Genomic DNA, 116566 nt, shown 5'->3' with positions numbered 1-116566 from the left:
AATGCAGTTAAACCCTTTATCACCCCCCCTAGTGTTAACCCCTTCCCTGCCAGTGACACTTTTACAATCATCTGTGCCTTTTCATAGCACTGATCGCTGTATAAATGACAATGGTCCCAAACATTTGTCAAGTGTCCGATCTGTCGCAGTCCCGATAAAAAAAAAAAAAAAATTGCTGATCGCCGCCATTTCTAGTAAAAAAAAATAAAAAAATATATTAAAATTCTATAAATCTATCCCCTATTTTGTATACGCTATTGCTTTGGCGCAAACCAATTAATATACGCTTATTGCGTTTTTTGTTTTAAAAAAATGTGATTATGTATAAATCTATATGAAACTTTCAGATATTCAGATGGAAACTTCATCAATAATATCTCATCCTAATTTGGTAGCAGGAAGAATTCTGTTCTGCCTATGACAGAAACTATTTTGTCTTTTAAGGCTTTTAAGAAGGCTTTTAGTGATATTGTCCTTGTAATAGAAATACATGTACATAAGACAAACATGCCCACGCTAAAGTGCAGTTATTTTTTGAAGTTATTTTTTGATGTGGAACGTCTGCAGGTTTTAATCATTTAATAGTGACTAAAGAATGAAGGGAAGTGTAAAGAGAAAGTCGTATTTGCCAACAAGTTGCTGTATCACATTATAGAGCTGGTCATGATATTTGCTGCCAGCCTGCAACAACAAACACATACCTGGAAGTTTTGTTGGCAGCTCGAAGTTGGGTCATGGCCCTCGTGGGCGGGAGAAGGCTCAGGAGGAGAACTGGAGAAGTCAGGCTGCTGGCTGGCAATGTGCTGCTGCAGGCAGCGGCTGTGGAAGTAGTCGGCAGCGGTCCCCGGGACTGGCACTGGGCAAAGGCTGGATCCTGCCTTACAGCAGTGCCACTACCAGTCAGGAGACTCAGGAGGAAGAGATCCGAGATACTGGTGGCTGCTCTCTCTCTCTCTGCTGCTGCGGCCGGAGGCGGAGAAGGAGAGGAGGTGGATGGAGTGGACTCAGAGGCGCGCTGCTTAGCCATAGGGTAACATGCCCACGTGTCAGCCGATGTCACTGGTTGCTAGACGCGGGGCGGCCCTAGCAACCATACAGTTCAGCAAATGTTTATCAGGGTGGCAGACTGGCGGATTCCGGGAGCCCGGGACACTGTATTGTCCCGGAATGAAGGTGCCCGGGACACGGGACAAAAATATTAATTAAGGGACAATCCCGGGCAATCCGGGACACGTGGGCACCCTAGGGTATACAGAGGTGGCTATGGAAGGGGGGGTATACAGAGGTGGCTATGGAAGGAGGTGGTATACAGAGGTGGCTATGGAAGGGGGGTATACAGAGGTGGCTATGGAAGGGGGGTATACAGAGGTGGCTATGGAAGGAGGGGGTATACAGTGGTGGCTATGGAAAGGGGGGTATACGGAGGTGGCTATGGAAGGAGGGGGTATACAGAGGTGGCTATGGAAAGGGGGTATACAGAGGTGGCTATGGAAGGAGGGGTATACAGAGGTGGCTATGGAAGGGGGGGTATACAGAGATGACTATAGAAGGGGGGTATACAGAGGTGGCTATGGAAGGGGGGTATACAGAGGTGGCTATGGAAGGGGGGTATACAGAGGTGGCTATGGAAGTGGGGTATACAGAGGTGGCTATGGAAGGGGGGTATACAGAGGTGGCTATGGAAGGAGGGGTATACAGAGGTGGCTATGGAAGGGGGGGTATACAGAGGTGGCTATGGAAGGGGAGGTATACAGAGGAGGCTATGGAAGGAGGGGGTATACAGAGGTGGCTATGGAAGGGGGAGGGTATACAGAGGTGGCTACGGACGGGGGTTATACAGAAGTGACTATGGAAGGGGGTATACAGAGGTAGCTATGGAAGGGGGGTATACAGAGGTGGCTATGGAAGGGGGGTTTACAGAAGTGGCTATGGAAGGGGGAGGGGTATACAGAGGTGTCTATGGAAGGGGGGTATACATAGGTGGCTAAGGAAGGGGGGTATACAGAGGTGGCTATGGAAGGGGGGTATACAGAGGTGGCTATGGAAGGGGGAGGGGTATACAGAGGTGGCTATGGAACGGGGGTATACAGAGGTGGCTAAGGAAGGGGGGTATACAGAGGTGGCTATGGAAGGAGGGGTATACAGAGGTGGCTATGGAAGGGGGGTATACAGAGGTGGCTAAGGAAGGGGGGTATACAGAGGTGGCTATGGAAGGGGGGTATACAGAGGTGGCTATGGAAGGGGGGTTTACAGAAGTGGCTATGGAAGGGGGAGGGGTATACAGAGGTGGCTATGGAAGGGGGGTATACATAGGTGGCTAAGGAAGGGGGGTATACAGAGGTGGCTATGGAAGGGGGGTATACAGAGGTGGCTATGGAAGGGGGAGGGGTATACAGAGGTGGCTATGGAAGGGGGGTATACAGAGGTGGCTAAGGAAGGGGAGTATACAGAGGTGGATATGGAAGGAGGGGTATACAGAGGTGGCTATGGAAGGGGGGTATACAGAGGTGGCTAAGGAAGGGGGAGGGGTATACAGAGGTGGCTATGGAAGGGGGGTATACAGAGGTGGCTAAGGAAGGGGAGTATACAGAGGTGGATATGGAAGGAGGGGTATACAGAGGTGGCTATGGAAGGGGGGTATACAGAGGTGGCTAAGGAAGGGGGGTATACAGAGGTGGCTATGGAAGGGGGGTGTACAGAGGTGGCTATGGAAGGGGGGTGTACAGAGGTGGCTATGGAAGGAGGGGGTATACAAAGGAAGCTATGGAAGGGGGGTATACAGAGGAAGCTATGGAAGGGGGGTATACAGAGGTGGCAAAGGAAGGGGGTATACAGAGGTGGCTATGGGAGGAGGTGTATACAGAGGTGGCTATGGAAGGAGGGATATACAGAGGTGGCTACGGACGGGGGGGTATACAGAGGTGGCTACGGACGGGGGGGGGGTATACAGAGGTGGCTATGGAAGGGGGGTGTACAGAGGTGGCTATGGAAGGGGGGTATACAGAGGTGGCTATGGAAGAGGGGGTATACAGAGGTGGCTATGGAAGAGGGTATACAGAGGTGGCTATGGAAGGGGGGTATACAGAGGAAGCTATGGAAGGGGGGTATACAGAGGTGGCTATGGAAGATATCTTCGCCCTGGGCACCAAATGGCCTTGTCCCAGCACTGCTGCATATGTGGGAATCCAGCCTTAGAGGCCTGTACATGTGTTATAGTGACTTCAGCCTGGGTTCACACAGGAGCAGTGCAGGAAACCGCATGCGATTTGAACAGGAATTGCACCGCATTCCTGTTCAAATTGCATGCCATTCTTTGCAGTGCGATTTGCGCCCATTCATTTTGTATGGACGTAAATCTCACTGCAGAGCATCGATTTTGTATCAGCACCAATATCGGTTTCAATATCGTTGCATCCTTAGTTCAGGTATTTGTAGAACATTAGGAGTTTTCTAAAGAAAGAGCTCAGAAGTAGATTTCTCCTTTTAGGGCGCATTCACACTTCACGTTTCCTCAACGCATGCCAAAACGCACGGGAAACCCATGTTTGCTACGGGTTTCAGAAATGCGCAAAGCAGTGCTGCAAACGTGCATTGCACTTGCTGTGCCATTAATTGTAGTTGTAATGGCACCAACACAATCAAACACGGTTAGACGCACATTTTGCCGTGCATTTTGTCACTTAGAAAAAATGCACGATGCTCCACTCCTGGGAAGGAGAGCTTCTTTGGCATGTTTATGGAACGTATATGGAAGAGTTAGACATGATAAAAATTAGGGCCATTTCCAGGTAAAGTATGCTCTGCTATCACTGTCCCGGCAATCACAGTGAGTCCTCCCTCTGTAGTCCTTTGAGCTGTTAGCAGTGTAGGGTGTGGACGTCTGTTCATACAGTGCCTGATCCTTTTCCCTCCACACATCCCTCCTCTCCCGCCTGGTGTTACATGACAAGCCACCTCCTAGGTAACCCCAGAACTGGCCATGTGCAATTCATTGTGCATACCAGTCTCCGTCTCTGGCTGCTTAGTTGATATGACAGGTCTGATTGATTGGGTAGAAGGTATGAGCAGAGGCGGCTCTTTAATTAGGCAAATTAGGCGATTGCCTTAGGCCTCGCCCACAGGAAGGGCCTCGCCATCGAGCGATTGCCTAATTTGTCTCTGAGGTGTTGTGCTGCACTGTCTGCTGCTGTGTGGAGTGTCTCTCAAACGGCGGGGTGAGCGAGCGGCGGGCGCGCTGCACACAGCTGCAGACAGAGTGAGCTCCGCGGCGGTGGATGAGGGGGGTGATAAGAGTATGTCCGACTGTCTAATATGCATGGCTTAGGCTGCCTGTGTGTCCAATAGCAGCAGCGCTGTCCTCCGAGTCCTAGCCCTTCCTTCCCCTAACGGCGGCCCCATTGCATGCCGGGAATTGTAGTTCTCCCACAGAGCACAGGCACATAGACTTTAACATGGCCGTCTGGTGCCTGTGCTCTGCAGAGACTACAACTCCCAGATTGCACTGCAGGGCAGAGCTAGAACATCATGTGTTGCTTCTCCAACTGAGTCCTGCTGCCTTTACCAATTTGTCACCAAGGCGAGGAGCAGGATCATCAGGTACAGTTTATATATAGGTTTTTCATATATATATATATATATATATATATATATATATATATATATATATATATATATATATATATATATATATATATATATATATGAAAAACCTAACAACAATGCACCCCCACCAAATCTAAGAGTCCAAAGGCCATATTAACTCTGCATTGACAAGACAGTTTTATTTTCACACATTCTAAAAATAACTTTTCATCTGCTTTACTGAGGATGCTTTACAGTGGCTGTGTTTGATGGCATGGTGGCTGCAATTGATGGCACAGTGGCTGGGTTTAATGGCACAGTGGCTGCAATTATTGAGCACAGTGGCTGCGTTTGATGGCACAGTGGCTGCATTTGATGGGCACGGTGGCTGTGTTTGATGGCACAGTGGCTGCGTTTGATGGCACAGTGGCTGAGTTTGATGGGCACAGTGGCTGCGTTTGATGGCACAGTGGCTGCGTTTGATGGGCACAGTGGCTGCGTTTGCTGGCACAGTGGCTGCATTTGATGGCGCAGTGACTGCATTTGATGGGCACAGTGGCTGAGTTTGATGGCACGGTGGCTGCAATTGATGGCACAGTGGCTGCATTTGATGGGCACAGTGGCTGAGTTTGATGACACGGTGGCTGCATTTGATGGGCACGGTGGCTGTGTTTGATGGCACAGTGGCTGCAATTGATGGGCACAGTGGCTGCGTTTGATGGCACAGTGGCGGCGTTTGATGGCACAGTGGCTGCGTTTGATGGCGCAATGACTGCATTTGATGGGTACAGTGGCTGAGTTTGATGGCACGGTGGCTGCAATTGATGGGCACAGTGGCTGAGTTTGATGGCACGGTGGCTGCAATTGATGGGCACAGTGGCTGAGTTTGATGGCACGGTGGCTGCAATTGATGGGCACGGTGGCTGCAATTGATGGGCACAGTGGCTGCATTTGATGGGCACGGTGGCTGTGTTTGATGGCACAGTGGCTGCGTTTGATGGCACAGTGGCTGCATTTGATGGCACAGTGGCTGCGTTTGATGGGCACAGTGGCTACGTTTGATGGCGCAGTGACTGCATTTGATGGGCACAGTGGCTGAGTTTGATGGCACGGTGGCTGCAATTGATGGCGCAGTGGCTGCATTTGATGGGCACGGTGGCTGCATTTGATGGGCACAGTGGCTGAGTTTGATGGCACAGTGGCTGCAATTGATGGGCACAGTGGCTGTGTTTGATGGCACGGTGGCTGCTTTTGTTGGCACGGTGGCTGCGTTTGATGTCGCAGTGGCTGCGTTTGATGGGCACAGTGGCTGCGTTTGATGGCACAGTGGATGCGTTTGATGGCACAGTGGCTGTGTTTGATGGCGCAGTGGCTGCATTTGATGGGCACAGTGGCTGCAATTGATGAGCACAGTGGCTGCGTTTGAGGGCACAGTCGCTGCGTTTGAGGGCACAGTGGCTGCGTTTGAGGGCACAGTGGCTGCGTTTGATGGCACAGTGGTTGCGTTTGATGGCACAGTGGCTGCGTTTGATGGCGCAGTGGCTGCATTTGATGGGCACAGTGGCTGAGTTTGATGGGCACAGTGGCTGCAATTGATGGGCACAGTGGCTGCGTTTTGGCACAGTGGCTGCGTTTGAGGGCACAGTGGCTGCGTTTGATGACACAGTGGCTGTGTTTGATGACACAGTGGCTGCGATTACTGGCACGGTGGCTGCTTTTGATGGCACAGTGGCTCCTGTATCATTGTCCGCCCACAGTCTCTGACCATTTCCTGTATCATTATCTGCGCACAGTATCTGACCATCTCCTGCATCTTTGTGGCATGATTGTCTGTCAGCACCCTGTCAGTGGCTCCAACTTTTCATACCGTGTTAGCCAGGTAAGAGTTTGCTTGTTATTACCATAATAAAACCGTCTCCTGTATCATTGTCTCTGCAAGTCTCTGACCGTCTCCTGTATCCTTGTCCACACACAGTCTCTGACCGTCTCCTGTATCCTTGTCCACACACAGTCTCTGACCGTCTCCTGTATCATTGTCCACACACAGTCTCTGACCGTCTCCTGTATCATTGTCCACACACAGTCTCTGACCGTCTCCTGTATCATTGTCCACACACAGTCTCTGACCGTCTCCTGTATCATTGTCCACACACAGTCTCTGGCCATCTCCTTATTCATTGTCCACACACAGTCTCTGACCATCTCCTGATTCATTGTCCACACACAGTCTCTGACCATCTCCTGTATAATTTTCCGCAGTCTATGACCATCTCCTGCATGATTGTCTGTCAGCACCCTGTCAGTGGCTCCAACGTTTGATACCATGTTAGCCAGGTAAGAGTTTGCTTGTCATTACCATAATAAAACCATCTCCTGTATCATTGTCCACAGTCTCTGACCCTTGCCTGTATCATTGTCTGCACAGTCTCTGACCGTCTCCTGTATAATTGTCTGCATAGACTCTGACCATCTCCTGTATCATTGTCCACACACAGTCTCTGACCATCTCCTGTATCATTGTCCACACACAGTCTCTGACCATCTCCTGTATTATTGCCCGTACACAGTCTCTGACCATCTCTTGTATCATGGATGTGAGGTCGGTGACTGTCCTTTAGCTGGATTGGACTGTCTCTTAGCTGGGCTGTCTCTTATCTGGGACTGTCCCTTAGCTGGATTGGATGGGTCGGACTATGTCTATCAGCTGGGTTGGACTATGACTATATCCCTCAGCTGGGACTGCTCCTTAGCTGGATTGGACTTGTTGCATTAAACAGGTTATGTTTTAGAATATGTTGTAAAATTACTTTTTTTTTTGTTTTATACTTTGTTGACAAATTAATTTCACATTTATGAGACAGCACAAAGGATAATGAGTAGGCAGCTGCACAATTTGATCTATATCTGTGTGCGTGTAACATATATACCCACCCACCCTATGTTTAATGATATTTGATTAAAGAATAATTGGCTAGAGAAATTTATAGAAACGGTGAATTCATAGTTCATAGGAATTAAGTTAATATATGCATTCATACAGTTAATTTTTATCATTTTTATAATATTTTTCCCATTATGGGCGTGAGTGGGGCCTCATGTCTAAGTTTTGCCTAAGGCCTCAGAAAGTCTAGAGCCGCCTCTGGGTATGAGCAATTACATGTGATTGGGTACAATTAGCTGAGAGATGGGGCTGCCTACTCTTGGGAACCCCCACTACGGTTCTCGCAGCTAATCGCATTTGCAAGTGTTAATGCACCCTAAAAGTGCATTAACCCTAAGACCTGGTTCACATTTATGCAGTTTTCTTTTGATTCGTATTTTGCGATGCATTTTTGCACGCATGCTTTTGATGTATTTTTTTAAAAAGCTTTGCATTTTTTAGCCTTTTTTTTTGCCCCAATTTGTTGTTAGGCAGATTAAAAAATGCAAATCGTGACAAAAAACGCACTACATTTGCAGCTTCTCCATTTAAGTCTATTGAACCAAATACGCACTGTTTTGCATTTAAAAAAAAGTCCCTGGCCCTTTCCAAAAACACAGCGGCTGAAAAAAAAGCATAGATTTAACGTGTCTTTTTTTTTTTTTTTACCAGTAATATTCCTTTATATTGGCTTTGGACATTTACAAATGCAGCAATTTAGAATTTTGATGTAAGGTTTAGCTCTGGGAAACCGTTTTTGAAACATAAAAAGTACATTTTATATGCAACTGTATAGATCAGACCAAAATGAGCAGGAAAGAGGGACAGAGGGACTTTGTTCCAAATCAGGGACAGTCCTTTGAAATCAGGGACAGTCCTTTGAAATCAGGGACAGTCCTTTGAAATCAGGGACAATTGGGATCTATGGGTTTGCCAGGAAAAGAAGCACTTCTAGCAGACGCAGAAATTTGGTATGCTCTATGGAAGATGGTTCCCCTCAGTGGCATCACTATGGGGGTGCAGCACACGCCGGGTGACACCCGCCAGAGGGGCGACACTGGGGCCACCTCTACACACTGTACTATACTGCTTGCACTTACAGAGTTGCAGCGGAGCAGTGTGAGAAGGGCACCCAGCCGTGCGGGGGAGGCTGCCGGTGACACTCCCTAGCGCAGCTGAAGAAGGAGAAAGAGGCGAGGACACAGCAGCCCCGGGTGTCTTCATCTCCAGTGACTGAGCACACTGTCACTACAACCTGCCTAATCCACCCTATACTACCTCAACCTGCCACTATATTACCCCAACCTGCCCTATACCACCTCAACCTTCCCTATACCACCCCAACCTGCCCTATACTACCCCAACCTGCCCTATACTACCTTAACCTGCCCTATACCACCTCAACCTGCCCTATACCACTCTAACCTGCCCTATACTACCCCAACCTGCCCTATACCACCCCAACCTGCCCTATACCACCTCAACCTGCCCTATACCACCTCAACCTGCCCTATACTACCCCAACCTGCCCTATACTACCCCAACCTGCCCAATACTACCTTAACCTGCCCTATACTACCTTAACCTGCCCTATACCACCTCAACCTGCCCTATACCATTCTATCCTGCCCTATACTACCCCAACCTGCCCTATACCACCTCAACCTGCCCTATACCACCTCAACCTACCCTATACTACCCCAACCTGCCCTATACTACCCCAATCTGCCCTATACTACCTTAACTTGCCCTATACCACTCTAAAATGCCATAAACCATGCCAACCTTCCCTATACTACCCCAACCTACCTATACCACCTCAACCTGCCCTATACCATCTTAACCTGCCCAATACCACCCTAACCTTCCCTATACCACCCTAACCTGTCCTCTACTACCTCAACCTGACCTATACCACCTCAACCTATCACTATACTACCCCAACCTGCCCTATTCTACCCCAACCTGCCCTATTCTACCCCAACCTGCCTTATACCACCCAACCTGCCTTATACCACCCCAGCCTGCCTTACACCACCTTAACCTGCCACTATAACACCCTATATTACCCAATCTGCCACTATACCACCCTAACCTGCCATATACCACCCCAACCTGCAACTATACCACCCTAGCCTGTCACGATACTAACTTGACCTGCCACTATACCACTCTATACTATAATTTACAGGGGCCAGTTTGAGGTGCACCCTGTGACCGTGTGCTGCCTGCAGGGCGCTGGGCAGCCTAGACAGGAGGGGGCTGACACCATGTTTTACCGCACCAGGTGACACCAACCCTAGTGATGCCACTGGTTCCCCTGGTGGGGCGTAGGTCTTCTGGTGAGCTAGAAGGGTTTTGGTGGATTTGTAGGCAATATTGTAGAATATCTGGTTGGTGGCACATAGTTTTCAATGCCTATGGTACTATGTAAACTATTACAAGACACCTGCCGCCTCCCTCCCTCCACTTGAAGGTTACTTGGACAGCGTCTCCCATGCTAGAACCGCATTTACTTTTTACACTGTGCAGCATATATGTAAAACTAGATTTGAATCCTAAATAAAGGGCATTTAGTTGCCTTTTTTCTTTTTTACTAACCTTTTTATCCTTTGTTGCATCTCAGTGCTACTGATGTCCTGCCACCTCTTTGCACCCACTTCCCATCTACATGCATATACCTCAGAGCTAAATTCATGACATTTCTCGGGGGGGGGGGGGGGGGGGGGCATTCCTAATGGTTACAGTATCAGACTTGCACAATGTGTGCATTTTTACAAGAAAAATTGATATTATTGTCCGCATTTGAATTGTATTTTGCCCTGAAGATATGTATTTGATGTGCAAAAAAATAAATAAAAAATTGCAACAGCTATCATTTTATTCTCCAGGACCTCTGCTTTCAGAAAATACACCACTATTTGGGTTTAAAGTAATTTCTAGCAAATAAAAAATGCTGATTTTAACATGTGTGTGAAAAATTTAAAATTGCCCAAGTAGACAAGTGGTTAATTGTTATCAAAAAACGGCAAAAAAATTGTTTTGGACAACATGTCACATGTCTGGAGTGCATTGTGTTTTGGCTGTGTTTTGATATCAGTTGAAAGTCAATGTGAGAGTTGCTCTTAAACTGGCCATACACTATACAATCTGATTGTACAATCTGCTTTAGCTTTACCATAACTATGTAATATGAGGACAAACCTAAACCATCAATTCAGTAAGCATCAAACCAAGCAGGCCCTAGCACTGCATCATTTATGGTATATTGCAGGGGTCTCCAAACTGTCTAAAAAAATGGCCAGTTTACTTCAGACTTTAGGGGGGCTGGACTGTAGTCATTGGGAGTAGAAAATGTCCCAGCATTGGTTGAAGTAAACAATGTCCCACCTTTGGTGTCATTGAGAGGAACTGTGCCCCATCGTTGGCATCATTGGTGGGAATTGTGCCCCATCATTGGTACCAGTAAGCCCCATTGTTGGTGTGATTGGTAGGAATTGTGCCCCATCATTTGTGTCATTAGACCCCATGGTTGGTGTCAGTGGGAGGAACTGTGCTCCATTGTGGGTGTCATTGGTAGGAATTGTACCCCATCATTGGTATCACTGGGAGGAATCGTGCCTGTCATTGGTATCATTGGGAAGAATTGTGCCCCATCATTCATTGGGTCCCATTGTTGATGTAATTCAGAGGATCTGAACCCCATCATTGGTGTCATTGAGTCCCATTGTTGGTGTCATTCAGAGGATCTGAACCCCATCATTGGTGTCATTGGGTCCCATTGTTGGTGTCATTCAGAGGATCTGAGCCCCATTGTTGGTGTCATTGGGTCCCATTGTTGATGTCATGCAGAGGATCTGAGCCCCATCATTGGTGTCATTGGGTCCCATTGTTGGTGTCATTCAGAGGATCTGAGCCCCATCATTGGTGTCATTGGGTCCCATTGTTGGTGTCATTCAGAGGATCTGAGCCCCATCGTTGTTGTCATTGGGTTCCATTGTTGGTGTCATTCTGAGGATCTGAGCACCATCGTTGGTGTCATTGGGTCCCATTTTTGGTGTCATTCAGAGGATCTGAGCCCCATCGTTGGTGTCATTGGGTCCCATTGTTGGTGTCATTCAGATGATCTGAGCCCTATCATTGGTGTCATTGGGTCCCATTGTTGGTGCCATTCAGAGGATCTGAGCCCCATCATTGGTGTCATTAGGTCCCATTGTTGGTGTCATTCTGAGGATCTGAGCCCCATTGCTGGTGTCACTGGGTCCCATTTTTGGTGTCATTCTGAGGAACTGAGCCCCATCATTGATGTCATTGGGTCCCATTGTTGGTGTCATTTTGAGGATCTGAGCTCCATCATTGGTGTCATTGGTAGGAATTGTTCACCTTCGTTGGTGTCAGTGAATGAAATAGTGCCCCAAGAGCCGGATAAAAGCAAGCACAGCATCCAGTCCCCGGGGCCGCAGTTTGGAGACCACTGGTATAGGGTATGGTAAGCCTATACCTGGCTACACATTATACAATTTTCTTGTCCAACTTTCCTTTGAATTTACCAAAATCTTATAATATGAGGTCAAACCTAAACCCTTTCAAATTGTATGCAATCAGGCAGGCCCTTACACTACATAGTTGAAGAAAATAATATAATGTGTAGCCAGCTTTATGGTCACCCTACACCTTACAATCTGACTGTGCAATCTCTGTACAACCAACTATAGATCAGGCAGGCCCTTATAGTACATCTTTTATGGTAGATCTAAAGGAGATTGTCCAATCGGATTGTATAGTTATCCTAATGCTGGCCATACACTAGCTGATTTTCGCACAAGAATATTTGTATGAACATTTGTACGAAAATGACTTGTACATTTGATAACTGGAAGTAAATGTTGTGTGACAATTTCACTTCCTTTCAAAATTTGAATAGAATCAATGCAACTCCCAAACAATAACCACATACACTGCCCAAAAATCTATATACTCAAAAAAAATTCTATGGTGCTCTTTCAAATTTTCTCATCACCACAGTCGAAAATGAACGTTGATTTGACCCCACTAATGATTAGAATATTTCATGAACGTTCTTAAAATGAAATCCTATACGTGTATGGCCAGCAAAATTTGGGTCACTCTACACCTTACCAGCTGAGTGAATAACCAACTTTAGATCTACCAAAACCGTATAATATGAGGACCAACCTCAACTATCCAATCATTCTATATCCAATCAGGCAGGCCCTTGCACTACATAGTTGTTGATCTAAAGGGAATGGTACAATCAGATTGTAACCTGTGTGGTGAGCTTGAGGTTCCATTCACATTCTGCCCATGATTCCAGAATTGTGGCAAAACGCAGGAGGCATTTGAAATGTCATTATAGCTCAATGGCATCCTAAATGTGTTGCGATTTTAGGGTGTCATTAAAAAATAATGACATTGTAAATGCATCCTGCGTTTTGCCACGATTCTGGATTTGCAGCCAGAATCGTGACGATCCCGGCTGCGATTCAAATCGCCTATGTGTGAATGGAGCTTAACGTACATGGGACACTTTGAAACCTCTCCTGAACGATTTAATAGACAGATAGTAACAGACATTTAAAAATGTCAGTTTTGCTGCATTTGCGTTTAGAAGCGTTTTTTTTTCTGTAAATAGTCAAAAATGAAAAACGCCTGTAGACTAAATGGAACTAAACGCGAGTTACTGCGTTTACAAGCTGCTACAGGAATTTGGCATTTCAAATGCCTCTGAACATCCGTCCTAAATTTTGTTGCTTTCCAAAAAATGTGTCTAAACTCAGCTGCTTAGAAACGACTTTAAAGGACCCTGTGTACATGTACTGATAAGATAACAGAGGAGAGTTCAGGGGCACCTGAAAAAAATGGCCAACTGCTCCTAAACGTCAATTTACCAACAGCAGTGTACATGAGGTCTTATGCCACGTACACATGATCAGACTATCCAGTAGACTTAGTCTGGGGGACAAACCGCCGGAAAGTCCGCCGGACTTTCCGAATGAGCGGACCTGCCCACACACGACCGGACTTTTCCACCAGACTATGGTGGGAGTTTGCTGTACTTTTGAAATGAACGGACTTGCCCCCACACGGAGGAAAGACCATTCATTTTGAATGCGGCTCCAGGTAGCCGGGACTAGCGAAGGAAGTCAATGTCGCGGCCTTTGGCGGTGAGATTGACACGTCGCTGGCCCCGTCACCTGGTATGGACTTAAAGAGGAAGCCCTACGCCAAAAAAACGGCGTGGGGGTCCCCCCCTAGGTCCATATCAGACCCTTATCCGAGCACGCTACCCGGCCGGTCAGGAAAGGGGGTGGGGACATGCGCCCCCCCGAGCCATAGCAGGCCGCGTGCCCTCAACATGGGGGGGTGCTTTGGGGAAGGGGGAGAACAGAAGGCGGCGAGAAGACAGAAGACCAGGCCACCGCTAGTAAAAGAGCTGGAAGAAGGAGCGGAGGCCCGGCAAGAAGAACTAAAAGAGGGGGACAAGACCCCCAAAGTCGGAAGAAGACCCCCGGACGGCGGCGGCGACAAAGAAGAAAGCCGGGCTCCTCCGCTAGTGAAAGAGCTAGTAAAAGAGCAGAAGATAGAGGAGAGAAGACCCCCAAAGATGGAAGAAGACCACCGGAGCTGTGCAATAAAATCATTTTAAAAACGTGTTATGTTTTATTTTTACACTTTTTTTTCACAGGTGAATGGGTAGGGGTACATGGTACCCCAATATTCATTCAAATAGGGTGGAGGCCAAGATCTTGGGGCCCCCTTATTAAAGGGGCTCCCGGATTCCAATAAGCCCCCCGCCCGCAGACCCCGACAACCAACTGCCAGGGTTGTCGGTTGTCGGGAAGAGGCCCTTGTCCTCATCAACATGGGAACAAGGTGCTTTGGGGTAGGGGGGGCCGCAGGCCCCCCCTTCCCCAAAGCACCCCCCATGTTGAGGGCACGCGGCCTGGTGCGGCTCGGGGGGGGGGGCGCTCGCTCATCCCCACCCCCTTTCCTGACCGGCCAGGTAGCGTGCTCGGATAAGGGTCTGATGTGGACCTGGGGGGGACCCCCACTCCATTTTTTTGGCGTAGGGCTTCCTCTTTAAGTCCATACCAGGCGACGGGGCCAGCGACGTGTCAATCTCGCCGCCAAAGGCAGCGACATTGACCTCCTGCGCTAGTCTCGTCTACCTGGAGCTGCGTTCAAAATGAATGGACTTTTCTCTGTGTGTGGAAAAGTCCATTCATTTCAAAAGTACGGCGGACTAGCACACACACAGCCGGATTGTCCGCCGGACTCGCAGTCCGGTGGACAATTTTTGAGTCAAAACTACTTTCTAAGTCCGCCGGATAGTTTGATCGTGTGTACGCGGCATAAGGGCTCTTTCACGCATGCGCACCGTTCAGGTCCACCTGTCAGTTTTTCAGGCGCACCTGATCGGACGCTCCATGCACCTATATGGAGCAATGAATGACATGTCCACTGACGTCCAATCCGATCCGCTAAATCCTGACAGATGGAAATCCTATTTTCCATCTGTCTGGCGGATCGGATGAAAACAGACATGCAGACAACCACCCTGATTCCACCCCCTGTACAACCCCACAAACAACTACCCTGATTCCACCCAACCTGATTCCACTCCCTGTACAACCCCACAAACAACCACCCTGATTCCATCCCACCTGATTCTACCTTCTGTATAACCTCACCAACAACCACCTGATTCCACCTCCTATACAACCCCACAAACAACCACGCTGTACAACCCCACAAACAACCACCCTGATTCCATCCCCTGTACAACTCCACAAACAACCACCCTGATTACACCCTCTGTACAACCGAACAAACAGCCACCCTGATTCCACCCACTGCACAACCCAACAAACAACCACCCTGATTCCACCCCCTGTACAACCCAACAAAAAATCACCCTGATTCCACCCCCCGCCCCGTACAAGCCCACAAACAACCACCCTGATTCCACCCCACCTGCTTCTACCTCCTTTACAACCACAAACACAGCCACCCTAATTCCTCCTCACCTAATTCCACCCTCTGTGCAACCCTACAAACAACCACCCTGATTCCACCCCCTGTACAATCCAACAAACAACCATCCTGATTCCACTCCCTGTACAACCCAACAAACAACCACCCTGATTCCACCCCCTGTAGAACCCCACAAAAAACCACCCTGATTCCACCCCACCTGATTTTACCTCCTGTACAACACCACAAACAACCACCCTGATTCCACCATCTGTACAACCCAACAAACAACTACCGTGATTCCATCCTACTTGATTCTACCTCCTGTACAACCCCACAAACAACCACCCTGATTCCACCCCACCTAATTCCACCCCCTGTACAACCCCACAAACAACCACCCTGATTCCACCTTACCTGATTCTACCTCCTGTACAACCCCACAAACAACCACCCTGATTCCACCTCATCTGATTCCACATCCCGTACAACCGCACAAACAACCACACTGATTCCACCCCACCGGATTCTACCTTCTGAACAACCTCACCAACAATCACCCTGGTTCCACCCACCTGATTCTACCTCCTGTACAACCCCACAAATAACCACCCTGATTCCACCCCACCCGATTTTACATCCTGTACAACCCTAAAAACAACCACCCTGATTCCACCCTACCTGATTCTACCTCCTGTACAACCCCACAAACAACCACCCTGATTCCACCTCACCTGATTCCACGTCCCGTACAACCGCACAAACAACCACACTGATTCCAACCCACTGGATTCTACCTTCTGAACAACCTCACCAACAACCACCCTGATTCCTCCCACCTGAATCTACCTCCTGTACAACCCCACAAACAACCACCCTGATTCCACCCACCTGATTTTACCTCCTGTACAACCCCACAACCACCTTGATTCCACCCACCTGATTTTACCTCCTATACAACCCCCAAAACAACCACCCTGCTTCCACCCCACCTAATTCCACCCCCTGTACAACCCCACAAAAAATCACCCTGATTCTACCCCCTCTACAACCCCACAAACAACTACCCTGATTCCATTGCCTGTACAACCCCACAAACAACCACCCTGATTCCACTCCACCTGATTCTACCTCCTGTACAACCCCACAAACAACCACCCTGATTCCACCCCACCTAATTCCACCCCCTGTACAACCCCACCAACAACCGCCCTGATTCCACTCACCTGATTCTACTTCCTGTACAACCACCCTGATTCCACCCTACCTGATTCCACCTCCTGTACAACCCCATAAACAACTACCCTGATTCTACCTCCTGTACAACCCCAAAAAACAACCACCCTAATTCCACCTCACCTGATTCCTCCTCCTGTACAACCCCACAAACAACCACCCTGATTCCACCCACCTGATTCTACCTCCTGTACAACCCCACAAACAACCACCCTGATTCCACCCCCTGTACAACCCCACAAACAACAGTCCTGATTCCATTGCCTTTACAACCCCACAAACAACCACCCTGATTCCACTCCAACTGATTTTACTTCCTGTACAACCCCACAAACAACCACCCTGATTCCACTCCACCTGATTCTGCCTCCTGTACAACCCCACAAACAACCACCCTGATTCCACCCCACCTAATTCTACCCCACCTAATTCCACCCCTTGTACAACTCCATAAACTATCACCCTGATTCCACCCCGCCTCCTGTACAACTCCACAAACAACCACCCTGATTCACCCCCACCTGATTGCACCTCCTGTACAACCCCCCAAACAACCACCCTGATTCCACCTTCTGTACAACCCCACAAACAGCCACTCTGATTCCCCCCCCTGTACAACACCATAAACAACCATCCCGATTCCACCCCACCTGATTCTACCTCCTGTACAACCCCACAAACAACCACCCTGATTCCACCCCACCTGATTCTACCTCCTGTACAACCCCACAAACAACCACCCTGATTCCACCCCACCTGATTCCACCCCCTTTACAACCCCACAAACAACCACCCTGATTCTACCTTCTGTATCACCTCACCAACAACCACCCTGATTCCACCCACCTGATTCTACCTCCTGTACAACCCCACAAACAACCACCTTGATTCCACCCACCTGATTTTACCTCCTGTACAACCCCAAAAACAACCACCCATAATCCACCCCATCTTATTCTACCTCCTGTACAACCCCACAAACAACCACCCTGATTTCACCCCCATGTACAACCTCACAAACAACCACCCTGATTCTACCTTGTGTACAACCTCACCAACAACCACCCTGATTCCACCCACCTGATTCTACCTTCTGTACGACCCCACAATCAACCACCCTGATTCCACCCACCTGATTTTACCTCCTGTACAACCCCACAAACAACCACCTTGATTCCACTCGCCTGATTTTACCTCCTGTACAACCCCAAAAACAACCACCCTGATTCCACCCCACCTGATTCTACCTCCCGTACAACCCCGCAAACAACCACCCTGATTCCACCCACCTGATTCTGCCTCCTGTGCAATCCCACAAACAACCACCCTGATTCCACCCACCTGATTCTACCTTATGTACAACCCCAAAAACAACCAACTTGATTCCACCCCTCCTCATTCTACCTACTGTACAACCCCACAAACCACCACCTTGATTCCACCCCCTGAACAATCCCACAAACAATCACCCTGACCCCCCCCCCCCCCCACCTGATTTTACCTTCTGTACAACTTCACCAACAACCACCCTGATTCTACCCACCTGATTTTACCTCCAGTACAACCCCACAAACAACCACCCTGATTCCACCCACCTGATTTTACCTCCTGTACAACCCCACAAACAACCACCTTGATTCCACTCACCTGATTTTACCTCTTGTGCAACCCCAAAACAACGACCCTGATTTCACCCCACCTGATTCAACCCCCTGTACAACCCCACAAACAACCACCCTGATTCCACCCTACCTGATTCTACCTCCTGTACAACCCCACAAACAACCACCCTGATTCCACCCCACCTGATTCTACCTCCTGTACAACCCCACAAACAACCACCCTGATTACACCCCACCATAACCATCTAATCAATCATGGTAGTAAAGAAAACCATGACACTGAAGTGTGAAAAAAAACATACAGGAAAAAAAGGAGGGGGGGGGGGGTGACAAGTCCCATGGGTGTCCCCAGCATGGGGTGTGTATGAAGACAGCAGTGGTTGGCAGCCGTGTACACACATTGGAAGAGAGCTGCACTGTACGCTTGGGGAAAGCAGAGGTTGTTGTACAGGAGGGCGTCGCTTGTTACTCTGGTTACAGCTTGGCGTCCACGAAGAGGATCAGTTACACATTGATGAGGAGGAGGGAAGCCTTAGTGTGATAAGGAGACAGCTACTCCAGTGTTCATGATCAGGAGGTAAGAGAGACCTTTCTTATTATTAATAATATTATTGTTATTATTATTGATAATACAGTATTATTGTTATTATTATTAGTAGTAGTACTATATAACAGTGGGGAGGGGATGACACCACACACACATCTCAGCTCTTCATATTGTTGGAGAAGAGAAACAGAAGATTCTGCAGACCTGATCTGTACATGTATGGGGGATGTAGTGTGTGCTGTGCATTGATGTAAGAACACACGTATTTCTCCTTGCAGGCAGACGGTATACAGTAAGTCCCATACATACAAACCTTCGAGTTGCAAACTTTCAAAGATGCGAACATGTGTTTGCACAATTTTTTCTTCATGCAACCCAGCGGGATGAATGAAACAAAAAACTGACAGATTGGCATACTAATGCCGCGTACACACGGTCGAACTGTTTGACATACTTAGTCCGTCATACAATCCGACGTACAATCCGGCGTACTTTCCACTGAACGGACTTGACCACACACGGATACCCAAACAGTCCGACGAAAGCTTGCGCGATGACGTACAGCACGTACGACGGGACTAGAAATAGGAAGTCCAAGACACAGCAAAGCCCTGTAAATCCTTTCTGGGCATGCGCCATTCTTAGTCCATCGGACTAGCATACTGACGACCGTATTGTCCGCTGAAACCAAAGTACGACGGACAGATTTTTGGAAAAAACGAAATTCTTAGTACTCTGGACTGCACGCTGAAAAAGTCCGCTGAAGCCCACACACGAGCGGATTGTCCGCTGAAATGTGTTTCAACGGACTAAGTACGTCAAACAGTTCGACCGTGTGTACGCGGCATTACACAAGCAATGGTTGTGCAGCAATCTTCCTAGCTGTGCTATTGCATTCTAACAGGGGGACTCCTCCTGCCAGAACACACTGATAGTCTTTGTCTGTAAGCAATGATCTTTGTTGGACTTACCAAAGAACTCCCGGAACGGAACTTGCTCGTTAGTAGGGGATTTGCTGTACCTTGGTCCATTATTATGACGCATTTGAAGGTGTTTATACATATGATTATGTAGGTATCAAATTAATATTACAATTGTACGTTTTTGGTAACAAGGGGCGTTACATAGGCTAATTCTAATCAGGACTCAAAAGAATGTAAACATGTTCTGAAAACATTAGAAGTGCCGTGTGCACCATGCCACTGCAATGGTTGGGTGCCCTCTCCCGGGCTTCCCTTCCTGCCACCGATGTTATCTTCACAGCAGGTGGGAGAAGCTGCAGATCAGGATGGTGATTACGCAGGTTGTTAATATGAAAAGACTCCCATTCTCTGTCTTGATCAGCAGCGTGGCAGTATACTGCAGATTGGGACAAGGAGCAGGCATCTGTTCATATTAATGTAGTGCTGGCTCCTGACGAGCAGGCGCTATGTGTTTTTTCAAAGTAAATTTTCCTGAAACCACAGTTGGGTTTTGGGGCTAATTTTTTTAATTTCTGGTTTCAGTACCAGTCCATCTGGGTTGCACTGGGTTCTCCTTGACCGCAGGTGTCGCTGTTCCCGCCAGCAAGAGTAAGAACGCAGTTTAGCTCGGTATATTGAATGCCACTGTTCTTTCGGAACCAGCCCAGTGGGAGTGTTCTCCTGCTGTGCATTCTGGGAGGGGGTATTTAAGGTACTGAGATCACATGCTTCGGGGTTCTGGAGATTACTTTCTGCCTGTTCGGTTCGGGTGGTTCTCCTGACTAGCCCCATAGCCCTCCTGCCCTGGGGTGCTGAATCATGCATTTTGAGTCTCGGGGCTGGCTAGCCCGAGGCAACGCAACTGCAGGGACAGGCCTGAATGGATTTCGGGGCCTATTGACCCAAAGGTGGTCCAGTGTCATCTTATCTGAAGGGAGAGGCCCAGCAACTGGAAAAACCCCAGGGGAGGACTCTTCAGGAGAAGGCCATGTGCAAGGCTGGCTTCTCTTAAGGAGTCTGGAGGCTTAGTTGAAGGACACAACCTGGATCTACACTCATAGATCGGCTGAGACATACTGGTACCATATGATAGCTCTTTAAGTTTGTCTACGTCCCTCAGTAACGCACAAGTCTGTGGCAGAGACTTTGTCAAACATCCTACGCTCAGGTGTACATCACAAGTCTGTGGCAGAGACTTTACCTAACACCCTACCGGCTGCTAGGCCTAGTGAGAGGAGGTCTATCCGGGGGTTGTAAAAATCCAGTTGTGAAACGGTTGCTATTCTCTGGATGCTCTGGATTTTCCTATAAGAGACTTTCCATTTTTTTGCAGTCTAAAGTACCTTAAAGTGGAGGGCCACCCTGAAAAACAAAAATACATAAAAATTTAGCAAAAAATCAGAAAAAAAATGAGAATTTTTTTTTAAACTTACCAGAAATGCCTGTTGCTAGGCATATTGTCCTAATCTGCCTCTTCCTCCTCCGCGGTGATCTTCTATCTTCTCTCAGAACACAGCACGCCCCATTCACAAAAGCTGTGCGACTCGCGCATGCGCGGTAGGAAACGGGCAGCGAAGCCGCAAGGCTCCACTGCCTGTTTCCCTTAGATGAAATGGCGACGCCGGGACCCGAGAGCCAAGGGACGGGTCAGCCTTGGGGGGCCGACATTGCGGCGCCCTGGACAGGTAAGTCTGCTTATTAAAAGTCAGCAGCTACAGTGTTTGCAGCTGCTGACTTTTTAAAAAAAAAAATGTAAAGCTGGCTCTCCTCTTTAACTTACTCCTAACCCTCTACCCTTCTTTGAGAGACTCTGTTACTGTTTCAAATAAATAACCCAAAAGAAGATTCAGTGTCATTTTCCACATTTCTTTGGGCCATTTACCACAGGAACCCCTAAACGGAGAAGCAGTCAAGAAGCTAACGGTAAGCCCAATAAAACCAGCAGCTCCTTCGGGGGTTAGTGCTACATTAACAAGCCAAGTAATCACCTGACTTGTTTACATGAACATTTATACATGCCCCTCAGTCCTAATCTGTGGCTTGCTGGAGGCCTGGGAGAGGACACCCCAGGATGATTAGTGCCTCTGCCCTGCCAAAGGTACCATAGGACTGTGCAGGAGAATCTTGCATTAAAAGGGGCACTGTGTTGTATAAAGGAGCACTGTGTGGTGTAACGGGGGGTGTAAAAGGGCACTATGTAGTGTAAAGGGGTGTTGCATGGTGTAATAGTGCACTGCGTGGTGCAAAGGGGGTGTAAAGAGGCACTGTGTGGTGTAAAGGGGCACTGTGTGCTCGGGTGCCCCCAGAGCAAGCTGCTTGCTCTGAGGGCACTCAACAGGAGGGAGAGGCCAGAAGAACTAAAGAGGGACCCCAGAAGAGGAGGACCGGGGCTGCTCTGTGCAAAACCAATGCAACAGGGCAGGTAAGTATAAAATGTTGTTATTTTTAATTTAAAAAAAAACAAAAAACGAGACGTTAATATCACTTTAAGACTAAAGTCTGCTTCAGTTCACTTCATTTTTGTGAAAAAGGTAAGCTTACACTTTAAAGTGAAAATATAATGACAGTATATATAGATATTTATACAGATATGAGATAAAATGGTGGACTGGGGGTGGGGGTGTTATAGCTGTATAGACCTCATATCTTTTTCATTATAGTTGGTCAATTTAACTTTTTATAAGAAAAAGATTATGTATTAAAATGGTGAATATAGTGAAATGACTCCTGGAGCTGCTGAGTGATGGAGCCTGTAATGTTATACCATGATCAAGGTTCACCAGGTACCATATGTCTAGCATTCCCAGGGGAGAGCTAGGTAAGTAGGTCACACAGAAGGCTAATGCCGCGTACACAGGACCAGACTTTCTGGCAGACTAGGTCCCACGGTCTTCCCGTTGGACTTTCGGCGGAGTTTCGACGGACTTCCAAACGAACGGTCTTGCCCACACACGAACAGACTAAGTCTGTTCGAAAGTCCGTTAATTTTGAACGTGATGACATAAGACGGGACTAAAAAAGTAAGTTCAATAGCCAGTAGCTTCCCTTGAATCGTATTTGGCCCGTCAGACCAGCATACAGACAAATGGTTTTCCTGATAGGAATTGAGTCTGTCTGACAAATTTGAAACATGTTCTATTTCTAGGTCCGTTGGATTTTTTAAATGAAAAACTATCGGATTAGCCCACACACGATCGGAATGTCAGACAGACTGATTCCATTGGAACTAGTCTGCTGGAAAGTCTGGTCGTGTGTACGAGGCATCACTCATATCAATGTCTATTCACAATTCAAACCAGCAAAACTATCTGGAGAATGTTACTGCATACATGAAGATGTTTTTCTGGCTTATAAATATGCTCTAGCACAATCTCCTGAGTTTTTTTTCCCACCTGAGGAGCAATAGGTGATGCATACAGTCAGCCATAGAATGGATGTACATGTTTGTGCTTGGTTAACCACTTGCGGACCACCAATGTACTGCAGAATGGATGCAGACACCCACTGTGATTGTACACAGCGCAAGTTTGTCAGCAAGTCCCGATCAATGATTCATGGCCAGGACCTACTGATTGGCTGTGTCCAATCACCGCCCAGAACCCTGTGTTGACAATCAGCACAGGGCTCTGTACAGAGGGAAAGATCTCTCCCAACATTTGGGATTATCTTCCACTTTCATTTTTGATGATAATAGTAAACAGGACAAACAGAGAGGGTGAATCTCCCTAATGGGGACACCGCCAGCGATAGTCAAACCAAACTCACCCATTCATCCATATCTTAATGGTTTATTTTGCTGAGATTTTTTTTTTTAAAAACACCCCCTAGCATTTCTAGCTGCAGCCATCTTGGGTAAGAGCAGATGATTTATGTAGCATTTACTCACTGGAATCAATCTGCTCTTAGCTCAGGCATGTAGGCTAGATGGCGTACTTAGCTGAGAAAACCCCCCCTCTTTTCCAGGAGACTCCTGGGATGTATGACATCATTTGCCTAGCCCTAGAAACCAGGAATTAACTGAAGAATCGTAACAAAAAAGTCTGAAACAAGTAAATAGAATATACTTTCCTATCTATTTACTACTGTTAGAAGCTGGTCCACAAGGAGTGCCGCTCCCCCAGCCCACGGCGCCGACCTCGGCTTGCACCATCTGTATGGCCATGCACTGTGCAGGGTACCTAACCAACAGGTTTCTGCCAGGTCTGTCACCCCCTCACAGGCACGTGACCACATCCCGAGGCCCCAATTGGCCAGTTTTATATTCTCCTCAGGGCGCAGAGCACTGCCCAAGCCCTCCCACCCTGCAATCCCAGCAGCTTCTGGCTTCCTGGAAAATCAGTACTCGGAACCAAGACCAGGAGAAGACAGAAGCTGCGGTGTTGGACAGTCCAGGGGAGCCCCGCCGTAGGGTGAGTGCAAATCTGGAGGGGCCTGCCCGCACCCCCCCCCCCACCCCAAAAGGTGAGTGAGAGAGTGAAGTTCCACTTTAAACTTAGAACAGGGCGTCTGTACCACCAGCCGGCAGATATGTGTTTGCTTCTGTTCTCTGCAGGCTCAGTGCAGTAGTGAGCTACATAGACTACTAAAGGCTGCCCTTATGTAAATGTAAACACAAGTAAGGGCAGTTTATAAGCCTAAGGGCTGATTTACAACAGAGAGCAGATTTATCTTTCAGCACATCATTATATTCCGCATTATTTCTCAATACTGCGGCCTGCAATTTGCAGCTAATTGATAAAATAAAGGGTGTGGTATTAAGCTTGTGGTCCTTTACAGAGTTTTCTCTGCTTAACATAGTGGAGTCTTCTGTGAATAGAGTAGAGACAGTCAGGTGACTTTGATAAGTCATGTGACCAGACTCTTCTCCCAGCTTTTTGCATGTACCCCAAACTAGCTCACTAGCACAGGGGAGTATTGCATTCAGCAGACTGAGAGAGGACCATGTAAAGATAGGAGTAATGTGGCGTACACACAAGCGGGATGTCCAACAGAAAAGGCCAGATGGGAGTTTTTCATCATATATTCCAATCGTGTGTATGCCTCATTGGACTTTTTACGTCGAAAATTCTGATGTAAAACATAGAAATGAAACATGTTCTAAATATTTCTGACGGAACCAATTCCTATCCGGAAAACCGATCGTCTGTATGCTGTTCTGACAGGCCAAAAACGATGCACGGTCTAAAGCAAGTACGAGACGAAAGCTATTGGCTACTGGCTATTGAACTTTCTTTTTCTAGTCCCGTCTTATGTGTTGTACGTCCCCGCGTTCTTGACAGTCGTAAATTGGTGTGATCGTGTGTACGCAAGACAGTTTCGGTGGAATTCCGTTGGAACTCCTTCGGAAAAACCTTCAGAGTTTATTCCAACGGGAAAACCGGTCGTGTGTACAGGGTAAGAGTATCCCATAGAGGTCTATGTAGCTGATTAGTACAGGAGCAGCAGAGAGAGGACCAATGCAAAGACAGGAGTGAGGACAGCACATGGAATTATATTCAGGGAACTCAATACTGCAGCAGCTCTCATTCACTTCTGCTACATCTGTATGGCAGCCATTCTTACAAAGCTCTGATGTGTCTAGATATGCAGGGGACAGGGTAGAACAGCACAATAAAGTGGCAAAGCTTTGCTTGTTCAATAGATAGTGTTTAGCTATAGCCGGTGGCAGCTGGTGCTAAACATTTTTTGTGGGGCGGCAAACAAAGCCCCCAGGTCCGCACTCACCCCTCCAGTGGTCACGGCACCGCAGCTTCCTCAGCTTCACCTCCTAGCTAACCTGGTCTTCTTTAGATCTGCCTCCTGTCCTGATTGGCCAGAAACCAATAGTGAAGTGCACACCGAGCATAACCTTTTTCAAGCCAATTAAAGTGGTTGTAAACCCATTACAACCACTTTAACCTACAGGTAAGCCTAGATTAAGGCTTAACTGTAGGTGCAAGAAATATCTCCTAAACCTAAAAGGTTTAGGAGATATTTGCAGAAATAGCAGCACCGAGCGTGCCGTTTCCAATGTCGATCATGCCGTTAGTGACGGCACCAGCGCGCATGAGCGGAAGTGACAACATCGCGGCTCCAGCTAGTCACAGCGCCGGAGCTGCGATACCCAGAAGTCACTCCGGGATAGATGGCGGTGTTGGAGGAGATGAACGAGGGCCGATGTGGGGGCTTCGATCTCAGGTAAATAATTCATAATGAGCTAGTATGCTATGCATACTAGCTCATTATGCCTTTGTCTTGCAGAGTGTATTTTTTATTTTTTTCAGAGGCTTTACTTCCTCTTTAAAGTCTCAGGCTCTAATTATGTACTTGAAAAAAAAAAAAGAGAGACCTTATAGAAAGGCATTAGTCTGGCGCCCCGCATGCAAACTAGGAGGGGCGGCACCCCTGTGCCCCTTATGGGCTGGCTGCCACTGGCAGCAGAAAGGAATTATCTTTTTACCTGTTAGCAACATATGATTTTGAGATTGTATGTGTATTTTGAGACATTTCAATACATCACCATTCAATTTAACCCTTTCTCTAGATTGATCTTATTGAGCACTAGTCAAAGCAACACTGACCATGAAATATTTATATTACAAATAATACAATAGATTATTGTTTTGCAATTATTTTAACGTTTTATTTAGTTGAATTCAATAAGATGTATGACCTTCATTTGTAACATTGTGCAATTGGATGAAGGAAGTCAGATGACTTGAGTTTTATAATTATTTCAGTCTGGTGTTATTTGGACATTCGGTCCTACTGTATTATAAGTCTTGTGCTCATGCTGCCTGGGTACACCTGATGATATTTCAAAAGAATAGCATAAGTGTATAAGTCCCACTTTAAGTATCCCATTTAAATAAACAGCTTTAATCTCACATTAAAGAAGATAAACACATTCATATTCTACACTGATAACCAAATATATTAATAATCAAATATTATAAAGTTTTTAGTTGTTGGACTTTCCATTTGACAGTTTACTAGCAGAGCAGGATTTTCTATCACAGTTGAAGTTTGTGTACTTATAACTGTTGTTATGGCATTTGACTAGCAGTCAAGGTGCAGTACCGCTACTTTTCAACATGTGGTCATTTGTGGTTGTGGGACAATGACATTTGTCCTCTTCATTTAATACAAAGAGCTCTGTGTTTCTGTCAAATTCCTGCATGTTAAACTTTGTTGGCTTAAGATAAAGAAAATTCCGCAACTGTCCTCTGAATCTCCCGAAGTTCCATAAAGAAATTAGCAGACAAGTATTGGGAAAGTGCATATATAAAGCTGGGCTCCAGGTAGCTTAAAAACATAAATTACTGTAGATATGTGTTAAATAAACAGAAAATAAATGTAATTTTAAGTTTAACCACTTCGTATCCAGGCCTAATCCGACACTTCACTCCTACATGTAAAAATCGACTTTTTTTTTGCTAGAAAATTACTTACAATCCCTAAACATATCTTTATTTTTTAGCAGAGGTCCTATCTGATAAAATGGTGGGTGTTGACATTTTTTATGTCACATGGTATTTGCACAGCGTTTTTTTCAAACGCAGTTTTTCTGGAGAAAGAGCACTTTCATTAATTTAAAAAAAAAACACTAAAGTTAGCCGATTTTTTTTTGTATAATGTGAAAGATGATTAGATACCTAACATGTCACTCTTTAAAACCATGTCTGACCGTGGAATGGAAACAAACTTGCCTAATTAAAGAGCCACTTCTGGCTAATTAGCCACTCAGATCACTTCTCTTCTGCCTTAAAAGTGATCGCCAGCTGAAAAGATCCATATTGGGATGATGTCTGTAGGTGCAAGCCTCATCCTGGTATAACTACTAAAACCTGAGGACATCCATGGATGTCCTACAGGTAGCAAGTAGTTCATTTGTGTAAAGCTGGTTATACTTTTAGGCAGTGATGGTTGAATTCCCCTGCCAGGACATTGTATTCTGACAGCTCTACCCACTGCTTTCAGAATACACTGATCAGCAGCTGTAGCCTATCTGGAAACATTTTCCAACATTCTTCCAAATGATCGACTTCTGCCAAGATGAAAAGGCCATACACGGTTTGAAATTCATCCGGTCCCTGCCAGCCAAATTTTGATCGGTCTGTGGTCAGTCTTATAGAGTTCTTTAGTTCAGCCTAAAGTACCCTATGTGATAACATTTTGCTTAGACAAGTTCTCTTTATAGAGACAGGTTCTGTTTAATAAGTCATCAGGGGTCTATTTAACCCTGTTCTGCTTTAATAAAGATTTTTTTTTACAGATTTTTCTATTTCCAAATCCTGTGAATTAGAGCTGCATGATTCTGACCAAAATGAGAATCACAATTTTTTTTTGCTTAGAATAAAAAGATTGTGATTCTCGTGACGTAAAATCTTTCACATTATACAAAAAATAAATAAAAATGGGCTAAATTGACTGGTTAGTATTTTTTTTTTTTAATTCATTAAAGTATTTTTATTTTTTTAAATTGCATTTTTTTATTCCATTGACAAATTGTTACAATGTTTATACTTACGTTCAACTGATAAAGAATGTTTTGATTCTTGGCAGACTGCCCAGTTTTTCTCTTCCTTTCTTTTGAGGACTGTGGCTTCAGAAGAGCAGAGAGAATTCTTTGCATAGAAAGAATTGTGAAACACTTTAGTCAGGATCACGATACCAATTCTTGATGATTAATTGTGCAGCTCTACTGGGTATGCTCCATCTTTAAAACAAAGCAGATTTTGCTAAGGCTACGTTTATATATGTAGCAAGACTGTCTCATTTCTGAAAAGCGTTCTGTGATCAGATCACTTATCAGACATGTTTGACAGGCAGTGAGGAGATGATATGTCGCTTGCTCGCCACCTGTTTTAACCCTGTAAAAGCCATACCACTGGAGTGCAAACATTTGCATTACATACAGTTGCGAGACTGTTTCACTTGGACGGGTCATGTTCAGTAGGGGTACCACACAATAAATAGGGGGAGATTTAGCTATGCTTTGCATTAATTGCATTCCTAGCTGCGGCATGTGAACCTTCTCACTCCTGTTCACTGTCTTGGCTTCCTAAGGTGGGTGGGGAAACCTTGGGAGCTCAGGAAACCGATGGAAGTTGCTTTTCAGGTACAGTTTGGATAAATCGTTACTATCTTGCTGTTTGGCTTGTTCCTTCTTCCTAACTTGTGGGTGATTTAATCGCCATTGGTCTTGAGAGACCGCGGGTTAGGTGTCACATATAGGAACATCAGCACTATTTAAGATCTTATCAGATGGGTGTAATCCCCCAGATATATGAGTATATGTTAATATACTGTTTCCTTGTGCCGTCCACCTGAGCTCCCAGCTTTTGTGTTTTCAATACAGCAAATAGAGGGAGGCATTTCTGTGTATCTGTGAAATCAGTTTCATTACATCCCTCTCTACGGGTGATCTGGCCCTCTACGGACTGGAGTTGGCTGTGGGGCTGATAGGCTATCCAGGAAGATTTTCCAGTGGAATATACCCCCCCCCCCACGCCCCATTTTTGGGGGCTGAGTGAAATGTGTCCCTCCATATTTGATAAATAAATATTTACACCCTTTTTCCTGAAGAAACATGTCGAAAAAAATTGGGACATGATAGAAATATGTATTTGATTTCAGGGCTTCTTTGTCCGTGTTAGGTTGTGTGTATATACCTATGACAACGTCAATGAATAATACTGTAGTCTTTACCTCTTTTATAAAATTTTCTTCAATAAATTATTTATGTATTTTACATAGTAGATTTGAGTTGTCTTTCTAACATTTTGTGCCATTAAAGTCCCATATCTACAAATTTTTCATATTTTATAATTTAGGGATGTTGGTACCATATTATTATTGACTAGTAGGGATGAGCCGAACACACCCCGGTTCGGTTCGCACCAGAACATTCGAACGGACTGAAAATTTGTATGAACTTTAGAACCCTATTAAAGTCTATGGGGCTCGAACGTTCGAAATCAAAAGTGCTAATTTTAAAGGCTAATATGCAAGCTATGCAACAGACAACACCAGCTGGAGACACACAACACCCACTTTAACTCCTGAAGATGGCTGTATTAGAGAACAACAGCAATAAAGGGTAGCTACAGGTATATACTGCACTGGAGGCACACAACACCCACTAACTCCTGCAGATGGCTGTATTAGAGAGCAACAGCAATAAAGGGTAGCTACAGGTGTATACTGCGCTGGAGGCACACAACACCCACTAACTCCTGCAGATGGCTGAGAAAAGAACACACTGTCCCTGCCTATCTAGCTCTTTCCCTGCACGCCAACACACTACACAAGGCCGCCATGCTGGCGGCCTTATATAGTGTGGGGCGTGTACTAAACCCCCTGAGCTATAATTGGCCACAGGCATCCTGCCTGTGGCCAATTATGGCTCTCCTCGCTACGAGCGCTGTGATTGGCCAAGCATGCGGGGTCACAGTGCATGCTTGGCCAATCATGAGTCAGCAATGCACTGTGAGGGCATAGTGCATTGTGGGCCATTCGTGCCACACGAATTTGGTGCAAACGGTCCACAAAGTTCTGAATTCGCCGAACAGACAAACGGCCGATGTTCGAGACGAACATGCGCTCAAATCGAACACCGAGCTAATCACTATTGACTAGTTGGGAGCTGATCTTTATCCATATTTCTGACTTCATTCCTAATGTGAGTGGTAAAAATGCAGCTCAACCACATGTTTTTACTGCCCCGCCCCAACCGCAGATCTAAACAAGCCCTAAAAGCAAAATTTACCAAATCGGATTTCCTTCTCCTTCTCAGTTTCCAGCCTTTTCAAATGAAATGAAAAAAAAAAACACCATACCGGTTAATGCATTGTTCTTTTTTCTGACTACCCTGTCTGCATACAATTTATGTGTCCTAAAAGATGCTGCAAGTAGTAATATCAATAGTGAGCCTGTGTGAGGAGAACAGGAAGAGGCCAGGTCTGGTTACTGAGCAACATTAATACATTAACCAAGGAATGCCAGCCCAGTATAAATTACACAGCCTGGTGCACACAGCCATGGAAGGAGTCACATGTCACCAGCAGTTGTCACCGGAGTATATGGGCAGCTTTGATCATTAAACAGCACATTATACATCAGGTAAGCATTTATCTACCAATATATGGAATGCAAATCACATAGGATGTGCTGATGTAATTAAAATAAGAACAATTTGGGAGGGATGCAATAAGGCATTTGTGACACATTTTTCTGGTGGGCTGTAGCCTTTGCGCCAAATTCATAAAAACTGTCAAACATTTTCATTGTTAGTGCAGATCAATGCGACAAATTCAGGACGTTTGTATTTGCGACACTTTTGCTATCTGGCACTATTGTTAAGACAAATTCACAAAGAAAAACGCCATATTGATGATAAGCAATGTGGATGTAAATAAGGCCTCTGCCATGTTGCAGTAAACTGTTAATTGTGTAACAAATGTAATTAGTGTATCACTTCCTTGAGACAATTCTGCAACAAATGTTGTCTGGAACACGTATTTGATACATTTCCATTACACCTTTAACCTTTCCTAATAGCATATCTGCTGTAAAACTAGTTGTGACAGATTCATGTAACCCTTACCTACATGAATCCGTCACCCGTTCTGCCATTTGTCAATACAGGGCATTTTCACCCTCTTCCAGCCCAGGCCAAATTTTCAGTTTTCAGCACTGTAACATTTTGAATAACAATTGCGCGGTCATGCAACACTGTACGTATATGACATTTTACCACTCTTTTCCCCACAAATAGAGCTTTCTTTTGGTGGTATTTGATCAGCTGTGCAGTTTCTATTTTTTGCGCTAGTGACAAGTTTGAAAATAACACAATATTTTTTACTTTTTTTGCTATAATAAATATCCAATTAAAAAAAATAAAAAAATCTCAGTTTAGGCTGATATGTATTCTTCTACATATTTGTGGTACTAAAAATGCAATAAGTGTATATTGATTGGTTTGTGCAAAAGGTATAGCACCTACAAAATAGGGCATAGTTTTCTGGCATTTTTATTATTATTATTATTATTTTTACTAGTAATGGCGGTTATCTGCAATTTTTATCGTGACTTTGACATTGCGGTGGACATATCGGACACTTTTGACACTATGGGGGTTATTTACTAAAGGAAAATCCAATTTGCACTGAAAGTACACTTGGAAGAAAAGTTGCTGTAGATCCGAGGGGGACATGCAAGGAAAATAAAAAACCAGCATTTTCGCTTGCACATGATTGCATGATAAAATCAGCAGAGCTTCCACTCATTTCAGATCTACCCCTTAGATTTAGAGCAACTACACTTCCAAGTGCACTTGCAGTGCAAAAATGGATTTACCTTTTGTAAATAACCCCCTATGTTGGGACCATTCACATTTACACAGCGATCATTGCTATAAAAATGCACTGATTGCTGTATAAATGTCACTGGCAGGGAAGGAGTTAACACTAGAGGGCGATCAAGGGGTTAAATGTGTTACCTAGGGAGTGATTCTAACTGTGGGGGGAGGGGACTGACTTGGGGAAGAGACCGATCAGTGTCCCTATATACAAGGAACACACAATCTGTCTCCTCTCCCCTAACAGGACATGGATCTGTAGGTTTACACCCACAGATCCACGGTCCTGTTCTGTAATGAGCGATCGTGAGGGCCCGGTCCCCATTGCGGCCGCCAGGCACGCGCACCAGCTCCTCTGGGAAGCGGCGGGTGTGTGCACAGGTCCCCAATACTGCCGAGAGGCCGAGGACGTCATATAACACCCGCACAGGATGGGAGATCCCATCTGCTGATGTCATATGTCTATGGGCAGGTAGGGAAGTGATTAAAACTGGAGAGTGTAAAATCTGGTACAGCTCTGAATAGAAATATTTTACTGTCAAAGCTAAAATAACAAGCTGAAGTTAGAAGATGATTGGCTACCATGCACCCCAATGCATGGTCTGATCTGTGCATTGGACCAGCATGGATGGGGGTCTGTGCAGCTGGCTGCTTGTCATTGATTTCAACAGCCTTCCTGCACACTACTGCATCCAACACAGCAGGATGAGTGTGCCAGGACAGGTAGATGTGTCTCATCTCTGCTTCCTTTCACCACTAAAGGATAATGCACTAGGCTGGTGTGCCCTCCTTCTTTTTTCTCTCTTGAGAAGAATACTGAGGCAGAGTCCTGTGGCCCTTTCAAGAAGCTACATTAGGGTTAGCACCTGTCCGGGATTCAAACAAATAATCCGTGTTTTGAATCATGTATCCAGGTTTCAGTCCGCCAGAAACACGGACACATAACTCAGACAGAAATGTGGCTCAGAACAGGACTTGACAGGAAGGTGAGGGGGCACTATGTGTGTCACATTACTCTTCTCTTTGGAGTGCCCAAAGGTGTCCCGGGTCTGTTACAATCCTATAGTGCAGTGATATGCAATTAGCGGACCTCCAGCTGTTGCAAAACTACAAGTCCCATCATGCTCTGCCTCTGGGTGTCATGTTTGTGGCTGTCAGAGACTTGCTATGCCTCATGGGACTTGTAGTTCTGCAACAGCTGGAGGTCAGCTAATTGCATATCCCTGCTACAGTGTATATGAAAAAAAAAAAAAAAAAAAAAAACAGTGTTCGGGTTTGGCTTGAAGAAAAAGTGGCAACTCTAAGCTACATACCGGGACTAAAATAACGTATGCATGGAAATGTTTAATTGAAAAAAAGTTTCATTAGTATGTTGATGAGAGGGGGAAGTCTTAACCAGGAAAACAAATTATAGGCAAGTCAAACTTTTTTGGTGCAGTATTTGTTTTGGTTCTGTTGTACAGTGTTTTTTCTTATGATCTTTCTATACTAATGACAGTGGTCACTATGACAGGAAGTCAGACAATCTCCTCCGGGGACACTCAGCAACAAAAACCTGTCAGAGGTCCCAACCTTTCCATACTCTATTAAAGCCCAAAAAAATTATAATACTCCAGTTTATATAGACATGTAGCTACAGTAACAATATTTGTGGATATACAGAGTATCCTGACATAGAGTATTATATAAAGAAGGCTGAACGCTAGAGTCAGGTTTCTGTTGTACACACCTGGTTACCAAGCTATCTATCAAACAGAAACTGAAGAAGCTTACTGCATGAAGACATGGTATGTACAGAGAAAGGGCACTAAGTGCTTCTAAAGACCCCTAAATCCCCAATACTGACCACATAACTATACAAAATAGAAACATGTGATGTGTACGGCTCCTCTATCTAAATACAGATAAAGACTGAATACTAGACGCAGGCGTATTTCACTATGACATTATACCATATAGAAAGGTTGTGATTGTTCTAACATGCTCTTCTTTTATCATATTGTTTATTCAGCTCAGCAAGTTTAAGTTTTTTTCATTTAGTAATCTTATTTAATTCAATAGATGACCATTGTCAAAAAAAAAAAAAAAAAAAAAGTATTTCTGTAAAGCTGAAATTGTTTTCTATCCATTTTCCATCAAACAATTATTGGCATGTATTTTTTGTTTTATCCTACTCTGTGTTTAAACATAAATTATACTGTATTATTTTACTCCGCTGGGTATGACGGTGTATTCTCTAGCTGTGTTTACTCTGCTGATTGTGTATATACAGTTTAATTATTTGCATGGCTCCCAACTGTCCCTGATTTCGAGGGACTGTCCCTGATTTGGAGCAATGTCCCTCTGTCCCTCATTCCTCCTCATTTATCCCTCATTTTGGTCTGATCTATATAGTTGTACATAAAATGCACTTTTTATCTTTCAAAAAGAGTTTCCCTCCCAGTGCTAAACCTTTCATCCAAATTCTAAATTTCTGCATTTGTAAATTTTAAGAGCCAATATAAAGGAATAGTAGTGGTAAAAAAAGCACTTGTGGATTTAATTTACCTTTTTTTTTTGGTTAATTCTCCTTTAAGGAGGTGTGGCAGGGGGTGTGTCCTATGCCTACAAACATTTGCTAGTAGGTGTCCCTCATTCCCATCTCAAAATGTTGGGAGGTATGTCTTTGTACTTGTTGCACAGCAGCGAGGCTCCATTCACACCCCAGCATTGCTCATGTAGTACTATACATTGCTGTGTGCTGGGTAATACGTGACTTACCATTCATCCCTGTGGATGGTTGGCTGTGTTGGAAAATGCACCAAAAAATACAGCAAGCGGGATGTTTTTTAATGCTTTGTCTAAAATGGAAAGGTATAAATACAGCCTAAAAGGTTACAGGAATAAAAAAACATTATTTTATAAAAATTAATTAATCTTGGCTATTTATTTTTTGTAACAGGGGGTTCTGCTTGAATTGATTTACTAATCCTTTACTATACACTTAGGCCTCATGCACACTGGATGTTTTTGGACATTTTCACAGCTGCTATTTTTGGCTTTAGACGTTTTTTTCTACAGTCAACAAACTCTCCAGCCTGTTATCCTATGTGTCCATGCACACATAGTCTGTTACCAACTGTTTTTAGCTGGGAAAAAAAACTCCCCACCAAAAATGGTGTGGGGGCCCCCACAAAGTCCAAAGCAGACCCTTATCCGAGCACACAGCCCGACTGGTCAGGAAAAGGGGTGGGGACGAGCGAGCACCCCCCCTCCTGAGCCTTACCAGGCTGCGTGCCCTCAACATGGGGGGTGCTTTGGGGAAGGGGGTCCTGCTGCCCTCCCACCCCAAAGCACCTTGTCCCCATGTTGATGAGGACAAGGGCCTCTTCCTGACAACCCTGGCCATTGGTTGTCGGGGTCTGCGGGCAGGAAGCTTATCAGAATCCGGGAGCCCCCTTTAATAAGGGGGCCCCAGATTCTGGCCCCCTACCCTATGTGAATGAGTATGGGGTACGATATTCCCCTACCCCACCCCCTTTCCTGAACGGCCGGGCTGCGTACTCGGATAAGGGTCTGCTATGAACTTTGGGGGTAACCCCATGCCGTTTTTTCAGCGAAGGGCTTCCCCTTTAAATCCATACCAGGTTACGGGGCTAGTGAGGTGACAATCTCGCTGATGGAGGCGACGACATTCACTTCCTTCGGTAGTTCCGTCTACCTGGAGCCACGTTCAAAATGAACTGACTTTTTTCCATGTGTGGGCAAGTCCGTTCGTTTCAAAAGTCTGGCGGAATAGCACACAGATGGGCGGATTAAATTTTGAGTCAAAACTTCTTAGTCCACCAGACTTTTGGGGAAAAAAAGTCCACCAGATGATCCGATCATGTGTATGCGGCATTAGACTACAGTCACAATAGCCTCCTGAGTCTGATGTATTTAAACAAAGAAGACATTTTCAGGGAAATATAAACAAACTTTAGTCTTCATGTTCTCCTGAGCTTAAATGTGCTGGCATCTATGTGCATTTCCATGCGTTTAGGCATGTTTACCGTATCTAATCTGCCCTTGGATGCACAGAAATCTATTTTCTGTAAACATAGAGAATGCTCACAAGTGGCGTGGAATGGCACCAGCACTTAGGACTGGTTCACACCTATGCATTTTTTAGTGCATTTTCAGTTTTGCATAAACACATTACGGTCCATTTAATATGGTTTCCTATGGATGTAGTTTACATCGGTGCATTTTATAGAAAGGGCCAGGGACTTTTTTCTGGTTTTTGGTTCCATAGACTTCAATTGGATCAAAAATGTGTATTGAAAAACGGAAAATGCACTTATAATATGCAAACTGCAACCTGCATAGGTGTGATCCAGGCTTCAGTTGCAATGGAGATCAGTCACTTCGGTAGAGGTTGCTTGCTATTTACCTCCCTAGCGGTAATCCCGAGTCTGGCTCGGGCTGGGATTTTAGTACCATAAGCGGTAACCCCGAGCCGTTACTTCCCCTTGTCCCCTGGATCCAGCGATGTCCTCTGCGCTGTGTGATCGAGCTGTCCTCCGCTCGATTCACACAGTGCCCGAGTGCCGCCGAGCTCCGTTCCCTGTGACGTTATGACGCACGGGAGCGGAGATCGGCACCAAATTCAAAAAAGTAAAAACACACAAAACACACACAGTACTGTAATCTTACAGATTACAGTACTGTATAAAAAAATTACGCACCCCCTTTGTCCCTAGTGGTCTGTGCAATGCCCTGCATGCACTTTTATATTATAAATACTGTTTTTTCTGCCTGGAATTTGGAGATTTTCCATAGCAACCAGAAAGTGTCCCTTTATGTCAAAAGTGATTTTAGACCAACTAGAAAACAGCGATAATAAATTATAAACACTTGCAGAATTGAGCAATAGCGATTTGTGGGGAAATTCGTCATCAAACACTAAATCTAATGACAGCGACAATTCTGCAAATGAGCAAATTTCTGTGTTTTTGGATTTGATTACATTATTGAATAATTTTTAGTATTATTTATTATATTATAAACTTTATCATACCCGGGATGTCTGCTAGGCTCTGGTTTGAACAGATTTAAGAGAGTTATTCCTAAGAATTACAGGACTACAATATAAAACGCCAAATTTCCATGCAAAATAATTGTACCGCTTTCAGCACCTAAAACCAGAACTAATCATAATGCCAGGGAGGTTAAAGATTTTTTTTTTTTAACTATTTAAGATTTTTTTATTAGCACTTCTTTTTTTACACATTTTACTGATATATTATGGAAATTATATCTTTTTTTGAGCTAAGCACTTTATTGTAACAAATTTTTATATGGAAACATTTGATATTAGAGGATAATGGTTTGTTTTTTTACACTTTGGGGTTTAGGTATGCAATGTATTCATCATTTCTTTTTTTTTCTTTTTGCTAATATCAGATAGTTATTTATAGAGCAGGTACGATTTATGTATCTAGTGAACAGAACTGAGTATATAACTTTTGTCATGTGTTCAGATGTATTTCTGTGGGTTTGATATGGTTTTTGCCTTTTCTGCTGCCTTTTCAAATAAGAAAGATTTTGTGTAGTTGTAGCCATTTATTCTCATGAATGCTACTCCCACTATCTAAAATCTGTGTCCATGCAGTGGAACTGACCTGTTGGTTTGATGTTAAGGGAGGAACTTTCCTGGAAATCATTTTCAAATATTGTCGACAATGACTACAACCACTCAGACTTTTACTTTATTTTTTAGTTGTTGTTTTTTTTTTTTTCCATCAACAATTTTTATTTAGATAACAAAGAACAGCGCATGCAGTGAAGGCATGACAACAATTTTTGCAAAATTCCAAGGCATATAAATTCACCATAGATAACAAATGATTATCAAGCCATGCAGGATTCCAATCCCACAGTATAGAACTAGCGGGTTGTGTCATCAGAACCATATAAGGATCCTAAGGGACAGGTTCTTACAAAGAGGAGGAAGAGTAGGAGGATGAAAAAGAAAGAGAGAGAGAGAGGGAAAAAGAAAGAGAAGAAAAAGAAAAAAAAAAAGAGGAAAAGGGGATACACCGAGGGGGAGGGAGAAGGGGGAGGAAAAAGGATGCAGGGCATAGGCATATATCAGAACCAGTATCTAATTCTCCAGTGTTGCCTTACATTAATTTTATTTTACCTCCAATGGCTAGTGGAGTGCCAGTTTAAGTTTAAGAGTCATAGGCTTGAGTTGTTCAGCATGGTCACGTTTTTGTAAATTTTTGGATTTGCTCTTGAGAGATGTGAACTAGCTCTTCCATTTCCTCTATTCTGGAAATCCTAATGAACCATTCTCTAATCATTGGAGTGTGTGTGGATCGCCAATATACCGGAATGCAATATACCGGAATGCATAGTCTCGATGCATTTACCATATGCATGGCCAGTGATTTATGATTTATGGTTAGATATGTATGGTGTAAGAGGTACTGTGCCGGAGAGTAATCCAAGGCGTAGGTAGTGACATGTGTAATGAGTTCATGTACCTCCTTCCAGAATGGTTGAAGGGAATCGCAATCCCACCAACTGTGGAGCATGGTTCTTTTTTCTTTTCCACATCTCCAGCATGTGTCTGGGATAGATGAGGAAAAATTGTGTATGCGCGATGTACCAGTGGGTTTCAATTTTGTAGCAATTTCCCTGAATGGCAACATTGAGGGATCCCTTGTGGGTATATTCATGAATGAGGACACTGGAGGGGTCTTCTATGAGTGTATATATATATATATATATATATATATATATATATATATATATAGATATATAAAATCAAGCGTCTTTGTGGGGAAGGTCACATACATAAGGATTCAAAGTTAGTTTTCTCGTCCAGGTCTTTGTCATCGCTTGAGAGGAGAAAAAGTGTCGTATGTGCCTGTATGTCCAGAATGGAAATGAGTTGGAAAGAGACATAGATACCAAGTTCTCATATGAATGAGGGGATCCATGTGAAAAAGACTGATGTCCTAATATCTTGTCGTGAGGCCACTCTTGGCTTAGGAAGGAGTTGGAAGCTCCCGATGTGAAATTGGGGTTTCCCCTTAGTGTAGTTAGAGGTCCCAGGACTGAAGAAAATGTTGTGTTCTTTGTCGTTTGCTTAAAGGCCCCAAGGGAAGATTGAATTAAGAGGGTGCATCAAGCTCTCTTGATCTTAATGACCTATTAGTAACCCGTTAGTTAGACCAAAGTAAAATACAATAAAACAATGGGGCGTCAAGATACTGTTGGAAACAGCTCAGAATTTCCACAGTTAGAGAGAGAATTTGAGGACTCCTCCGCATTAGTGGCGCAACCCGCATTGCAATCAGGGCACCCGAGAGAGATGTAACGTTGGTGCTTAAAAAAAAGCAATCAGGGCAGCACTCAAAAATTACACTCACACACTCGTATTCTTCGAGTGAATTTTGAGGGCTGGCGAGAAGGGCTGCCTGGGAGCCGGGGGGGGGGGGGGGGGGGGGGGTGAGCACCGTCCATCACAGAAGGGAAGAGAGGAGAGCCGCCGGCTGGATGAACAGAGCAGGTAACCCGCATACGCTCCTCCTCTTTTTCCGGGACTTTGATAGGCAGATCACCTGTCCTATCCTAAAACGGGTGACATGTATCAAATTTCCCCTGATCATCCAGCCGTAGGGTTGCCACCTTTTCTTCAAGTCGAACCCAAACACTTTAGCAGCGCACATTTTTTTTTTTAATAGTATAAACTATACATATATTTTGCAATTAAGTAACATTTCTAATCATATAAAGTTAATCAATAGAGTCCCCCTTTACATCAGAGTCCACAGAGTTCCCCTTTTACATCTGAATCCACTTGCAGAGTTATCTTCCACTGTAAGGGGAGTCTCTGCAGACTCTGATGTAAGGGAGAACTCTGGGGACATAAGGGATGTTCTTAAAAACCCTGATTTAAGGGGGAACACTGAGAACTCTGATATACAGAGATGACTCTGATGTAAGGGTGGCTTATGGTATAAAGGGGAACGCTGAAGTAAGGGGTGCTCTGAGAACCCTGATTTTTTTAGTGTACTCATTCAGAGGCAGGAGAGAGAAGGGGAAGACTTCAATCACAGACAGGGATGGATGGCTCACTCACCCCTTGGCAGTCAGCACCTCTCGTCCAGATGTATCTGAGGCTTTTAGACTTCAAATTTCCGGCACCAACTTTATTTTTCTGAGGCACAGCTGGGGATTGGAGTTTGGGCAGACACAGTGGGGTAGGGGCGTGAGAAAGAGGAGTAGATCAAGCCCTCTCTCATCTCCCGTCTTTGTGTGTGTGTGTGTGTGGGGGGGGGATTAGTGCTGGCTTAGGGCAGTGTGAAAAAGTATAACAGACACTCTCTGTTTCGACAACTGCAGCCAGCAACTCTGCTGGGAAACCATAGTCCAGTCTGAATCATGTGTCCGGGTTTCAGGCAGTTTGAACCCCAGACGCATGATTCCAAACCCAAACTGTCTGAGTGAATCTTGGACAGGTGGCGGTGGCTCTCCTCTCTTCCCCTCCACAGGTAGGCTGCACATGGGACACAGGCTGCACATGGCACACAGGCTGCACATGGCACACAGGCTGCACATGGTGGACACACGCTGCACATGGCACACAGGCTGCACATGGTGGACACACGCTGAATGGTGGGACACAGGCTGCATTGGCAGGCATGGATAAAGTTATTAATATTTTTATAACTTAACTGCATAAAACATTAATGTGTCATTTCATGAGATAATTTATGAGGGTGGGTTTAGAGGCGGGGCAGGGTAGGCGTTGGGTGGGACAACTGGTGGCGAGTAACCCTTGAGGCCTGGCTAACAGCTCCGGACTTGAAATATTGAGCCCTGCTTAAGGATTTCAGAATATATTGCAGGAGGCCAGTACCCCAAAGGCTAAACAGTAAACAATAGTTCAGCCTCTAAAGACCTCCTATTCTCATGTTGCTCATATCTTAAGGACCGTCTTATATGTAAAAATGTAACATATGGAGTCCGCATGGATCATAGATGTCAATCATAGTAACCGAGGTTAAAAAAATAATTATAATTTTTCTAGACAGTTATGGAATCTTAATGTAACAGATAAAGGGCACCGCCATGTCCAGGTGTAGCTATTGCCAGACAAGGATCATCAAAGGGCTCCAGAGGAGAGCTTTGTGCAACATTGGGAGGGCTAAAGAATGTATATATTAGCATCGGCTATCTGTGGGGCATAGCTATATAGGCATATATCATACAGGTATTTGCAAAAGAAAAAAAAAAAGAGAGGGGGAAGAGAGAAACAGGTAACTCCTGGTATTGACATGGTGAATTCTCTGGCTGGGAGCGTCTGGTGTCCATCCGAAGTTCCAGTGTGAGTGATTTCATGGCAGTGAGTGAGGTTCATGAAGCATCCCAGGCTACTAGGGCATTGAACAGCTTTCGTCGCAGGGTAATGAGAGTCCGCAGGGGTTTTCAAGTTGAGTTGCAAGAATAGGTACTAGTGTCAGTATACTAACCCCTGGTAGCCTCTGCAGTAATCATGGAAGGTCTCCCAAGGCGTGCTTTATAAAGAAGGGTGAGTAGAGCTTGAGCCCAGTTCAGTATAACTCTGCAGGTTTTAGGAATCTGCTCAAAGTTTGGTCAATCAAAATTGAAGTGAACTGGGTTGAAACAACAAAAACTGTGTGTGTAGGCACTTACAAGCAGGTAGTCACATGGATTCTGAAAGGACCTTAGGCCTCCAGGCCTTGAAAAATGGAAGGCACACTATTCCGGACGGTCCATTAGGGGTAGATCGAGCTGTTTGCAGAAGGCTTGTAGGTCTTTTGGTGATCGCAAGAAAGCAGTGTGGCCTCTATTGGAGGCAGACAGGCAAAATGGGAACTTCCAGTGGTATTGGATGTTATGGGATCTTAATAGTTCCAGCGGGAGGTGCAAAGCCCTTCTGTTCTGCAAAGTAATTTTGGAATGGCTTAATCTCAGTACCATTGTGCAATATGCGGCCTCTTTCCCTAGCTTTTCTCAGTATCTCTTCCTTAACCACTTGCTTACTGGGCACTTAAACCCCCCTCTTGCCCAGACCAATTTTCAGCTTTCAGCGCTGATGCACTTTGAATGACAATTGCGCGGTCATACAACACTGTACCCAAATGAAATTTTTATCATTTTTTTACCACAAATAGAGCTTTCTTTTGGTGGTATTTAATTACAGCTGGGAGTTTTATTTTTTGCTAAACAAACAAAAAAAGATGCAAAAAAAAATAAAAATCATGTTTCATAGTTTGTTATAAAATTTTGCAAACAGGTAATTTTTCTCCTTCATTGAAATGCGCTAATGAGGCGGCACTGGTGGGCACTGATAGGCTGCACTGGTGGGCACTGATAGGCACAGTTAAGGCGGCACTAATAGGCACAGATAAGGTGGCACCGATAGGCACAGAAAAGGCAGTACTGATGGGCACAGATAAGGCAGCACTGATGGGCAAAGATGGGCACAGATAAGATGGCACTGATGGGTGGCACGGATGGGTGGCACGGATGGGTGGCACTAAGGGGCACTGATAGGTACCACTGATAGATGGGACTGATGGGCACTGATAGGTGGCACTGATAGGTGGCTCTGATAGGTGGCACTGATGGGCGGCACTGATGGGCACTGGTAGATGACACTGATGGGCACGGATATGTGGCACTGGGGTGCAGCACTGTTGTTGAGGCAGATTGTGGGCACTGATAGATGACACTTTGGGCACTGATAGGTGGCACTGTGGGCACTGATGGGTGGCACTGTGGGCACTAATGGGTGGCACTATGGGCACTGATGGGGGGCACTTTTTTATTATTTAGGTGGCACTGGCAGGGGACAGGTGGGCACTGACAAGCTGGCCGTGATCGGCTTTTTTTTTTCTCTCCTCGCGCTGTCAGCGCGAGGAGGAACAATAGCCGATTACCGGCTCTGTTGTGTCACATGATCAGCTGTCATTGGCTAACAGATGATCACGTGGTAAGGGGTCAGGATCAACCCCTTGCTCCGATCTGTGATTAGGCGAGTCTCAATAGACGTAGTCCCGGCAAAGCAGGTCCACGCTGTAGCCGTCAAAGTTAACTACACAGCACATCACATCCCTTGGGGGCTCATTGTCCCGGGAATTGGGGTCTAAGAGCACAGTGTAGCCTTTCCATCTCAATGGGGGAGTCCGCATGGAGAACAAGAAGGTCATTAAAAATTGTGCCGATCGTTTGTGGCAGGGTCCATGCATCTATCCCCTCAAGCACTCCCCGGACTGTAACTTTATATGTTACGATCAGTTAGAAAGTGGTATTTTTCATCTGATTTTCTGATCGTGTGTATGAAAATGATTTTCGTTCAATCAGTACAGTTTTCATCCAAAAATACAATACAAGTACAATACATTACATCACTGCTGTAAAGTAATAAACCTACTTTGTTCTGTTGCAAGAGAATTTACGTAACTTTAGTAAACTCTTAATTTTCGATATGAGATTAGCATGCAAAAAAAAAAAACGAATGATGATCATTCGTCCGATAATCTCGTTGTGTGTACATAAGCCAGGCAGAAGGCTTCATGTACACTAGCCTTCATTTAACGCTGTCACGTGAAAATGCAAAACATCGCAAAAATGTACCACAATTTTGCCGTGGTTTTGCAGCATTTCCTGAGACCGGCAGTCAAAGCGTTTCTATCCTGAACATGATTCTTCCATGTTCAGGAGAGGGAGGTCAACTAAATAGCTCCTAAACTTTTCTAAAAGCCTTTTTGTACATGGACACATAAGTAGTTATTTACTAAAACTAGAGATTACAAAGTCTGGTGTAGCTCTGCATAGTAACCAATCGGCTTCCAGGTTTTATTGCCAAAGCTTAACTGAACAAGCTAAAGTTAGAAGCTGATTGGCAGTCATGGACAACTGCACCCAATTCTGAGTGCTCCGGTTTTAGTAAATCAATTCCATAGGCTTTTATGGAGTTGAGTTTAGCAGCTCTGGCAAAAAACCCCAACAGCTCCCTAAACTCAAGTTTAGAAGTTGCCAGTGTAATGTACATACAAGAATGAAATGTATTGTTATTGTTGGGTTAATACTGACGCCTAGTGGACAATCTTGTGTTGTGCAATTTCATCTAATATTGCTAGTAGTCCTTAGTTACGTTCAGCTGGATTTGTTCTATAATGTTTAAGATGTTTCACTGCTTATCCAAATAGCATCTTCAGTTTTAATGTGCGTCTTCAACGTTACAGAACAAGTCCAGCTGAATGTCACTTATTACTACTAGCTATACCATGACCTGAATAGTAATGTAATGATTTTATGCGAAATATAAGATGCATTACACATCTGTCTGTCCATTTCATGCCTTTGTACTATAAGTATGGTCTTTTGTGAAAAGATACTACTTGAACTATCCAACTCAGAAGATGCGGGACAAATTTAAACACCTAAGATACACTTGGTAAAGGCATTAAAAGCCTTATCCCTCATCATTTGAAACATGTTAGGTACATCGACGTTTGGACTGTGATTTATTTTTAAATTGGTGTTTAAATGCAGGCAGGTACTTCAAAGCTGAAGTTTAGCTAAAAAAAAAAAAATCTCTACAGCTTTAGTTGCATTACTTACCTGTCATGAAGTATGTCCCACAACATGCAGGCTGCTGGATTCTGCAGAAATCTTCACTGCAGGGCATCCCTATGCTCTTCCTGCTTCTGAACTCCCGGCGCTGTGGGGGTTAACAGCTTTGGGTTTCTGGGCTAAGGTGCATGATCTGTAAATGGGGAAGAGAATCCTGTGACTCTCTCCCATTCTTAGATTGTGTTATAAGCAATATAATCAGTGAAAGGACTTCTTTCCGTGGAGGCTGCCTAAATGCTAGTTGTGTTGATATGTGACATAACCAAGGGCGGATCCAGAGTCTAGTCTCGGGAGGGGCACTGCCAGAAAATATGTTTTTTTTTACGGGCAATTTATCATGGTTGTTATGGTGTCAGGATGATTGAAGCACATTATTTCTGTTATTACATTGTTATATAAAATGAAATTGTTCAACTCACTATAATGCAGAATCAGTGGGAGCCCTGACTTGCCACCGTCACCTGCCACACGTTGCGGATAGTCACTTGCCACATCGCCTGTCACACATTGCGGATTGTCACTTGCCACGATGCCTGCCACACATTGCCGATTGTCACTTGCCACGTCGCCTGTCACACGTTGTGGATTGTCACTTGCCACATCGCATGTCACACGTTGCGAACTGTCACTTTCCACATCGCCAGCCACACGTTGCAGATTGTCAATTGCCAAGATGCCTGCCACATGTTGCAGATTGTCACTTGCAGGGAGAGCACCGGGTGGTGAGAGATGATGTAATCTCTCTGCTCCCCCACCCACCGGCTCCCTGATTGGCCAGCCACCCGCTCACCAACTGAGCCGCCCAGTAATTTTGGCATGCAGCTGACATTAGAGTGAGGGCATGTAGACAGGAAGTGGCTGAAAGAGACCACCAGTTCTCACTATCTACTACTAAAGAGACCTCCCTACCTGTCCCCTGGACCTTGTCCCCTCTTAATTACTGCAACCTCCTTCCCACTCTACCCTAAACTCCCTAACCCACATCTTCAACCTCTCTTCTCGGCACCCTTCTTTCCCTGCTCAAACATGCACTGGTTATACCCATACGCAAAAAACCCTCACTAGACCCCACTTGTTTGAATAGCTTGTAGTGCACCACTCCCTTGGGAGCTGCTGGTTTAGTTCATTACAGTACTGCTGGTTTAACCCCCCGCTTCTTCCACCCCGATGTAGTGATCACAGGCACAGTTCAACAGTTGAAACGATAAACTTTTATTCCTGATGCTGCAGTCTGTGTTCTGTGGGTAATGCAGGAAAGCATAAATTTCCTCTTGAATTGTGCTGCATGAGTAGATAGAACCCTTTCCCTTAACGAACTGGCCAATGCCCCTCTGAAAGACATTTGGTACTGATGAAATGCTGGAAGCCCCAGGCCTCACCTGCCTCTCTCACCTCCTGCGATTTCTTCCCAGGCCAGCTCAGGAAAGTCCAGACGAACCCGGTCTACTCAGGTCGGTTAGCAGCTACTTCCCGCTTCTTGAATGGTGAACCTTCCAGCTCTGGAGTCTCTGAACCTCCAGGCTTTCCAGTTAAGTTCTGTGGCTTTCCAGTGCTGGGGTCTATGCACCCCCAGGCCTTCCAGCCCTGCTCTTGTGGATCACATCTTGCAGCCTTTCTGGATCTTCTCTAGTACCATCTCCCCCAGGGAACATGTGACCCCAGTGTATATGCATGAACCCACCCCTGCCCAAACAAATTAATGATTGGACTAGGGCCATACACACTGTGTGTCCTTCAGCCCCTGCACCAACCTTCTTTCGAGAAAATTTACTCTGGAGAAGTAAGGGAGGGTTTTTCCAGTGTGATGAACAGGTGGTCACACACCCCTCTAATCTACAACTCCACCCTAACCTAAACCAAACCCCCATGCCTAAACAAAAAGAATAGTAAGGCACTGGTAGTTTCTCCTATCTTTACCTACTAGCACCCACCTAAAGGTGGTGGGCGCTACAAACTTAAGACCCATCTCCCTGCTCCCGTTTGCCTCCAAGCTCATCGAACTCCTTGTCCATGACCGAATGAGTCGCTACCTCACGGACAACAACCTTCCTGACCCCTACAGTCTGGCTTCTGCCCACAACATGCTATTGAAACTGCCCTACTAAAACTTGCCAATGACCTACTAACTGCTAAAAGCAATGGGCACTACTCCATACTCATACTTTTAGACCTCCCTGCTGCCTTTGACACAGATGACCACCCCCTCCTCCTCAGCAAATTACACTCCCTTGGCCTCTGTGATTCTGCTTTATCCTGGTTCTCCTCCTACCTTTCTCAGCGCACTTTCAGTGTCACTTACAACTCCATCCCCTCCACTCCACTTCCTCTTTCTGTTGGGGTACCCTAAGTCTGAGTCCTTGGGCCTCTCCTATTCTCACTCTATACCTCTTCCCTGGGCCAGCTGATAACCTCCCATGGCTTCCAATACCACCTCTATGCTGACGACACCCAGATCTATCTCTCCACTCCTCAACTCACCCCCTATATCTCACGGATCTCAAACTTACTGAATGACATATCGATATGGATGTTACACCACTTCCTCAATCTTTCTAAAACTGAGCTTGTTATATTTCCTCCTTCACGGTCACCCCTCTGTGACTTCACTATTAATATCAACAACACAACCATTGGTCCCTCCACACATGCCAGGGACCTGGGTGTAATCTTTGACTCTGACATTTCCTTCAGCCCCCATATCCAATCACTGGCTAAATCCTGCAGCCTTAACCGCCGCAACATCTACAGGATTCGACCCTTCCTGACTAATGACACCACTACGCAACTTATTCACTCCTTGATTATTTCCCGCCTTGACTACTGCAACTCTTTCCTTAATTGCCTATCCTTAACCACTTAAGGACCGCCGTATTGCCATTATACGTGATCAGAATGGCACAGGCAGGCACAATCACGTAGATCTACGTGCCTGCCTTCCAGAGGGTGGGGGGTTCGATCGGACCCCCTCCCGCTGGATACAGCGGTCCGTTTCCCTCCAGCAGCGATCCGTGATGAGGGGATGGCCGTTGGTTTTCGGCCACCCCCTCTGGATCGCTCCTGGCCAATGACGAACTTCCTCCCACTGTGTATTGTTTACACAGGAAGGAGGAAGTGATGTCATTCTCCTCGGGCGGTCTTTTTGACCGGACTACGAGGAGAAGACTAATAGTAAGTGTACACCAACACTACACTGACATGTAGGTACACACAGGTACACAACCCCCCCCCCCCGATCCCCCCCCAATCGCCCCCCGATCCCCCCCGCCCCCCCCCCCCCCCCAGTCACAGTGTCACTGATTGCATTGATCATTTCTTTACTGATCAATGCATTCAGTGTCAGTTGTAAAAGTAAAAACTGTCAGGGCAGTTAGTGTTAGGTCCAGAGTAGCCCCCTATCACCCCCCAATAAAGATTTAACCCCCTGATTGCCCCTAGAGTTAACCCTTTCACCCCCTTTTGCCAGTGTCACTAAGCGATAATTTTTCTGATCGCTGCAGTAGTGTCGCTAGTGTCGCTAGGTAGCTAGTTATTTTTTTAGGTTCACCGCCAGGTTTTTATATCGCTAGGTACCCCGATATACTACCCAATAATGGTTTTAACATCCTGATTGCCCCTAGTTAACCCTTTCACCCCCTTTTGCCAGTGTCACTAAGCGATCATTTTTCTGATCGCTGCATCAGTGTCGCTACTGTCGCTAGGTAGCTAGTCATTTTTTTAGGTTCACCGCCAGGTTTTTATAGCGCTAGGTACCCCGATATACTACCCAATAATGGTTTTAACATCCTGATTGCCCCTAGTTAACCCTTTCACCCCCTTTTGCCACTGTCACTAAGCGATCATTTTTCTGATCGCTGCATTAGTGTTGCTACTGTCGCTAGGTAGCTAGTTATTTTTTTAGGTTCACCGCCAGGTTTTTATAGCGCTAGGTACCCCGATATACTACCCAATAATGGTTTTAACATCCTGATTGCCCCTAGTTAACCCTTTCACCCCCTTTTGCCAGTGTCACTAAGCGATCATTTTTCTGATCGCTGCATCAGTGTCGCTACTGTCGCTAGGTAGCTAGTTATTTTTTTAGGTTCACCGCCAGATTTTTATAGCGCTAGGTACCCCGATATACTACCCAATAATGGTTTTAACATCCTGATTGCCCCTAGTTAACCCTTTCACCCCCTTTTGCCAGTGTCACTAAGCGATCATTTTTCTGATCGCTGCATCAGTGTCGCTACTGTCGCTAGGTAGCTAGTTATTTTTTTAGGTTCACCGCCAGGTTTTTATAGCGCTAGGTACCCCGATATACTACCCAATAATGGTTTTAACATCCTGATTTCCCCTAGTTAACCCTTTCACCCCCTTTTGCCAGTGTCACTAAGCGATAATTTTTCTGATCGCTGCATCAGTGTCGCTACTGTCGCTAGGTAGCTAGTTATTTTTTTAGGTTCACCGCCAGCTTTTTATATCGCTAGGTACCCCGATATACTACCCAATAATGGTTTTAACATCCTGATTGCCCCTAGTTAACCCTTTCACCCCCTTTTGCCAGTGTCACTAAGCGATAATTTTTCTGATCGCTGCATCATTGTCGCTACTGTCGCTAGGCAGCTAGTTATTTTTTTAGGTTCACCGCCAGGTTTTTATAGCGCTAGGTACCCCGATATACTACCCAATAATGGTTTTAACCCCCTGATTGCCCCTAGTTAACCCTTTCACCAGCGATCACAGTATAAGTGTCACTGGTGACGCTGGTTAGCCAGTTAGGTATTTAGGTTCCCCGTCAGGTTTTTATATAGCGCCAGGGACCCCCATATACTACCTAATAAAAATTTGAACCCCCTGATTGCCCCCAGTTAACCCTTTCACCACTGATCACCGTATAAGTGTTACGGGTGACTCTGGTTAGTTTGCTTTTTATAGCATCAGGGCACCCAACATTTATTACCCAATAAAGGTTTAACCCCCTGATCACCCGGCGGGTGATATCAATTAGGTTTTAGGGTCAGGGTCTGCGTCGCCCCAGGCAGCGCTAGGTTAGTGCCAGTACCGCTAACACCCACGCGCAAAGCATACACCTCCCGTAGTGGTATAGAATCTGAACAGATCAATATCTGATCTGATCAGATCTATACTAGCGTCCCCAGCAGTTCAGGGTTCCAAAAAAACGCATTGTTAGCGGGATCAGCCCAGATACCTGCTAGCACCTGCATTTTGCCCCTCTGCCCAGCCCACCCAAGTGCAGTATCGATCGATCACTGTCACTTACAAAACACTAAACACATAACTGCAGCGATCGCAGAGTCAGGCCTGATCCCTGCAATCGCTAACAGTTTTTTTGGTAGCATTTTATATTTAAATCCGGAAGGCAGTGCTTGGTTTTCGGGGTCCCGTACGTGGCTAGGCTCCCAAAAAGTCCCCCACATGTGGTATCCCCGTACTCGGGAGAAGCAGCAGAATTTATTTTGGGGTGTAATTTGACTTTTGCCCATAGCATGTGTGAGCAATATATCATTTAGTGACAACTTTGTGCAAAAAAAAAAAAGTTTGTAATATTCCCGCAACTTTTGGCAAAATATAAAATATTCCATGGACTCAACATGCCTCTCAGTAAATAGCTTGGGGTGTCTACTTTCCAAAATGGGGTAATTTTGGGGGGTTTTGTGCTATTTTGGCATTTTATGGCCTTCGAAACTGTGATAGGTAGTGAGGAGTTAAATCAAAAATTTGCACCCTTAGAAATCCTGAAGGTGGTGATTGGTTTTCGGGGTGCCGTGCGCGACTAGACTCCCAAAAAGTCCCACACATGTGGTATCCCCATACTCGGGAGAAGTAGCGGAATATATTTTGGGGTGCAATTCCACATATAACCATGGCATGTGTGAGCAATATATCATTTAGTGACAACTTTTTGTAAATTTTTTATTTATTTTTTTTGTTGTCATTATTCAATCCCTTAGGACAAAAAAATAAATATTCAATGGGCTCAACATACCCACCAGCAATTTCCTTGGGGTGTCTACTTTCCAAAATGGGGTCATTTGGGGGGGGGGGTTGTACTGCCCTGCCATTTTAGCACCTCAAGAAATGAGATAGGCAGTCATAAATTAAAAGCTGTGTAAATTCCAGAAAATGTACTCTAGTTTGTAGACGCTATAACTTTTGCGTAAACCAAAAAATATACGCTTATTGACATTTTTTTTACTAAAGATATGTGGCTGAATAAATTTTGCCCTCAATGTATGACTAAAATGTAGTTTATTCGATTTTTCTTATAACAAAAAGAAGAAAATATCTTTTTTTTTCAAAATTTTCGCTCTTTTTCCATTTATATCGCAAAAAAAAAAAAACGCGGAGGCAATCAAATACCATCAAAAGAAAGCTCTATTTGTGGGAAGAAAAGGACGCAAATTTCGTTTGGGTGCAATATTGCATGACCGCGCAATTACCAGTTAAAGCAGCGCAGTGCGAAATTGGAAAAAGACCTCTGGTCCTTAAGGTGTTTATTGGTCCGGAGCTGAAGTGGTTAAGCAGGCTATCCCCCCTTCAGTCTATTATGAATTCTGCTGCTAGTCTAATACACCTCACTAACCAAACCATGACTGCTGCTCTTCTCTGCTAATCCCTTCACTGGCTCCCCCTATCCCACCAAGTAAAATTCAAAATTCTAACCATAGCATACAAGGCCATTCACAACATCGCCCCCATCTACATCACCAACCTCATCTGCAGATATCGCCCAAATCGTCCCCTCCGCTCCTCCCAGGACCTCCTGCTCTCTAGCTCCCTTGTTACCTCCTCCCATGCTCGCCTTCAAGACTTCTCCAGAGCCTTTCCCATCCTCTGGAACTCCCTGCCCCAGTATATCCTCTCAGCTCCTACCCTAGCCACCTTTAGGAGATCCCTGAAAACTCATTTATTCAGGGAGGCCTATCCCACACCCACTTAACTGTCCCTGAGCCACCCCCATCAAATCATTCTCTGCAGCTATTACCTTTTGTACCACCCCTTCCCTTTAGAATGCAAGCTCTACAAGTAGGGACATCCTGTACCTTTTGTATTGAACTGTACTGTAATTGTGTTGTCCCCACTATATATTGTAAAGAGCTGCATAAACTGTTGGCGTTATATAAATCATGCATAATAATATGATAATAATAATAATGTAGACAGGAATTGGCTGAAAGATACCAGCAGTTCCAAAAAAAAAAAAAATGTCAGTTTATGATGCAAAGTATTATGTGAACATAGATGACAGGTATTTAGGTCTTAGATCTATGCTATTGCAGATTTCTGAAAAAGAATCATTGCTTCTGACAGTTGTATTAAAGATTTAATTTGCCAATATTGTGTCATTTATAGTTATGTTCTTTTATCTTGCAGCCTTTCCTCAACAATATATACTATCCTTTGACATCTCTTCCCTCCAGCCCACGTTCTCTGAACATGCCAGGATATATCACATCTCCAGCTCAGTACCCATCTTTTCCCTTTGTGCCCCTGTCAGCTAAAGGCAGCCTTATTCAGACTTTCAGGTTCCAGTCACGTAGAGATGGCATCGACTGGAGGCGTATCAGTGCCATTGATGTGGAGAAGGTAGCCCGAGAGTTGGATATATCAACATTACAGGAGAGCATCAGCTCCATCACCTTCTGCAATCTGGATAATGAAAAATGCCCATATTGTCAGAATGCAGTAGACCCAGTGTTGCTGAAAGTCCTGAAATTGGCACAGTTGACCATTGAATATCTGCTGCAGTGCCAAGAATGCCTGAGCAGCACCGTAGCACATCTGGAGGAGCGGGTGCAGGAGGCAACAAACGAACATCAGATGACAAAGGATGAGCTGGCCAAGCTGAATAATGAGTTGAAGAATGTGAAGGAAGAGAATAAGAGGAGGAAGAAGTTAATTGGCACTCAGCAGATGTTACTCCAGGCTGGAGCTAACAGCTATCATAAGGTATGGTCATCCTACCAGTCGTATGACAGTTAAAAGTTTGAGATTATTACCTATTTACTCCAAGCTGTCAGATGTTCTTGACTCTGGATGACTGGGTTTTTTTTATATAAGAAAAGTGTTGAGTATATCTCATCTAATCCAATCTGCCCATAATTTATTAAATGCAGAGATTCACTCTGTCACTTGAATATTCACAATCCCCAGACTTACAGTGAACTAGTAAAAAGACCTCTGGTATGCAAGTGTGCATTATCCAGTGAGTATTTCACTGCAACCTGTCAAATAATTTACCTAATCGGGAAGTACTTTACTTCCCTATCTGATTTTGCTTTATTATAGACTTTTTGCACTTCTGTATCACTTCATATGGTGCAGGGAATCCCTTTCTCACAATCTGTTGTAACCCGAAAAGCAGGATTTATACAGACTAGAGGTCCAATGGTTATGGATAGTGTAAAGTCATAATAGAACCTCACAGCTACCGGTGGTAAGAGAGCAAGTGTCCACTGGTCTGGGGTATCTTCATACAGTAACTGTGAGAAATCTCTGTAGCAGCTTACCTGGTCTGATGTGCAGCAAGGTCTCAGGCCTCCTTTAGTCTAATGAGAACCTCCAGAGCCAAGAACGGCTGACATCCTTCTGTATAGAGTGTGCTGCAAGGCACAGTGGGTTTAAGGTGAGGTAGATTCAGGGGCACCAGACACTTCTTGAATGCAAAGCGATTTATTTTCTCCAAAACAGAACTGTGAAAGAGAGGGTTTGGGGCCAGGACACCCTTAGCTAGTTGCAATGTCAATTGGCAGACTCCGAGACTTCTATAGGTGGACAGCCATGCAGAGAAAGGCACCAAGCAAGGCACCACATCTGCATATGTAGGAGCACTGTCTCCTATGGCAACAGTCTTAGGACAGTTCCTAACACAAGTTGTAACAAACTCCTTTACTTTTATACAATCACTTCTTGTAGATCCCCAGCTCATTGAGCTCCCAATCTCTATGACTAGACTTGCTGATGCACTGCCACTGAATTCCATGAGCTCTTCTAATCTTATTACTTTAGTATCTTCCTCAAGTGTCACCCCCCGCTTCCCTGCTGGGTCTCTAGCTTGGCACTCCAGGTACTCCTCAAGCGTCATCCCACTGGCTGGGTGCCCTGGCTTGGCACCTGCTGAAGTTTCCCGATTCTTCACAGTCCCTGGTTGGTGAGAATACTGCTTCGGTACTTGCTTCAGCTACTCACTGTGGTCCCTGGTACCTTAGTAGTGACAGCTTTCCCTCTACCTCCGACCATGACAGGTTCTCCAGCCGGCAAAACCATCACTTCTGGTTGGACTGCACACTGCAATCCCAACCCTACGCTGCTCTTCTGCTTCTGGATAAGACCTCAGACAGCCTAGCAGCCAGATGTGCCCGAGATAGGCCCAAACTCTGGCCTAGCAGCCCAGGAAGCACAACACACATCCACCCAGACACCCATCCAGGTGGCACAGAACCCTGATTACCTGACTCCATCCAAATATATAGGTTCTCCCAGCCAAGAAAACTCTATAAATGAACCCCAATGTGTTTGCTAGTTTACATATTGTCTTCTATTAGAGGTCTCTGCAGTCATGCCTACAACAAGTAGAATATGGCAAGAATGTTACTCAGACAAACACATGACAAGAGGCTGCAGGATAATGTGAGAATTATGAATATATATTATTTAATAGAATTATGAAAATATATTATTATTTCTAAGGAGCCAAGAAAGCTCTTGCCTATTGGCCGAGACACCCCATATACTCCTAATCTGATCTTGCATTGCCCTTATCTTATCTAATGTCACCAGGTACCCGGCCACCCAGCGACAGAAGAGAGAAGTGCAGTAATTCCATACTTAGGGTGAAATCAATTGATCCCTAGCAATTGGCCAAGGCAACTATAATTGGCAGCTACATTTAGGAGCAACCCTGCCTAAACATCAGGGTGCTACATCAGGGCAGGGAGATTTCTAAAAACACAAGGCGAGAAAAATCTCTTCTAGAGATATTTTAAGACTACTCTGCCAGGAGAACTGATCCACTGTGTGAGCTGGTAAAGGGGTCCACATGTACACCCATACCTCATCCTGGAGCTTGGATTCGCCATTTATAACCCTTGTAAAGTTCTAAGTCTTTTGGTGTTATGGACTTCACTTACAAATATATGGATCGCCTCACCTTCTGCAGTGGCTGCTCATATACCTGTGTGTCAAACAGCAAACAAACTTGTACTCAACAGAGTGAGCTGGCTCCTGGTCATGGGTTACAGTTGTAGGTTCCCAGCATGGATTAAGTCCAGTCATCATGAAATTGCAGTCTCGAAAGTTAGCCAGACAATTAGCAGAATGCCGTAAAGGAAAGAAATGAAAGAACATAGTTATCCATATAGTCTAAAAGCAAAAACCTACCTCTCCTGTATCATGCAAATTGTTGGGTAACTCCCGAGACTGTACTTTCGTATTTGCACTCTGTTGAATACAAGCTTGTATGCTGTTAGACATACAAGTGTAAGAGCAGCCATCCACTGCAGGTGAGAGGATCTATTAGTCTTTAGTTTCCTTCTCTCCTGTTATGCTGGCCTCTTTTACCTTTCTGCTTCCAGGCTCAACTGAACTCCTAGGTTTAGAGCCACCCGCCTAATGGGATTCCCTCCCACTCCTCCCACCAAAGCAAAGAGATCACACCTGAAGGGGAACTCTACCACTCCACCTGCCTACACCTCCTGACACCTATTGTGACAAACCTGATTAAAAAAGATCTGTATGCTTACCTATTTTCAGGCCACTCCAATCCGGTCTTGCAATCTCCCCTGTGTCAGTCAGTGGCAGCTGTAGAGGAAAAAGTGGCAACAAGGGCTAGTTATGCATGGGAGCGGTGTCATCACCCATAGGCTCCTATAGCCAAATGTTGGCAGCACTTTCTCCTCCCCCTTGCAGCGGCCGCTGGCTGACAGAGGGAGTATTTTTAAAGTGGTTGTATACTCAATTTTTTAACTTTTACCTACAGGAAAGCCTATAATAAGGCTTACCTGTAGGTAAAAAAATATCTCCTAAACCTGTACGGTTTAGGAGATATTCCCCCCGGTATGCGCCGTTGACTGCAGCGGCGCATGCGCACAAGGGGGTTCTCGGCCTGAAAATCCGGCAGTGGCCGACCGGCCGGAATGAAATCTCCCGCGCGCATGCGCGGGAGTGACGATATCGCGGCTCCGGCCACTCACAGCGCCGGAGCCGCGATACCCGGAAGAAACGCAGAGGGAGCATGTCAGCTCCCTCGGCGTGGATCGGGCCAGATGTCGGGGCCTCGTTCTAAGGTAAGTATTTCATAATTAGCTAGTATGCGGTGCATACTAGCTCATTATGCCTTTTGCTTTGCCGGTTTAAAAAAAAAAAAAAAATTTGCGGGTTTACTCCCGCTTTAAGACTAGTCAGATAAAGCCAGGAATCCAACTTTCAGTAAAGCCACATTTACCAAACCTCTCTCATGGTTATAGACTCTGGGCCTAAATCATAATTCTCACATTATTCTGCAGCCTCTTGTCATGTGTTTGTCTGAGTAACATTCTTGCCATATTCTACTTGTTGTAGGCATGACTGCAGGGACCTCTAATAGAAGACAATATGTAAACTAGCAAACACATTGGGGTTGATTTACTAAAGAACTCTGTGATCCTAAACTCTGATAAAAGTCTATGGGGTTGATTTACTAAAGGCAAATCGCCTGTGCACTGCAAGTACACTTGGAAGTGCAGGCGCTGTAGATCTGAAGATATGAAATGAGGGGAAGCTCTTCTAATGTCTATCATCCAATCATGTGCAAGCAAAAATGCTGTTTTTTTTATTCTCCTTGCATGTCCTCTCAGATCTACAGCAACTGCACTTCCGAGAGCACTTGAAGTGCACAAAGTGGATTTTCCTTTAGTAAATAACCCCCATTGTCTGCCCTTTTATAAACATCACAATATGCATATTTTATAAAAAAATAATGTTCTTTTCTGTTCGCAGTGTCAATTATGTGATAAAGCCTTTATGAACTACTCCTACCTACAGGGGCATCTCCAGCGTAGACACCCAGAAGTCACTGATACTGGTAATTTTAACATCTGTCACTTTGCTGCTGTTGTTTTTTAGTTATTGTAACTTGGCACGGCTGTATTTACCTCCCTGGCGGTAATCTTGAGTCTGGCTCGGGTTGGGATTTTAGTATCATAAGCGGTAACCCCGAGCCAGACTTGGGATCGCATCGCTGGATGCAGGGGAGGACACAGGGAGAAGTTACTTACCTTGTCCCCTGGATCCAGCGATGTCCTCTGCGCTCTGTGATCGAGTTGTCCTCCGCTCGATTCACTCAGTGCCCGAATGCCGCCGAGCTCCGTTCCCTGCAACGTTACGGCGCACGGGAGCGGAGATCGGCGCCAAATTCAAAAAAGTAAAAACACACAAAACACACAGAGTACTGTAATCTTACAGATTACAGTACTGTATAAAAAAATACACATCCCCTTTGTCCCTAGTGGTCTGTGCAGTGCCCTGCATGCACTTTTATATTATAAATACAGTTTTTTCTGCCTGGAATTTGGAGATTGTCCATAGAAACGAAAAAGTGTCCTTTTATGTCAAAAATGATTTTAGACCAGCTAGAAAACAGCGATAATAAATTATAATCACTTGCAGAATTGAGCGATAGCGATTTGTGGGGAAATTTATCATCAAACACTAAATCTAATGACAGCGACAATTCTGCAAATGAGCAAATTTCAGTGTTTTTGGATTTGATTACATTATTGAATAATTTTTATTATTATTTATTATATTATAAACTTTATCATACCCAGGATGTCTGCTAGACTCTGGTTTGAACAGATTTAAGAGAGTTATTCCTAAGAATTACAGGACTACAATATAAAATTTCCATGCAAAATAATTGTACCGCTTTCAGCACCTAAAACCAGAACTAATCATACCGCCAGGGAGGTTAAAGAAGAAGTAAAGGTTATATATATTTTTTTTAATGCAACCTGCAAGGCAAAGGCATAATGAGCTAGTATGCATACTAGCTGTCAGTAAAATTCCATTCCTCTTACTGATCAGTCAACTCCAGTCATGTTGATTAGAAGACAGATTTATTATAGATGTACCAGTACAAACGGATGAGGGACCCTTCCAACAGAAGATCCACAGCAAAATCACACCAGGAAATATGTACATAGTTACTTTATAGTAGTATTTGGCAACCTGCCATTGGCTAAGGCACACTGGTGACTCATGGTGCATTGTCAGCTTTATTGCCAAAGCCAGAGTGCCTTCACAAGCTTTCCTAATTTGGTAATATCTGCTAGTTTCTTAAGTATTGCCCCAGACCTTGGTCAAGACCTGAAAAAGTTGCATAAACAATAAGCCAGCGCCTTTTCAGCTACACAAAGTACACATAAGGAACAAGGCAAACATCGATATCACCTGTAATTCTTTGCATATTTCTTATCACTAGCTCATTATGAATAACTTACCTGAGAACGAAGCCCCCGAAGCGGTCCTCCTTCTTCATCTTCGCCGCTGCCATGTATCCCGGAGTGACTTACGGGTCTCGCTGCTCCGGCGCTGTGATTCGCTGGAGCCTCGATGACGTCACTCCCACAAATGCGCACGGGACCCGACATGAGCGGCATATCGCTGTGATCTGCGGCCTGCTCATTGCGCCTGTGCGCCTCTGTCTACGGCGCATGCGGCGTAGACAGCGGTGCCTGTCTTTTTGTAAATATCTCCTAAACTGTATAGGTTTAGGAGATATTTCTTGGACCTACAGGTAAGCTTTAATCTAGGCTTACCTGTAGGTCAAAGTGGTTTGTAAGGGTTTACAACCACTTTAATATCCAGTGTTTGTGTATGGTACCGATGCCACCTTGTGGCCAGTTGCAATACTGTAGGTGATACAGCATCATCTTATTTACACTCATACATATATTTACTTACGCCCAATAGTTATCATATTGTAACACCTCAATTGAGTAGATAACAATCTTTTTTCTTTTCTTATTTTATAGATATTATGATACACTTTTTGTAAGGTATTTGCGTATCTTTTGTAACCATAAATTATATTATTTATCTCATTGTGTGGCCCGCCTCATTTAAAGTTCCATGAACAATATCCTCTTTGTATGCAATACAGTAAGTACCTTTTAGTCTAATACAGTGGTCTCCAAACTGTTGCCCGGGGGCCAGATGTGGCCCTTTGCTTGCTTTTATCAGGCCCTTGGGACACTATGGGGGTTATTTACGAAAGGCAAATCCACTTTGCACTACTAGTGCACTGCAAGAGCACTTGGAAGTGCAGTTGCTGTAAGTTTAAGGGGTAGATCTGAAATGAGGGGAGGCCCTGCTGATTTCATCATCCAATCATGTGCAAGCTAAAATGTTGTTTTTTATTTTCCTTGCATGTCTGCCTTGGATCTACAGTGACTGCATCTCCTAATTATCCATAAACAGTTTGGTCAAGGAACAATGCCTTTTCCAGCATGATGGAGCACCTTGCCTAAGGCAAAAGTGATAACTAAGTGGCTTGGGGAACAAAACATTTTGGGTCCATTGCCAGGAAACTTCCCAGAAATTAATCCCATTGAGAACTTGTGGTCAGTCCCACAGAGGCTGATGAACAACAAAACCCCAAAAATTCTGACAAACTCCAAGCATTGACTATGCAAAAATGGGCTGCTATCAGTCAGGATGTGGCCCAGAAGTTAATGACAGCATGCCAGGGCGGATTGCAGGGGTCTTAAAAAAGAAAAGTCAACACAGCAAATACTGACTCTTTGCATAAACCTAATGTAATTGCCAATAAAAGCCATTGACACTTTTAATTATACTTATAATTATACCATAGTAACATCTGACAAAGATCTAAAAATACTGAAGCAGCAGACTTTGTGAAAATTAATATTTGTGTCATTCTCAAAACTTTTGGCCATGGCTATAATTTCAAGTATGAAAGCAAAATTTGCCCTCCTGTGTATTAGCTTTAATTAAAACATTGTATATATTTGCTTTTACAAATGATATTCACAGTTGTTTGTGTTAAACAATATATGGGAGATTTACTAAAACAAGTGCACACAGAATGTGGTACAGCGGTGTACAGTAACCAATCAGCTTCTAACTTCAGCTTGCTCAATTAAGCTTTGACAAGGAGCCTTCCGTTCACATCGGCAGGTCAAATCGCAGCCTATTGCCAGAAGCAGCACTGTCCCAATCGGTGTGGCGCCAACTTTGTGGTGCTGCACCCATTTTCTAAAGTAGTTGCTGCACTACTTTTGGCAACTTCCGCAGCGATTTCAATAGACATCTGTGAATGAACCCGCACAGATGTCTTTCAGATCGCCCCTGAACTCGCACTGAAATGTGGGTTTGAAATTGTGCGAGTTCAGCTGAATTCACACTATTACAAACCCGCCTTCAGTGTGAACGATAAAACCTGGAAGCTGATTGATTATTATGCACAGCTGTATGAGATTATTTGTGTACCAGACTTAGGAAATCTCCCCCTAAGTTTTTTAAGGCTACTGGACATGCAATATGATGAATATTGCAGTTTACCAATTCTTAGGCTGGGTTCACACATATGCACATTGCTCTCAATGGAGCTGGTTCACACACCTCCAGGGTGGCCACGGTCCGCATTGAAGAAGGGTCCTGTGCATCTTTGGCTCTAAATAAGGTGCAAATTCAGGCAGAAATTTGGACCTGATTCCCACCTGAATCGGTGTACAGGGACGTACCAGACCCCCTGCTGTGAGCCGCAGCAAGTGTGAGCCCAGCCTTACATGTTTTTTAGGCTTTCTGTCTTTTATTTTCACCTGGTGATCCTGTCAATAAGTTTGTTGTTTTTAAATAGAACAAGCTCTTTTGCACATATAGCAGTGACAGTGGTGCTAACAATAATCAGCTTTTATTCACTTATGTAAAACCTTTATCACAAAAGGAGAATTTTTTTTTTGCTGTAACTGATTATACAGCATTAGCTGGGGTTTGGCTTCAATTTGTTAGTGTATTTAAATCTGCTAATATATTTAACACTACCCTCCCTCCCCAGATTGACACTGCTGCTGGTGTCTCTGTTGCTTTTCATCCAGTGTGTAGACACCCTAAGGCTACATTTACACTGGCCACCCCTAAACATAACTCTTCTGGCAGCAGAAAAACATTAAACATGCCAAATAGCGGTACTGCATTTTTGCCAGGATTTTTTTTTCAAATATGAAGCTTTATTAACACCAACTGAGGGAGAACTCCCTAGCAATACAGAGAATCTGAAGGTGCATTGCATATTACAGACATCATGTGCAATATAGTGATAAACAGCAGTCCATATACATCCAAATTTAACATGGTACAGACAAAATGAAAAGACCGGGTTCCATAAAAATCAACCGATCTACCTGTGTTTAATGTTAGCCGGTTCTCCTCCCTACTTTTTCCATTTTCTCCTAAGCACAGAGAGGGAATAAAGGTCCATGGTGAGGAAAGAGGGAAGGGGTCATAAATGGAGGGAGAGAGGGAAAGAGGGAGGGGGGAAGGGGTGAGTAGCCAGGGCGTGGGTGAGCATAGTGTGTTGCTATCGGAACTCAATTAGCGTAATGGATTAGTTGTCGATTAAGAGTTCAGGAGTGAGGCTCCCTCATCTGAGTAGATGAAGATTTTCCAATTAGTCCAGGTTTCCGGGTATTGCTCACGATTATGCTGTGCTGTAAGGACTAGGTCCTCCAATTTACTTATCTCCTCCACCTTCCTCAGCCAATCTGCTACAGATGGAGGGCATTTTTGTTTCCAGCGCAGCGGTATTAATGCCTTTGCGGCATTTAGTAGGTGTCGGGTCAGCGTTTTTTTTATATCTTTTGATCAGTACTTTGGACTGATGAAGAAGGAAGAAGGCCGCATCCTCAGGTATTTCGTACTCTGTAAACTTCTGAGCGTCTAATTTCCCTCCAAAAATGTTATAGGCTAGGGCAGGACCAGAAAGTGTGAAGCATTGAACCCTCCTTTCCCACACCACCAGCAATGGTCTGAGGTGTTTGGAAAGCATTTATGCAGTCTGGAGGGGTGAGATACCAGCGTAATAGGACTTTATAGTTTGTTTCTTGTATTTTGGTACATACGGATGATTGTAGAGCGCAACTGATAATTTTTTGTCTTTGTGTCTCGCAAAATGTACGTTTGCCAGGATTTTGTTTTGTGTTTTTTGCCAAAAGATTCCTCTTCTGAACGTGATTCTTCTGTGTTCAGGAAAGGAGCGTTTTTGCCAGGATTTTGCCACATTTGCATTTTTTGCCAAAACATTCCTCTCCTTCACGAATGATAAGGAAAGGGAAGAAGAAACTCTAATTTTTGAGTGAAACATGTCAGCAAGACGCCACCACATCGTGTTTCATTGATGACACAGTTCCCCTACCATGAATTTTCCTCTTGGTGACACTCTCAGATATTCAGCGGGATGTGGTAGATAAAAAGTAACGTAAGTAATTTTCTGACCTGAGCATTGTTTGCTGGGTGAGACGCCAGTTACCAGCGATGTCCACAGAGCTGGTGTCCTCACGCTCCATCCCTACTTCCACAACTTGGATCCCATGACCTCCAGCTCAGTTCAACTGCCTGGAATCCAAGGAGCGGTGAGCCAGCTCAGTGTTTTTGACATACGGCTAAGATATTGCCTCTTACTTTTCAGTACCCTTCCACCATTTGTGCTGTTCTGAGAGTGGAAGGTGTTACAGGCACGCTTGGGCCACTGCCTAACTGTGAACCATACACTAGCTGTATATCTGACCCACAGTCAATCTGTCACCTCATCACTGTGTTTCTGTATTTTTACATTCTCCGCCTATATTTCCATCACCGGGACTGTGTAGTGTTCACTATACGTGACTACCCAGGTGATTGAAGTCCATATCCAAGATTGTCCACGAGTGTATCACACTGTTATATCTAAATCGATTACTGGTGTGCAGTTAATTATTTCTTTTTAGTGGACTGCCTATACTCGAGTATCAGGCGACCAGCCAACTCAGTATTGCTTGCCTATTCCACTTTATATATCATTCAGCCAGTATCCCCTTAATCATACCAGACAGTGTGAGAGTTGAATGTTTGTGGTACCTACCTACCTTCACTGTGGTGGAGGACACAATTTCATGTTGTTTTATGTGTGGATTTGTTTTTCTAATGAAGTTTAATATTATTTTTGATACATACCTTTTGTTCCTTATTGAAGAATCACTTTCTGGATGCTGTCCTATTTGTCTATGTTCAGGAAAGGGATGTTTATCTGGCCATATACTCTGCTGATCCTAAACTCTGATAAAAGACTATGGGGTTGATTTACTAAAGGCAAATCCACTTTGCACTGCAAGTACACTTGGAAATGCAGTCGCTGTAGATCTGAGGGGAAGCTTTGCGGATTTCTATCATCCAATCACGTACAAGCAAAAACGCTCCTTTTTATTTTCCTTGCACTGGCCAAAAAACGCCAAAAGCTCATAAACTCAGTGTACATGAGACGTAATGCATGAAATATGTTACTGGCTAGATCACCAGGGTAGAAAAAAAGGAAGGTAATGGAGCCACCACATATAATGACTGGTAAGCTGCAATATATTATATTTTTTGAGTTTTGAGTTTAATACAGCTTTAGGTAACTATTTTGATTAAAATTAAACAGAAGGGAACAATTGCCAATGACAATTTCCTGTGTTGGATTTCAATTCTGGATTCCTTCTATTCCATCTATTACACTGCATTCTTGATGTAACCAGTACAACATTAGCTGGCCTACATATTTTCTATTGTTACGTTTGCTATTCGTGAAAGTAGTGTTATCTTTGTACCTTCTAAATATGCTGTATTGAGGATTGTGCACATCTCATGAGACAGTTTTGAACGTTTCCTGCTTTTGTTTGTTACAGAGAGGCAGAAAAAGAAACAGGTGGAACAGATGGAAGATGGCATTGAAGAGCTTAAATACAAATTACAGAAGACTCAGTCTCAACTGGAGGCAGAAAGGGAGATGGAACATCAACGAAGGATGCAGGTGATGCACAATTTAAAGAAGATTTGCATTAGGGATAATTTAGGATAACGCCTACCAGCAGACTGAGAATGCAAGCTTGTGTGACGTCTAAGGCTGGATCTACAATTGCCTTTGCATAAATAGGTCAGCCTTTCTCAAACATTTTAACCTGGAGTGACCCTTAAAAATAACTTTCTGGTCTCAAGGAATCCCTCACAACTTCTGGAGAAAGGCTTGTCATAGACACCTACCATGTCCTATTTGTATGTTTGACAGCAGTTCATATAAAACACGGGTCTCCAACTTGTTTAACAAAGGGCCAGATTATTTTCCTTCCGACTTCAGGGGGCTGGACTGCGGACATTAAATAATGCCTCAGGCTTGGTGGTTAGTGGGAGAAAAACAATTACAAGACTGTGGCTAGTAGGAGAAGGAATTGTTCTAATGTTATTAGTAGGAGAAATGGTGCACCATCATTGGTGTCAATGGTGTCATTGGTGTCATCATTGCTGTCAGTGGGAGCAATAGCTCCCTGTTGTTGCTGTCAGTGAGAGGCATAGTGCCCCATCACTGGTGTCAAGTGGGAGGAATAGTACCCCATTGTTTATGTTAGTGAGAGGAATAGTGCCCCATCATTGGTGTCAGTGGGAGGAATAGTGCTCCATCATTGGTTTCAGTGAAAGGAATAGTGCCCCATCAATGGTGTCAGCGGGAAAAATTGTGCCCGTTTTTGATGTCAGTGGAAGGAATAACCCCTCATCATTGGTGTCAGTGGGAAAAATAGGGCCTCATATCAGTGGCAGGAATAGTGACCCAAGAGCCAGATAAAGGCTAGCAAAGTGTCGCATCTGGCACATGGGCCACAGTTTGGAGGCCACTGCTATAAAAAATACTGTTGCTTCATGGCTGGTGTCAGAGCTGGGTTAGGACTATAGCAAACAGTTATGGGCAGTTTGCACCATATCTTTGTGCTGCATTTTAGCTTTCTATTTAGTATTGGCTAAAGTGTATCTAAACTCAAAAAACAAATAAGGCCTTTAATTTTCTACTTTCAGGAGCTGGAGGAAATTCGCCAGAGAGAGGAAAACATCAAGAGAGAGTTTGAGAGATGGAAGGACGAAGAGCGAAGCAAGCTGCAGAATGATATGGATAAACTCCGACAACAGCTCTTCTCTCAGATCGAAGATATTACCCTTAAAAATACAGCTGTAAGTAGAAAGTGGGTTTGCTACTACAGAGAATGGTTTCTGCCAAAAGCCTTTTGTATGTAGTACTTCAAGATCTGAAGATGTGTGAGAAAATTCAGTTAAAACCTATGATGCTCTGTTAGATTCCTGGAACTATTTTAGAGGGACGCCAAAAGCAGTATATAAATATTAAAGGCGTAAACATAACCTACTGCTTCTCAGTCCAAATGGGAAGCATTTTGTCACATACCTAGTCGAGGCTGAGTTGATGAGAGAGCTTCCCTTACACCTCTTGTCTCATTTTCCCTGGGGTTAATAACAGGGTATAACAGGGCACAGAGTGGCACAGGTGCCTGTAGGAGATCCTGGCTGGGAGGCCTTGTAGATGCGGAGATGAAGGCAGTGCAGCAGGAAAGCTGTCAGATGCAGGATCTCTGATGCAATGTCAGGCAGGTAGAATTTGGCTACGACCAGGCAGCAGAGGTAGAGAATCAGAAAACAGGAGTCAGAGCAAGGCCAAGGTCAGTATCGGGCGAGCAGAGAAGGAACAACTGGCAGGAGGAAACGTCAAGTCACAAGCCAAAGCCATCAACAGAGTTTCAGGATCAGGCAGAGTCGACAAGATTGGTCAGAACACAGTCATAAACACAGGATCAGGAACAGGCAGAAGGAGCTGACAACCACTCAGCAATGATCCTGAGTCTTGTAAGGCCGCGTACACACGCGGGGACTGTTCGGCCAACTTTGTCCGCTGAACAGTGTTTCGGCGGACAGTCCGCCCGTGTGTGGGCTTTCAGTGGACAGTTTCAGCGAACAGTCCGCTGAACAAGGTTTTTCGGAAATTCCGAAAAACTGTCCGCTGAAACTTTGTTTCAGCGAACAGTCCCCTCGTGTGTAGGCTTGTTCGTCAAACTAAGTTCCGCGCATGCTCAGAAAGGATTTACACGCCGAAAGTTATAATGCAGTGTATAGGACGTCGTATTTTTCGTCCCGTCGTACGTGCCGTTCACGTCATCGCGCACGGTTTCAGCAAACTGTTCGTTCGTCGTGTGTGGCCATGTCCGTCCATGCTAATTTTGAGCGGACTGTTTGCTGAAACTGTTTGACGGACAAAGTTGGGCGAACAGTCCCCGCGTGTGTACGCGGCCTAAGGCTATTCAAATGTGCATGCTCAAGAGCACGCTAAGGCTCACTCATATGGGCATGTGCACAAGCACGTGAGAATGCGCGTATAGTCCTGCACAGTTCTGTGGACTGTTCTGAGTACATGCACATTTCTTTGAGCATGGGGATGAATTGGATTTCCTTGACACATTTCCACATAGCTGTCACGACATCATGGTGAGTAAATCTATCTATAGACTTTTGATGATAATTAATGGATGTGGCCAGTTTAAAGGGGATTACTGTTTTTTGTCAATGTATATATTTTTTCCCTACTGGGTTCTCTGACCACTTTTCTACAGATCTTCACTGTTCAATATTAAGCAATATTGACTTAAACTAGTGTACAGGTAAAGGCGATGGTAGTGTACAAAAGGATTATCAGCATTTGGTGGTCCCTAACCGCCGACCCCATAACACCTCTTCCACACATCATTAAGGGGCAGTGATCATGCATCAGAGATGATCCAGAATGTCATGGTAAGCTGGTGCTATGTTGCAACTAGGTCTGTGTGGGGAAGAAGACAAGCCTCACAGGCCGCTGATAGCAGTCTTTTACCTTGTTGAAACCATTGTTAAAATGCCACTGTCAGAGGTCCAATCATCTACACAACTTTAACTATCTTCTAGTGTCAGTTGTTGTTACGAGTTTCAGCAGTTACACCTTACTCAAAGCATCTTCTTCGAGTAATGCCGCGTACACAAAACCGGACTTTCCGACAGAAAAGGTCAGACGGAATAATTTAATCGGATATTCCGATCGTGTGTGGGCTTCATCTGACTTTTTTTTCAAAAATTCTGACGGACCTAGAAATAGAACATGTTTTAAATCTTTCCAACGGAATAAATTCCTATCGGGAAAATCATTTGTCTGTATGCTATTCCGACCAAAAACAAAGCAAGGGCAGCTATTGGCTACTGGCTATTGAACTTCCTTTCTCTACTCCTGTCATACGTGATTGCGTTCTAAACGGACATTGGTGTGATCGTGTGTAGGCAAGTCCGTTTCAGCGGAACTCAGTCGGAACTCCGTCATTAAGACCGCCAGAGTTTATTCTGACGAAAAAACTGGTCCTGTGCACGAGGCATTAGACTTAACTGTTGAAGCACATAAGGGCATTCTCTGCACTAGATTCTATAATGTGAGTTATGCCACGTACACACGATCAAACTATCCGGTGGAAAAGTCCGGCAAACTCAAGTCCGCCGGACAATCCGCCCGTGTGTAGCCTCCGGCTGACTTTTTTTACCCAAAAGTACGGCAGACTTAAAAAGTAGTTTTGCACTCCAATCTTACCGCCGGACTCGCATTTTGGCGGACAATCCGGCCGTGTGTGTGCCAGTCCGCCGTACTTTTGAAATGAACGGACTTTTCCCGCCCGGAGAAAAGTCCGCTCATTTTGAGCACGTCTCCAGGTAGCCGGGGCCAGCGAAGGAGGCGTCGCTGGCCCCGCCACCTGGTATGGACTTAAAGGGGAATCCCTACGCCGAAAAATCGGCGTGGGCCCCCCCCAGGTCCACATCAGACCCTTATCCGAGCACGCTACCCGGCCGGCCAGGAAAGGGGGTGGGGACGAGCGCCCCCCCTCCTGAGCCGTGCCAGGCCGCGTGCCCTCAACATGGGGGGTGCCTTGGGGAAGGGGGGCCGCACGGCCCCCCCACCCCAAAGCACCTTGTCCCCATGTTGATGAGGGCAAGGGCTTCTTCCCGACAACCCTGGCCGTTGGTTGTCGGGTCTGCGGGCGGGGGGCTTATCGGAATCCGGGAGCCCCCTTTAATAAGGGGGCCCCCGGATACCGGCCCCCCACCCTATGTGAATGAGTATGGGGTACAATGTACCCCTACCCATTCACCTGTGGAAAAAATTAAAAATAAAGCACAACACACAAGGGTTAAAATAGTTTATTGCACAGCTCCGGGGGTCTTCCGTCTTTGGGGGTCTTCTCGCCGGACTCCTCCGCTATCTTCTGCTAGCTCTTTTGCTAGCGGAGGAGCCCAGCTTTCTTCTTTGCCGCCGCCCTATTCTTCCGACTTCGGGGGTCTTGTCTTCTGTCGCCGCTGTCGCCGTCTTCTGTTCTTCTCTTCTTCTCTTCAGATATTGCCTCGTCGCATCCTCCGCTCACAATGGCAGGGACGCTGCGCACGGCGACTTATATAGGGACATCAACGGATGATGTCCCCGCCTATTATGATGTCACAGTTCCAGCATCCTCTGAGAGTGTTTTTTTTTTTCAGAATGTGGCAATGAAAAGTTATTTGCTTGAACTCCTAGTCTTTTATATTTTGTATTTAATGTTTACCATGTATTGCTCTCATCCTAACAGACACAATGTTTGAGTCCTTATAGCAGATCTGAGCTCTGGTAGAAAACAGTCATGCAATTCAATCATGGACCAATCGGGAATATGGTGGATAATTGTTATAAGGCATGCTGTTTTAAAACTAGTCTAATGCAACATTGTTGTGCATTTCATTATTGATTAGACAATTCAAGAGATGGAGTCTAAAAAATTTGCAACCACAAATCTTGGTGAGCTCATGGATGAAGAAGACCGTCAAGAGCGTCTGAAACTGCAGAAGGAAATATCAAACATAAAGGAGGAGAGAGAGAGACTGGTAAATATCTGAGGGAAGAGTGAATCATGGTAGCCCATCTGTTTAATGCAGAAACACTCTTAGGAGGTGTCTTAGGAGGCTTGTATAATTTATTTATCACATAAATGTGCAGCAATTAAAGTAATATTACATGCTAGTGGAACATTTTTTTCCTTTAGCAGCTCATTACTATGAATTATTGCCAGTTCCTTTACTGTTATTTTGCCCCAAAGCCTCACTTTGTAATTCCTATAGCTCGTTATCTCATACTTATGCTTCCTGACAGGGAGCTTGCTCTGCTTACATCATGCAACAGTCAGGTGTCCTAATGTATCATGACTACATGTCCCATGTTTCCTTGCCCCTTTGCACCACCTGTTACATTTTAGCTTCTACTGGTTTCTTTGGTGGTGCCTGTGTTTCATTGCTTGATCCCAGTCAGGACCATGCACATTAGGGTGCTCCACAGATCCCCCGGAATTCAATGGAGCCACTGTGAGTTTCTTTCTACACTTTAAAAATATGCTGGTAGGCTATGACATCCAGTGGTCACAAGGAGGCAGCTGCCCAGTTGGATGCTGACGCCCCATGTGACTTCTCCCTGTATATGTGTGTGTTTCCTCCCACACTTTAAAGACATGCTGGTAGGTTAATTAGTACAACTTGTAGGCAAGTGCAACCTGTACTCCCCACTGCAAGTGGTGCTCGATAGAAGCGGCAATGCAGAAGAGGAAGGAAGTTGTAAGGAACTAGATTAATCTATGACTTTCTGCAGTCACAAGGAAGAACCTGTCTGATGGGGCACTGAAACCCCATGTGACTTCAACAGCAATCTTGGGTCAGGCAGAGCCCTTTTAAGACTCTGTCTCCCTTGTTTGCCATGATTTATGCGAGTGGCTAATGTAGGGATAGGTTCCTCATCTGGCAGGGGCAGTGCTTAGAGGTAGGAAAAGGTTCCAGAGGAGTAAGACAGTGCAGGGACTACATCTACTTCACTTTAGGAAGCCTCCCCTTTGAGTGGGCTGGCCAGGCCGCATTCTGCTCCTTGTTGCAGACGCTGCTGTCAACATTCTCATGTCTTCAAACTGCTGTCAAAGTTTGTAAGTGGCGGGTGTACCTACCTGCTGAATAAGTTGTGTTGAACCATTCTACAATATAACTATATTGCCTAACTCGGATCGCTGTTTGTTCACTGCCTGCCACACCACGCTGCACCTTGTACACATACTAAATACCCCCAAGATGGCTGCCAAGGGAGGAAAGTGTTATAGAATTACAAATTAAATTATTTCACAGGTAAACAGCTTATGATAAAAAAAGAAGAGATAGACATATAGTCACCTATAACTTCTCCATTTCACAGTTGGCTATAGTTGCTTGATGCATTCATAAATGATGGGAACTGCTTCTGAAATATCATAATTTGATGTTGTTTTTAGAGCATGGAATGGAAAAGTAAGCTAAAGGAAATAAAGAAAGAACACAAAGCAGAAAAATCTGAGGTAAATAATGATAATTGTAACAATAGTAACAATTATTACATGACTGTTTTCTTTTAGTGTATACAGTAATAAAAACCTGCCTATTTATCATGGTTTTTACTAATGGTGTTAGCTTAGATGGGGTGATAAAAAAAGATCATGGGTTCATAGATGGCCAGGTCAGCCCCGTGACCATGTCAGCTCATCATTTGGTGTCTCAGTATAATTACACATTGAGAGTCTGTGTATATTGCAGTATGGTACCCTGAAGCCAATTAATTCTATTTCATATTTGTTAATGGGAACATCAAATCAGCATGTAGGTGAAAAACAGATGCGTTTTCTGCCCCATCGCAAACACATGGGGTTTTATTTGAGTTCTCATTTAATATTGATTTTAGAGAGAATGAAAAAAACAAAACAGATTTTTTTATATTATTTTGTATCTGATATGCAGGCGTACCCTTTTATTTTGGATTTGTGACTATTCATATTGATTACAGAGCCTGCTTCCACAGTGTGCCCTTGTTGTTATATCTTTGATGCATCTAGTAGATGGTAGATCTAGCAAAGATGAGCTATGGGTATAGCTTATGGTTCAGGATTTCTGCTTATACATTCTACAACTACACTCTAATGAATTGTACAGGTATGACATTGTACAGGTATGAAATATACATAACTACATTACTCCAAGCTGGACTAATGTACCTATGCTATAAAAATCATACCTACTGTAAACGTCAGCTTTAAAAAATAGGCATACCGTAATTTTAATGTCTGGCCGGCCTTGAGACATACAGTACATTATATATACTATGCAAAAACAGCACTTGCTAGTACAAATGCAAAGTGAAATACATAACTATGCCAAAAATGTAATGAAACAATTATATCATTAATCAACATCTAATAAACTGCATGAACAAGTGCAGTGGCTAAAGTTATGATTAAAGTGCAAAAAAGTCCCAAACAGTCTTCAGTGACTTCCAATATGTAGGATTCCTCCTGCGTGGATCGAAAATAGCTCCAATAATGGACCTCAAAGGAGAGTGAACAGGAAAGCCCCTACTGTATGGGCAGAAATTGAGATGCGCATCACCAGACCTGCACACATTTTGTGCCATGCTTTGGTCAGACCTTAAAACCTCCATGGGTCCACTTCGCAACATATGTCTAGCCCGATGCTGTTCTCCTTGGATATCTGGAGGAAATGCTTGAGGTTATTCTCTCTGGCCTCCCAATGCCCTCCTTTGATAAACATCCTGTTTAACCTGGATATCCCGGACAGCCTGGCATACGATAGAATGCTTCCTTGGTCCCAGGCTGGTATATTTCAACTCCGCAACATAGTAAATCCCCTTACCAGGAGACTTCTATCGTTCGCGGAGTTACAGAAACAGCACCAGATTCCCAAACAGCTCTTCCACTCTTATTTGCAAATCAGACCTTATTTTGCCTCTAAATCCCCCACCCTAAGTCTTGACAAGCCAACCCCATTTGAACTTTTATGTGCTCAAGGCCCATATCAGGCCCATTTAATCTCTGACATATATAGAATACTCCACGACTCAGTGCCCATTACTGACTCTTCCCATTCCTATATGCGGAAGTGGTCTCAAGTGCTAAAACACCCCATACTACTTCCACAGTGGAGAAAATATGGACAGCTGTCTCTAAGACGTCATGCTGCGTGGAACAGAAAGAAATGGCCTATAAGATATTACTCTTTTGGTATAAAACGCCCAAAAAATGATGCACAAATATGACCCCAAGACCCCTGTGGTATGTTAGAGATGCCAGGGAGACACAGGTTCCCATTTCCACATTTTCTGGGACTGCCCATTGATTCGCCCATTCTGGCTTACAATACAGTCCTTCATCCAGGACTTGTTTGAGATTTCCCTTCCATTAGATCCTCTGTATTTTTTATTAGGGCTACCGATTCCCGGACTCTCTAAACATGCTCAGAAGCTCGCCACCTTTATTTTATTAGCGGCTAAAAGAGCCATCCCTATACGGTGGCTATCCCGAACTACGCCCGCTCTCTCTCAAGTTTTGTAGAACCTAGAATACATTGGCCACATGGAGCGACTTACGGCAATAGTCCATGACACTATGCCTCAGTTCTCTAAGATTTGGGATCTGTGGAGTCACTCTAAACTGAATACTGATGCTTAATACTGGTTCCTACTCTGTGCCCCCTTAAGAAGAGTTCAATGCTTAAATTAACTGACCAATCAAATCCATGACCTCCTACAGGAGAGAAAATTCCACACCCCCTGCCTACTGGTATATAAACATATGGTTATAGCGATCGGTGATCTGTACCATAAATGACTGTTATTTTGATGGCATACAAATTGTGCTGAAGTATCCTTATCCCTCCCTCCCTCTTTCCTTCCTCCCCTTCCCTTCTTCTTCCTATTCCCTCACATACAAATAAAGTTTGATCCGGACTCAACCAATGTTTTTGACGCCCCTTGCCCCACAACAAGAAAGGTCAGAAAAGGCTGGTCTCCACGACATCCAGATGTCCTCTGGCCAGCTCCTCAAAGATCCTCCTCACAGTAGGCAAAAAATTCCAATACGAGATGTCAGCGGCAGCAGGAGATAGAAAATAATGGAGAACAGACTCCTCATAGTGCAAAATCATTAAGATAACTTTATTTAAAGCCTCCGTGGGCTATACATATAAACAAAGTTAAGAAATACAGTACATTATACTAGAAAACAATAAACTGGGCCAAAGTTTACACATTTTGTATGCCAAAGTCATCAGAAAAATACTTTCTTCTGGCCAGCATGATATGGCAAGGAGGATCAGGATGACAGCCTTTGCATAAGTATTGACCACAAGAAGCTCTCTCAAATTAAACACATTATCAATCATGTATTGTGATGCCAGCCTTATATTTCTTAAACAACGTAAAGAGGGATTCCACCTAAAAAAAAAATATTAAAAGCCAGCAGCTATAAATACTACAGCTGCTGACTTTTAATAAATGGACACTCACCTGTCCCGGGTTCCAGCGATGCCGGCAGCCGAGGCCGATCGATCGCTCGGCTCTCGGCTGCTGCCGTCACCATTCTAGGTGAGGGAATCAGGAAGTGAAGCGAATCGGCTTCACTTCCCGGTTCCCTACTGCGCATTCACGAGTTGCGCAGCGCAATAGGAATTGTCCGCGCTGTCACTGGGACCCGTGTGTGTCCCAGCAGACAGCGCGGCAGGACAGGAAATGACATAGACTCCCACGGGAGTCTATGCCTGGAAGTGGGTGTAAATACCTGTCTTTGACAGGTATCTCCACCCCCTCCCCCCTGTAAGGTGCCAATTGTGACACCGGAGGGGGGGAGGGTTCTGATCAGCGGAAGTTCCACTTTAGGGTGGAACCCCGCTTTAAGCTGGGTATACACTAGTAGAATTCCATTGAACATTTTTCATTGTAAGAACATTTTAGGAATGTTCATTCCTTTTTCTAATCATTAGTGGGATCAAATTGACATTTGTTTTCAACCGCAGTGACAAGAAAATTTGAAGGACCAACATGGAAAATCTTTCTCGAACGTCTGACATTTCTAACAGTGTATGTGTTTTTTGTTTGGTAAAGTCCATTAATTCCAAAATTTAATGTTCAAAGCAACCAAAATTTTGAACTACTATCAAATCACATTTGAAGGTTCTGAGAATTTTTGTATGAATTTTCATTTGAAATTCTACTAATGTATACCCAGCTTTACTAAGACCCATTTCTTTTCTTATATTTCATGTTTTTGTTTGAAATATGTCTCAAACGAGCACAGAGCCCACCTTCAACTCATTTGACTCAGTATAAAGTAATAAAAGCCTAATTTAACCCTTCCTGACCAGAGCACTTTTTGCGATTCGGCACTGTGACGCTTTAACTGACAATTGCACGGTCATGCGACGTGGCTCCCAAACAAAATTTACATCATTTGTTTTCTCACAAATAGAGCCTTTGGTGATATTTGACCACCCCTGTGGTTTTTATTTTTTGCGCTATAAACAGAAAAAGCATTATTTTTTACATTTTGCTATAATAAAGATCACCCAAAAATATATAAAAAAAACAATTTTTTTCCTCAGTTTAGGCCAATATGTATTCTTCTACATATTTTTGGTAAAAAAAAATCACAATAAGCGATTATTGATTGGTTTGCGCAAAAGTTATAGCATTTACAAAATAGGGGATAGTTTTATGGCATTTTTTTTTTAAATGGCGGCGATCAGCAATTTTTATCATGACTGCCCCATTATGGCGGACATATCGGACATTTTTTGGACCATTGTCATTTATATAGCAATCAGTGCTACACAAATTCACTGATTCATGTGTAAATGACACTGGCAGTGAAGGGGTTAACCACTAGGTGGCAGTGTGGGGGTTAAGTGTGTCCTGGGGCATGTTTCTAACTGTGGGGGGGCGTGGCTGTGTGTAACATGTCACTGATCTCTGCTCCGATCACAGGGAGCAGAGATCAGTGACACTGTCACTAGGCAGATCGGGGAGATGCTTGTTTACTTTAGCATCTCCCCGTGAGGTGGTCGTGGGTATCTCCGTGGCGATCAAGTCTGCGGAACCCGTGACCCGACTCACAGAGCTTGCCACGCGCGTGCGCTGGCCGCCTCTTAAGGGCAACATACAGGTACGTGATTCTGCCCGTACGAGCCCTTCTGCCGACGTATATCGACGTGAGGCAGTCGTCAAGCGGTTAAATGGAAAGTTACACATTGGTAATGCATACAGTACTGTGCAGAAGTTTTAGGCATGTGTAAATAAATGCTGTAAATAAGGAATGCTTCAGATATAGAAGTGTTAACAGTTTATTTTTCTCAATGAACAAAATGAAAAGTAAATGAACAGAAGAGAAACCCAAATCAAATTAATATTAGGTGTAACTTCCCTTTGCCTTCAAAACAGTATAAACTCTTCAAGGTACAGTTGCACACAGTTTTTGAAGGAACTCAGCAGGTAGGTTGTTCCAAACACCTTGGAGAACTAACCACAGCTTTTCTGTGGATGTAGGCTGCCTCAAATCCTTCTGTTTCTTGATGTAACCCTAGACCAGTGATGGCGAACCTTGGCACTCCAGATGTTTTGGAACTACATTTCCCATGATGCTCAGCTACACTGCAGAGTGCAGGAGCATCATGGGAAATGTAGTTCCAAAACATCTGGAGTGCCAAGGTTCGCCATCACTGCCCTAGACAGACTCGATTATGTTGAGACCAGGGCTCTGTGGGGGCCAAACAATCATTGCCAGGACTCCTTGTTCTTCTTTACACTGAAGATAGTTTTAAATAACTTTGGCTGTATGTTTGAGGTTGTTATCCTGCTGCGGAATAAGTTTGGGGCCAATCACACGCCTCCCTGAAGGTATGACATGATGGAGAATTATCTGCCTGTATTTCTCAGCATTGAAGACACCATTGATTCTGACCCAATCTCCAACTCTATTTACATAAATGCAGCCCCAAACTTGCAAGGAACCTCAACCATTATTCACTGTTGCCTGCAGACACTCATTTTTGACTGCTTTCCAGCCCGTTGTGAACAGACTGCCTCCTACTGCAGACAAATATTTCAAACTTTGACTCATAAGTCTAGAGCACCTGCTGCCATTCATGTACACCCCAGTACCTATGTTTTCATGCATAGCCACTTAGGCCTGATTCACACCTATGCATTTTTTGTACTTTTTGCATTTTGCAGGTTTGCACTACAGAACGTGTTCCATAGGAAACCATGTTAAATGGACTGTAGTGCAAATCTCCAAAATGCAAAAAGCACTAAAAATGCATAGGTGTGAATCCAGCCTTAGTCATGTTTCAACCTCCTATGCATAGGATTTTAGGTGAAAAATGGCAGCACAATGGTTCACACCTGCCTAAAACTTTTACACTGTACTTTACAAATAAATCCTTATTTAGAGTCAAGATATTTCTGTAAATATCATGATGATATTGTTGTCGTGTGCTCTGCAGCTTCTAAATGAAAACAGCAGACTGAGAGCATCCTTGTCTAATGATCAGCGGGCTAGAGATGAACAGGTCGAGTCAACTATGCAGACACTAAGCTCTACAATACAAAGCCAGAAGAAGATTATCAAGTCACAGGAGAAGAAGGTAAGTTCTTAATACTACTTGTGGTACCTTGGCAAGTGGCTCTAGTTCACACCATGCAGTCAGTTTCCAGTCAGTTTCCGGTGCAGAAACTGACCGGAAACTGCATGGTGTGAACTAGAGCCACTGGAATACACGGAAAACACTATGCATGCATTTTGTGCAGAAAAAAAAGCACACGGAACTGCGTCTGGTGTGAACTGGCCCTTAAACAAAATTCTAATGATTTTCAGGCTAAGAAAATTTTCTTCAAGTACTTGAAAATGTTAATCCTGGCAGAAAGACAGTGCCCTTGAATCCTGGACTGAGCTTAAAAAACAAAGGACATTATTCTTCCAAGCTATCTTCTGTAAACTACTAATCCCCCTTCCCCTTCCTTGTAATAGAGATGAACAGAGGAAAATGCATTTGTTGTGGTTAGCAAAGTTCCTTGGTAGTTAGCACTTCCGCCTTCCAATACCCAGTCCTCAGTCCTGAGCTTGAATCCCAACCAGGACACTACTGTATCTGCACAGTTATCATGTTCTCCCATTGCATGCATCTGTTTCCTCGGGGTACTTTGTATTCCTCCCGTGCTCTAGAAATACTGGTAGGTTTATACTAACAACTCTGAATTGGCCCTAGTATGTGTATGTATGCATATGAGATAGGAACTTTAGATCGTTAGCTCCTTGAGGGCAGGGACTGCTGTGTTGTCGCTCCTATAAACATAAATGAGGAGAGGATGACAATGTTGTTCCTCTATATTACACAGTGTGTCAAATCTTTGTAATGTACCTAGATCATCCAAAGGAGATTGTTTTTCTCACCAAAGGTGAAGTTACATTTTAAAGCTGGGTTCACACTATTGTGAGTTGGATGGTTTCCCCGCATCCAATTCGCATAGCAGGAGATTGCGACTGGCTCTCTATGGAGCCGGTTCACACATCTCTGCAGCGGCTCTGGTGCGAATTGCACAGGTGTCCTGTGCATGTTTTGGTCCGTTTCAAGTCTTAATTCAGACAAAAATTCATGCTGAGATTGGACATGAAACGGTGAATGGAGACGCACCGGACTCCTGCTGTGAGCCGCTGCATTCTCCAGTGTGAACCCAGCCTAAGGGTTTTTGCTAAAACACAATTAAAATTTCTAAATAATCCATAACTATATGGAGGAGTACATTTTGTTGAAATTCAAGACAAACAAATACCATGCAAGAGCAATGCTGTGGGTTCTTGGCAATGCTGTGGAATCTTGGTTTTCCTGGTGTATTTTTTTTCCAGATCGGTAAGGTAATCAAAGGTAAGACAACTTCTGTACCTTGGCTCTGTGCAGGAATTTCCTGTATTTAGAGGTCAGGCTTGTGCGGTGTGACTGGTCTTTTATCCCCTGTAGTTGCCTGGAGTTGGGGGATCTGCTGGGTCCCACAGGAAACACAGACATCATAATGTATTGAAGGAAATTAAAGGAGTTGAGAATCTTCACTCAAAAAATTGTGTGAATATTCACTTTAGTTATCCAATCACACGAAAAGCAAATTTGTGTTCACTGAAATTGCCTAATCATGTGCACATGGAATAAGTAAACAGGCCCCTTTCACACATGCGGACATTATGTCCGTATTTCATCCATCTGTTTGTGGATGAAATACGGACATACATGCATTCCTATGGGATAGCGGGTGTCTGCGGATGAACATCCGCAGACACCCGACATCGTCCGCCTCCGCTATTGTCCGATTCTGCAGATGGAGGAAAATCCTATTTTTCTATCCGTCTGCAGAGCGGATCGGATGAACACGGACATACGGTCCGTGTTCATCCGATCCCCCATAGAGGAGAACAGAGAGATGACAGGGCGGTCCCTGCACACTGTGCAGGGACCGCCCTGTTATCTGCCGGCTCAGCGGGGACAACGGAGCGATCCCCGCTGAGCAAGTGGATCATCATGGGGTGGATCATTACTGATCTGTCCCGTGTGAAAGGGGCCTAAAGTGATGCAGCATGACTGGGCTAACCCCTAATTAAACAGTGTTTAAGCAATGTAATGTCCTTTCCTTTACCCAATTTCTCTAGATTATGGAACTGGCTGCAAGAAAAGAAACCAAAGAGATTGAGATCAAGGAAGGTAAGAGCTACATTTATACAGAACTGTACCTATAATAAAAGGGGCAACTGACTTAAGTTGCCTACTATGGGGTGTCATCATGCTCTTGACTTCACTGCTTAGTAAGTCATTGATTTGGAAAAAAAACTTGAAGAAAGGGAGCTCAAGTTTTTCGGATGTCTGTCACTGGCTGCATAGTTATTCCGGGTCAGTGACTGTTTAGGTAGTGAAACCATGGATGACAGCCTCGGAGACATGACCAAGGTACCCCAGATGTATCTGACCCTGTTGTATAAATACATATTGCACCACCAATCCATTACCCCAACTAGACCTTACCCAAAAAATACTCTGACACAACCGTTTTACCATTTACCAATGTAAATTGGCCGTTTCAGGCCCTTTATTTTAAACAAATAACAAATTTATTAACCGATATTTACCAAACAAAAAACATAACAATTTTTAAAGTTGACGATCCTTGGAGGCACCAAGTATCAAAATTTTCCTTTCATCTGCGTAATTACTTTCACGGTCTCTGTCACACTGCACTGGCTCGGGGACGAACCACAATCTGCAGATACCACCATTGTAACTACAAGTTAATCCACCATAACTGGCATTCCACTGGGGACTCCATACCTTAGATTATTATTATTATAATACAGGATTTATATAGCGCCAACAGTTTATACAGCGCTTTTCAATATAAAAGGGAGGCAATACAGTTAGAAAGCAATAAAATACAAGAGGATTATGAGGCCCTGCTCAGAAGAGTTTACAATCTAATAGGGTGGGGCAGGTGATACAAAAGGTTGTAACTGTGGGGAATAAGCTGATAGAAGTGGTAAAAGATTAGTTGGAGACTTGATAGGCTTTCCTGAAGAGATAGCCAGTCCGGTGGAGGAAGTGAGTTCCAGAGGATGGGAAAGGCTCTGGAGAAATCCTGGAGACAAGCATGGGAGGAGGAGATGGGAGAGCTTGAGAGTAGGAGGTCTTGAGAAGAGTGGAGAGGACGATTTAGGTGATATTTGGAAACAAGATTGGTGATGTAGCTCGGGGAACATTTTATGAATGGTTTTGTATGTTGTGGTTAGTATTTTTAATTTAATTTGCTGGGGGATTGGGAGCCAGTGTAGGGATTGGAGGAGAAGGTTGGCAGACGCTGAGCAGTTGGCAAGGTGGATAAGTCTGGCAGCAGCATTCATGATAGACCGAAGAGGGGATAGCCTATGGAGAGGCAGGCTAATAAGAAGGGAGTTGCAATAGTCACAGCGAGAGATAACAAGGGAATAAATGAGGAGCTCGGTCATTTCATTTGTTAAAAAGGGGTGAATTTTAGAGATGTTACGGAGGTGGCATCCCTAATGGGTCCCTAATAATCTAATAACAGCAGGTTGTTTTAAAATGCCTCCAAATACCCAACCATATGTAAACCATAAACAAAAACAAAACACAAGATGAACAAACAAGCATAGGACAAACCAATCCAATGTAGGGCGGGTAGGAACATTTCTCCTCCTCGTGTCTTGACCCAAATGTACAGTTCCCCTTGCTTCCCCAGAATCTGACCCTTACAGACCCTCCCCCTTGCAATGCTGACCACTGACCTGCAGCCCAAGATAACAGAGACAAAACTGTTAACCCTCTCTAGCCCGGCTACCCGGTTTCCCTCCTCATGTTAGCCCTGCGCTCATTTTTTTATTTTTTTGCTTTGGGCTATAATTGACCAAGGTACTCCAGATGTATCCGAGCCTTTTGTATAACTACATGCTGCACAACATACGCATTACCCCAACTAGACCTTACCCAAAAAATACCCTGACACAATCATTGGAGTAAATTGCCCATTTTGGGCCCTTTATTTAAAACAAATAAATTATTTAACCAATATTTACCAAATAAAAAACATAACACTTTTTAAAGTTGCCAATCCTTGGAGGCACCAAGTATCAAAACTTTCCTTGTATCTGCGTAATTACTTTCATGGTCCCTGCTGCACTGCACTGACTCAGGGACGAACCACAATCTGAAGATACCAACATTGTAACCTATCAGTTAATCCACCATAACTAGCATTCCACCGGGGACTCCATACCTTAGATGGGTTCCTAACAATCTAATAACAGCAGGTTGTTTTAAAATTCCTCAACCACCACAGCATAATGTGGGACAACCTCACACCTTTGTGCCCCCCCAAAAACACAATGCCCTCTGTACCCCGTCTTGCAAACCCAGGGACCACAGATCCCTGCCCACCGTGTTCAGATAAACCCCGTCACTGCAGAGATACCGCCACATATCCATCTCCAGCTCCAGGTGCCATACTACGAAACCGCCGTTTCGCACTATGAACTTCCCAACCTCATTGTTAACCTTTACTCTTGCCCTGTTCAGTGTATCCACAGACCTGGCAAAATGGCAAATAGTGTGACCTATAATGTCAGACCAAACCACCACAGTGTGAGGAAAGGCCATCTGCAGGCGGAGTACGTCAAATTTGACGTCTCAAATGAGGTATTTGCTGGACCGAACCCCTAGATCATTGCCTCCAGCATGCAATACCAGGACGCCAGGGAGCCTGTCCCACCTATAAACCCTATTCACCTCCGGGATCACCCTGCTCCATAACAGTCCCAGGACCCCTATCCAACTCTTGCTGGCCTCAAACCTGGGAAATCCCAGCTAATGGCCATTAGGCCTGACATCAGCCCTCTTGGCCCCCAGTGAACAAAGGAATGTCCCAGAATCCACACAAGGCAAGCATAATCTGAAAAGAAATACAGAAAAACATAACAAATAACACGGAACATAATCAACACACAACAGCACACATAATGGGAATAATATAAACTATGCCCCAGCGAACCCGGGAATATTAAATCAAGGGAGGACGCACATAAAGTTAAACCGGTTCAACTCCCACCTGCCAATACGTTTCACCACCGCATTACCAATCCCCACCGGACAGCCTCAGTGGCAGCCCCTATGCGAAAAGAATGAGAAGAGTAGCTGTGTGGCTCCAAGCCGGCAGCCATGAGACAGCGCCGAAGAACCAACACAAACTGAAATTTAGACAAGGTTGAGCCATCTGAATGAGTAAGAACCAGGAACCCCGGGTCGAAGCCGTAAATACTCCTCCAATGCTGCAACCGAGCAGATGGGTGAACCAGGAATACGTAGCAACCTGACGTGAGCTCCCTTTCCCGATTGATCCATTTTGGATCAGCGGATGAACAGTACTACAGAAAAACAAACGTCTGACGCTAACAAGACGGACTGACCAACTCACCCACCCTGAGAGTTCCATAAAAAGCCAAAGCAAAGGCTGCCCAGAATAACAAAACTTCAAAACCAGATGAACACACCATGGGCGTCTGCATGAACAAGGACTGTAGAGTGTCAAAAGTAATAGGCCAGCGGCCATCTCGATAACCTCTCAGGGCCCGGTTTACCAAAAAATCCTTGGTAAAGTCTGGGACCCCCCCACAATTTAAAAAGCAACGCCAAGCTGGACAACTTTCGGTTCATAGCGGAAATGGACACGCCGGCAGAAAAGCACAGACAAATGAAATAAATCCCCAGATGTCTGACCTCTTAACTGGCCATTGCAACACCCGCCCACTGTAGCAGCTCCCCCCATTCCCGCCAGTGTAGGAAGACCACGTTGACTCATTCAAGGAGCTTCAAATCAAACCAGAGGTGATTCCAAAGTAATCCACCACAGACGAAGAGGACAATGGATTCCCCTTTGCTCCACGCTCGCTGCCAACTCCAGGAACCTGTCCAACCAAAAGCGAGAGGGAGCGTCAGCCACCATATTCTCCACACCTGGAATATGCACAGTTTACAGAAACACATTTTGCTGGAGACAGCACAAAACCAGATATTGCAAAAGACGGCACAGACAGTTGATAACCTGAACCACCCCCAAGTTGTCACAGTGGAGACGAACCATTTTGTTCTGAAACGACTCCACCCAGAGTATTTATGGCAACAACGACTGGAAAAAGTTCCAGAAGCACTATATTCTTTAGGAAGCCGGCCTTCCGCCATTTAGTGGGCCAGTGTTTCGCACTCCACCGACCTCCTAAAAATGCCCCATAGCCAGTAGAGCCAGTCGCATCCGTGAAAAGCTCAAGATCATAGTTGCTTACCAGTCCTTCTATCCAGATCTACCGACCATTGAAAGTGCCCAAAAATTCCTGCCACACCAGTAGGTCAGCCCTGTACTCCCTATTCATCTAGAACAAAATGCCTGGGCAAACCGACCCCAGCAGTGGCGGCCGAGAGTCATTGGCAAAAAAAAAAAACCTGCCCATCGGCATTATACAGCATGCAAAATTAAGCTTGACTAGGAGAGACTGTAGCTCTTGGAGCTGAATCTTGTGTTTGCCAAAAGGTCAAACAAACCTCCCTCTTAACAGCAAGCAACTTGTCAGGCAGACGACACTCCATTGCTTGGGAATCAATCACTATCCCCAGGAACTTGATTGTCAACGTAGGGCCATCGGTTTTGTCCGGCGCAAGAGGGATGCCAAAGCACTCAGCGAGGTGCTGAACCGTAGCCAAGCAAAATAACACATAAATTTGAAGCGGGAGGGCCAAAACACAGAAAGTCATCTAAGTAATTGATTACCAAATTGACCCCTGCCACCTCCCGAACCGCCCATTCAAGAAACAAGCTAAATGTCCCAAACAAGGCACAAGAGATGGAGCAACCCAAAGGCAGGCAGCGATTCACGTAAAAGGCGCCAAACCATCTACAGCCCAAAAGATAAAAACTGCTTGGGTGTACTGGCAGTAACCGAAAAGCAGCCTCGATGTCGGTCTTAGCCATAAGGGCACCCTGATCGTAGTGCTGAACACAAAAAAAAGGCCAAACAAGGTTTAAGACACTACACACGCCTCAGGGTCAATGGCATTGTTAACTGACCCGCCTTTTGTAAAGGAAATATGGTGGATCAGGCAAAATTTATTGGGCTCTTTTTTTGGAATTACTCCCAAAGGCGAAACCACCAAATTATCCAAGGGGGGATAAGTAAGAGGGCCGCACATGCGGCCCAGTAACACCTCCTTAGCAAGTTTTTCCGGAAGCCCCTTCAGAGTGTAACAATGCCGACCACTAATTGTCAGCTGCAGGAGGAATTTGAGAAAGGGAACAAGGGATCAAGAAGCCCTCCATGAAACCCACCTGCAACAACTGAGCTGCATGCCAAACCAGATATGAACTTAGAAAGGGGGACATCCTGTCCATCCTAACTAGTGTCCTGCCTTTCTCCTGTAGTGTCACCGGAACGTGACCTGTCAGCATTGAAACAGCGAGACGAGGTGAGCCCCCCCGCAGTGAGAACATTCGTGTTTGTATCGGCAGCCGTTGCCGAATTTACACAAACCCTCATTGTGCTGCCAACACTGACCCTATCATTTACATTCGTGAAGATGCCGAAGGTCTGGAGGAAGTTGCTAAACGTCTGCGGAATCAGACGGTAACAACATTTTACTTCGTCCTCCTTCTTGGACTCTTCTGGTTTAATCAGGTCCAAGTTAAACTTCTCAAGAGACAACAACGTGAAAATCTCCACATAGTTCCCGTGCCAAATTTTTTCCCGCACCTCACGTTTGAGGTACGCACCCAAAGGACCTTCAAAACAGACATACACCCTGAATTTGGCCAAATTAGGCAAGCAAACTGAGTCAGTATTCTTACTAGCATCCTTCTTCGGGTCCGCAGAGGTAGCGGCACCCTCCCCCGCAGTCGCTGTATCCCCCCCGCTGTAACGTCACTCCAGCCACCTGCCCCTGACTAGGCGTACAGAAACAGAACCTGGGTAACCACCCACTGGACTGGCATGCCTGGCCGATACTGCATGGCTCCTCTTCACCCCACACTGGCAGGAGGGGCCCTGCTACTCCGACCTGTTCCTGAGCCCCGTGGATCCTGCCCAGATCTGGGGGTGATGGGGGCTCCCGACCACTCTTCCCAACTGGCCTTGACCTGCTTGGCGACTCCTCCCATGCTTAGCCGCCACTCCCGACACGGTCCTCATCTGGGAGGCGGCCGCATGTGGATTCCTTCTCAGCCTGGCAGGGACAGCGCAGGGCTATGTTCCCCTCCCCCAGAGCTCCACCCACAATGGGGATTACTCCCAGGTCCGCACTGGTGCTAGCCTGAGGAGGCTGTGCTGGCTGGGATGGAGGGTCCAAATTTGGTCTCCCTGGGTGGCGCTGGGCTTGTGGGGAACTAGAAGGGCTAAAATGCTCTGAGGGGTGCGCCGCCGAGTGTGTCTGCCCTGTTTCTCACCCGAAATTGATGCCGAAGATCCCAGCAGGACTACAATCTGACTCTGCAGCCAATCTGTCCCCATAGAGTCTGCATTGGAGCGGAGCTGCACCTCTACATGCTGGGAATCAGCCATGGGAGATCAGTGAAGGAACGTTTCTCCTCCTCGTGTCTTGCCCCGGATGTACAGGCCCCCTTGCTTCCCACCAATTTGACCCTTGCAGACCCTCCTCCTCACAATGCTGACCACTGCCATGCAGCCCAAGTTAACAGAGACAAAATTGTTAACCCCTCTCTAGCCCGGTTACCCTGTGTCCCTCCTCATGATAGCCCCGCTCTCATTTTTATTTTATTTTTTGCTTCGGGCTATACTTTACTATTGAAAACAAGTCAGTAGTTGTAGCCTCCATGTGACAGACCTAGCCGGGACAGAGGCTGTTGGAGGAGACAGAATGTGAGCCTCTTGCCTTGTGATTATGGGCCCTGGCATTTGGGGGAACGGTGCTCTTTGTGAGCTGTATGCCTGGGGACAGGGGAAGAAGGGAGAGGAGGTATTGGTTGTCCCTCCTCAACCGTCGGCCAGGGTGGAGAAAGCAGTCGTTCCTCCCCAGCAAAGATCCATGCACCTGGGAGACAGTACCACATACATGTCATCCCAGCAGCCAGATGAGGGAATGGAAAGGGAAGCAGTCAGCTCACCTCCCCAATGGCAGCTACACAGTTTGGGAGTGGAGGAATCCAGCCTCTTGCCCCAACAGTTAGCTGAAGCGGATGATGTGGAGCCCCCAGCAGAAGGGCTGGCAACAGGGCAGAGTGCTATCAAACTCTGCCCAGCACCGGCAGCAACTGTGCAGTCCCAGGGAGCTGGGGCAGTTGGCCCATCTCTCCAGCCACAGATTACAGAATTTATGGACTTAATGGACTGTTCATCAGAGGATGTCATAGATTACGCATCACCTGCTCAAGTACTTGCAGCAGGACAGAGTACTGCAGAGCCCTGCTCCACACCCGTGGCAGTTTCGGAAGGCCCAAGGTGAGAAGATGATGATCCCTCTCTCCCAGTGGATTTCAGAGATGAAGGGAGGAGAAGCAGACATTTTCCCTCCCCAACAAGGGTTCATGCACCTGGGAGACAATACCAGTGAAAGGGATTTCCAACAGCAGACACCAACCCAGCTGAAGCGCTGGCAACCAGGCAGAGTGCTACCAACCTCTACCCAGCACTGGTAGCGGGTGCAGAGTTCCAGGGAGCCAGGGCAGTCGGCCTGACTCCCCAAAAGTCAGCTGGAGTGGATGATGTGGGGTCCTCAGCTGAAGTGCTAACAGGACAGAATGCTACTGGCCCCTACACACAACTGCAGCTTGAGCTGATATCGATGGTTGGAATTTCAGTCTCCATTTGTATACCCCAGGGATGCTGGGCGGTCGGCCCAGATGCCCAACAACTTGATGGAGTGAGCCCAGTCACCCTGTCTTCTCTCCAGCGGCTGAAAAGGCTCGAGGGAGAAGGGTCAGTCCAGGCCTCTCCCCAGCGGCGGATATGTTCTCTGAGAGAGGAAAAGGTTGGCTGGGTGAGGAATACTCTGTTTGGACCAATTTGTTTGGGGTACTGTGTGGATACCGGCATTGTAGGACTGGAATCACTGACTAACTTCGGAGTCAACCCGTCTGAGGTCTCCTCCTCTGTTTGTCTCTTGCTGAAATTGGAGAAATGACAGACCTAGCCGGGACAAAGGCTGTTGGAGGGGACAGAATGCGAGCCTCTTGCCTTGCGATTATGGGCCCTGGCATTTGGGGGAACGGTGCTCTTTGTGAGCTGTATGCCTGGGGACCCCTGAGATGGTGTTACTTGGATTCAGATCCATGTCCCCCCCATGACACACAGACTCTAGATATGGATTTTCCATATTAGCAATAGACTGAATCACACTGTTGGGACACAAACTGTATCAACTCCAGCCACCTGTCTGTTGTGTAAATGAGTCTAGTCTGGCTTGTAAGAGTATTCCTCACATTGTTGTTTGTGCTAATTAATCCTGTGTTTATGTTTATGGTAACTTGTATTGAATAGTCAATCAGTGAGCTAGGAGACAAAGTCTTACCCTTAAAAGCCCTATCTCTCAGACAACTAGTCTGGGTCAATGATTAGATAATTAGCTCATGCTAATTAGGTTAGGTTTTAGTCTTCTACTGTATTATAAATGCTTGTCATTTTGGTTCTAATAAATCAGTCCATGTTGAGCAGCTAAGCAAGTGTTGTCTTGTTTTGTGCTTATGAGTGGTTGGAATATCTGATATCTATATTCAGACTTAGGAAGCGGTATACTGACGGAAGCACTCAATCGGAGTGTGGGATTGGATCCGTCACACTCCATATTTCACAGGTTTCCTTTTCATAATAAACTTGAATTGCTTGCCATGAGCAGTGTATTAATATATTATTGCAAGTTATTGAGTTGCGCTTCAAAACTAAAAAGAGGAAACAGATTCATTATAACATATAAAACCTGTGATGAATAGGCTATACATAACAATGATCCAGTTATACTGTATAATAAATGTCCATAAAATATTCAGAAAACAGTATTCCTTCAAAATGCAAAAAAAGTCAATGAGTGTAAATTCTCCTCGTGATGTATCAGATCAAACTGACAAACCAAGTGAGTGTCCACCACCACCACATAAATTTCACGCTTACCAGATTACACAAGCTAAATCGCTTGTGGCTAATACCCAGCCAGGGCCCTTTTCTCGCGAGATGTCAGAGATAGCACTCAGACCGGGTAGACTTTTTACTGCACAGAGGAAACCGGATAAGCATAACTTTACACTAGGTAAAAAAAAAAAAGAAAAGAGAGAGACTCGCCATAGTGTAAAATCAAACTAATCATTTGAATAAAACGTAATGCACTTACATCAAATTGGATGATATAGAGCTGATTTATAAAAAAGCCGGCCAGCTGAAATGCCTGTCCTTCCAAGATAACAAACCACATGGTGACATAAGGAGGAGGGACGTGCTCACGTCACCGCATCATCACGAGGAGGATTTACACTCATTGACTTTTTTCATTTTTTATTTTATGGTGGATATAATGTCATATGTCATCCATCAAGGATTACTGTTTTATGAATATTTTATGGACATTTATTAACCACTTGCTTACTGGGCACTTAAACCCCCCTCCTGCCCAGACCAATTTTCAGCTTTCAGCGCTGATGCACTTTGAATGACAATTGCGCGGCCATACAACACTGTACCCAAATGAAATTTTTATCACTTTTTTCCCACAAATATAGCTTTCTTTTGGGGGTATTTAATTACAGCTGGGAGTTTTATTTTTTGCTAAACAAACAAAAAAAGGTGCAAAAAAAAAAAAAAATCATGTTTAATAGTTTGTTATAAAATTTTGCAAACAGGTAATTTTTCTCCTTCATTGAAATGCGCTGATGAGGCGGCACTGGTGGGCACTGATAGGCTGCACTGGTGGGCACTGATAGGCACAGTTAAGGTGGCACCAATAGGCACAGATAAGGCAATACTGATGGGCACAGATAAGGCGGCACTGATGGGCACAGATAAGATGCCACGGATGGGTGGCATGGATGGGTGGCATGGATGGGTGGCACTAATGGGCACTGATAGGTAACACTGATAGATGGGACTGATGGGCACTGATAGGTGGCACCGATAGGTGGCTCTGATAGGTGGCACTGCTGGGCACAGATGGACGGCACTGATGGGCACTGGTAGATGACACTGATGGGCACAGATATGTGGCATATAAGGTGCAGCACTGTTGTTGAGGCAGATTGTGGGCACTGATAGGTGGCACTGTGGGCACTGATGGGTGGCACTATGGGCACTGATGGGTGGCACTATGGGCACTAATGGGTGGCACTATGGGCACTAATGGGTGGCACTGATGGGTGGCACTTTTCCTATAATTAGGGGGCACTGGCAGGGGGCAGGTGGGCACTGATGAGTTGGCCCCAGTTCGCCGTGTTCGGGACTGAAGTCCCTCTCACGACCGCCGGTGATCGGCTTTTTTTTCTTCAGCGCGAGGAGAAAAAATAGCCGATTACCGGCTCAGTTGTGATCACATGATCAGCTGTCATTGGCTGACAGCTGATCACGTGGTAAGGGGTCACGATCGACCCCTTGCTCCGATCTGTGATCAGGCGAGTCTCATAGACTCGCTGATCACAGAGCGCGCCACGCGCGCCCCTCAAGGGGCGTGCAGGCCGCTCGTGCATTCGGCTATAGCGCAGATCTCAAGCGGTTAAGGAATCTGTTTACTATTTTTAGTTTTAGAGTGCAACGTTATTCATATATATGTATCTATCTATAGGGGCTATAGCCCCATATCTCTGCAGGAGTCCCCAAGGGGAGGGGAGGCTCTCTGGGGACCCTGATGTAAGTGGGATGTTCTCTGGGGAACCTGATTTAAGGGGGAGGATCTCTGGGGACCCTAATGTAAGGGGGAGGCTCTCTGGGGACCCTGATTTGAGGGGGACCCTGATGCAAGATGGAGGCTATCTGGGGACTCTGATGTAAGGGGGCTCCCTGGGGACCCTGATGTAAGTGGGGGGCTCTCTGGGGATATACACACACACACACACACACACATACGTATATTATATACATGTGTATGCCCACCCAAGTTATGAGTTTCTATGCTGCTATGGGCTTTAACCCCAGATCTTTTGTAGACCTAGCAATGCCCCTGTGTATATATATATATATATATATATATATATATATATATATATATATATATATATATATATATATATATATATATATACTGTACAAACACAATTTAGATATTATTAGCATGCAGCGCAGTCCTTTTTCTCTTTTCCAAGGTTATATGATGAATTCTATACAAGTTTAGATGATACATTTATACATAATGAATATATGATACAAATAAAATTAAACTGTTATACGCAGTGATCTAAAAATCTGACAGTATGTTCAATAAACCTTTGAGGGTAGAATGACATAACTAAGTTGTATATGTGGGATAATTATTCTGGATTGAGCACATATAGTAGAATTATGATGAGATATTTACCATAATTTACCAAATATTTACCATATTGCTCTTGGAAAAAAAACACTTTTACCAAATATCTGTTTGCCAAATAAATTGACCCATTTTTACAGTTATTTTATTGCTGTCTTTTAATACAGTGCCACAAGTATCTCATATGGTTTTGCCTGTTGGAAGTGCGAAGGATGATTCTAGTGAAGATGGTAGGTGAAATGCCCTTTTTATGCATTCAATAAAGCTTGGTACTGTTTGCACACTATGGTGTATGCGCAAGCATGTAATAATTTACGTAAGCATAAATAGCATTTGACATAAGTTGACCATACATGTTAAAGCTTAATTGTAAAAGTGGCTATAAAGTGGTTGTAAACCCCCCTGACCTATTTTTCCATACAGGTAAGCCTATACAGTAATAAGGCTTACCTATATGTATTTAAAATATCTCCTAAACGTGCGCCATTTAGGAGATATTTACCCTGTAGTGCGCCGATGATATTATTGGCGCAGGAGTGATGTCACATGGCTCCGGCTAGTCACAGAGCTGGAGTCCGCGGAAGGAAGAGGAGCAAAGATGGATACTTCCACTAGCGGGGACATCGAGGACATTGCAGGCTTCATTTGCAGGTAAGTGCCACATAATGGACTAGTTGCGATGCATACTGGCCCATGCTTTTATTTTGCAGGGGAATAAAGAGGAAGTAAAAACCATCAGGGTTTACTTACTCTTTTAAGGCAAACTTTTTTCCCCTAATGCATTCCCTGCATTAGGGTAAAAAATGTTTTATGGTTTACTGTCCTACCCCACAGAGTCTGAAAAGTGATCCAAATGCTGACTGCTCTTCTAAGAGCAATGCACATTTCAACGAGTCCTTATTTTTTTTAAGTAACTTTTTTTAATTACATTTTTTTTCCCCTTTTTAAGTATTTTATTCTTTATTTTGAGATGGAGAAAAGAATAGAGATTCATCAATTCCCTTCTCTGCAGCCTCAGCTGCACTAGACAGCGAATAAATGGGAAGTGCTCTGTACTGAGCAGCTTCCTGTTCATTCACAAACTGAAGCATAGTAAACACTGTTTATTATGCTTTAGTGATAAATGGACACAGGAGCGATCAATACTGATTGTTCACTATGTTTATTCAGGAAAGGAAGGGGATGGTAAACATGGCTTATTTACCATTCCCATCTGCTCTCTCCATTCTGAAACTGATCCCCCTGTATGCCCACAGCAGTTTTATGGTTTGCTGTTCTACCTGATGTCCCTAAATACTTACCCAAGTCCTCAATTGATCCAGCGCTGTGGATCTCTTCTCTCCTTTGTTCCATTTCACACAGGGATTCAGGCAGCAGCAGGAGCCATTGGCTCCTGCTGCTGTCAGTCAAAATATGTGAGGCGGAAGCAGGGGAGCGGGGCCAAGTCACACTGTGTGTCTATTGAGAGCAGCTCTATAGACACACACACAACTTGGGAGTGAGAACACACATGTGCCCCCATAGCAAGCAGCTTGCTATGGGGGCACATGGAGAAGAGGATGTAAGATTGCCGGCGGAGGACCCCAGAAGAGAAAATTCAAGGCTTCTCTGTGCAATACCAATGCCTGAGTATACCAAGTTTATTATTTTACATTTTTTTAAAAGCCTTTAGTAACACTTATGCCCCGTACACACGAGAGGGATTAAGTCTGACAGACCTCCAAAGGAGTTCCGCCGGAGTTCAGACGGAGTTCCGACGGAGTTCTGGCGGACTTTTCGACCGAACGGACTTGGACACACACCATCACACCAAACTCCGACGGAGTCGAACGTGATGACGTACGACTGGATTCGAATAAGGAAGTTCATAGCCAGTAGCCAATAGCTGCCCTAGCGTCGGTTTTAGTCCGTCGGAGTAGCATACACACGAGCGGATTTTTCGACGGGGACCGGGTCCGGCGGAGTTCCGTCGGGAAAATTTGAAGCATGCTTCATTTCTAAAGTCCGTCAGACTTTGGCGAATCAAAAGTCCGTTGCAGCCCACACACGATCGGATAGTCTGACGGACTCAGTCCGTCGGAGTTTGGATGTCGAAAAGTCCGCTCGTGTGTACGGGGCTATAAAGTCTTCTTTTGTTTACCAACAACTGTATGAAACGAGGAGATGCCTGGGTGGATACAAATTATATTGATTGTTTACAAAGGTCTTCACATACATATGTGTAAATCTAAGGCTGGATTCACACCTATGCAGTTTTAGTGTTTAGTGTTTTTAGTAGTTTTTTGCATTTTTCAAATTTGCACTAGAGTCCATTTAACATGGTTTCTTATGGAGCATGATCTGTAGTGCAAATCTGCAAAATGCAAAAAGCACAAAAAATGCATAGGTGTGAATCCAGCCTAAAAGAATGTTTATAGAGACTATGGCTAGTTTAACATTTATGTATATTTTTTTGATTTGGATATAGTAGGGAATGGTTAAAACTGATGTAAGCTGTTTTTTGCTGTCTGTCAATGGAAAGATTTTCACTTTCACTTCCTGTTCTGGAAACATAACATGAAGTAAGAGAAGTAAGAAGTTAGAGAAGAAAGAGAAGAGTAAGAAGAGAATTACGAGAAAATCGCAACCTTAAACAGCTGTCACCAGAACACGTGTCCCCATTGAAAGATTTAGCATCACTTTGTGGCCTGTGACAACTAAAACTTTGGATTCCTCATCACTTTCTGTTTCAATGGCAATGGTCACTAGGACTTTTAGGGGCTGAATCTCTCTAGTGGGGACAGACAGCAATAAATACTTGCTTACAGAAATGGATAGAATGGTACTAAATAAAAAAAAGTACTTAGTATTTCACCTATGAGTGTAGGGATGTGTAGAACCCTAGGTAGTCGGTTCCCACAGACTTCAAAGGCCATTCTGAAGACCGAAGAGAAAGAAGCATGTACTCTTTCTCAGCTATAACTTGACACAGAACTTAATTCTTCCCTCCTCTATCTTTATATGCACTTTAAAGTGGTTGTAAACCCTTACAACCAACTTTGACCTACAGGTAAGCCTAGATTAAGGCTTACCTGTAGGTCCAAGAAATATCTCCTAAACCTACACGGTTTAGGAGATATTTGCCAAAAGACAAGCACCGCTGTCTACGGCGCATGCGCCGTAGACAGCGGCGTGCAGGCGCACTGAGCGCGCCGGGGTCAATGGCAACGCATAGTAGTCCATTATGCTTTACCTTTGCAGGGAATCAAAGAGGAAGTAAACTCATCAGGGTTTACTTCCTCTTCAAGGGCCCATTCAGATCTGTCTGAGTGCGTTGTGTTAAAAAGCTTGTCACATTATTATGGACTGCTAGCACACCATAACAGACAAAAATCAGACATACAGCATTTTATCAACGCATTTCATTAAAGAGGAAGTAAAGGCAAGAAAAAAAAAAAAAAACACACCCTGTAAGGCAAAGGCATAATGAGCTAGTATGCATAGCATACTAGCTCATTATGAATAACTTATCTGAGAACGAAGCCCCCGAAGCGGTCCTCCGTCTTCCTCTTCGCCGCTGCCATGTATCTCGGAGCGACTTTCGGGTCTCGCTGCTCCGGCGCTGTGATTCGCCGGAGCCGCAATGACGTCACTCCCGCGCATGCGCCTGCGCGCCACTGGCTATGGCGCATGCGCCGTAGACAGCGGTGGCTGTCTTCGGGTAAATATCTCCTAAACCGTATAGGTTTAGGAATATCTCTTGGGCCTACAGGTAAGCCTTAATCTAGGCTTACCTGTAGGTCAAAAATTGGATTGCCTGGTAAGTAAGTAGCTTTTAGCTGCATACAGCAGTGTTATCCCTGACAGATTTGCTGCATTTTGTTACAGTTTTCTTATTTTCTGTCTGTTGTGTACAGAGCTGGATGTAACTCTAGATCAAACTATGAAAAAGATTGAGGCACTAAGAAGAGACCCTGACTTTATCAGACAGTTTCGTCCCATCCTGGAGCAGACGTTAATTGAGAAGCTGGAAAACATGGGTGTGAAAAAGGTAAAAAGCTTCTCCGTTGCATATGTAGCACTAACCCCCGATGGAGCTGCTGATTTTATTTGGGCTTACCGTTACCTCACCTGCTCGCCTCTCCGCCACAAGGGTCCCGTTGGAAAGTAGCCCAAATTATGTTGAATCCGACACTTAGTCCTTTTTTTAACATTTATTCAGCATAGGCACAAAGTCCTTCAATAGAGGGTCAGAGTATAAAGGGGAGTTCAGGCACCTAGTAATTGCGGGTTAGAGGTATTGGTCAGATCCAGAGGACAAACAGCTCCACAGACTGGATCCGGCAACCATCGGATAGGCCCCTCTCACTTGACCTAGCAGCCGATGAAATGCTCAAAAAAAGTCTCTGCCACAGACTTGTCAATTAGATTAGGAAATCTTGAGAGTCTTAAAGAACTACCATACAGTACCAGTTTCTTTCAGCCGACCCGGCGATACTGTATGGGTGTTGATCCGGGTTGCATCCTTCAATTGAGTTTCCAGGCTCCTCCAGAGATACCAGCCTTGCGCTCGGTCCTCTACTAGAAAAGTCCTCCCCTGGATCTTCCAGTTTTCTTGGCCTCTCCCCACAGGCGGGACAGCACAGGACCACCCCTGGATCAGTAGGCCCCAAGACTCTTCTGGGCCTGCCTTCTCAGTTGCAGAGCCTCGGGCCAGCTGGCCCTGAGGTGCAGGACCATGCGACACAGACCCCAGGCCGGGATTGCGGACCCCGGAAAAAAGGCCACCAAAATGGTGTCAGTACCTTAAATACCCTGTGCCAGAATGCACAGCAGGGAAACCACTCCCACTGAGCTACTTCGGAGCGAGAGGTGGTATTCAATACATCCAGCCTGCTGCATTTCCACACTTACCGGTGGTGACAGCGATACCTACGGTCAAGTGGGAACCAGTGCAACCCAGCTAGACTGGCACAGAAACCAGAACTTTTAGGAAAAATTAGCCTGAGCCAAACTGAAGCTTCAGGCAACTAAATTTGAAAAAATAATAGCGTCTGCTCATTAGGAGCAGAGTGCTACTCATACATTTCTCAGATCAATAGCCTATGTACACTTCTGCAACAAATATAGGCGTTGAGGTCCTCCTAGTACTGTAATAATCTTTGGGTTGGTTCAGGACTGCTGTTAGAAATTATGGGGCCCCTGTACAGCCTACCTGACAGGCCTCAACTCCCTGTCCCCGCCATGAAAATATCAATGATATTCTTGCTAAAATGCAATGGCTGTGATGCTTAGCTTCGCACTCACGGCAGAAATGATACTCTTATTGAACAAGACCCATTTAAGTGAATAATGCTGCTCTGGAAGTGCCCCATGTATATGTGTTGCGCTAGTGCAGGGTTAATGCGGCTGATAAGAAGGCAATATGCCTCCTTGCCACCTATCACCTGATCGCTCACTGTGTTCATTCAGGAAAGGAAGGGGCCAGTAAATATGGCTTATTTACCAGTCCCTTTCACTCTCTCGATCCTGAAACCGATCCCCCTATCTGCCCCGCAGGAGCTGCCAGTGGTAGAGGATGCAAGCCGGCAGTGCTGCAGGGGAGGAGGGCACACAGTGAGGCCCGCAGCATGTGGAAGGGGGCATAGTTCGGAGAACCAATCTCACCACAGTGCAGGTGGTGAGAGAAAAGAGAGTAGAAGCCAGTAGCGCTGCAGGGGGATCCACAAGAGTCACAAGTGTCAGCAATAGGGCAGTACAGCTTAGGCTTGTGCAGTTCGTTTCGTAACGAAACGAAATTCGGCCGAATTTTGCATCTTTCGGACATTCGGATGCATCCAAATGTCCGAATAAAAAAATAACGAATTACAACGAATACGAAAGAAATATAACTAATGAATTCGAATGAATTCGACATGATTCGGTAATTCTTTAAAGATCTAATGAAATAAAAGGTCAGCTCAAAGTAAATCTTATAGTCCAATCAGCTGATTAATTTTGTGCCGGAGGTTGGATTACTGGCAAAGTGCATTCCTGAGAACTGAGTTAGAAGGGTGTTGTATTGTATTTGAGCCGAAGTACTAAATGATTTCAACATGATTCGAAATTATTTCAACCGCATTCGAAATGATTTCAACATGATTCGACATTATTTCAACCGCATTCGAAAATATTTTGTGACCCGACTTTAGGGCCATGTATCTCGGGGTCACTTGGTGCTAGAAACTCCAAAAATTTGGATATGTTGTAGTGCTAGTACTATTGTGTTTGCATACCAAATTTAGAGTTTCTAGCTATAAGTGACCCTGAGATACGTTGCCCCAAATTCGGGTCACAAAATATCAGGCACTTTTCTGCAGCAAAGAATGACATTTTGTGACCCGATTTTGGGGCCACATATCTCGGGGTCACTTATAGCTAGAAACCCCAAATTTGGTATGAAAACACAATGGTACTAGCACTACAACATATCCAAATTTTTGGAGTTTCTAGCACCAAGTGACCCTGAGATACATGGCCCTAAAGTCGGGTCATAAAATATTTTCGAATGCGGTTGAAATAATGTCGAATCATGTTGAAATCATTTCGAATCTGGTAGAAATATTTTCGAATTTGGTTGAAATATTTTCGAATGTGGCCGATTTTTCGAATTCGGTAGAAAACTAAACGAAATCCGAAAACGAATTTAAGGAAGTTAACGAATATAACTAAACGAAATTAATGAATTAACAAATTAAAACGAAACAAAACTAAACACATTTTTTCCTTTTGCACATGTCTAGTACAGCTGGCCCTCCTGCTTGGCTTAAATAGGGCATGGTACAGGAGGGCTGGCTGTACTGCCTTATCAATGGCCCTTGGTTGGTTAGCTTTTTGCCCTGCTTGTTCCTGACTCATAATAAAAAGACATGGTTTTATATTATCAGTGCTGTATCACCTTAGATGCAATAATCAACACAGAAGGCAACCTGAGAAATTCATAATGCTTGTCCTCGGTTCTTCATGTAGAGAAATTCATATTTCATGAATAATCTAAAAATTGTCAGTAGAACTATTATTTCCTTAGACATGTATGATTATGCCAAGGTTGAGCTGAATTATTCATTGGTTGTTAGTATACTAATTGGTTTGGTGCAATAAGGTAACTCTTCCTAATAAATACATACAGAGATCACAGTAAAAACCTGATAAGGGATTTCAAGGCTAGGCATACACACATACCTTTGTCTTGTTCAGTCTGAGATATCTAATAGATTCTTCCATCTATACTAAACAGCATGGATGGAGGGATCGTCCATGCTTCTTATTGTATTATACAACTGGTCCCCATGTCTGTCTGAATTCTGGAACAGTGACTGCATATGATTGGATACAATCACAGTATGGCTGACAGTTTTCCACCTGGTTCCTTTCATTTTTAAACGGAAATATATCAAGCCTGGTAATCCCAACAGGGCTACCCACAGCTCAAATTTCAACCAATTCAGCAGTAATTGACCAAAACTTCTAGCCATGTATGGCCAGCTGAACCCTTTGCCACTGTATTAAATGAATAAAAAGTATTTTGACTGTTTGGTGTCAAGGCTACATGAATGCTTTTCTATTTTTTGATTCAGTAGAGTCTTTGATTTTAGTTAGATTGTGTGATGATCACCATATCTTCGGGTACCTGCAGAACTTATCAAACAATTATATTTTTTTCCAGGAAGAATAAAAAAAACTCTTTTGAATAAAATAAATGTATGTTCAATCAGCCTTTAATCTTACAGTTTGCTGTATATGTATGAATATAAAGGCAGATGTTATCATATTTATATGTGCCTGCTGTTAAGACGATTATTTCCTACATAGTCAACCTGATATATAAAGCCTGTACTACAGCATTGACGGCTTCAGTATGGCTGGTTGATATATTTAAAGCAGAGGATACATCTTCTCTTCCAGTTTTTAATAAATTGAGATGAGTGTATTTTTTTTTATTGTTCACTTTTACAGTGCTGCCCTTCCATTGTTTGCCAGATTAGCTAATTAATATGTAATTATATAATGTTAATCAAAGGGTGCAAAAGGAATCCCTGCATCTACCTACAAAGATCTGAAGGATCTTCTCATGAAGCAGCAGCAGCAGAAAATGAAGAAGTTTGCAGACTTTGAGGTTCTGAAGAAAAGGTTGGGCAAGGTGCTTACCAAACGAGTGAAGAAGCAGAGAAGGAGTGAGGAGACATTACAGTCCACCTATTCACAGCTATCTTGTGAGTGAAATGCTCTCTTTAGTCACTCTATAATACAATGCTCTACATATTCATGTGTCACTTTGGTCTAAATGTTTTTACTCCGGGTCTATTCTATGCTTGTGGCATAATAGGTAAGACACCTTTAGGCTGGATTCACACCTATGCATTTTTAGTGCTTTTTGCATTTTGCAGATTTGCACTACGGTCTATTTAACATGGTTTCCTATGGAACATGTTCTATAGTGCAAATCTGCAAAATGCAAAAAACACAAAAAATGCATAGATGTGAATCCAGCCTTAGGCATAGCTCCCAACTGTCCCTGATTTCAAGGGACTGTCCCTGATTTGGAGCAATGTCCCTCTATACTTCTTTCCCCCTCATTTGTCCCTCATTTTGGTCTGATCCATATAGTTGTATATAAAATGCACTTTTTATCTTTCAAAAAGTGTTTCCCAGTTCTAAACCTTTCATCCAAATTCTAAATTGAGGCATTTGAACATTTTAAAAGCCAATTTAAAGGAATAGTAGTGGTAAAAAAAAAACCTTTGTGGATTTAATTAACCTTTTCTTTTAGTTAATTCTCCTTTAAGGGGGTGTGGGGGGTGGGGGGGGCGCATCCTATGCCTACATACGTTTGCTAGTAGGTGTCCCTCATTCCCATCTCAAAATGTTGGGAGGTATGCCTTTAGGTGCCTAAATGCATAGAACACACCACAAAACCCAAGGCTAACCAGATCTCTCATGGATTGTGCAGTTCATCTGGCATGAAGAACAAGAAGGGAAAGGCTACATGTAAATCATGAAGGTTATTTTGGCTATAATGCAGCATCTTGGGATTAAAGATAGTGGAGTGCTTTGCCTGTGTGCAGAGACTGGACGGTGCCTGTACTATTATGTTTCAAGTGGTTTGGTATAACGTTCCCCCCCCCCCCCAATTCAATCCATAGGTTACCCTGTATAGCAGTGGTATAAAGGAGATGATTCCAAATGCATGATATATTGTAGCTCTTTATAAACCACTTGGACATTACAGACATGTGAATCTCTAGGATACAAAGTGAAACTGGGCACCAAAGGAGTGGGAAACCGAATTTTGGCAATGGAAAAGGAACATTTAGTTATACTGTAAAGTCATCATTATAGGCTTATCAGTATGTCAACAAATACAATTATATATATAGACAGGCCCGGACTGGGACAAAAAATAGACCCGGGCATTTTGCATTGAGCAGCCCATGACATGTTAACCGGCACCTTCCCCACTCTCCTCCCTGACAGATCCCCTGAGAGGGAGAGGGGGAACCCACCAGGGGAGAGGCAGAGAACACAGGGAGGAAGAGGAGAGCACGGGGGGTAGCATAGAGCATAGGGGAAGGTGGAGAGCACAGGGGGGCATTGGAGAGCATGTGGGGAGGTGGATAGCACAGGGAGGGCGGCAGAGAGTACAGGGAGGCTGGAGGAGAGCATGGGGGGTGGTGGAGAGCACAGGGTGGTGGAGGGCATGGGGGCGGCAGAGAGCATGGGGGCGGCAGAGAGCATGGGGCGGCAGAGAGCATGGGGTGGCAGAGAGCATGGGGCGGCAGAGAGCATGGGGCGGCAGAGAGTATGGGGGAGGCTGCAGAGAGTATGGTGGGATGACAGAGCATGGGGGGAGGTGGAGTGTATGGGAGGTGGCAGAGAGTATGGGGGGATGACAGAGAGTATGGGGGGGTGACAGAGAGCATGGGGGGGGTGACAGAGAGCATGGGGGGATGACAGAGAGCATGGGGGGATGACAGAGAGCATGGGGGGGTGACAGAGAGCATGGGGGGAGGTGGAGAGTATTGGGGGATGGCAGAGAGCATGGTGGGGGGAGGTGGAGAGTATGGGGGGATGGCAGAGAACATGGGAGGAGGTGGAGACTATGGGGGATGGCAGAGAGCATGGGGAGGTGGAAAGTATGGGGGGATGGCAGAGAACATGGGAGGAGGTGGAGACTATGGGGGATGGCAGAGAGCATGGGGGAGGTGGAGAGTATGGGGGGTGGCAGAGAGCATGGGGGGTGGCAGAGAGTATAGGGGAGGCGGCAGGGAGTATGGGGGGATGACAGAGAGCATGGGGGGTGGCGGAGAGCATGGGGGGGTGGCGGAGAGCATGAGGGGGTGGCGGAGAGCATGGGGGGGTGGCAGAGAGTATGGGGGAGGCGGCAGGGAGTATGGGGGGATGACAGAGAGCATGGGGGGTGGCGGAGAGCATGGGGGGTGGCGGAGAGCATGGGGGGGTGGCAGAGAGCATGGGGGGTGGCAGAGAGCATGTGGGGATGGCAGAGCGCATGGGTGGAGGTGGAGAGTATGGGGGATGGCAGAGAACATGGGGGGAGGTGGAGACTATGGGGGGATGGCAGAGAGCATGGGGGGGACGTGGAGAGCATGGGGGGATGGCAGATGGCATGGGGAGGTGGAGAGCATAGGGGAAGGTGGAGAGCATGGGGGGATGGCGGAGAGCATGGGGGGTAGCAGAGAGCATGGGGGGTGGCAGAGAGCATGGGGGGTGGCAGAGAGCATGGGGGTGGCGGAGAACATGGGGGGTGGCGGAGAGCATGGGGGGTGGCGGAGAGCATGGGGGGTGGCGGAGAGCATGGGGGGAGGCGGAGAGTATGGGGGGAGGCGGAGAGTATGGGGGGGTGGCGGAGACTATGGGGGATGGCGGAGAGCATGGGGGGATGGCGGAGAGCATGGGGGGTGGCAGAGAGCATGGGGGGGTGGCAGAGAGCACGGGGGGTGGCAGAGAGCATGGGGGGGGTGGTGGAGAGCATGGGGGGATGGCAGAGAGCATGGGGGGGAGGTGGAGAGCATGGGGGTGGCAGATGGCATGGGGGATGGCAGATGGCATGGGGGGATGGAGAGAGCATTGGGGGGAGGTGGAGAGTATGGCAGAGAGCATGGGGGGGGTGAAGACTATGGGGGGATGGTAGAGAACATGGGGGGAGGTGGAGAGCATGGGGGGATGGCAGGGAGCATGGGGGGATGGCAGAGAACATGGCAGGGTGGCAGAGAGTATGGGTGCGGTGGAGAGACCAGGGGAAGCAGCAGAGAGAAGCAGGACAGGAGGAGCGGTGGGGCGGCTGCATATAGAAGAATAATTCTCTCCATCCTCCTCCTGCAGTCTCTGAATGCTTCTCCTCTCCCTCTTGCAAGCATTCCGCTACTGCAGGAGGCAGATGGAGAGAATTATTCTTCTATATGCAGCCGCCCCCACCCCTCCTCCTATACAGTTTACAAGGGGGCTGAACTCACGGTTTTTCAGGCACTTCCGAAGGTGTCTGCTCTGGCTCCTCCCGGCACTGACGGCTGACCTATACGGGCGGCCGCGCAGCCGCTCAGAGGCCGCCGAAGGCGTCTCTTCTAGCTCCTCCCCCGGCGTCGATGGCTGAGCGGGCGGCCGTGGAGAGGCTGGATGAACAAGGTTATGCAGCCTGGCAGCCCAGAGGGCCGCGGCCCACCGGGCAAGTGCCCGGTTTGCCCTATGGCCAATCCGGGCCTGTATATAGATATAATGAGTGATAGATAAATGTCCATTAAAGTAGTTGTAAACCTCAGACATTAAAAATGAACAGAGCACTTCCTTCTATAGTGTGTACTAGCCTCAATTTAAAGCACCGAGTATCATTTTTCTTTGCTCTCTCTGTTATCTGCATGAGTCACTGATAACATTCTAAGAGGATACAACAGCCCACCTCCCCACCAGCATGACATGAATGACAACCAAAGTCAGTCAGTGTTTAGGGAGATGTGTCCATTCCCCCCACTCAGGTTTCACTGGAGCTCTGTGTTCTAGCTCTGTAGTGTGTGTGAGTTGTTATATCTCCACCCCCTGCCTGCTGGAGCTGAGAAAAATACCATTATCTGTGTGTTTTAGAAGGCTCTACAGGTTGCAAATAGACAAGTACATCTTATTTAGGAGGATATTATCTCTGTGAATCACCAGAGGCCAGTCACTTCACTGGGTTAATGTAAGGTTTTACAACCACTGTAACCAACTCCCATCCATGCTATAGACGAAAGACGGCTACAGCTCGGGCTCTCATTGCCGGCATCCTGCAGACACAGCTGATCACAGATCAGCATAAAGAGAAAATCACAGTGGTTCAGTGCGTGAGGAGAGGAGAGCCGATAACCGTCAAATCCACAAAGGGGATAGCTACACTGACAATCAAGGCAATGATCAACGCCCCTTTCCGCAGAGAGCTATCCAGGAAGTGGGTGCAGATACCTGTACTGTACAGGTACCTGCACCCCCCCCCCCCCCTGAAAGGTGCCAATTGCAGCGCCGGAGGGGGGAGGATTCCAATGAGCGGAAGGTCCACTTTAGGGTGGATCTCTGCTTTAAATGTCCCTGTTAAACAGGGGCTGAAAAATTGGGCCTTAGACACTGCTTGCTGGTGTCACGACACTGCAACCTCTCCCAGATACTCTAGTTGGAGTGCAGGAATGAGCCTTGCTGCAAAGCATTGCATCAAAAATTGTAATTACATGCCCCTGTTAAACAGGGCTCAAAAATTGGGCCTTAGGCACTGCAACCTCTCCCATATACTCTAGTTGTAGTGCAGGAATGAGCCCTGCTGCAAAGCATTGCATCAACAATTTTAATTACAATGAAAAATTGGGCTGGTGGCATCACCCAGAACAAAACATGTTCTTCCAAGATATCAGCAGAGGAGGAAGAGGACAGACAGCCAACATAACAGGACAGTCACTCAGCATCAGCATAGGCAGTCTTGAAGGGATGTGATATTTCAAAAGAAAATATTCGGTTACATCAGCTTTAGGTACTTGGTAGCTGTGGGTGATCCAAGACTGATTCATCTTTATGAAGGTCAGTCGATCAACCGAGTCGGTGGACAGGCGCATCCAGTGATCGGTAACACAGCCGCCAGCAGCACTGAAGGTGCGTTCCGAAAGAACGCTGGATGAAGGACAGGCCAGTAGCTCAATTGCATACTGTGCAAGCTCTGGCCAGTGATCCACCCTCAAGACCCAGTAAGCCTGAGGACTTTCGGAGGGAAAGGTGTCCAAGTCTGACCTTGCCCCTAGGTATTCCTGCACCATGTAAATCAGACGCTGGCGATGGTTGCTGGAACCAATCATACCTTGGGGCTGCAGACTAAAAAATTGTCTGAACACATCGGTCAGACGGCCACCTTCTCCAATGCTCCTTCTGACTGATGACATAAAAACGCGTTGTCCAGGACCAGGAGTTTGTAACCTCCCAGTCTCTGGGAACGTGTTGCACAGACCTTTCTGCAAGGCCTCCCGGAGATGTCTCATCCTCTGCTCCCTCTGCAATGGCAAGATAAGGTCGGCAACCTTACCCTTGTACCGTGGATCAAGGAGAGTGGCCAGCCAGTAATGGTCCCTCTCCTTGATCCGAAGAATATGAGGATCCTTCCGCATGCTTTGCAGGATCAGGGAGGCCATGCAGCGTAGGTTAGCTGAGGTATTCGGTCCTGAGTCCTCTGGGTCACTAAGGACAACATGATCCGCAGCTACCTTCTCCCAGCCACGTACAAGTCCACGGGTTTCTTGGGACTGTAAATCATCCCTACAAGACTGCTGCTGCTGATACTAATGCTGAGGGCAAGCCTCCACCTCCATGCTGACACAATCATCCTCCACCATCTCCTCCTCTTCCTGTGTGATGGGTGGGACAGCAGGAACACTGTCTGGATAAAGGGGCCTTGAGAGGCAAGGAAGTCCTCCTCTTCCTGCCTCTGTTCTGCCTCAAGTGCCCTGTCCATTATTCCACGCAGCGTATGCTCCAAGAGGTGGACAAGAGGTACAGTGTCACTGATAGATGCACTGTCACTGCTCACTATCCTTGTGGCCCCCTCAAACAGTGACAGGACAGTGCATGCATCCCTGATCAGGCCCCACTGGCGTGGTGAGAAAAAACCGAGCTCCCCTGACCCTGTCCTGGTGCCGTAGTCGCACAGGTACTCATTGATGGCCCTCTGCTGCGTGTGCAGCCGCTGCAGCATGGCCAATGTTGAGTTCCACCTGGTGGGCATGTCACATAAAAGGCTGTTCTTGGGCAGGTTCAAATCCTTTTGGAGCTCAGCCAGCCGAGCACAGGCATTAAATGATCGGCGGAAATGCACACATACTTTCCTGGCCTGCTTCAGGACATCCTGTAAGCCCGGGTACCTGCCCAAAAACCGCTGCACCACCAAGTTAAGGACATGAGCCACACAGGGCACATGGGTCAGTTGTCCCTGTCAGAAATGGCATTGTTTTGCCTGCGTACTTGCATAGCCCCTTGAACACCTACGGAGCACTGCTGGTTCCGAGAACAGAGCACTGGAAGAGGCCATGGAGGAGGAAAAAGAGGAGGGGGTGGAGGAGAGAGGTGTGTCATAACCAGTAGTAGCATTTTGGAGGCGTGGTGGCGGAACAACCTCCAAAACTACTACACCTTGTCCTGTATCCTTCCCAGCTGCCAGAAGAGTGACCCAATGGGTCGTGAAAGACAGGTAATGTCCCTGTCCATGCCTGCTTGACCATGAGTCAGTGGTAATATGCACCTTACCGCTGACCGCCCTGTCCAGCGAGGCACGGACATTGCCTTCCACATGCCGGTAGAGAGCCGGAATCGCTTTCCATGAGAAAAAGTGACGTTTGGGGACCTGCCACTGAGGAACCGCACATTGCACAAACTCACTGAAAGGGGCCGAGTCTACCAACTGAAAAGGTAGCAGTTGGAGTGCTAGCAATTTAGCCAAGCTAGCATTCTACCGCTGGGCATGTGGATGGCTGGGAGTGAACTTCTTTCTACAGTCCAGCAGCTGGGGCAGGGAAATTTGCCTGCTACAATCAGTGGTTGTACTGCTAGCAGAGTGCCCGCAAGCACTTGGCTGTGACACACCTAATTCTGCACCTTCATTCCTCTCAGCGCAGGTTTCAGGGACGACTGAAGGTCTAGTGGGGTTGGAGATCCCAGCTGATGAGGAGCAAGGAGAGGTCCGCTTTGTTATTTGTTGTGGGTCTTTGAGGTACGCTTGCCAACGAGCTGCATGGCAGGTCAACATATGTCTGGTCAAGCATGTGGTGCCCAAGCGGCTGATGTTTTGGCCACGTGAGATACGCTTGAGACATATGTTGCAAATAGCAGCGGTGCGATCTGATGCAATCGTCTCAAAAAAGGCCCACACCAAAGAACTATTAGAATAACACGCAGAGGCAGCGCCCTACACAGGCGGAGCTCTGCAGTTTGATTCAGTCGGTGTGCTGCCCCTAAGCTGCCCCCCGGAGGGCATCCTGCCTCGTTGGAGATGTGCCTCCTCCTCCTCCTCCTGTCTCCTACCAGGCACCCATGTGGAGTCAGTGCCCTCATCATCCCCTACCTCTTCATCACTGGAGCAAACCTGGCAGTATGCTGCAGCTTGTGGAACATGACTGCTAGATTGCTGTCCTTCTTGAGCATCCCCTCTCTCTGCGCTCATGCTACTGCCTTCCTCTAGCTGAGTATCATCATCAGAGCCTACGAAACACTGATAATCCTACTGGAGCATGTACCCAACACTGTGCTTGAAGAGTTCAGGGGACTCCTCAGGAGGATGTGGTGGGTCTAGGGAAGGAGTCACTGATGATGACATTGAGACAATGGAAGAGGATGCATTGGCAGCTGCTTTACTAGTACCCTGAGCCTGGGTGAGGGAGGATGAGGAGGATGAAGAGGGTTTGCTCATCCACTCTACCAAGTCTTCGGCATGATGCGGTTCAATGCATTCAGCTGCCGAAAATAAGGACAAGCGTCTCCCATGGCCACGTGCTGATGATGCACCGCGTCCACGACCAGCACTGTTGTCTCTAGACAGAGCCTGCTTGCCCTCTTTTATCGGCTCGTGCCTGTCTGCCTCCCCTTGTTGGCCTTCCAGACATGGTAATGGCCTGAAGGGAGATGGAAAAACCAGCAATTGGGTAGTATATATTGTGCTGGAGGCACACAACACCCACCAACTCCTGCAGATGCCTTTATTATAGAACAACAGGAATTAAAGGGTAGATACCGGTGTATACTGTGCTGTGCTGGAGGCACACAACACCAACTAACTCCTGCAGGTGGCAGATGGCTCAATTAGAGAAGAACAAAATAGGTGGATAAAGGTGTATACTGCACTCAGGTCACAGAGACAACACCCAGAAATTCCTGAAGATGGCTGATAGCTCAATTACAGAAGAGCAATATAGCTATATAGATGGATAATGGTGTGTACTGCACTCCGGTCACACAGACAACACCCAGAAACTCCTGCAGATGGCTGATAGCTCAATTACAGAAGAGCAATATAGCTATATAGGTGGATACTGGTGTATACTGCACTCATGTCACACAGACAACACCCAGAAACTCCTGCAGATAGCTGATAGCTCAATTACAGAAGATAGATATAGCTATATAGGTGGATAAAGGTGTATACTGCACTCAGGGCACACAGACAACACCCAGAAACTCCTGCAGATGGCTGATAGCTCAATTACAGAAGAGAAATATAGCTATATAGGTGGATACAGGTGTATACTGCACACAGGTCACACACTCAACACCTAGAAACTCCCTTAGATGGCTAATAGCTCAATTACAGAAGAGCAATATAGATACATAGGTGTATAATGGTGTATACTGCACTCAGGGCACACAGGCAACACCCATAAACTCCTGCAGATGGCTGATAGCTCAATTACAGAAGAGCAATATAGCTATCTAGGTGGATAATGGTGTATACTGCACTCAGGGCACACAGGCAACACCCAGAAACTCCTGCAGATGGCTGATAGCTCAATTACAAAAGAGCAATATAGCTATATAGGTGGATAAAGGTGTATACTGCACTCAGGGCACACAGACAACACCCAGAAACTCCTGCAGATGGCTGATAGCTCAATTACAGAAGAGCAATATAGCTATATAGGTGGATAAAGGTGTATACTGCACTCAGGGCACACAGACAACACCCAGAAACTCCTGCAGATGGCTGATAGCTCAATTACAGAAGAGCAATATAGCTATATAGGTGGATAAAGGTGTATACTGCACTCAGGGCACACAGACAACACCCAGATACTCCTGCAGATGGCTGATAGCTCAATTACAGAAGAGCAATAACGCTAAATAGGTGGATAAAGGTGTATACTGTGTTGAAGGTACACAGAGAACACCCACTAACTCCTGCAGACGCCAATACACTACGCAAGGCCGCTGCACTGGCGGCCTTATATAGTGTGGGCGTGTACTACACAGCCTGAGCTATGATTGGCCACAGGCATTCTGCCTGTGGCCAATCATGGCTCTCCTCGCTGCCGACGCTGTGATTGGCCAAGCATGCGGGGTCACAGTGCATGCTTGGCCAATTATGAGCCAGCAATGCACTGCGATGGCGCAGTACATTGTGGGCCGTGAGCGCCACATGAATTTGGCATGAACGGCCCACAGAGTTCATGACTTCGCCGAACGGGTGAACAGCCGATGTTCGAGTCGAACATGCGTTCGACTCGAACACCAAGCTCATCCCTAGTGACAGCACTGAAATCAGAAAATTGGCCTGGGCAGGAAGGGGATGAAAGTGCCTAGTAGGCAAGGTTAACGCGGTTGCGTTTTCGATGCAGTTTTTGAGTCGCATGTCCTGTGTAAAATGCACCGCAAATACAGTAAAAATATAGCAAAAATGCATATGCATTTTTACTGTGTTTTTGCTATAGATCAGTGTGAAAGTGCCCTAAAGCATCGCTTTAAATCCTGTGTAGTTCTTTAGACCAGTCAGTTGCTGTTCAGTTGCAAAAAATCCTGCTTGCTGCATTTTTGGTGCATGTTCAGTCAGGTAAAAAAAAAACTGCACTAAAAATGCACCTCCTCATTGAAATGAATGGAAAACACATCAAAAACGCAAAACGCGTTTTTTTTGGCACCTGTTTGTAATGAATTAGAATTATTTCATTTGTGTCCTTTTCATCATAGTACAAAGCCCAAGAAGCCCACGCAGCATCCCAACTTCAGAATCAATACCTCGGCTCAGAAGTGTGCAGATTGCAGAGTCATATTCACCAACCAAAGTCCCGGTCCCTTCACCTCGCACTAAGGGCTTAGCTAGTCAGAGTACACCTGGAACTATAAATGTTACTCCACAGCCACTGCCAAGGTAAGATAACTCTACCTAGCATTCAATTTAAGTACATCTAGCTTATTAGTGAAAATAATGACCGGATACCCACTAATAAATCAGTGTGGACTGACAATATTAATATATTTTGTGTGCAAACATTTTGTATGCAAATGGCATCTTTGTTTATAACCTTGTGATTCTCTACAGAACACCACCATTCACCTCTGAAGAGGAGACATCTATGGTTGACCGATTTCCTTACAGCTCTGCAGCACAGAAAGGCAACACGGGCTCCCAGGCTGTCTCTTCTATGCAGAAGCAGATTCAAGAGGACAGTGATGATGACTGGTCCGGGTCAGAGATCTCTCTAGGGAAGCCTAGCCCGAGGGTTGTTAGCTTTTCCAAAGACAGCAACCAAGGTCAGAACCAGTCACAATGGACAGTGCTTTCAAATGATTTAGTGATGTACCATTTCACAGAATGTTGTACTGTAAATATGTTAAACCTGTTGTTCCATTACCCTGTTCATACAGAGGATCTTGTTTATAAAACCTGAGGGACCTTAAGCAGCGGTGGTGCATAATACATCCAATCTGTCTGTATGTTAACATATTTAAGAAAATGACCAACAAATGAAATGAACCCAGTGCATATTAACACTAGCTTGCAAAATGTATTCTTGCCCATGTGCCCAGGCTGAAGACATTTACAAATTCACCCTATTTTCTCTGGCAGCAGGGACTTGACAGCCTTCTAATGTAAACGAACAGCATGTGCTGTAAACTGTTATGCTGCATATACACAGTCGGACTTTCCAACGGCAAATGTGCGATTGGAGCTTGTTGTCAGAAATTCCGACCGTGTGTAGGCTCCATCGGACATTTTCCATCAGAATTTCCGTCTCACAAAATGTGAGATCTGGTTCTCAAATTTTCCGACAACAAAATTAGTTCTTGTAAATTTCGATCGTGTGTACACAATTCCGATGCACAAAGTGCCACACATGCTCAGAATCAAGCAGAAAAGCAGCACTGGCTATTGAACTTCATTTTTCTTGGCTCATCGTTAGTGTTGTACGTCACCGCGTACTTGACGTTCGGAATTTCCGACCAACTTTGTGCGACCGTGTGTATGCAAGACAAGTTTGAGCCAACATCCGTCGGGAAAAAAAAACATGGGATTTTGTTGTCAGAATGTTCGATCGTGTATATACGGCTTTAGAATACCATTGAATCTGTTGTGAACTCATGAATTACTTCACAGTGCATAGTTCACTTAAAGAGTTCTGTGATGGCCTAATTTAAAGTTTTTTACTGCTTGTTATGAATGTGTAAATACTTTAATATCAACAGTCTGAGCACAGATTAACTTTAAAAAAAAAGGAAAATAATAGTAATCCTCAAATGTTATAAAATGTTATGAAAAAAACAGTGACTATTCAATCACTTTGTGTTGAGAGGTTATAAAGAAGCACATTAATTATCTACAATTAGACTGAGTTTATTCTATATGCTTTATGATCAACTATATTGATCCTTTTAATATTTGGATTTTCTATGATAAGCTCTACTAAGAACTAAGAACAAAAAAAAAGGTGAGGGGGCATCCCTGCTACCCTTCTTTCAACATCAAAAAGATTGGACTTAAACCGTGAATATTTTACGCAGGCTCACAGGGTGGAATAGAGAGAGAAAACCCACCCAATTTTTATAAATTTAAATATAAACTGTCAGAAAATAAAATCCTTTTCAGTGAATTTCTGGATATTCAAACGCTGCATCTTGTTTGGGGACATGGCCTTGATAGTCCTAAAAACCTAGTGTGATGTTTTGTTGAACTATTAGTCTCAATAAAAAAAAAAAACCCTAGAGAATTTTTATAATTCATGTAACTCAATTCATGTCATTCTAATTATGTAAGCTGTTGCACCCATTCCAATATAATATAAGGGCGCTATATTGGCTGAATCTTGAGTTCTTTGATATGGCATGTGTTATATACTTTGGGTTGGAATCTTCCTTGCTATATTCTGGCTCTTGCCTCATTTACATACTTATTGGTCTATTCCATATAGGAATAAAGTGCTAGTCTAGCCTGAGCTTCAGAACTGCATTACTTCACTGTGGTGTTTGTTAGAGGTGTGGCCTTAGTAGACTAGAACCCCCCATCGTGCCACAAGGAGCTGTCAGCTGTCAGCTGAGTCCACCCATGGTCATCCACCAAACTTGCAACAATCATATAGTATATCACAGGTAATCCTAAAGCTATGGAAAATTATTACAAAGTGCGCTTTCCCCTTCCAATCCCTACTTTGACATCTAGATAACAATGCAATGGGGTTAATTTACTAAAACTGGAGAGTGCAAAATCAGCTACACCTGTGTATGGTAGCCAATCAGCTTCAGTTTGTTCAACTAAGCTTTGACAAAAAAAACTGGAAGCTGATTGTTTTCTATGCAGAGCTGCACCAACTTTCGCACTCCCCAGGTATAGTAAATCAACCCCACTATGTCATGCAGACCGGTTTTACAGATGTTCTGCAGAGCATGTGTGGCAATATACATGGCTGAATACAACATATACCGTACAAGTACACCTTTTCAGAATTAATGTGTACAATACACAGCAGGGGCAGCCATTTTGGTGACTGTAACAGCATTTGTTGAAAAAAAAAATGTAGGCTTCATAAAACATAACATGTTAAACCATGAGTAGGTCCATAAATATTGGCAACCACATTAATTTGCAAATCTTGACTTTTCCTTTTAAGGGGAAGCTTACCCGCATAGTATCTTGATTTCTGAATCTCCTTTTTGGTCATTTAATTTGATGGGTAGCCTAATTTACCAAAAGCAATGGTCATTGGTCATTTAATTTGGTGGGCAGCCTAATCTACCAAAAGCAATCCTGAAAAGGATGGAAACAAGTGGCCAAGTATGACATTTACAAGAAAAATCTATATTTGCATATCACTTCAGCTGCCATAAAAGAGCTTGATCTATGCAACAGAATGCTGGGACATGTGATTTTTACTGTTAGTTACCTCTGCGTTAAACAGCTTTAGCATATGCTCAAGTTTATATATATTTACTTTCTTATGATGTGACGGTGTCTTCTGTATGCAGGTTCCTTTGTGCATTCCGTAGCACGTAACTTAGAGAAGCAGCTTTCAATGCAGAGGGAGAAACCATTTGGAGGCGTTGCCACTATCCCTACTAACCCAATGAAGTCCCCAAACACTACAGCAGCAGGAAAATCTCAGGTACATTGAATGTCAAAAATTGACATTAATATGTCTGTGCTACAAGCACTGTGCAAATCTATGCACCCTATTAAAAAAGTTGTGATTAAAAGTAAAAACTAATAGGAGAGCCAGGTCCATGTAAAAGTCACCTTTTCAGCTTTCCTCTGAACATTAGGCTCTATCTGCTCCATTAATTATCGTAAACCCCATGGGCATTCACTGGCTATATGCCACAGGTCAAATTTAATGAATTAGTGTACATAATAAAACAGTATAATGGAGAGTGGATAGCTATAGCGTTCCTGTGTGTTTCTGTCTCCAATTTTAATTCTCTAGTCTGATGGGAAAAATTACAGGTTTGTTTTCCCAAGAAAGTGTCTTGAGAGCTGGAGCATATATTTAACTTTGTAATATATTTGCATATTCTTATTTATATATTTATATATTTATATATTTTTAGTAAACAAGATTTTTAGCAAACAAGATAATGATATTATTATCTCATATAATATTTTTGAAAAATTAGTCATGTGACCTTCATATAACATGCAAAATCCTTTAGTGAATTTACCCTATTGTGTTATAAACACTGGTTTATTTTACAATATAGAAAAATGTGTGTTCTTCAGACTGTTACCAATGTTCAGTAAAACAAAGTCTGACTTATTTTCTAGTCTTGGGATGATGACTCTGAAATCTCCTCCTTGGAAGACATCACAGACAACCTTGACCTCAACCCGAGAAAACCTCAGCCTGCTGTACGTCACAGTGCGGACTCCACAGGCTCTCATGGGACCAGTGTCTGGAGCTCTGCCAGTGGAAGGGGCTGGTAGAAGAATCTAAGGGTTATCAGTCATACCCACAATAAACTCTTTGGTTTGGTCTGAGCTTTAATACTTGCCTATGTATTGAGTTGCAACAACAGAGGTGCAATGTGTGGCTTTGCACATTAAAAAATGTAAGTTGGAACATGGAATCTTGGCAATCTAGCTAAAACTATGTTATAATAAACCATACATATGTATTATGATCAGTATGTAGGATTTCTAACTATCTACTACCTCCCAAAAATTGCAAACATTTATTAAACCCCCTGGAAGACCTATTATCAATGGCATAGATTCTATGCATTCTAGACTTAGAGAATATATTGATAATTTCCTCCAACCTAGTAACTAAAATCTTTGCTTTCCTGAAAGATGGTCAAGATACCAATAAACATATAGAAGGTAAGTCTGGCCATAGATGCATCACTTTTTTTTTTTTATTAAAAAAATGAGCCAATTCCCCCATCCACACATTTGAGGTAGATAGAGAAATCCTCCCTGCTGTGCTATTGTATTCTAACAGTGGGGACTCTTCTGCTGTTAGAATACACCGATCATCACTTGCAGCACTGATTGAAAAAAATATATATTTATGTTCATTAAAGGACAGAGCTTGTCATTATTCTTGATTGTAGGGTTATAGCACCACCTTCAGCAGTAGGCCACTAGGCAAAAAAAAGAACATAGCACCACCCATGGGCAGTCCTAACTGGTAGTCAGTCCCCTCTCCTCAATTGGCTTGGACTGGCTCGGCGTGTTCATCCATATGGCCTTCCCTTCCCGTGTGGCATGGCATACAGCACAGCATCCCAGGTGCACTTTATTTTGCTTTGGTGGTGAGTCCTGCTGTGGCAGCCTGTTAGGGGGTGTTGATTCACTCCTTAGGCATTTGTTACTGCCAATACCTGGATAGGGGGTTGTGCTAGAAAATTAAGTCTCAAGAACACATATCTCCTCCAGACCCCTTCATGGAGGCCCTTCTATTTTGTTGGACGTGCTGTCCTCAGTCTTTGAGTTATTTGTGTCACAGATGGAAGTAGCGTTCAGGAGCAAGGTGAGTAAAAATATTTCTCTGCCTATGCCTTCCTCCTTAGATGATTCCAAGCCAGAATCCAGTTAGGCCGCAGCAAGTTCATTTTTCCTGTGAGATTGCAGTCCCTGATCCCTCTGACAAAGAGGTTGATTCATTTGCTGTTGTTTCTTGAAAACTGTTGCTGTGCAGGAAAAGGTACTTGTGGTCTCACTCATTACCTCTGTGTGGGAAACACAAAGTTTGAGGTTGAGGATACTGCTTGGCTGCTAAGGAGGTGGCTGTCCCCTTTGGTACCCACAACTCGGCACATTTTGTGAAGATTTTACCTTACCATGTCTATTTTGAGAAATTTATTTACAAAGATTGGGAACACGCAAATCGTCCTTTTGTAGGTCCAAAATGCTCTTCGGTACATTATCCCATTGAGGAGGCCTTTCTTAAGAAGTTCAGTCCCCCACAATGTCAAGGACCCTCCCATCTCTAGGTTTAACAAGGCAACCATGGTTCAGGTGGAGGAGTCTCCTTACTTCAAGTATCCCACAGACAGGAAGGTGGAATCAGTCACCCACTCTTTGTTTATGGTCCCTGGTTCGGTACTTTGCCTCATTCTGAGCATGGCCCTTGTGTCACAGACACTCACTGAGTGGGTTAAGCTCTTAAGCTAAGGTCTGGGCAAATAGCAGGTCTCCCCAATCTACGTCTAGGGACTAGTCTAGGGTCTCAAATATGTTTGTGATGCCTCCTTGGATACAGCTCCACTGCTTTTGAAGCTCTCTGTCTCGGCCATGGTTCTCCAGCGAGTCCTCTGGCTTTAATGTTGGTCTGCGGAACAGAATTCTAAGAAGGCCTTTGCCAATTTGCCCTTCCAGGGTGAGGGGCTCTTTGGTGCCATCCTGGATGACATCATTAGGATCTTTATGGGGGGGGGGCACTTTTTTCAAAAACCAGTAAAGGGAATAAGCCACAACGCAAGCAGGAACTATCCTTCTCTGCACATTTTTTTTTGCTCACCCGGCTCTTCGGACAAGAGATTGAAGCCCTTCAAGATTCCCGCAGATTGTACAAAGCGCTCCACAAGTTCAGTAAAAATATTAAACACAGAAACATTAAGAAACAAACTGATGCATAATGTTTTATCTCCTCCTAAAGAGAGAGGTAACTTATTAGGTTTCTACCCTTGTAAAAGATGTAAAGTTTGTCGATCTACTTAGATAATATCTTAAAGAAAATTGTATACGTTTAAATCTAATGTTACTGGTAAGTAATGTGATATAAGAAAATGTATTACATGTGGTAACACCCATGTTACCTATCTACTAGAGTGCCCTTGTGGCCTCCAGCATGTGGACTGCACTGCAAATAAATTAAATGTCAGATTGGGGGAACAAAAGCAGAATAATATAAAGGATTTAAAAATCATATCTGTCTGAACATTTTTGTCTATACCCCAATAGGGACCCAAAAATGCTAAACTTTTGTGTATTGATATGATTAGAGGACATTGGAGGGCTTTAAATAAGATGAGGTAAATTTCTCATAATGATCTAGGAGCTGGATTGTATGCTGCCCAGAAGATTCAAGGGTGAATGTGATCTAAATCGTTTTTTAAAACGACTTTTGAGGTCTATTTAATGTCAATTGGGTTGGAGCATGGCATTTTTCATGCTTTTCTACACATTCAACTAAAATTAATGTATATGGTTGAGTGTGGGGTAATACTTATGTTAGGGACAGGTATTCAATAATGGCAAAATTATCTTTTAAATTGAGATCCCATTATTGCCTGGCATACACTGTCTTTCTGAGGAAGTCCTTTTGACAAAATGTGTTGACGGTGGACTTGAAGTCAGGTGCTGTGGGAACCTGGAAGTGTTGGGGTGTATTAGACTGGATATCTTTATCTGCAGTCCTAATTGCTGGACAAATTAGGATCCAACCAGAGGGAATGGTTGACAACAGTGGGGTACTGCAAGCGATTTACCCCTATACACAGCAGAAGAGTGCTGGAGGTTGTTTGATCCTTCAAACATCAGATGTTTTATAACCATCTTAGAGATAAATGGTCATATATATTTGGTGCGCGCTCTTGCATTTGTATATGGTGGTACGCGGAGGTGAGGGATTGCAGGAAGAAACATAATTTGGCATGTGGTGGACACACGTATTGAAGGATTTTTATGAACTGCCATATCCTATCATTTATCAAACTCTGCTCATTGGTGTATGGGGAAGTTGATCATGTGTTTATCATTGGAAGATGTATATATTCACTATTGTGATTATCAAAATATGCATCTTTAATATATTGTTTTTTTTACCAGTTTTGGATGGGATATGATACAAACATATGTGTGGTTTAATATAACATAGTTTTAGCTATTTTATAGTGATGGTCCAAGGGTTCACTCTAGTTATGCTACACAATTGTCTTCTGTTTGGATGTTAAAAGGTATATTATACAAAAAAATCCTGCACTTATTCTTCAAAGGAAAGTATATCCAAAACTAAATGCTGGTACGTATGTCGGATCAACAGGCTTGTTAAAACTCCACTGCAAGAAGATCACCCGTGGGAGCCTTGCCTTCCCCACGCGTCTTCAGCAACTACCATTGACTTAACATGCCTGCTGTATCTGTACTATATATTCAGCAAAGGACATCTGACATACATGACCAAAGTATATGACAGCTGTATCAGAGAGTTGTACCCAGTGATCAGTTTTGCCTGTATGTACTGTAAAAGGGACAGTTATAGCTATGCCTAATATTTAGCTATTAAAATGTCTGCTATAGCAGTACAGTATACACAATAATTATATTGTAACCTTAAATGTTGCACAACCAAATATTTACTCATTTGCTAAACAAATATAATACAGTACACAGGTTTCATGTTTACATTTAATATAAAATTATTTTTATATGTATGTGGCTTTATTTAAATGTTACTTTTTTTTGTTAATTATTTTTATAAACATGATGGTACATGATGCCATAAAATGACAAATGTTATTTTTAAATTGCAATATACTTAGCTGTAATTAAATTGTATACAATTTAATAAATAAAAATGAGTCTGTACAATAAAAAATGAAAAGGTCAATGCCCAACTCTAGCTTTAAAAAAAAACAATAAACAATGAGGCCCAAGGATATAAAAGAAAATAATAAACAGCTCTGGCTGCAGGACTCCCTTCCTTTCTGGAGCTGTTCCCCACAAAACATTCTCTTCCGGATGTTGTTACGTTTTTTTTCTTAAGTTCAGTTTTCTGTTTT

General features: G+C 44.8%; 1 protein-coding gene across 3 annotated transcripts; it reads left to right on the top strand.

The window, feature by feature from the left end:
- Nucleotides 1–18783: 18783 nt before the first annotated feature.
- Nucleotides 18784–116214, top strand: DZIP1L (DAZ interacting zinc finger protein 1 like). Of its 3 annotated transcripts, none has more exons than XM_077488627.1 (16): nt 18784–18931; nt 52217–52792; nt 56819–56903; nt 63763–63887; nt 64922–65074; nt 68702–68833; nt 70252–70314; nt 76301–76441; nt 78493–78544; nt 90007–90069; nt 93736–93869; nt 97878–98070; nt 108044–108224; nt 108396–108607; nt 111314–111450; nt 112107–116214. In XM_077488627.1, exons 2-16 carry the CDS (start codon nt 52280–52282, stop codon nt 112263–112265), a joined length of 2343 nt encoding a protein of 780 aa, XP_077344753.1. In that variant the 5' UTR covers nt 18784–18931; nt 52217–52279; the 3' UTR covers nt 112266–116214. The 3 variants fall into 3 exon arrangements, with proteins under 3 accessions (XP_077344753.1, XP_077344754.1, XP_077344752.1); XM_077488628.1 differs by lacking the exon at nt 18784–18931 and adding an exon at nt 30874–30966; XM_077488626.1 differs by lacking the exon at nt 18784–18931 and adding an exon at nt 33950–33990.
- The last annotated feature ends 352 nt before the right edge of the window (nt 116215–116566 follow it).

This window comes from Lithobates pipiens, unplaced genomic scaffold, assembly GCF_037356315.1.
Source record: "Lithobates pipiens isolate NorthernLeopardFrog02 unplaced genomic scaffold, aLitPip1_a1.2 Scaffold_18, whole genome shotgun sequence".
Classification (NCBI taxonomy): Eukaryota; Metazoa; Chordata; class Amphibia; order Anura; family Ranidae; genus Lithobates; species Lithobates pipiens.
The sequence above is the reverse complement of the archived record's forward strand: the minus strand, read 5'-3'. Positions and strand labels throughout refer to the sequence as shown.

Coding starts and splice junctions, on each gene's coding strand:
- DZIP1L (XM_077488626.1), top strand. Junction 63,888..64,921: donor AACATCAACGAAGGATGCAG/GTGATGCACAAT, acceptor TTCTACTTTCAG/GAGCTGGAGGAAATTCGCCA. Junction 65,075..68,701: donor TTACCCTTAAAAATACAGCT/GTAAGTAGAAAG, acceptor ATTATTGATTAG/ACAATTCAAGAGATGGAGTC.